General features: G+C 38.1%; 4 protein-coding genes and 1 non-coding gene across 5 annotated transcripts in view; 4 read left to right on the top strand and 1 right to left on the bottom strand.

The window, feature by feature from the left end:
• The window catches only part of snw1 (SNW domain containing 1), a 17,515-nt gene extending 2,182 nt beyond the window's left edge, over positions 1–15,333 (top strand). The window contains exons 2-14 of the mRNA XM_077220450.1: positions 1,572–1,725; positions 7,691–7,852; positions 7,946–8,041; positions 10,577–10,683; positions 11,211–11,315; positions 11,404–11,473; positions 11,631–11,696; positions 11,803–11,919; positions 12,667–12,808; positions 13,087–13,189; positions 13,563–13,680; positions 14,493–14,656; positions 14,900–15,333. Coding sequence (XP_077076565.1) covers positions 1,572–1,725; positions 7,691–7,852; positions 7,946–8,041; positions 10,577–10,683; positions 11,211–11,315; positions 11,404–11,473; positions 11,631–11,696; positions 11,803–11,919; positions 12,667–12,808; positions 13,087–13,189; positions 13,563–13,680; positions 14,493–14,656; positions 14,900–15,092 — 1,597 coding nt within the window. The 3' untranslated portion in view covers positions 15,093–15,333. The remainder of the gene's footprint in view (positions 1–1,571; positions 1,726–7,690; positions 7,853–7,945; positions 8,042–10,576; positions 10,684–11,210; positions 11,316–11,403; positions 11,474–11,630; positions 11,697–11,802; positions 11,920–12,666; positions 12,809–13,086; positions 13,190–13,562; positions 13,681–14,492; positions 14,657–14,899) is intronic.
• A 7,559-nt stretch (positions 15,334–22,892) lies between these two features.
• sptlc2b (serine palmitoyltransferase, long chain base subunit 2b) lies at positions 22,893–52,537 on the top strand. The gene is made up of 12 exons (XM_077220446.1): positions 22,893–23,149; positions 34,749–34,943; positions 35,551–35,705; positions 38,386–38,534; positions 39,539–39,663; positions 41,153–41,246; positions 41,514–41,619; positions 42,039–42,258; positions 42,355–42,481; positions 50,472–50,607; positions 51,099–51,228; positions 51,897–52,537. The coding sequence occupies exons 1-12, from the start codon at positions 23,003–23,005 to the stop codon at positions 52,011–52,013; spliced, it is 1,701 nt and encodes a 566-aa protein (XP_077076561.1). The 5' UTR covers positions 22,893–23,002; the 3' UTR covers positions 52,014–52,537.
• A 6,900-nt stretch (positions 52,538–59,437) lies between these two features.
• On the top strand, positions 59,438–70,316 carry ism2b (isthmin 2b). The gene is made up of 6 exons (XM_077220822.1): positions 59,438–60,048; positions 64,026–64,268; positions 64,776–65,076; positions 67,674–67,811; positions 67,904–67,972; positions 68,354–70,316. Exons 1-6 carry the CDS (start codon positions 59,929–59,931, stop codon positions 68,869–68,871), a joined length of 1,389 nt encoding a protein of 462 aa, XP_077076937.1. The 5' UTR covers positions 59,438–59,928; the 3' UTR covers positions 68,872–70,316.
• Positions 70,317–72,956: 2,640 nt separating this feature from the next.
• On the top strand, positions 72,957–142,724 carry LOC143728964 (cholesterol 24-hydroxylase-like). Its single transcript, XM_077219917.1, has 22 exons — positions 72,957–73,162; positions 73,294–73,371; positions 73,875–73,956; positions 74,057–74,130; positions 75,400–75,486; positions 75,566–75,704; positions 75,803–75,916; positions 76,009–76,165; positions 77,042–77,113; positions 77,186–77,258; positions 77,331–77,415; positions 84,951–85,061; positions 86,851–86,939; positions 87,043–87,109; positions 87,200–87,335; positions 90,424–91,143; positions 120,996–121,075; positions 121,671–121,673; positions 130,244–130,345; positions 135,587–135,679; positions 137,165–137,263; positions 139,221–142,724. Exons 1-22 carry the CDS (start codon positions 73,029–73,031, stop codon positions 139,308–139,310), a joined length of 2,685 nt encoding a protein of 894 aa, XP_077076032.1. The 5' UTR covers positions 72,957–73,028; the 3' UTR covers positions 139,311–142,724.
• On the bottom strand, positions 88,665–88,737 carry trnat-ugu (transfer RNA threonine (anticodon UGU)). The gene has a single exon. It is a non-coding gene; the product is annotated as a tRNA-Thr (tRNA).
• Positions 142,725–144,179: the final 1,455 nt, after the last annotated feature.

Genomic DNA, 144,179 nt, shown 5'->3' with positions numbered 1-144,179 from the left:
GTGTTGGGCGCAGACTCGAGGCTGGTGCTGTGCGTGATGGCTGGCTTCTAGGTAGGCTACGTTTGATTACTAGACATTTTACTGTACTTCAAAGTCTTAACCCTTTCACTATCCTTGCAGGGGACAGTGGATATCCCCTCAAACAGTGGCTGCTTACACCTTTCCTCAATCCACATAATGCAGAGGAAAGGCACTACAACATGTGCCACAGCCGAGCTCGCGCTATAGTGGAGCGCACCATCGGCCTGTTTAAGGGCAGATGGCGCTGCCTCGACTGCATTGGAGGGAGGTTATTGTACACTCCTGAAAAGGTGTCCAAAATCGTGCTGGCATGTGCTGTGCTACACAATGTGGCACAGCTTAAAAACGTGCCTCTACCCCCTGACGCCGATTGCTGTGTTGGCCCCGACCCTGACCCCCATCCCCAGGCATTTGAGCCAAATGCTGCTACTGTGCGCCAGCGTTTGGAAGTGATGCGTCGCTTGTAAAGAACAACAAAAGGTGTGGAAAAAATATATTATTTATTCAAGAATTCCCTCATTGTGCTGTTTATTTCAGTTAGGACAGTCTTGATTTCACCCAACTCCTTTGCCACCTCTCTGACTGAGTTAATGACTTCCCTCTGCATTTCAAGGACTGCATCGGTGAGGACACGCCCGCTGCTGGAGGGTTGAGAGCCGCGTGCCGTGGAGACGCTGGGCACAGACGGCTGCTCAGCTGCAGCCTCTGAACCACTGGCACTGGCCCAGCTAGAACACCCAGCGACTGAAATAAAGATTGTTCTATATGAATAAATTGTAATCGTGTAGCCTACATACATGTGACTTAACTGCATTCATTTGACTTATTTCACTTACCTGTGTCATCCGGTGCGTCAGTGTCCCCCTCCGCCTCAGTCAGCACTCCACTTAATAGGGATTCCTCAATAATTGCCGACAGTCTCTCATCAAGAGGGGTCAGCTCCGGTGTCCCCTTTCCCCCACCCGTGGCAGACACACTCTGGCGATGGAGCGCTAGACGCTTTTTTGCCTCGACTTTGATGTCTGACCATTTCTTTTTTATTTCGGCCACAGTCCGAGGTTGTGTACAGCATTTACAGCGTCTGCAACCTTTTGCCACTCAAGTGCCTTTTTGGCATTAGTAATGCCCACACTGTGCCCTCCAAACAACATTTTTCTCCTCTTTTCCACCTCGCCAACGATAACTTCTACTTCACATTGAGTGAAGTTACGTTTTTTTGATTTCCTCTCTATGTTTGCCATAATTTCACAATCTATGAATATTAACTTGTGGGCGTTCACGGACTATTTATGGGCAACTATGGGCGTGACATGAAGCCGCAAAAGCTGCGCTACATTTAGAATTGATTGGGATTTATTAAGGAAAAAATGCGTAGGATGTGGGTGCGCACGGTTTTATAAATCCGAATATTTCTGTGCGTACGCACGTCCTATGTTTCATCCGTACGCCACTTCTGACGCAAAACCTACGCAAAGTTTTATAAATGAGGCCCCTGGTGATTTAATAGTTCTGCAAGTTTCACTTGACTCATTTTTTTCTCCATCTTGTAGTTTTCTTCCTGCACCCACCCAACTGTCCCAGGACCAGCTGGAGGCGGAGGAGAGGTCTCGTGTTCAGAGGTTACAATCCACTGCTTTGGTCTCCACTCGCAGAGAACCTCCTCCCTACGGCCTCAGGCAATCATGGGTGCCCCGGGGACTAGAGGTACTGCAATACAAGAATATTTAGGCTATGATTTGATTATTTTATATATATATACATATATATTAGGTCTGTAGCGGCGCGTCGATGACGGCGACGTCATATTTTTTGTCTAGGCTTTATTTTTTTTATTTTTTTTGCACCGTTCCCGGCGGTACAGCTCACCACACACACGTGGGAGACCGAAACATTGCAGAATGGAGGATGAAACAGCAATCTCTTCACAGAATTCCCAACAAAGTCATGCAAAAAGCCCCAACAAAAGAAAAAGTCCTAAAAAAACAGCTTGCACTAGATCATCGAAGGTATGGGAATACTTCAAATTTAGTCCCAAACGTAAAGGTGTCGTTATTTGCACTCTTTGCCAAATGGAGTTGACATCCCAAGTCTCTCCCGATAGCAACTTCCTGATGCCCGCAAATTAGTTCAAATCTCCCAGAATCTAGAGCTCGCAAGCTCCAAACCGTGTAGCGCGCACGGCCGAGAGGGAGAGAGCGTGAGACCTTGCGTGTGCGAGAGACCCCGACAACCCCCCCCCCCTGTTTTTTATGAGCAATGAAAGCATATATATATATATATATATATATATATATATATATATACACACATACACAAGGAGACCTGAAAGTAAAGTGTAACCGAATTACTATTGTTACCATTCAAATGAAATCAATGTAACCTAAATCCATTTTAGCACTGCAGAGGCCTGTTTCAGAAATGAGGTTAAGTGAAAAGTATGTTAACCCCGAAATGAGGGAAACTCTGGGTTTTCAGTTTCAGAATCGGAGATATCTCAAACCCGAGAAAGCGGGATAAGTAAAACCCTTTTCTGAAAGAGAGCTAACTTATACTCTGAGTCAGTTACCAATGGTAACTTGCTCTGTAAACCTAACCTGGGGTGCATTTCCCAAAGCCAACCATGGTCGCAAGTTCCGTAGTTACCTATAGAGTAAGGGTGTCTCGAAATCGATCGAAATTTATTCACAAACTCAAAAATCGAAATAAAAAAAGGAATCGTCGATACTGCCACGCGCCCATGTCGCGCCCGTGATGGAAAGGTCGGATCGTTTTACTGACTCTATCGTTCAATCTCGTTCATCAAAATTAATTAATCTTTTTTCTAGTCATTTCAGGGGCTTTAAATGTTATACTTTTAACAGGCAAATTCCCCGAACACATCCAACGCAATCTTGATCATATTCTGAATTAAGAAATCATTATAATGCAGTCAAAAGTAATTTACAGGGAACATTAATACTTGACCTTCCGAGTCTTTTGTTCATTTGTCGCGTGACAGAGGCAATGAACGTATCGTTCATGAACGACTCATCACGGCGCGGGGAAAAAACACACGTGTTGAAAGGCTGTGAGTCCTCTAACTTGGATTCTATGCCCGAGCCCGAACTTGGACGATATTTCCCGTCACTATCCTCGGGCCGGGCTCTTGATCTATAGACGTGCACTTCCAACGCAATAGAGTGCGGCGCGGGACTATATTTGATGGCCGAGTGCGAGCGCGGGCGGTAATGCACTCACTCTGTGTGTGCGGGAGAATAAAAAGATTCGCGGGACTCCCGCAAACTAGAAATATCTATGAATAAAACATATAAAAACTAATAAATTTTTTTCATCTGTTGCAGAAAAGCAACAAGAACAACTAAAACAAAATAGAAACGATTTACAGGCCAGAGTTTCTATTTATAACATGTTTGCAGCGTTGAGCGATTTAGCCAATCACAGACATATGTGTTGATTTCTTGAACGCAATGACCAATCAGAAGCATTTAAGATAGACTCTCCTCACCGCTCAAAACGGACTTTTTGTTCAGTGCTGAATTCTGTAAGCTGGCAAATCCTCTAATTATAACAAACAAAGTGTAGGCTATATATTATGAAAGATTCATTGTGCAGTCAGCTTCACTGATAATAACAGAAATGTGTGAGATTGCGATGAACTGATGTCAGCTTTTTAGGAGCAACAGCAACCTGTGCTTAAAAAAAAAAATCCAGAATCGAATCTAACCGTGACCTTAGAATCGAAAATGTAATCGAATCGAGGATTTGGAGAATCGTGACACCCCTACTATAGAGTTCAATGGAAATTGTGATCATAGTTGGCCAACGATGCTGGGAAACGCACCCCAGGTCGGGAGAAGGTTTTATATTTGGTAAACCCAGAGTTTCTTTCGGGTTCCTCCACCTTTTTAAAGCGTAAGCGATGTTTAAATACTTCATTCATTCGTTCATGCTGCAAAAATTCTTACTGTATTTTTTTTCTTATATCAAGTACAAATATCAAAAAATTCTTAAATCAAGATGCATTTTCTATATAAGAAAAATTATATAAGATATTTAGTCTTTTTGCTGGGGGGCACGGGGGTCTAAATTTAGTGGTAATTTTCATATCTGTGCATCATTAGTTTTCACAGTTTTGTTTACCTTTTTTTTTTTTTCCACGGCACCCCAACCCAATTAAACAAAAAAAAGGTTTTGTGTGTATGTGTACATATACATGTGTTTAATATTATTATGAAAATAGCATATAAATGATCAAATTGACTATCAAACAACTTGTTGAGAAAAATAAGAATATAAAAAAAATAATTTAAATTGTGTCATTTAACCACTTTTTACACTCACTGAAGTTAGCTGAGCAGTGTTTGGGACATGCCAAAGTCACATACATCCAATCAAAGAAAAGGGTATAAAATGAGAAACACATTTCAAGAGATTTATCATTGTGTTTATGTATGTTAATGTTTGTTGATTTATCATAAAACCTCAGAATTTCATTATTTTGCATTGTTCAAGATGACAGTGATTCTGATGAGGACACCAAAGGCACTTTATAGTGATTTTGACCCATATATAAAATTAAATCGAGATGAGCAAACAACAAATGAAGCATAAACCGCAGCATGAATTTATTATGAATGCATCACAACAGACATAGTAACACTGTGTCCTAGCCAGATGCGACACGGTACGCGATTAAAATTTATCTTTTCCATGTTAATCAGAGTTTTTGTCATAACCACCCACGACGGCGACACGCGATGATTCTATTTTAGAAACGGTTTCTATCTATGCGACGTACAACAGAAAGTATGATAATTTCAGGTACTGTTTGTAATTTATTTAATGTTAAAAGTGTCTGAGTTTGAATATCATTTTGTGTGTATTTTATAGCCGGAAAACAACAGTTCACCCCAGATTTTCAAAATAAATAAGTGAACAAGAACTCATTGTTAACAGAAAAGTGTATTTTATGACAACGATTGTTTCAGTAAGTGATTTGAACCAATTAGCCTACTTTATGTGGGAATCATTGGAACAAAACACATTTAAAGATTGACACTCAACTCTTTAAATAATAACCAACTCCAATTAAATTTTTTCTTTAGTTTCTCATTTACTTTGTTCAAACCTGACCTTATAACTAAAAAAATTAAACTAAAATATCTGTGCGTGGAACTGTTTTGCGGGCATTTTAATGGGATACATGTGCCTGCTTTTGTTAGCACAGCCTCTTTATACGGGGGTAGATCGAGGATGGTGCAACTCGTGGATCGTGCTCCACTGACAGGCGCTGGCTTTTTTGTTTTTCACGTATGCCAGGGATGAGAACGCTTGCTCCATCTTTCCCCTATCCAGTCAATATGCGTGAAATACAAAATTGAGCGCGCACCAGTATAGAGGGCGGAGCAGGCGATTTAAAGTTTAAATATATTTGAAATAGCCTATATCATTGTTTCGCTTATTTATATTCGTGTGGACATGCTCATATGTTGGTGTTTTGATATATTTTTAAAATATATGCTATAAAAAGTTATTATATGGTTGGATAGGATTAGGGATGGGGCCGATCCAATCCGTTATCGGGACCGATACCAGCGTAATGCACGTATCGGGTTTTCCCAATCCAACCTGCGGAGATATCCGATATCCATGAGCCATGTCTGCGCTTTAATGTTGTCTGCTGAAATGACCCCAAAAGTGATTCCCGCCGGCTTAGTCTGCTAGCTGGCTGCAACTGTGGAATGGATTTCCTGAACGGAGACATGGCTCAATGAGACACAGAGTTATGAGACACACCCCCGCTCAGGAAATCCATTCCTCAGTTTGCAGCCAGCTCTCGGGATAGCGTGGAGCAGCATTGTGGCTAGCCAACATGTCCGCTGTGTGGAAATACTTCACACTGGAAACCGCAGAGCAAGACAGCAAAATGCAATGTTTGCAAAGCCGTAATTCAGAGAGGCAGAAGCTCCCTCGCGTCGTACAACACAATGAAAGCAATAAAACATTTAAAAAAGCACCACGTTAAAGAGCACAAGGATTTTTAGCCGGGGGCAGAAAGACTACTGGAGCCGTCAGGAATCAGTTCTGTTACAGTTATTCCACTTTTCTTATATTTCAAATATTTTACATTTTAAAACCTTGATTTGTTGATGCTACAAGAGCCAGTGTACTTGATTTGTGCTGTTCAGATGCACACTGTTTTATTGATAGTCTGTGTGTAAGATTGTTTACACTTGCACTTTTCTTATATTTCAAGACTCAAGTATTTGATATTTTGGGAATGTCATAAATATTTACATGACAATCAATTTGAAACCCTTACAGTCGCATATTTGTTTTCAGAATGGGATTTTCCTGTTAACACGATTTCCTGTTTTTCTGACTTCCTTTTCTGACCTTATACTTACCTCAAGTTGCCTTTTGGGACATGCATACATACGGACATATCATACTTGCCTGTTGAGAGGAGTTTATTTCAGCATCATATAAAATCAACAATAATGATAATAATAATATTAAAGCAAACACAACTCTGGTATTGGAATAGTATCCTATCGGGCCGATATCCAAATTCGGGTATCGGGATCGGAAAAAATGTGGAGCCGTGCATCCCTAGATAGGATAGTTATTTTAGGCTTTTTAAGTTGGAAAAATGCTGAGATTCTGCGACACCCCTAGACAGTTGCCACGGCACCCACTTTGGGAACTACTGACCTAGATACTCAAGTTAGCAAGACCGTGAGTGTGGGTATTGGCAAAGACTCTAAAATTATATAATACATTTTAAGTATTTAAACTTCCTTCTTTGCTATTAGCAGAGAGATGCTGCACAGATGCATGTTATTCACTCTAACCTCACTAGATTATGCTAGATCTAATGAGCCTAAATAACTGACTGTCTTTGCTTCATGTGTTAAGCCTGGTTCACATGGGACGATTTTAAAATTGTCGGCCGATTTTCCAAACCTGAGAGACCCCACACAGGGCGATAAAAAATCACGGGTCTAACAGTTTTGGTCGTACAGTGTGTGGTGCGCAGCCACAGGGCAAAATCAAAACATCACACACAAACCGATTTGACTCCCGAGCATTCCCAGGTCAGATGGAAAATCTCGCAAAATCCCTCGAGATCAAACGTGACTTCAGAGTAAACAATCATGGCGGACGAAGAGGATGCGATGCAGTGGCGATAGTTTGTATTTTGTTTTTAACCGAATCCATCTCCGACGTCCACCGGACTTTCTGGTGCGCCATGCCGCCGGCTGTTTTGATTTTGTTTCCCGGTGCTTCCTCTGCGCCTTGTCACCTCGCTTTCTGATTGGCTGGACGCCACAGTCCACAGGCTGCGTGCTCGTTTGTCCCCGGGGGCACCACACACGAGGAGAAATCGGGCCATAAAAATCCAACATGTTGGAAATCCCCGATTTGAGATCGGAGCGGTCCCGACGTCCTTTCGAGCAGAAGAGAGCACTTTTAACACACCACACACGGCAGGAATATCTGATCAGATTATTTTACGATAATCGTAGCATCCTTAAGATTGTTGGAAGGGGTAAATCGGGGCTAAAATCGGCCTAATTATCCTGCCGTGTGAACCAGGCTTTAGTTTCCTACATTGATTAAATCATACTGTAAATTGCTTTGGTAATCTTATGATATTATTTTAAAGGATTTTGGAGATGGAGGAGCTTTCCCAGAGGTCCGAGTGGCCCAGTATCCTCTTGAAATGGGTAGGAAGAAAAGGACGTCCAATGCTCTGGCAGTGCAGGTGGATGCAGAGGGCAAGATCAAATATGACGCCATTGCTAGGCAAGGTCAAAACAAAGACAAGGTACCTAATCTTCTTGTGTTTTTGAATTGGTAATATATATTCAGTGAATCACACCTGGAGAGGACATTTCATTATTTTATTTGCTTGTTTCAGGTCGTGTTCAGCAAATACACAGACATGCTTCCTAAGGAAGTACTAAACGAAGATCATCCTGAGCTGCAGAAACCCGATGAAGAAGCGGTGAAAGAGGTGAGATAACACAGCCTCGTTTGACTGAGAACAGTTTTAAAGGTAGATATTTACTACAGGCTGAAATATGGCTGTCAAAATGGCTGAAAAACTACATTTGAGTCTTTTACTTAAATACAGGTCCTTCTCAAAAAATTAGCATATTGTAATAAAGTTCATTATTTTCCATAATGTAATGATACAAATTAAACTTTCATATATTTTAGATTCATTGCACACCAACTGAAATATTTCAGTTCTTTTATTGTTTTAATACTGATGATTTTGGCATACAGCTCATGAAAACCCAAAGTTCCCATCTCAAATAATTAGCATATCATGAAAAGGGTCTCTAAACGTGCTATTAACCTAATCATCTGAATCAACTAATTAACTCTAAACAACTGCAAAAGATTCCTGAGGCTTTTAAAAACTCCCAGCCTGTTTCATTACTCAAAACCGCAATCATGGGTAAGACTGCCGACCTGACTGCTGTCCAGAAGGCCATCATTGACACCCTCAAGCAAGAGGGTAAGACACAGAAAGAAATTTATGAACAAATAGGCTGTTCCCAGAGTGCTATATCAAGGCACCTCAGTGGGAAGTCTGTGGGAAGGAAAAAGTGTGGCAAAAAACGCTGCACAACGAGAAGAGGTGACCGGACCTTGAGGAAGATTGTGGAGAAAGACCGATTCCAGACCTTGGGGGACCTGCGGAAGCAGTGGACTGAGTCTGGAGTAGAAACATCCAGAGCCACCGTGCACAGGCGTGTGCAGGAAATGGGCTACAGGTGCCGCATTCCCCAGGTCAAGCCACTTTTGAACCAGAAACAGCGGCAGAAGCACCTGACCTGGGCTACAGAGAAGCAGCACTGGACTGTTGCTCAGTGGTCCAAAGTACTTTTTTCGGATGAAAGCAAATTTTGCGTGTCATTTGGAAATCAAGGTGCCAGAGTCTGGAGGAAGACTGGGGTCCATCAGTGATGGTCTGGGGTGCCATGTCAGCTGCTGGTGTTGGTCCACTGTGTTTTATCAAGGGCAGGGTCAATGCAGCTAGCTATCAGGAGATTTTGGAGCGCTTCATGCTTCCATCTGCTGAAAAGCTTTATGGAGATGAAGATTTCATTTTTCAGCACGACCTGGCACCTGCTCACAGTGCCAAAACCACTGGTAAATGGTTTACTGACCATGGTATTACTGTGCTCAATTGGCCTGCCAACTCTCCTGACCTGAACCCCATAGAGAATCTGTGGGATATTGTGAAGAGAAAGTTGAGAGACGCAAGACCCAACACTCTGGATGAGCTAAAGGCCGCTATCGAAGCATCCTGGGCCTCCATAACACCTCAACAGTGCCACAGGCTGATTGCCTCCATGCCACGCCGCATTGAAACAATCATTTCTGCAAAAGGATTACCGACCAAGTATTGAGTGCATAACTGAACATAATTATTTGAAGGTTGACTTTTTTTTGTATTAAAAACACTTCTTTTATTGGTCGGATGAAATATGCTAATTTTTTGAGATGGGAATTTTGGGTTTTCATGAGCTGTATGCCAAAATCATCAGTATTAAAACAATAAAAGACCTGAAATATTTCAGTTGGTGTGCAATGAATCTAAAATATATGAAAGTTTAATTTTTATCATTACATTATGGAAAATAAATAACTTTATCACAATATGCTAATTTTTTGAGAAGGACCTGTATATTATTTATATTATAAATTGTAATGCACAATTTTATTTTTCAAAGCAAGGAAATAGCAAGACTTTCTGGGAAAAATGCATAACTTTTATAAATCAAATATAATTTCAAAAACTGCATAAGAAATTGAGCAAAGCAGCATTATGTATTTATGCATTGTTTAAATAGAAAGATCCAAAGTACTTTTGCTTTTAAATCATGAGATTCAGTGGAACGTGAAAAAAATGTTTTTAAAAGTTAAAGTGCAAGACACGGGTGCAGTTGTCAAAGATGCCTGTCTAGTGCTCAATGGAAAAGCAGCGCAGAAAATGTGTTCTTGTTTGCTGTTTTGACATGCAGCAATTCTCTGCATTGAGCTGCTCTATTTCTGCATTGTTTAGAATGACCATTTTTGCATTCGAATGTGGGTTTTTATTTTAAAATTGACGAATATTCGAAATTGGGGTTTTGACAATAACAGCATTTCAGTAGTTAATACCAATACCAGAAAAATGGAATTCTAATGATTGCTGTATGCATTCCTTTGTTAAAATTATTAACATCATATTAATACTAATTAAGTTCTACGTGTATTTTTTAAACAAGGTAAGCTTTGTATAAGTACTTTTTTAAGTAAAGGGACGACAGAAGCAGGTTTATTAAGCTTCATTTACACAGCAATGTGTAATGCATAGATGCTGGTCCATAATCACTAACTTCGAGTGGGTTTTTGTTGGCTGGTGATAAAATGACATGAACAATGTTGGTACGGTTGTTGTTGTTGTTGTTTTTAATCAAACAATAATCCTCATGACTTTCAATAATTATGAAGCCAAGCCAGCATGAATTAACGTTCCAGTTTCCTCCTGTAGATTACAGAAAAGACCCGAGCAGCTCTGAGTAAACAGGTCTCGCAGAAAATTGCAGCGGCCATGCCTGTACGTGCTGCAGACAAACAGGCCCCAGCACAGTATATTCGGTAAGACCAGTTCCACTGACAAATACTCTTAAACCTAGAGTTTAAATAAATGTTCTGGGTTCGCTACAAGTTGAGCTATATTGACAGTAGGATGTTGATGACCAGAAAATTATTTAAACTTGTGCCTTGGTTAAAATCAAATAAAGCAAGCCAGTGTTGAAAGGTGTGATGTGCAGCTTGAATTTTTGTTCTAGCACAAGCATGAATTATTCAGTAAAAACCTATTTATTGTTTAAGCATTAAATCATCCGTTATGAGGTGGGAGTAGTTGCCCCTTTGTGCTTCCATTTTTAACTGCATTACCGGTACTTTAACGATTTTTGCTTTAAAAACACTTATTTTGTAATCGACGTTATGCCACAGATTCTCTCGACAGAGTTTGGATTGAACCTGAAAAAATCCTTTAACGTCAGTCTGAGAGTTTCTGTGCGATTGTGTTTGCACTGCAATATGTTGACAGCATTTTGTAAATGAGTTTGTGTTTGAGTTCACAAAAGTTCTTTAAATTGTTCTTATATTTCTTAAAGGTACACTCCCTCCCAGCAAGGACTCGCATTTAACTCTGGAGCGAAACAGAGGGTCATCCGTATGGTGGAAATGCAGAAAGATCCAATGGAACCACCGCGATTCAAGTATGTGACCTTAATCTAAGATTTAAGTGAAATTGAGTGTGGTGTGTGGGAAACGCGCAAGAAACTCAATGTTTGTGTTTTCTTACAGAATCAATAAGAAAATTCCTCGTGGACCTCCATCTCCTCCTGCTCCAGTCATGCACTCTCCAAGCAGAAAGGTAGGAGTCTGGTTTCCGCCAACTATCGATCCCAACATTGATAGACATCGGCTTTGTTAACACTCAGAATCCACAGAAACCTGTCTGAAGGAAACGTTTCTGAGAACGTCTCAACTAAACTCAAAGCATCCCTGTTTTTTCCTCTCTTTTTTTCTAGATGACTGTGAAAGAACAGCAGGAGTGGAAGATTCCACCCTGTATTTCCAACTGGAAGAACGCAAAGGTAACTCTGAGCCTCCATCAATTATTCAGCTGTTTATTGTTGTTTAAAATATTGATTATAGATACAACCGTGTTGCTTTCTCTCACCTCTCATTGTTGCTTCTCAGGGTTACACCATTCCTCTGGACAAGCGTTTGGCTGCTGACGGACGAGGCCTGCAGACCGTTCACATCAATGAGAACTTTGCCAAGCTGGCTGAGGCTTTGTACATTGCAGACAGAAAGGTAGACTGCTTATTCCCACATCCCTTAACACTCTGAATTCCCACATTGCTAAGTTTTCTGACTTTTAAGAAGTAAAGAAACCTTCAGAACAATATCAACATTAGGGGTGTGCCGGTTCAGAATTGGTGATGACGGTTACGACTTGAGTCAAATGTGACGGTTCGTAACATTACCGTCGTCCGGGGGGGGGGGGGTTGTGTTGCGTCGAGTATTAACAAAGCTTTACTCCGTGTCAGCGCGCGTTCTGATCGGTAAAGGGGCAGAGATTTCTCCCGAATCATCTCCAGCAGTAGCAGAAGCACCACCACTAACTCCGCCTCCGTTTCCCTCGTAAGCTGATATTAGTATTTAAGCATTCTCTATGATAAAAAATGTTTGTAAAAAATATTTTAATAACACTGTTTTGGCGGTTATAGAGTTCTAATGACGGTGTTCAACTATAACCGTCGGCCTCACGGTTATATAATAACCGTCACACCCCTAATCAACATTACATAACAGTTTCTCAGACCAAATTTATGTGTGAAGCATTATCTGAGAGTAGCAATATCTTATGATGACATCTGTAAAAAAAACATGGCTCCTCTGATCAATTTGGAGAGCATTTATAGATCTAGCTTTATTTTGGTTGGGAATGCTCGCTTTTTACAATGCAAACAAATCCCTATAAAATGAAGTTCTTTCTAGGGCTGGTAAATATTTTGACTTATTTTTATGCTGATGTTTTTGGTTGTGTGATGTGTACAGGCCAGAGAGGCTGTGGAAATGAGAGCTCAAGTGGAAAAGAAGATGGCCCAGAAAGAAAAAGAAAAGAAAGAAGAGAAGCTGAGAGAGCTGGCTAAGATGGCCAGAGACAGGAGAGCTGGAATCAAAGCCCACGGTGACAAAGGTACAAAAAGACGTTCGCACCATCATTGAATTGTCGATGTATTACTCTTATACACAGCATATGTGGTATTTTCCTGAAACATTTGATGTTTGTCAAACAATCACTGTGTGAAATCTTGCCTAAACTTTTTTTTATGTTTAAAGTTCATATTTATTTTAGATATGTTTTCTAATTCATGAATTGAAAAGGGAGACGATTTGGTCTCGGCCCTGGTTTCGGTCATCAGAGTGCTGTCACTATTGGTGAGATCACCATCGATGTCTTTGATTTTCTCTCAGGTGGTGAAGAGACAGAAGTCAGGGAGCGTGAAGAGATCCGTCACGAGAGGAGGAAAGAAAGGCAGCACGACAGGAACATCTCAAGAGCCGCCCCTGATAAGAGGTACATGCATTTTTTACACACTTGCCCTGCATAAAACTGATGCACACATCCCCTTTTAATGTACGTGTTTTAGCGTTATTTTCTGTCCTCTGATCTCACACAAGTCCCACCGGTGTTTGTTTTTACATCAGGCATCTTTTAGTGAAACAAACTTGACACATCCCGTATTCAGACCAATTTTGTCGTACTTGTTAAAATGGATTTAATCTGTAGTTGTAATAGCTTGAATTATTCATGCTTTTTCCTCAAAAGATGTTCGTGTGAGAATTCCCTGAACTCCCTGTTTGAGACGCGTGTAATGTAGCGTGATGGATCTTTGTATGAGGTGTTAATGTGGGTTTAGCTGATGTCAGTGTAATTTTGTTCTGTCTAGGTCGAAGCTACAAAGAGATCAGGACAGGGACATCAGTGAGCTCATTGCCCTGGGACAACCGAACCCCCGTACCTCCAGTGAGGCTCAGTATGACCAGAGACTCTTCAATCAGAGCAAGGTAATCAACCCTCAGGCTTTGCTGATCTCAAATTGGTCACCTTACTGATTTTAGTTCATCAGTGTAATGGTAAGGTGCGCAATTAAACGCATGAAATAAAGGGTTTAAGACAAACATAATCCATAATCCTTTAGCTCCTTTTGTCTGCCTTTTTCTGTTGATGAATCTTAGACCTTGTTTGGCAGGGAACATGTTAATATGTAAATATTATTTATACATGTTAATAAGAAACGACTTAAGACTCATCGTTTTTGTCAACACTTGACCCATTAATACCAACACTTAGTATTCTATATATCTCTTTAAAAAAGAAAACCTTTCTACATGCACTGTGCTAGACTAACTGGGACTGGTCATGGCACTTTTGCTGCGTATTGTTGTTTTGATTGCTTCCATTATTCTTTTTTTTTATTATTCTCATTTTTAAGTCGGTTTGGATAAGTGTCTGCTAAATAATTAAATCTAAATGTAATATCAAAGCCTGTTTTACATCATCCAATCTAATATTGGATAAAGTCGAGTCCTGCTCTACATCTTTCCGCACAAGTATTATTTTTTGGTTTCGCACAGAAATACAGCTTCATGCAAACGAATGGTCAAAAGGGGGAATTAAAAATAAAATCGTGGTCATTGGTAATCAAATCGTGATTTTTCAGAACGTGGGAAATTATTAGCAATCACTAGTGCATATACATTTTTTTTTAGTTTAATATATTTTGGTTATATTTTGTAAAAAATCAATACAAATGACTGTAAGATGCACTTTTCATAGCTGTGAGGTATAAAACTAACTGTTTGTTTGTGTTTTTCAGGGGATGGACAGTGGTTTTGCCGGTGGAGAAGATGAGATGTATAATGTGTATGATCAGCCCTTCAGAAGTGGCAGAGACATGGCACAGAATATCTACAGGCCCGGGAAGAATGCGGATAAGGACGTGTATGGAGACGACCTGGACACACTCATGCAGAGCAGCAGGTATGGAGAAACCTGGACTATTTGCATGGATTTTAACTACAGAAAAACATATCTGATTTTTTTTTTTAATAAATTTAATTAAAATACAAAGGTTATAATTACAACCGTATAAGCAACTTGCTTTAGGCCCTACTGAATATGGTCAGAATCACAACAGATGCAAGTTGGTCTTTTTGACACATTTGTTTATTGTATTATAGCCTCCTGCTTCATGCACTTGAACGATTCCCCTTCTCTCACCAGGTTTGTTCCTGATCGGGAGTTCTCAGGTGCGGACCATGGCCCCCGCCGCGACGGGCCGGTGCAGTTTGAGGAGGATCCTTTCGGTCTGGATAAGTTCTTGGAGGAAGCCAAGCAGCACGGAGGCTCCAAGAGGGCGTCCACTAGTGGCCGCTCAAAGGACTACGACCATGAGAAGAAACGCAGGAAGGAGTGAGACACTTCCACTGTCCACAGATGCAGGGTCTAATCCTCCTCCCCCTATTTTTATAGCTGTAAAGTGAATGATGAACTGTTAGTAATATGGTGTTTCATCTTTTTTTTTTTTTTTTTTTTTTTTTTTTTTATCTTATCCTCTTAAATCTAGATGTTTTCTCCAGTGATGTTTCTTGAGCTCAAAAGTGTGAACTTAAAACTGTTGTACTGCAAAGCCATTCTAATAAATGTCTTGTAGAGGATTTCATTGAATGTGAAAGATTATTTTTGAAATTTGTCTAAAGTAATCTCTGAACAGTGCTCCGTCAACTTGGGTGCAAGATTAAATTAATTTTAAATGATTCTCTCCACTAGTCTTATAAATCCAGTGTGTCTGCTGAAACAAGAATGAGCTCTCCTTGAGTTTAAGGGGGGAGATTAGTATTGTTTAGTTACTTCGAGAGCTTTATAAAGAATGCATAGCTTGCATTTTATGCAAAAATTATCTTTTTTAATAATCTGTAAATTGGTCCTCTATTAATAATTGTTTGAATAATTCTTTAAATGGCATTTTCCCTAGGATTGTTTTAAATGGAGAAAATGCTTAATGTTTTAACGGATATAATGCTCTTCCTGATTTTAGGGAAGTTAATGTGTCATCACTTTCACTTGATATTTAAAAATGTCAGTATCGGTAGCATTTTTACAGCAAATATTCATTTTCCCATTTTGTTTACTTACATCACGCATAACATTTAGGTTAAAAGAGCAGATTGCGAGTAATGACATTTAATGTCATGATGCTATAATTTTAATAGGTTTATATCACAATATTAGAGTAGCTTCATGTGATAGTGAGGTTAATCAACTCTTATAGCTAGAAATACTTATCTTTTCTCCAAAAATCTCGAAATGTCATTGCATTTTATATCAACTCACATGATGATTGATGAAGATTTTTTTAATTCTAAGATGTATTCATTTATAAATAATAATGAAGGATTTAAAAAATGTAAGGATTAAAAGGGATTTAAGGGAATAAGAGTGGTAAAAGGTTCTAGGTATAATTGTAGTTATGAAGTATTCAAACTCTTTGCTGGTCATATTTTATTTTAAAATGTGCACACATTCACTTATTCATTTGAATGTCTGATATGTTGAAAAAACGCAAATGTTTCTTGTCTCGTCACATTCATTTATGAATCATGATCACATTTTTTCAATTCAAAACTGCAAAATTTCACAGCTTTGTTTATTCTACAGTAAAACAAGATAAGACATAAAATGAGAAAATACTTAATATATATATATATATATATATATATGTGTGTTATTCATAGCTCAGACCCCGCCTATATGCATGTGATAAGTGTTTTAACAGAGTTTGAAGCAGTAAAAAGCCCATTAAAACGTATAAAAGAGCCCATTACATCTGAAACTCCATTATTTCGATTTATGATACCGCATGATTTTCGCTGTAATTATCTGCAATAAAGGTGATAAAATGCCAGGGTTGAAGAACTGATATAGCCAAGCTAACTCAAATATGCCTTTCTAAAAAATCATTTCTCCGGACATATTGCTGTCCAATGTATAGTTCCTAATGTGATTTAGGTTTCCTAATTGAAACATTCTACGCTTAATTTGGAGTTGTATGATTTATTTTGTGCCTACATTTTATTTCTTGAAAAATGCACCCAATTTGCATAATGATTAATGTCCTCAATAATTTAAAGGGCCAATAAATAACAACAAAATCTCTGCTCCAAAAACAGTTTAGGGATTTATGTTTTACTTAAAGCAATGTTAGTACCATTTATCATTTTTGATTACTGTTGATGTATCACTGGAAACTTAGCAGCCACCAGATCCACAGTTTAGCTAATTTACAGCTTTATTGCATATCATTTTGAATGTCTATGGAAGTTGTGGTAGATGGAATGATCAGGCCTAAACATGTAAGAACACTTAAGCATGTGATGTATAAAGGATTATCAGTTATTGAGAGCTCAGTTTAAGCATAAAATATTTTACTTTGCTTTTTTGTTTTATTTTTGCTGTAATTCTTTATGTTGCTCATAGGATCCGGTGAAAAATAGACGCATGCTTTATGCATCAGTGTAGTGTACATCTTTTTTGGTATCCTATCTCATTGTGTTTCTCATTTCGATTCCAGCATTATCCAAGTGTTCAGGTGTATTTAATTCTTCAGGACAGGCAGACAATGAGTCCTCTCTTTTCTGTTGTTTGCATTTTTAAATGCATGGTGCAAGAAAAATGAGTTTCTCATTGATGACAGCCGGAAATTAGTTCTTTTGCGAGCTTTTGTATGGTTTGAAGAACAAACAACCAGTACATTGTTTTGTGTCATAATAGAAACTTTGGCAAGCAGACAAAAGCTAAGATTGATAGGTTCTTATCTGCTGTCCACCGAGGAACAACCAGTAATATTCCAGGCTGGTTGTTTCAGTCGATTGGGGAAAAAGCTTTTTGTTCTTTTGGAGCGGAGACAAAAACAGCTTTTAAACAGCGTTCAGCCGCTCATCTGAAGCTCCAGAGCGCTTCAGAAAAGAAAGTAATGGTTGTGTCAGTCAAACAGATGCCTCCTTTAATATTAACCAGTAAATAGCCATGTGCGTATATGTTTATTAAGAAGACTTTACTGACTGTTTATTAGTGATTCTATGTGCACTGTTGGCCCTGTTAAATGAGGACCTTACAAAATTTGAGAAATCATTTTTCTGTAAAGCTGCTTTTGAAACAAAGTCCACTATGAAAGGCGCTTGAGCCCTTAAATCCCCACTCATTTTGTGGAAATACCTGCGGTGTAAATATAATTTGAGACAAAATCTTGCCATGGCTAATTTGAAACCTAGTATTTTATACATGATAATCGCACACTTTTTGCATAATTTGACAAAATTACAGCTTGATTTGAAATGACAATAAAAATATTCTGTAATATGGTGGAAATTATGTCAACTCGACACACAAGATTGATATATATAATTTTCACAATATATTAAATAATACAATTTTCTTTTTTCACTCTTTGTTTTGGTTATTATAATGTAATAATAATCATTTAACATTGTAACAATTACTATTTTATGATTTTAGCACAAAGGTAAAACAAAAACATAAAAGACATCTGCAAAATAGCAAAAATAAATGATGAAGGCTTGATGAAAGCCTTTAATGACCATTATATAAAGAAAAATTATGTTGATTGGAACATAAAAGTGCTCAAAGTAAATGGAACACCCTTGTATGCGAGCATTGTTTGTGACATCATATAGAATAAACAGCATAAATAGGCAAAAAATACATATTGATGGCCACCAGCACTATTGTGACAAATTCAGAATGAAGGACAGTGTAACATTTGTCACAATATTGTTTTAGTAGTTTTATTCAGTACCCTATCTCTCTCTCAGATAAAAACAAAACAAAACATGGACACTTGTAGAAATTCATGTACCACAAAGAATTATTGCAGTATATTTCATTTCAATCTCAGTAGTAACTCAGAGCCTGTTCTCGTTTTGTCTTGCAAAAACACTGGGAAAGAATGAACCATTAATCTTTGCATTGATAAAGAAGGGAATCCAGTATGCAAATGGACTGATATGAACAGCAAGATCAGTTGGCAGACCTGCTTTTATTGTTCGCTTATTGCATTATTTGTCATGCTGTAGTCTATCTGTGTGTGGGGTTTTCCGCCATGATGAATGTAATGCTGTATGAAAACATGCTTTTACAGAAATTGATGTACACAGAGCTCTTTCCTTAAAAGTAGGATGTGGGTTGCCCAAATATTCTCATTAGGAACTCTTCCAAGACGTATTTAAAACCTCATAACTAAGGGTGCTCCGATTGACTGGGCTCGATCGTTATCGGCCGATAATAGCTTTGCGTAGTTTGATCGGTGGTCTCTATAAAGGCTGATCAGAAGAGACAATTTTTCTAAATTGCTTCATTACATTCACCAGTCTAGCTTCTACCAGGTGTCCGAAAAGGACAATAAATTTGCAACGTATTTTCTCAAGTGAGCATAAACAGTTGGGAAATAGTTGCATGTGTATCAGTATATTGGATCCATGCAATCTGTCTTAAAGTGACAGCAGCCTAATATTCCTGCTCCCGTCTGTGTTAATCCAACAAGAAAAGACAAAACCACTCATTACTCTATAGTAATCTGAATTTAATTTATACACTGAAGACTATGCATTGTTGTTTTACATTTGATTACTTTCTGTTGATAAAGACTTCTGGGGTTTTTTGTTCTGTATTATTATTATTTAACAGGAATGCTATTTGTTAAGCTCTAAGCTGTTATCTCTTCCTGATGGAGCACCCTTACTCCTAACTCAACACACAATATTTAGTTTTTTGGAAGTTTATGATATGGATAGAAGATAAATAGTATATTAATTTATCACTCCATAAAATTCAATTTTCACATGCACATTTTTAAAAATGTCAAGCGGGCTTAAAATTTAACCCTGGGGAACACCCAAACTTAGAGGTGGATTTGTGCTTTTGAAAATAAAAAAAACGTTTATCGGTCTGTCATGCAGATCAAACGAGAGTAGATGAGAAGACATTACAGGCCCATTAATCTTAAAAAAAGGAAATGCTATACAAGTACAAAATATGCAAAGGACTAAATACAGACTCAAGGCTAATCTGTACTTGAAAGTACATATAACTGTGGCATAGGGGCAATGATTTATTAGAGTATAGTACGTAGATTTTTATATACAGTATATGGATATAGGGTTTTTTGATGATTGGGGGGAAGTAGTAGTTCTGTCAGAACAGTGCTGAAGGCAAAGATATCTGTTAATCAAGAGGTATATTAAATAACAGACACACAAAGAGTGTGACAGTCTGTTTGACTAAGATGATTTAATATATTTTTAATTCAGAAAAACAGGATGGGTGGTTATAGCTAACATAAAAAGAGGCATATCTAGATAATAGGATGAAGTTAATTAAATTTTATATTAAAAAAGTGAAGAAATTACATCTCATCACAGTAAGAAAATTAGTTTTAAAAAGGTGTGTTTGTCAGAAGCCAGGGAAGGACAATCCTTTTTTTCCTTTTTTTTATGTCTCTATCAATTTTTGGATTATTAGCCAGGCTACACTGGAGGCTTAATTGGAATTATTGAAAGAAATTGAACACCATCACACAAATGTTTTAGACAAAATTAGATAATTACATCCTTAATGTTGACTGCGTCTATTATGCCTGTGAAAAACTCTGATGTACCAATAAAGACTATTAAAGTATAAAAAGTTTTTATGTTAAAATACTTCCTCATCCTGGCTTAATCTGCAGTGACAACAATCATAAATCAGTAAGTCATTTAGGTTGGTTTCTGTTAAATGTGTAAACAACAATGATTACATTACATACTATTAAAAATACTGTAAATGCCAAAGTAACTCAGAAGAACAGACAATTACACGCACGAGTCAAAAGTTTAGGTTTATTATAACTTTTGTATATAATACAAAAGTAAAATAATTATAGGCCTACATAGATTGAGGGAGATATTTTCACTCTACATGTTGAGTACTGCGGTACGCTATACACTATACTAAACCTACAGGCCATAACCCGGCACAATAGCAATGTCAAATTCTTCGTGATGAAAACCAACGCAGAAGATACTTAAATATTTGTCCTCGTTTCAAGTAAATACTAGCATGACATTGTCATCCTGGAATATGTTCCTCAGAGCATGTCCTGCTTTTTATTACCTAGCTTTTAAATTAGAACTTATTACTTTAAAGCAGTTCAAATGTTGAATTATATATCTAATGTGATTTTAAGTTCATAATCTTTATTTGCAATTTAATCTGGGACTAGGCTCAACCGTTGTCTGTGAAACTGGCTATCTAAACCAACATTTGGTGCCAAAAGCTAATCTGAGGAGATCTATAATACATGGAGAAAGCTGTTAGCTTTGCCATTCATCTTCAATGGCAGAGTGTGGCAGGAATTATTTGAAATCTGGCACTGAAGACAGAGGTGTTTATAAACCATGTTCTTATCTGAGGTGTAAAAGTGATTATGACTCATCAGCAATGATGATTGGTTGATGGCATCATGAGACTGTGCAAAGTCTCAAGCCCTTCACTTTCAACTAAATGAGCTCTTCTGACTGCTTGAAAAAAACAAAAAAAAAAAACACAGAGTGTAGTTATGGCTCCACCAGTAGGGGCTAAAAGGACAATGCAAACCATGAGTTACAGCATGGCAATTTTTTATATACATTTTTGTGTATGTTTTGGTGGCTATTATTGGCAGTCATCTTGGATTTATACTGATCCTTGTGTGGATGTAGAATCGCGCAAAATATTTTCTCTTCTGCATGCCATTGTAGAAATGGCAAATTTGCAGTTAGCCATGGTTAATACATTCTCTGAGCGAAAGTAATAATGGGCTACCAAGATAAAGAGAGTAATATTCAGCTGGATGTGACCTTTACATGGCAGCCCCATGAGGAAAACCCACTGCATGTAAAATTAAATGTCAAATATCATCTAATTGCATATTATATTAAATAAATGAGGATAATGATGAAATGAGTGCACTATTGAATCTGCAAGCCTTTAACCTGAGATGGTTTGATTGATTTTAAATTTGATTCATATTTTTTCTTTTATATTTCATATTTCATATTTATTATTTTATTATCTGTTTTAAGGTTTATTGAATATAGCAATGACAATCAGAATGCCTCAAATTGTGCTAAGGTTAAATAAAAGCACTCATTTAGAAAAAAACAGAAAATAGACTTTATTTTTTTTTCTCACTGTAAATCCTAATAAGTTGGCAAAACTCAAAAAACAAATTAAGGCAGTGAGTTTCATCAAAATTTCTAAGGTAAGAAAGTTTAAGTAAGCAGAACTAGCAGGTTTTTATTTTGTACTCATACATTTGAATTTCTCTTAATTTGAAAATTTAGAGTAAGATAAGCTAACTCACACATTTTATTCACAATTATAATGTAATCTCAACTTAAATATTTTGAATAGTGAAATAAGTTAGCTTTAACTAAATAATTCAGTAAATGCTAACTTGCTAACTGATAACACAATGCTTTGATAGCATTAGAATACCAAAGAAATTTCTGAATGAGTATAGCTTTATAAATCATTTATCACATAGCTACCTGTTCTGAAAAAAGCTCACGCTCGTCACCATGGTGACCCCCCCCCCCTAAATTTAAGTCTGTTTAAATGAAAATAAAGTTCATAAAACTTAAAATAATTAAACAATTCTGATTACTTAAAATGTTTTGTGAACTCAAGTGAAAAAGAAAGTTATATATTCTCATAAAAGTTAATTTGATTGAACTAATTTGTTTAATTTAAGTTTACCCTACTCAGATCAATTAATTATTTTGAGCATTACGGTGTACAGTGCATCTTTCAAAACGTATTTTGTAGCCTACCTTATTTATGAAAAGTGCCTAGAGGTGCTGAAACTCTTAAACTCAAACTCTTTTTTATTTTTTATTTAAGACATGAGCTTATTTAGAGTTTCATGGTCTTTTTCACAAAACAGATCTCAATAATGCTTACACCCAGTTAGATATTTAACGTAAGCCTATTATGTCAAAGTTTCCATTACTCTCTAGAGTGCTTATCTCGTATCCAATAAAAAACGCGTAATGTATGACGTAAGACAGAAGGTTGGTTGGTTCACGCCCCCGGATACTAAATATTCATTAACAAATCACCACGCCCACAAAACGTCCCTCCATTTGCTGTGAGTGTGTGTGGAGGGCGAGGTCTTTCCAGTAATCGAGGAGTAGGCGTGTCTTTGTCATTCGACGGTTTGGAGGATACGGGAACTCCAGTGAGAGATTAATCAAGTGAAGCAGGAGACCAAACACACATCCCCGGCCTGCCATGACGCAAAACTCCGCTAGTAAGCTTTTAAATGGAGATACCGTTCACCGGACGAAACAAGACAAGAAAGCGAGCGGAAATGGGTTAGTGAAGAGCCATTGCGTGTTCCAGCAGCAGCAGAAGAGATACCGCCGCCCGGCGGAGAAGGTGAGGCCGCCTCCTGCCATACACACATCCGGAAACACGCTCCAATGTATACACACACCGGCTGCCTGTGCTGTATACTATGGTTACAGTTGATAAATACATTCTGATTCATATAGAAATTATAGTGAGGTACGGGTTTTGTTATCGTAACGGCACGTGATCGTGTTTATGTTCGTGTGTGGGTGTTTGGGTGTGTGATCTCATTAAAGTCTATCATGGTTTCAGGAGTTTTCTTCAGTTCAAACAAATCAGCCGAAATGAAAATAACTAGAATCTTATTTACACGCCTATATATATATATATATATATATATATATATATATATATATATATATATATATATATGTGTGTGTGTGTGTGTGTGTGTATGTATGTATGTGTATGTGTGTGTGTATCCAAATAAAATTCCCAAATCATCATTTTAGTCATATTTTTTATTATAATTTAGTAGCTGTTAAGTTAGTACTTTTTATTTTAATAAATGCCTGGTTGGAAATTACATGCTTATAATTAACTGAAAGTAATAATAACATTTAATCCGTTTAAAACACAGATTTCATATATATACACACATCTTCCACAACATATAGGTTTTAAATGCTATTTAATGGCATCTGATTTTTGTTTGTTTTTTACTCAACAGCTATTAAAATGTAAGATAGCTATGTCTTGTTTGCAATCACTTTTGACTCAAGAATTATAGTTATTATAACATACCCTGAATTTGTGACAACATGGTCTCCTTAAATAAAAATGTAATGCTTTGAAAGGTTGAAACTAAATTTTAGAGATGCACCAATAAAATTGTTTTCACCAAACCGATAGCCGATTATCCAGAATAAAATCTGACGATACTGATACCGACAGTTTGATTTTCTTTAGGAAAAATAAAATCTCCCAATTCATGCTATAAACTATACAGGGATCCTTCTCATTTGGTACAACTATAATATTAGAGGTTAAAATTAACAACAGAGCCCAAAATATTACATTCTGTTATTCATTTTCTGATATAATAATTACACAAAAAACATTTTTTTTAACTGTTTGTACTTTGTGCACAACTCCGTTGCACATAAGGTAGTTTTCATAAATGCTCGTCTTCATTACAAATTTTTTCAAAAATACATACAGCTGTTTTATTGATGTCTTTCCACAGTTGAAACGCTGATTGTGCGATTACATGAGACATGATACATTTCACCAAGTTGTACTGTATCTTTTAACACACCTTCTGATGTTCATTCATGCCATAATAACTTGTATCAAAGTGGAATAGATGACTCTGTTACGTCACATTAAGAGCATCAACACACCCTTTATTGTTTGACTTTTGTGATAAAATGGACAGAATGTAAAAGCTGAGACTTTTTTTCTTATCACAAGTAACAAAGCACAAAGCTCTTTGTGATTATTGGATGGGAGGCGTGCTAGTGCTACGATTAGTGTAGGGAAAACCACAGACCTGGCAACCCTGGCTGGAACCACAGGTGAATCATAGGGTCAAATAGAGCCTTTGCTATTTATTAACTGTTTATGTGTTATTGCCACATAGATAGACATCTCTAAATTTAACACGAGACATTTTCTTCACTCACGCACGCACGCACACACACACACACACACACACACACACACACACACACACAGTCTGACGTGTTTTCCACTTCCTTTTGATTGACAGTATAAATCAGCCCTGATCATTGGCTGTTTTTAAACAATTGGCCAATGGACGATAGTGAAAATAATTGCTTTTATCGGCCAATACCGATTGTGCATCCCTTTTAAATTTACTGTGTATAGCAAATGGCCTGTATAACCTAAAGTTCCTTATTGCTTTTTCTTAACTGCTAGGCTACTAAATCATACAAATGTTAAGGATAGAATAATCATATTTTTAAACAAATTTTTTAAGTGCCATTCTTCTGCTAGAATAAACTGTCCTTATCTTAACCTGATAGTTAATGTGCATTAAAGTAGTTGGACGTGTACTGAAACTTTGCTTTAATATCTTTAAGTATTTCACATTTAAATGTACATGAAATAATAAAAATAAACATTATATAAGGTTTGTTAATGACTTGGTTATTATGAAGTTATTATATACTGCCTACTTTTAATGCTCAACATGAAATGCATCAGCAGCCCATTAAATTGTGTTGAGTGGTTATGAGATGGATAGATTGAGTGGTTTGGGGTTAGTGTTTACTCGCATTTGCTTGTCTCTGTTTTGTATTGACACAATCTTGGAAAATAACAGTGTAGTGTTCTGTCATGTAACTGGAGAGAGCAGCGCTTTGTTCTTTGCAACCTGAGGATTTTTGCCCAAAAGCACATGGGAGCAAAACATTTTCCAAGAAAAAAATGAGCATTGTCAAGCTAGTTTGTCTCGTGATGGGTCATAGAAATGGACCTTTGGGTCAGGTGTGCTGTGAAGCATTGTTTTTTTTTTTTTTGTTAGTTTTTTTTTAACGTTTTTTAAGCTATACGCAAATGAACACGCACAGACCATAAGTAGGTCTGGTCAGTGTGTTGATTATTAATGTAATATATATCATATTTAATAAATTGAATTAAAATTTCAGTTCCAAAAATTATGTTAATTTTAGATTCCTTTCTGTGAATCAGTTGCATAAACATAGCCATTATGTTAAGACTGTGTCTTAAGAACTACTATGAACAACTAGCAGTTAGTCAAGGGGCAGTCCGTCTTACTTTTTATTATCAAATTATACCAATCTACGTTTTTATGTAACTGACATAAAGGGATAGTTCACCCAAAAATGAAAATTCTGTCATTTATTACCCAACCTCGCGTCATTCCAAACCTGTAAGACTTTCATTCATCTTCTGAACACAAAAGAAGATCTTTTTGATGAAATCTGAGAGATTTCTGTCCCTCTATTGACAGCTTTTACATTGTTAAACTAATCCATATGAATTGAGCGGTTTAGTCCAAATTTTCTGAAGAGACTCGATGGCTTTATATGAGGAACCGACTGAATTTAGGCTTTTATTCACACATTGATCAGTGAACTAAACAAAAGCTCAACCGAACCTGCTTGACATGCGAGAACAAACTGTGAGGGGTTTTACCGTCAAAGACCCAGAACCAGGTATGATGAATGAAGACCCGGAGTCAGAATTATAATAAATTAAAGATTTACTGAAGATAGTTTGCAGTTTTATCAGCAGAAGCCAGCTTCAAGACTCGCCCCGCTTACAGTTACAAAGATCACAGCAATTATACCATTCACCAAGGTCTAAGCTACGTCCTTGCTTCAGGTTGCATGATTCTCATTGGCTAAGAAATAGATAAACATAGTAATTTCCACACATAAACAGACTGAAGCATATCTCCATCGATTATGCAGCTGACACTCGGACCCTGAAGTTAGGCACGTCGTGACCTTCCAGTTCTCAGATTTGGGTTGCTGGGCGCCAACATGTCCCGAACAACAACTCAGTCAATCTCCAATAATGCCATTGGTTCCTTAACCTGCAACCAAAAAGACTAACACACACAACGACACACAGCTTTTCCAAGGTTGGATTTGGCCAGGCTCTAACTATAAAAAGGAAAGTCGTCTCAAAACATCAAGATATTGCGTTCTTTCTCTCAAGGAGAGCTACTGGAAAGTAAGGCTTTAACTTAGAAAGATTCCCTTAAACTATAGCCTTCAATGACCCCTATGACTTATAGTCGTCAGTGTACCCTATAAAAACAGATGTATGTATTGACACATGTTGAAGAACTATCTTAACAAAACAAAACATCTTTCCATACCTTGGAAAGCCTTGAATACCTTGATTATAATCAGTTTACATATACATTGAAGCAGCAGTTTATTCCAAAATCCACACCCTTCAAAACCTCTTGCTCAATCGTGCTGCGTAACACGAGAATGATCATCATTGGTTCTCACACGTCAAGCAAACATGCTTGAGCTTCCGTTTACCTCAACTGATGTGTGAGTTTATGAATGCTTAAAACCCTAAATTCAATCTGTTCATCATATAAAGCCATCTCTTGAGAAATTTTGGACTAAACCGCTCAATTCATATGGATTAGTTTTACAATCTCTTTATGAACTTTTTGAAGCGTCAAAGTGGTATTTGCTCAGCTGTCTATTTGAGGGACAGAAAACTCTCAGATTTCATCAAGATCTTCATTTGTGTTCTGAAGATGAATGAAAGTCTTATGGGTTTGGAACGACATGAGGGTGAGTAGTTAATGACAGAATAAAAATCTTTGGGTGAACTATCCCATTAAAACAATTTTGAAGAAAAAAATGTGATGTCTAACTTGTAAGACTAGTCTTAGCAGTTTATGCAACCGGCTCTAGGCCACACTTACCGTTTCAGTGAACGGATAAAAAAACGATTCTGAACAATTTGTTTCATTGTTCAAAAATTTCATGACAGTCTCTTGTGGCATTTTTTCCATGTATTAAAATGTTTTAGTAAAACATAATATACAGTATATATAGCCTAGTTAAATATTGCTGTTAATTATCATATATTGTTGTATTGGTGTACAGAAATTAAAATTGTTAAATAATAATCTTTGTGTTCCATTTAGTAAAAAATAGTGTTGTAAACATGCCTTTATTAATGATAATTTTTAATTCGATTTTAAATCATTTTATTCTAATATCATTAACGTTTAAACGGAAATTTAAACTACCCAGGACACCTTATCTATCTGTCAATCGATACACTGATACCAGCTGCATTTTATCACTCTCTCTTCTCTCCGACAGCACATTGACACTCACCCGCCTCCTCTCACTCACTCGTCTCATTCGCTCCAGTTGTATAGTGCTTGTATTGCACATAATTTTAGTCATTCCCAGGTACGCATTACAAACCGAATGATACGGTGGCCGAGAGTTGCTAAACAAATCACAATAATGAAAACACAATAACAAATCCAAAAACAAAACTACAAACTATAAACACAATGGCAAGTCTAAAAACAAGTTAAAGGGTCATGAACCCCCCCCCCCCCCCCCCCCTCTTTCAGCTCAAGTCTAGCTCACAATCTTTTTTGAAAAATGCAACTTAAATGGGCGTGGATGGCTGTGAGAAGAAGGGAGGGAGTGGGTGTGGCACAGCAGGTGAGAGGGGGAACTGTCATCAGCTAGCAGTGTTGCCAGATGTACGATAATTATCGTATATGTACAATAATTTTGACCTCTTAACGATCAATAATGAAAAAAATCCCATAATGTACGATAATTTCAGAGTTTTCAGTCGTTCGTCCAAACACACATCCTACCGCTTCTCTCTCTGACCCCGAATCATTTCGCAGGCTCACCTGCCTTCACGCAAGCACGTACACACACACACACACACACACACACACACACACACAGGCACCACTCGCTGTCGCCCGGCCCATGCGTTGACACTACACATTCACAAGTCTCCCGCATTAAGCATACAATTGATATATTATCGAAATATCTAACATTTTCATAACAACCGCTTATTTAACAAAAGGCAAGTAAAATAACCAGGGTTACATTTTAGACACACACATACCTCTGAATGGATAGAAAAGTCCTCAGGACTTGGTACCGCATTACTCGCAAGACGACAACGCCGAAGTCCACCATTCTCCAGTTCTCGAAGCTCTCTCGGGTAAAATGTTTGCGGCACACGTATTAGATGTGTCCGTGGTTGATGGCCAACCAACCGCCCGGAGCCAGAGACTAGCCCTGGCAGCATCGCGGGGAAATATATTCAACCCACTTTGACTTTTGCATCACGAAAATATACATTAAGTTGCGTCCCAGGATTGTCTCTCTCCTTTACTACCCGATATCACAGTTTGACATGTCTGTCATTGGAAAGATCCACGTGGTGTCATGAATAATTAAGAGACCGTGTCTTCTCATAGGATATAAAGACTCAGTCTCATTAATAATTATGAGAGACCGACGAGTCATCAACGCACTATACATTGCTCTGCCACGTCACAGCCTGTGACGTGGACACGATGAAGATTTTAAACCCGGAAGACGAAAATAGCGGAAAGAAACTAAAATTTAACCATTTTCACCCTACTATTAAATCTAACAGATGCTAACATTGTCTTCAATGGTGTTCAACACAGATTCCTCTGTTAAAATCTCAGAAAATTTGGTTTAGGGTTTCATGACCCTTTAACAAGTAGAATGATTTGTTGGACCATTTTTCCTGACGGTACGACCAAAATTTTGTCAGCAGTCGCGCTGGCGTGACTACAACGTTGCCCGCCATCAAATGGCAAACGTAATGAAAGCGGAACGGAATTGTGCTACTTTATCCATTCAACACAGATATTTACTGTTAGCCACTCTCACAACGGCAAAAAATTTTTTTGCTAACCGCTGGAATCCTCCTCACACAATGGACAGACGAGCATGCATAGTGTCTCTTTTGGACATTATATCGATGGAACTCTTGTATGCATGGATCCAATGTCAAGACTGTGAATTTATGGCATGCTGCTTTTGATATTGTCAACTTTTTTAACATTTATTTAATTCATTAATTTATTTTTAATTTTATGTTTTAAATTTTGTGTCTACATTCTGTTTGTATTTTATTTTTATATTCTTGAAGTCCACCAGGGTTGGGATGGTGTGGGGTGGGTTCCAGATTTGTATAGTTGCTTTATGCTTTGTATTTTTTTCTTGACCTTAAAAAAGAAAATGCAATAAATATACGGATAAATGTAATATGTATCATTAAAGTATATCGTCCAGTACCAGTAGTTTCAGTAGTTTGAGGTAATATTACTTATCCATATTTAAAGAATGGCTTTGTCTGCCTTGTTTCAGGAAGGAACAGTTTTGATAACTGACTGACTAGCTGGGTAAAATATAAGACTTCCCCATATTTAGCAATGTAGGTTTTCCCCAGAAAGCTCAGTGCTTCCACAAACTGTTTACCCTGGCGTGCTTCAGCTTTACGTAAGAAGGCTGATTCAGGATCTGGAACAGTGGAATCAATCCATTCCTTACCGGAAGGACAGGTTTTAGAGTAGTGTGGCCGTGACTTGATCACATGCTGTGAGCAGTTTCAGTCCAAACTGCATTTCACATTTTCAATAGAGAATGTGAGTGAGTGATTCAACTGTTATTTAGTTATGCAATGGACTTCTTGCACAACTACTTCCGCATTCTACTTATTAGCCTACATCTCAGGGTTTCCGGTAACAGCGTTCAGCGCACCTACATACATGAGAACGCAGATTACTACTACGTTTATTTATGATTGTCAATTTATTAAAACAATTAATCATGTTCTCTGCGTTAAAATGAATTATCTTGACTTGATCATTCTGAAATGTTCTTATAAATATTTTTTCTTTCCAATTGAGCATTACTAACCTGTAGGAGTCCAGTGCTTGTCTCATTAAGTGTTTTTCTCTTACTGATCATATTTCATACCTGTTGAGTTTACATTTTTAAATGAATTTGACTGATAAAAATGATTGCTTTTGTGTGCTTGTCAAGCCAAGTCACCTTTTATATAGCGCTTTTTACAATACAGATTGTTTCAAAGCATCTTTACAGAGATAACAGGAAAATAATGCAACGAAGTTTGTTTCTAGAAGAAAATAATGTCACAGTCAATGATTCATTTTGTTGTGGAAAAAAAAGAAAAGTTATTAATTTAGTTAATTTATATATATATAGCCACTCTGGAGAAAACTGTGAAAGGTGAAAAAGGCGACAGTGGCAAAGAACCAAAACTCCATCAGGTGACAGAATGGAGAAAAAAACTTTGTGAGAAACCAGGCTCTGTCAGGGGGCCAGTTCTCCTCTGGCCAATGAGCGAACGAAAAATGTATGATTATGATTCAGGCAGCATTACAGGTCAGAAGTCAGATTGGATTGGAACGTTCAGAATATCCAGTTCCATCTGGTTGAGGACCGGAGTCATCATGCTGGTATGGAGACGGGTTTGTTGAGGATCAGTGTCGATGGCTGTCGTGTCGATGAGGCCTTCACAGGGGAGAGTCTAGTTGACAACCTCTGCTGACACTTCAGGAATGCGTTGTGGTCATGTAAAGGCGCAGGTCCACCATCTGATCTGGATGTGTCCCGGGTCCGGCTGATTACAGTAAACCTCGGAAGAAACAGAAAGACTAAAATTAGCATAGATGCCATTCTTTTGATGATGTAACGAGTACATAAGGTGTTATAGGAAGTGTTCCCTGTTCCGGCTGACCTAATCAATGCAGCCTAACAATAATAATTTAACAGATTTTTTGAATAATAGGAATGCATAGTGTTCTACGTGTATGCCAGGTTGAAGAGATATGTTTTTAATCTGAATTTTAACTGACAGAGTGTGTCTGCTTCCCGGACAATGTTAGGAAGACTTTTCAAAAAGTTTAGGTGCTAAATAGGAAAAGGATCTACCACCAGCAGTCGATTCTGATATTCTAGGTATTATCAACTGGCCAGAATTTTGAGATCGCAATAAACGGGAAGGACTATAATGCGTTAAGAGCTCGCTCAAGTACTGAGGAGCTAAACCATTTAGTGCTTTGTAAATAATCAGCAATATTTAAAAATTCATACGATGTTTAATAGGGAGCCAATGCAGTGTTGACAGAACTGGGCTAATATGGTCATACTTCCTGGTTCTAGTAAGAACTCTAGCTGCTGTGTTTTGAACAAGCTGTGGTTTGTTTATTATGCGAGCAGGGCAACCACCCATAAGAGCATTACAATAATCTTGAGGTCATGAACGCATGTACTAACTGTTACTGTTACTAACTGCATTTTTCATTGAAAGCATATGTCGTAAGATATATTTTTAAGATGGAAGAATGTGGTTTAATAGATGCTAGAAACGTGGCTTTCAAATGAAAGATTGGTATCAAAGAGCACACCTAGGTTCCTAACCGACGACGAAGACTTGACAGAGCAGCCATCCAGTGTTAGACAGAATTCTAGATTATTACATATTACGAGGTTTTTGGTCTAATCATTAGAAACTGTTTTTTCAGAATTAAGTAGTAAGAAATTACTAGTCATCCAAATTTTTATATCAGCTATAGATTCCGGTAAGCTGAGTATCATCAGCATAACAGTGAAAACTAATGCCATGCTTCCTAATGATATCTCCTAAAGCCAGTTTTATGCTTCTGCGTCGAATCGACGGCGTACCCCCGCAGACACCTCTGCGTCGCCGCAAACCCCTCCGCCGTAGCTCGACGGGCACCTCCAAAAAATTTTAACTACGCGTCGAGGCGACGCAGACCACAAGGGCTGTGATTGGTCAGATGCACCGCGATGCAACTCAACCTGACGCAGAACCATAAAACGGCCACGACGCCGTAGGAGTCCCTGCGTAGCTACGCCGTGGAGTTGACGCAGAAGCATAATGAGGCCTTAAGGGTGGCATGTACAGAGTGAACAGCAACGGTCTTAGTACCGAGCCTTGTGGTACTCCATACTGAACTTGTGATCTATATGACATTTCTTAATTTACTACTCCAAACTGATAACGCGAGATACAACCACGATCGGATGATAAGAGCAAATAATTTGTGACTCTAATGAGAGCTGTCTCAGTACCATGATACGGTCTAAATCCTGACTGGAAATCCTTGCAGATATAATTTCTTTCTAAAAAGGTAACATAGTTGTGAGTAGGTGTGTCACGATTCTCCAAATCCTCGATTCGCTTAAATTTTTGATTCTAAGGTCACGGTTCGATTCGATTCTCGATTTTTACATTTACTTTTTTTAAAGCCGAAACCGGCCAATCAGGATGGTCTCTGTCTTACATGCACTTCATGAGGCACACACGCAAGGTGCTATACAGTTTGGAGCACAGTTTTTTCTGTCTCGCATGCGCGCTCCTGCTCGCTCACTCCAGATTCCGGGAGATTTTAACTAATTTGCGTGCATCAGGGAGCCGCTATCAATATGCGGGAGACTTCCGCGAGACTTGGGATGTCTGCAAACTGTGGCTTTTTTGAAGCGCGAACGTTGTCAACATAACTCACTGGAAATCAAAAAAATGTCCACACATGCGACTTCAATCAAAGAGGAGGGGGTTCAAGTTCTGTCAATGGGTCTCCTGCATCTGCAGTTGCCATGCAATCTTTTGAGTGGCTGTAGGTAAGTTAGAGGAGGTTGACCATAGACTCGCAGCACTTCTACACGCGTGTTTTTTCCGCTCGGCACGCCAACTGGACGTGACATGGGGGCGTGGCAGCATCGACGATTCCATTTTTTAATTCGAAGTTCAAGATTGTGAATTAATTTCGATCGATTTCGATTTAAAACATAGGATTTAAAATCGAAATTGTGACACCCTTAGTTGTGAGGATACTGCCTTTTCTGGTATCTTTGACAGAAAGGGTAGATTTGAGATTGGCCTGTAATTGACTAATTCTGTAGGATCAAGTTGTGTTTTTTTAATAAGAGGTTTAATAATAGCCATCTTAAACATTTTCGGTACATATCCTTGTGTCCAAGATGAATTAATGATATTAAGATGAGGATCTATGACCTCTGGAAGCATCTCTTTCAATAGCTTAGTCGGTATAGGGTCTATCATACATGTTGTCGATTTAGATGATTTAACGAGTTTAGACAATTCTTCCTCTCCTATAGCAATGAATGAATGGAATTTTTCCTCAGGGAGACTACAATGCACTGCCTGGTGCGATACTGTAGTAGACGGTTGCATAGTTATAAGTTTCTCTCTAATATTATCAATCTTGTAAGTAAAGAAGTTCATAAAGTCATTACTGCTATGGAAACTTCAGAAGTAGAAACTTTATTTCTTGTTAATTTTGCCACTGTATCAAATAAATACCTAGGTTGTGTTTGTTTTCTTCTAAGAGAGTCAAAAAATTTGCACATCTAGCCGTTTTTAAGGCCTTTTTGTACGCAATTCTTTTTGCATGCTCTCTCTCCACGAAATTCGAAAAAACGTCTAGTTTCTTTTTCTTCCAGCTATGATTCGTTTTTCTGGCTGCTCTCTTAAGGGCCTGAGTGAGCTCGTTGTACTACAACGTTGGACTATTTTCTTTAATCTTCTTTAAGTGCAAAGGAGCAACTGTGTCTAAATTGCTGGAAAAGAGTCAAAAGTTTCCGTCGTAATATCGAGTTTTAACCTATCTGGGATGCCGAGGAGATGAAACTGATCAGGTATATAATTATAAAGCAATCTTTAGTGGCAGAAGTTATGGTTCTAACATATTTGTAACACGGAGTCGGCTTTGCAGCCTAGGCTAAATTGAGTAAACCCGAGACTAGATAATGATCCGAGATGCTTGTGCTCTTATTTCAGTCTTTTAAAATAGTTGAATGAATGAATGCGCAGTACGTGCCTTAAATAAATTTAACAATGTTAAATATTTAGCCTAATTAATTTTAAACAGTAAACACAGTGCCATTGTGGACAAGATTACAGTGGACAAAATAAGTCTACTGTAATCTTTTCTTCTTCTTTTTTTTAAGCTGTACATTAACGTTGCTTTTATGCTGTTGATGTGTGCTTTGGTTTTAATTATGTGGCACACTTTGTAATCAATCTGTTGTTGTATGTTTAGATATTCTTTTTTTTCCCGCAACAGAACCATCATGCTTCATGCGCTTCACCTCTTTACAACAAGCCGTTTGCCGAGTCGTTTGAGGAGACGCCACTACTGGTGGCCGTCCTCACTTACGTGGGCTATGGCATCCTTACCATTTTTGGCTATCTGCGAGATTTCCTCAGGGACTGGAAGTTTGAGAAGTGTCATCTGGCCAGAGAGAGAGAACAGCAGAAGGTAGAGTTAAAACAATAAAGATTTGTAGTGTTGTTTGTATTTTTTTTGTTTGTAGTGCTTTCTTTATTAATAAGAATTTCAATTTTTTCAAATTTATTTAGTTTTGTGCTTAAGCCATTTCACATGACAGATGTTAAATAAAGTCAAAATAAAGTCAAAACAAAATAACAACAGAATGTACACGAAATTCCCTGTTCAAAAGTTTACATGATTTTTGTCACCTGGATGTTCAACGACTGTGTTTATGTTTTGTGATAGTTGTTTATGAGTCACCTGTTTGTCCCCGATCAGTTAAACTGTCCACTGTTCTTCAGAAAAATCCTCAGGGTTGTTTGAAAAATTTCCAGTAGTGATTGATTTTGAGATCAATCTTTTAATACTGAGGACAAAAGCTATAAATACTGATGTTCAAGAAGGCAATGCTGGCTGAGGGGCTAAATTTGTCTTTTGGGAAACATGTAACTATCTTATGTAGCTTTTGAAGAGCACTACTAAACAAAAAATAAGAAGTTGTGGTCAAAATAAGAACAATTTACCTCAAACACCATGCTCAAAAGTTTACACCCCTGGCTTTTGTTATATTTTTCTTTTAATGCTGTGTTCCCAGGATTTTGTTCCACTATACCAGGACTTTGAGAACTTCTACACCAGGAATCTGTACATGAGGATCAGAGATAACTGGAACAGGCCCATATGCAGCGTCCCTGGAGCCAAGATGGACCTGGTGGAGCAGGTCACACCTGACTACAACTGGACCTTTGAGTGAGTGTTAAATTGCGCCTACACCAGGATATGATCCAGTCTACCAGATCCCGTCAGAAGACATCTGTTTGTCTGAAATCTAAAACTTATCAGCAGGGTTTAGTCTGGTACCCTAAACCAGTTAAATGCAAGTTTGTCTGATTTCCGAACTAGTCAGCAGTAAACATTAGCAGAGTTTATTGAATAATTTTAGTTGTGTCTTTCTCAGTGCTCAGTCTGACTTCGTCTGACCACTATAAATTCGACAAGTGTTATTTTACCAAACCAAAGTCAATGGAAAATGACTGCTTTACAACATCAAGCCATGATGTAAAAACCTTGACAGGGCTCGACAGCTTGAAAGACACTCGGGCCAGTTGATGGCAACACGCATTCAAAGCGCGTGCCCAGAACGCCGCGTCTCACAGCGTGAATACTTTTGCATGTCTTTCTGAGCTTGCATAGACATATTCACACAAAATTGTAAAATCGGTCATCTTGTCGAGTATCATCGTAAATATAGTCGGTTGTCTTAGATGAACTTAAGACGTGATATAAGATGTATGTGTAACAATTTATTGTATCCGTGCATCTCTTAAAGTGACAGCAGCCTAATATTCCTGCTGCTGACTGTTATTATATGTTAATCAAACAAAAGACAGAAAAAAACGCTCACTGCTCTTGACTGAGTAACTGTGATAAGGTTTTATCTATATTTATGCAGTGATATTTTATAGTTCATTACTATTTCTGTACCTGAAAATTTAGTTTAGACCTACATGAAAAACCTGAAAAGAACTGTTTATTTCATTTGTATATGTTTGTTCTGTTGTATTTATTTGTGCTATTGCTCATAATTTGATTATTTGTTCTTATTTTATTACTGACTGTCTTTAACTATATTTTAAATTTATATTTAAGCTAGTAGTTTTTGGTGTCATAACCTTATTTATTAAGTTTACATGGATCAAAAACAACTAAAACAATAACTAGGCCTACTTTATTTTATTTTATTATTAATTACTTTTTTTGTGATGGGGCCAATTTTGGCAGGGCAAGTTAAAGATTTAACCACTGGCCCGACCGGGCCACTTGAGATGGAGACCTTTCGCTTATTACTTTTGAAGGAACCACAGAGCACAACATAAGATTACTGGAACAGTAATAGAAAATTATATAAAATGATTCAAATGTGAAAAGTACATTTACATTTATGCATTTGGCAGACGTTTTTATCCAAAACGACTTCCATTGCATTTCAAGGTACACATTTACATTCTTATTGAAAAATCCAAGATGGACCTGGTGGAGCGGGTCACATCTGACTACAACTGGACATTTGAGTGAGTGTTAAATTGTGTCTACGCCAGGATATGATCCCGTCTACCAGGGGCCTGTACCATGATGGTAGTTGAACAAACTCAGGGTTACAGGATTAGTTTCGAGTTGACAAAACCAAACCAATCCAACCAGGCTTTGTTGGTACCATGATGCTGATCATCAACTTTCTCTGTCAACTCAGGCTTTGATCCTGAGTTTAGGAGTTTAGGTGTGACATCAGTAGCGAACAGCCAATCACACGCTGAGAAAGAGTGAAACTGAGATTAATTTCTCGCGAGAGAAGCAACGCAATTCACTTATTAAATAAAAGTATTAAAATATTAAGAATTTAAACAAATTTACACCGCAAGAAGAAAATAGCTATCAATGAAAGAGGACAACTAAAAGAAAAAGTCTCGCTACTGTATATCAGTGCAAGTAAAAGTTGTGAAGTTATTTTATACAGTTGATAAAGGTATAGAGAGAATTGAACATTTAAGCTCACATGTAGTCATTTTATAGCTTCATCTATTGATGCTAAAGCGAATTTATTTTACCTTTATATATTTATTCATTTAAACTGCTTAATAATAATTAACTGAAATTGTACATGTGTGATTAAGGGTATAATAATTACATAAATAATATCTAAATCATACAAATTTATTATTCTAAATATGCATCACTAAAAACCAGACAATTTTATCTTTAAAAATCATTTGCTATGTAGTGACCTTTAATTTGGAGTAGAAACAGGTGGAGTGACTTTATCGCATCAGTCATGTGACACTTTGCTCACAGCTGATTGGTCCAAGTTCGGTTTGCAACCTCTTACCTGGAACATAACCTGCCCCGGACCAGGTTAGCCGTGGAGCGTAAGTTACTATGGCGATGAACACTGCTAAAAGCCAAACCACTTTCATGGTCCCTAAAACCCAGGGTTGACGCAAACTAAACTGAAACATAGCTGGCTAGCCACCTAAACCGGCTTCATGGTATAGGCCCCAGATCCCGTCAGAAGACATCTGTTTGTCTGAAAACTTATCAGCAGGGTTTAGTCTGATACCCTAAACGTACTTTTACCCTAAAAGTAATAAAGCTAAAAAGAAAAAAACAGCAGAAAGGGTTACATTTGTCATCTTCGCATTATTTTTCACATAGCATTATTTTGCTTCGCTACAGCTATGATAATAAGACATCCACATTTGGGGGCGGAGCAATGAAGGGAGGGGTGTGTTTGTTTGGGTTGATTTCAAATATCAACAGTGTTTCTCAGAAATCGCTTACTGCATCTTTAAAGGTGATGTCTGTCATTGTTATTAGTATTAGAATTAATTAGTATTTTTCAGATGCTCAGGTTATTCCATGTTCTTTCCTGCAGACACACAGGGAAGATTCTGAAGGATGTTATTAATATGGGCTCTTATAACTACCTGGGCTTCGCTGAGAACTCCGGCACATGCGCCGACGCTGCCTCTGAGTGCACTGTGAAATATGGCGCGGGGGTGAGCAGCACCAGGCAGGAGATGGGTAATAAATCTCTCTCAATCTTTACAGCCGTTACTTCTCTGGTTTAATAGGGGACAAATAATGGTCTGACACTTTTGGGGTAGGTTTTAAAGGATCATATACTTGGTCCTCTTATAATATTAATCAAGACTTTGTCCTTAATTTTACGTTGTCATGATAATTTTATTTTCTACCCTCTCAATGACCCTTAGAATACTTATTCATATATTCAGTTCTTGTTAAGAGTTATTCATCCCATGGGATGAGGATATGCTTTTATGGTGAAATGGTGAAAAGAAATGTGCAGCACAATGAAAGACTCTTATTTCTTATCAGACCTTTATCATTGTTTCCCTGCAACTTCTTGCAGAGGTAGAGAGCTCAGAAGCTGATTTTCGTCCCTTTTTTAAAAAACGCGTTGCTCAGTTGAGACTTAAGGGATAGTTCACCCAAAAATGAAAATTCTGTTCCTTTACTATCATTTACTCACCCTCAAGTTGCTCCAAACCTGTATGAGTTTCTTTCTTCTGCTGAGCACAAAAGAATATATTATGAAGAATGAAGGTAAACACAGAGTTGACGGATGCCATTGATTTCCATAGTATATTTTTCCCATACTATGGAAGTCAATGGTGTCCATCAACTTTTTGGTAAGCAATATTCTTCAAAATATCTTATTTTGTTTTCAGCAGAAGAAAGAAACTTATATGGAACAACTTGAGGGTGAGTAAATGATGACAAAATCATCAAAAAAGTTTTCTTTTTGTGTGAACTACACAATTACTCAATGCTAATTCTCAGTCAAAACTGTGCTAATTTATGAACAAATGAGTTTTTAACTGACAAAAAAAAAAGTTTTACATTTGTCATAAATGGCTTGTGTGAATGGGGAGTTTTGATTTGTTAATATTGTATGAAAGTATGATGCCTGCATAATGGATCTTTATAATAATAATAGAGCTGTTTTTGGTGCTTTATTTGGGTTGGAAATGTTACATCATTGAGATATTTGTTATCTCTTGTAGGAAATCTCGACAAGCACGAGGAGCTGGAGAAGCTGGTGGCCAGGTTTTTAGGGGTGGAGTCATCCATGGTGTTTGGAATGGGCTTTGCTACAAACTCCATGAATATTCCTGCGCTGACGGGAAAAGTAAGGGTATTACTATAAGCTCAAACATTAAATCAAATGGAATGCTACGAATTTCCTTTTCACTTCAAAACAAAGCAGGGTGGGAAGGAACATTAGGGTTAGGCCGTTCTGTTTTTGTTCTTTTATTGAAATACTCCCAATGGCCATATCGGTTCCTTGACAGATTTCTTTGGCTCACACTGGTATTTTGTCACGTAACATGTTCTTGAAAGCCTTTATTCTTTAGGATGTGTACACACATTCCTGGTTTCATTCACAAAAGATTTGATTACTTTTGATTAACATTCCAACTTGTCCTGCCAAATAAAAAAATTAAACAACATTTTTCCCCCACCTGGAAATCCTGTTCAATCAGGAAAATAACTACTTCAGTAGGCTTCAAAATACATTGATTTTGAATCTAGGATACAAAATCTAATATAAAGAAAAAAACAAAATCATTATGATGTTAAATAAATTCCCATTCGACTAAATGTAAGGGAATATAAACAAGAGCTTGATGAACTTTAAAAACTTTCTGTTATTTTCAGAACTCAATTTATTGACATTTATTGTAACTGAGTTGCAAAACTCTTTCTGAAAGTTTGCAATTTCTTGTTTTCAAACCTGAGTACATTGACACATGACTTTCCATGTCAAGAACTCTTAATCTGTGTTCAGAAACTTTACTCATCTTGTCATTGTAAAGTAATGAGGAAGTACAGATACCATTATTCCTAAACACCAGAAAAACTAATACAATTAAAGGTACTCTGCAAATGAATAATATGTTCTTTCTCATATTTAAAAAAGAGAGAGATTATCCTACTGCTCATAAAACATATACTACTAAGGTTAAGAGGTATAACCAGTTTAGATGAAAAATATCTCAAGCTGACTTTACTGCAGCTATACCCATTTATAGACACGGTACTTCCTTGAAAATAAATTCCAGCACAGCTTTACAACAACTATAATGAAATTACCTTTTATAATAGATAATGCTTTACAGTGAACTCTGTTGGAGAGCTGCATATGACATTGTATCTGTTCAATAAAATACCTTACTCACCTGTTGAGTAAATAACATTCACATGCGAGTGACGCATGTTCCCAAGAATTCCATCCCGCCCAGTCTAAAATATTAAAAAAAATTTATAGGCTTACCATAGTGTATCAGGGTAATATAAAATCACATTTTGGAAAAAGGATTGATGATGTATTGACTCATTATTTAAATGTTGCGAATTTTGTACACAAAAGTTACATAGTGCACCTTTAAGTATGTCAAAACTTGTGCTGTTACTGGTTATGTCTAGCAGCTGTAACTCTGCATATCCTTCTGAAGAATCCCAGTTCACTGATCATTTGAGTCAAAAAAGGGTAAAAAAAAGTTTCTTTTTTATCTCCTCAACTCAGCACTGTGGACTTCAGCCAACCGCTTTAGTGTTATTTAATGTGCATTCTTGCTTTTCATTCAAATTAACGTGTGTGTATGTGTGTGTGTTAGGGCTGTCTGGTCTTAAGTGATGAGCTCAATCATACGTCTCTGGTTCTGGGTGCCCGACTCTCTGGCTCTACCATCCGTGTATTTAAACACAACAGTAAGTTCATGCTAGTTTTTTGCCTACACTGAAAGTAAAAGCAAAACAATCAGAGCCAAATCGGATTATATTTGATGTTATACAGGATTGTGGACCAATTTGATTTCACGGTAGGCCGTGCTACTCCATCATTACTGAACACTTTTGTCTGGGAATAAATGAGTCATTGGTGATAAATGTACAGGTGAATAGGCATTCTGCCAGTGTAAATGAAAATAATGCATTAAAGCCTGGTCATAAATACAAATTTTTAACCATTATTTTCAGATATGCAAAGTCTGGAGAAGTTGCTCCGGGATGCTATCGTGCACGGCCAACCTCGAACCCACCGGCCCTGGAAGAAGATCCTCATCCTCGTTGAGGGAATTTACAGGTACAGTAGACATCTTTTCAGACTTGAGCAGAAACCCTGATGTGATTTGTGCAAAAACATATGCAAAGGCAGGCTGGTTTGCATACTTTTTCTGGTTTAGAGGAAGGCCATTTCATTCTTTTTTGTCTAGAAATTGCCAGAGGCAAGCAATAATAATAATGATATCATATTTACCACATGCACATTGTAATGCCAGAGGAGGATGGGATGGGACAATGTAAAAAATAAAGCTGAAATGTAAATTTAAGTTACTGTTTTATATAATCAGAGAATTTTCAAATCTTTCGAAAAATATTGTTTTCTTCCTGGCTATCAAATAGTTGAATCATAAACACCATAAACACTCCATTTTCACATACTGCAATATCTAGTCCTCTATGAGTATGCATTAATGTTACACCTGCATTCTTCGTTTTTAGCATGGAGGGCTCAATAGTACGACTTCCAGAGGTCATTGCCCTAAAGAAAAAATACAAGGCTTACCTGTACCTGGATGAGGCCCACAGTATCGGGGCACTAGGACCAAGAGGCAGAGGTGTGGTGGACTACTTTGGCCTGGATCCATCTGACGTTGACATCATGATGGGCACTTTCACCAAGAGCTTTGGTGCTGCTGGAGGATACATCGGAGGAAAGAAGGTTTGTCGACAGTTTAGCTGTCAATCCAAATTCCAGAGTTTATAATTGGCGTAATGAATAATTCTCTCTCTTTGTATTTGTTTTTTTTTTTTATAGGAGCTGATTGATTACCTCCGGTTACACTCTCACAGTGCAGTTTATGCTACATCAATGTCCCCACCAGTCACCCAGCAGATTATCGCTTCCATGAAGTGCATTATGGGAGAGGATGGCACCACATTAGGTGAGTTTCGAATTTTATTCAAGATCAGTTCTAATAAATATTACTTGGAATAATCTTTTTGTGGGTTTTATTCAAAATATTGTTTGTAATGTAATAAGATGAGATAAGCCTTTATTGTCTCCTTTTGGAGAAATTCGTCTTGGGCATTCGAAAGAACAATGGTGGCACATTGCGCATAACACACAACAAACACACAATTAACCTACACAGAACATGCTCATAATTATCCCATTCAGTACTTCAATTTACATCCCACAACCACACTCAATACCCACACAACTTTCCTCACATTCACAGAAAAACAGAAGAACACCCGCATCAACTTTAGCTCAACCAATTACCAAGCCATGCTTAATTGTGTTCAGTCTGTGGTGTAAAAAGGTCGCATTAGCAATTAAAGAAAAACACTTAAGTAAAACATGGTCAGGTCAAAGTGTCAATTTTTAATCCCAAATGTTTATACATTTCACAGGCAGTCCACTGTATGAAGAATTTTTGAGTATAATATGTCACAGTTTACTTTATTTTGCTATCCTCACTTACATAAATGAACTATATTGTCCTGCACCCACTAGTAAAACAATTCAGAAAAATATATCTGGTGTCTGAATATTTTTTGGTTTGACTGTACCTAATGTGGTAGTAATAGTGTAATTGTACATTTACAGTATATGTAATGTCAAAAAGAGCCAGTAGATGGCAGCATTAACTCAGAATACTGTTGAAAAATTCAGTGTCCATTTATGTAACCAAAGCCCAGTTCTATAAGTTTAATTTGGATTCAGAATAATCTAGACGTGGAAATACCATGTTTTGCAATCCAGGATCAGGTCAAATCCATCTTACTTTTGTGCTGGTTTTTCAAAGCAAAATAGGACTAGATCACCACTTTTTCAGATTACCAAATATGGATTTACCCGTGCTCTAAATATGGTTACATTTCACAATGTGCTATGTAAAGAACTATAAGTGTTTTATTTGAAGAGAAAGAAAAAAATACAAACAAACATCTCCCTTCTTTTTCAATTTTCTTTAAACGGTCAGACCCCTACAGAGGCACTAAAGGGACATATGGGGTGATGGGGGAAAAAATATATTAAATGGGAGATATATTTTAATGCTTTAGCATTTTGTTGGGCAAAAAGTTTTACATTCCTCCAAGAAACTTTGCGCTCATTGGCAAAGAACAAACATATTGAGAGTGAATGCAACATTTCTTGAGAGAGTGCAAAAGCTTTAAAAGGAATTTTTCCTTCACTGACATTACCATGTCCCTTTAGCCCCTCATGTGACCCACAACTAAAAACAAAGATACGGGTCCTTCTAAAAAAATTAGCATATTGTGATAAAGTTCATTATTTTCCATAATGTAATGATAAAAATTAAACTTTCATATATTTTAGATGCATTGCACACCAACTGAAATATTTCAGGTCTTTTATTGTTTTAATACTGATGATTTTGGCATACAGCTCATGAAAACCCAAAATTCTCAAAACATTAGCATATCATGAAAAGGGTCTCTAAACGAGCTATTAACCTAATCATCTGAATCTACTAATTAACTCTAAACACCTGCAAAAGATTCCTGAGGCTTTTAAAAACTCCCAGCCTGTGTCATTACTCAAAACCGCAATCATGGGTAAGACTGCCGACCTGACTGCTGTCCAGAAGGCCATCATTGACACCCTCAAGCAAGAGGGTAAGACACAGAAAGACATTTCTGAACAAATAGGCTGTTCCCAGAGTGCTGTATGAAGGCACCTCAGTGGGAAGTCTGTGGGAAGGAAAAAGTGTGGCAAAAAACGCTGCACAACGAGAAGATGTGACCGGACCCTGAGGAAGATTGTGGAGAAAGACCGATTCCAGACCTCGGGGGACCTGCGGAAGCAGTGGACTGAGTCTGGAGTAGAAACATCCAGAGCCATTGTGCACAGGCGTGTGCAGGAAATGGGCTACAGGTGCCGCATTCCCCAGGTCAAGCCACTTTTGAACCAGAAACAGCGGCAGAAGCGCCTGACCTGGGCTACAGAGAAGCAGCACTGGACTGTTGCTCAGTGGTCCAAAGTACTTTTTTCGGATGAAAGCAAATTTTGCATGTCATTCGGAAATCAAGGTGCCAGAGTCTGGAGGAAGACTTGGGAGTAGGAAATGCCAAAATGCCTGAAGTCCAGTGTAATGTGACCACAGTCAGCTGCTGGTGTTGGTCCACTGTGTTTTATCAAGGGCAGGGTCAATGCAGCTAGCTATCAGGAGATTTTGGAGCACTTCATGCTTCCATCTGCTGAAAATCTTTATGGAGATGAAGATTTCATTTTTCAGCACAACCTGGCACCTGGTAAATGGTTTACTGACCATGGTATTACTGTGCTCAATTGGCCTGCCAACTCTCCTGACCTGAACCCCATAGAGAATCTGTGGGATATTGTGAAGAGAAAGTTGAGAGACGCAAGACCCAACACTCTGGATGAGCTTAAGGCCGCTATCGAAGCATCCTGGGCCTCCATAACACCTCAGCAGTGCCACAGGCTGATTGCCTCCATGCCACACCGCATTGAAGCAGTCATTTCTGCAAAAGGATTCCCGACCAAGTATTGAGTGCATAACTGAACATAATTATTTGAAGGTTGACTTTTTTTGTATTAAAACAAACACTTCTTTTATTGGTTGGATGAAATATGCTAATTTTTTGAGATAGGAATTTTGGGTTTTCATGAGCTGTATGCCAAAATCATCAGTATTAAAAACAATAAAAGACCTGAAATATTTCAGTTGGTGTGCAATGAATCTAAAATATATGAAAGTTTAATTTTTTTCATTACATTACGGAAAATAATGAACTTTATCACAATATGCTAATTTTCTGAGAAGGACCTGTATACAAACTGTCTTTATAGCTCATTGTTAAGGATTACAGAAGATGTTTTGTTTTGTAATATACACAAAAACACAAAAAAGTACACAGGTGAACAGCATGTGAGCCAAAGTACATCATGCAACAATGTTTGTTATGATAACAATTTATTTATATAGCACTTTTAAGTGCTTCACAAAAGGCAAAAAGACTACAAGAGCATTACAAAATATAAAACCAAGATCATAATTAATACATAAAAATAAAATAAAAACCCACAAGAATCTAAATGCTTCACAAAGTAGCAAAAGCACATTTATACAAATACATTTTGACAGATTTAAAAACAGACTAAGACCCAGTAGATCTAATCTCCATTGGCAAGCAATTCCATAACATTGGTGCCTTCACTGCAAAAAGCTCTTTCACCTTTTGTTTTATATCTAGATCTTGGAACAGCCAACAATCCATGATTTGAAGATCTGAGACACCTGACTGTTTCATGAGGTCTTAAAGGTTCTGCTAAATACTTAGGTGCCAAACCATGAAGCGCTTTATGTGTCAATAATATTATCATTAAAACGATCCTAAAATTAATTGGTAGCCATTGTAGTAAAGCTAAAACTGGACTGATATGATTAAAAGATCTAGTTCGAGTCAGTAATCTGACAGCAGCATAAAATAGCATGATAAAATACTTTGATTTAAAGAAGAAAACAGGGTGTTACAATAATCCAGGCAAGATGAAATAAAAGCATGAATAAGCCTTTCTGTGTCTTTAAATTTTAAAATCTGTCTCAACTTGGAAATATTTCTTGATTAATAAAAACAAGATTGAACAATCTTTTATTTGATATTCAAAATTTAAAATAGTCAAAGTAAACACCCAGATTTTGTACTACATGTTGAATATTGGGAAAGATGTAATTAAGACTCAATCTTACTTTTATTAGAGCCCTGAGCATATATCACTACTTCAGTTTTATTAGTATATAGCTGTTTGTTATATTATTAATAACCACAACTCTTGGTTTCCAATATAATGCATGTGTGAACACATGATTAACAAAATAATCACATGTTAAGAGCATACAGAAAGTACTAGTGGAACAAATTAATTGCCTGGGCTCAGTTGAAAATGGGTTGTTTAAAATAAGGGGGAAAAAAGGATTCTGAAATCGGATTAGATCACAAAATCCAGTCTTGGTTTTTATTTGGATCAAATCGTCAGTTTGTGTTGTTCAAAACTCTTTTTAAAACTATTTAAACAAAGAAAGTACCTTGGATTTCAGGAACAAAAATGTATCAAACCTTAGTGCTAAAAGGAGTAACCTTCCAGTGTTTGTGTTATTTAAACAGATTTGTTATTGTTGTTGTTCAGGAAGCTATAAATAATCTGAAATGACAGTAGTTGACCTGAAAGAAAAACAATTATAGAATGCAGTACATATTTTGCATATTGAATTTTGGAACACAGTGGCATCTGATATCAAGCTTGCGTAGCTATTAGCAGGAATTATTTGCGTCAATTTACTTGAATTCCTTGAACTTCATGAACATTTCCAGTGTTGAAAAGTGCTAATTATCAACAGTCACACAATCTTTTTGAGTTTGTTTAGGAAAAGTAAACTCGATGACTCAGCGATGGGTTACACAATGTTAACTTCATCTCTGCTGACAGTTTGAGGCAGCAAACTCAGTTTCACCCCTGATTGATTCAGCAGGGCGTTCGTTTGGAAAACCACATCTATACCCCAAACACACACACCGCGTCTGGAAACTCTTCAAGCCCTTGTGAGGCTTTAACGCGAGAGAAAGTGGGCCGAGCTTTCCTCTTTGTGGGATAATGGATGCTGATGGACCTCGAAGACTTAGTGAGTTCCTTCAGCGCTAGGGCAGTACAGTTTGTGAATGTGTTGGAGAGGACTTATGTTATATTTATGTGAAGAGAAGGATTTCTGAGGTTCTCAGCAAAGAACCTTGTAGAAACCTCTCGTCTCCAGCTCAACTTGTAGAGCACTGCACTAGGAACACCAAAGTCATGGGTTATATTTCCAGAGATCACACATACTGATAAAATGTACAGTTTGACACACATTAGGAGTACACTTCAAACCGTGGACACGCACACCCGGAGCAGTGGGCGGCCATTTCGCTGTGGTGCCCGAGGAGCGATTGGGGGTTCAGTGCCTCGTTCAAGAACACCTCCGTCATTTCCTGTCGGTAATGAGAATCAAACCCTCAACCTTTGGGTTACCAATCTGGCTCTCTAACCATTAGGCCACGACTGCCTAATACATTGATTATACATAGAAAGTGAGTAAAGCTGTCAGTTATTGTCCTGTTATTAATGAATCTTACGAAACTGCATAATGAATTTCTTATTTACATAATCTCTACACTTTGTTAGTTATAATGAGAGGTGTCAAGAGAAAGTGTAGAACTCGCGCTGAACAAATCTATGCCGTTTTAAGCGATTTCTTAAGCGCAGTGATTTAAGTACTTCTGGTTGACCATTATCATGCGCTAAACAGGCATGTCTGTGATTGGCTACAATTCTCAACAATGCAGAAACACATTGTAAGTTATGTCTTTTGATGGAGCGGGGGTAAAATTAATACTATGCTGTGATTAACACTTTTGATGCTTAGGTAATCGCAGCTGTAATCGAAATTTGAGATTTAATTGTGCAGTCCTAGATCCTGTTATGCTAAAATACAAAATGTATAACCATCAGACATGGCAAACCTGTTCATCATATCACTGCACATCCATAGAGGACATCTTTTAAAGTCTGCATATAGTATGTCAGAGTAAAACCTTCTTGAACGAGATCAAATGGAGGGCTTGGGACTTAATGTAGGACTTAATTTTGTCTATCAGGAATTGATTGGGTTGTTCAATCGTTGTCACTTTCTATTTGCTGTGATCGTTTCATGTGAGTGACAGGTTGCTGGAGGAGAGGATTGAAACTGTAAATGTAAACTGGTCTGGTTATTGGTCAACCGTATAGTTGAGTGGTGCAGGGATGACATCAGAGCCCGCAAGTCTAATTCGCCTCTGATTCCTTCAAGGTTTTTTTATATATAACAAAACGTCAAAGTATCGTCAAGTTATGTTTACCACAGGCTTTATTTTACACATGAATCGAAAACCCCCATAATAAAATTCCATAGGAAAATCTCGAAGGAACCAGTAGCGAATTATTCTTCCTGGTTCTGACGTCATTCCTGACGCTCTCTATTACCATATTATTGCGGAGCATATTAACTTTTTGATTAAAGATTACAAGGACATGTTTTGTTTGTTTTTTGTAATAATAGTGTCATTTTTATATATAATAAATACTGCATTCCATAAAAAAGGAAATGTAATTTCATGGTGATTTTTACTTCACACGTCAGGAAGTAGAGTTATCAAAAGAGTACCGACTTCGGTACCAAGTCGGTATTGAAATAAAAAAATGTGACGATACCAGCATTTCCCTCTAGCATTTTGAGCGATGTTGAACAGATTTTTAAAAACACCTCTGATTGGCCATTGTGTTGACACACTCAACATATATTGGCGCTTTTCCACTGGATGTTATGGCTCAGTATGGTTCGGCTCGGTGCGGCACGGTTCGGCTCGCTTCGCTTTTCCACTGCGTGGTACGGCTCGGCACGGCACGGCTCAGTTCGCGTTAGCTCGGTAGCTTTTCCACTGCAATTAGTACCGCTTCAAAGTGGGTGGGATTTTGACTGATCGTTATAGTTTATCCGCTCCTCGGCAACTAACAAGAGGAACGTCTACGTCAATATGTCTCTGATTGGCCATTGTGTTGACGCACTCAACGTAATATGTCTCTGATTGGCCATTGTGTTGACGCACTCAACATATATGTCTCAGATTGGCCATTGCTGGTATATAAATTTCAGGACCGACTTGGTACCGAGGTCGGCACTTTTTGATCTTCTACTGGAAGAATGCCACTTAATTAATTTACTAATAGAATACCTGTTGAATACAACAGTTGTTCTGGATCAGCATATTTTGTTGATCCTGGAAAAACATTCCTGTCTGAAGTTCTAACCTTATCGCTACCCCTAAACCTACCCATAACTTTTCCCTAAAATCAGAGGGAAATGATAGGTGAATAACACTGATGTAGAAGCACATAACCTTGGTTGTAACACATAAATTATAAACTCGTCCCTCAAATCTGATTGGTTGATTGGAATGTTGTTCCAGGATTAACAAAGAAGTTTATCCAGAAACATGTTGCACTTGTCTGAAATCATCACGTTCAGTCATTTCCTCATAGCTGCTGTGGGTTGAGTTTTTTCAAATTTCTCTTCAAGCCTCTACCAATATTCTCAATCTTGAATATTGTGAGAGAGCTTTCCTTTCTCAGGAGCCCCTCACTATGAATGGAATGTCAAACAAGTGAAAACTAATACAGGAGAGTATATCTCTACCTCTCCCCAGAGGATCATTCTGCAGTGTTCAAAGTGGATTTGAATTCCTTTGGCTTCAGATAAAACGGCCTCCCCATTTTCATTTGCTATGTGCTGGTATGGAACTTGTTTGCAATTTAGCTTTTCGTCATTCCTGTTGTTGGATATGAATGTATGAATGACACAATGAAAATGACAAAAACCCTGCTTTTATAATCAAATGCTTTTATAATCAAAAAAAAACAAATTGACAAATATTAACATTGTCATAACCAATGCAACATAATGACATAAAATGCAAAAGTAAGCCTACAAAGATCCTTTAGAACCCTCTCTGTTAACTATAATGTAGTTGTTGTCAAACAAACATTATGTAATAGATTTTCCATATTATTTTTGCCATATTGATAATATTAAGAAATGAATCTGTTGGTATCAATTGCCTCCCCCTACACTTCCACCTAATGTTAAACCTACCCGTTGCCTTTCAACATCCACTTATTTAGCTGCTGTCGCATCCCTTGACATGCCATCTACTTTTCCCTTTCTTTTTTTATTTTAGCCCCCGACAGCTTTTTTGTTTTATCCGGCTTTTTCGACGACAACTCACTACTCGTACCTGCTCGCTCAGCACTCACGGAGACCCCGCCCGCTTACCGATATTACATTATATTGAATTGTATTTTCTTTTTTTTTGCAGGTCAGGAAAGACTCTGTCAGCTGTCAGATAACACAACCTACTTTCGCAGGAGATTACATGAGATGGGTTTTATCATCTATGGGAACAATGACTCCCCTGTTGTACCCTTGATGCTTTACATGCCAGCTAAAATCGGGTCAGTATCACTTTTTGTTCAACAGAATCTTGGCTATTGTATTTGATAAGATGCTAGCTAGAGGATTAAACAGATTATTTTTAATGATTTTTAAAGAATATGTTCAACTTGATTCCATCTTTGCAGGAAGCGTTTGTATGTTTTGTGTGGATGTGTGCGTGTGTGTCTGTGTGTGTGTGTACCTGGTATTCCCTAAGTTTTGAGGACCAAATGTCCCCACAAGGATAGTAATGACAGTTATTTTTGACCTTATATACCTATATAGACCCTATATACCTTATATAGACCCTGTATATAAATCATACACAGTTTTTTGAAAATGCAGAATGTTTTTTGTGATGGGTAGGTTTAGGGCTAGTGTTAGTGTAGGGTGAAAGGATATAGTTCTTACAGTATAAAAACAATTATGTTTATGGAAAGTCCCCATTAAAAAACATGGAAACGTTTTGTGTGTGTGTTTAATGAATACATTTTGTGTGATTGCTGTTTAGAGCATTTGGGCGGGAGATGCTGAAGAGGAACATTGGGACAGTGGTGGTTGGGTTTCCCGCCACACCCATCATTGAATCCCGTGCACGTTTCTGTGTTTCTGCCGCCCATACGAGAGCAATGCTTGACACAGTGAGTATCACATAACCACTAATGAAATAATAATTGCAAAAGTAATGACAAAAAAAGTCTTTGTTTTGTTTTTCATTTTGATTTCGGGATAAAATGGTATCCTGAGATGTTCTTGATAGGTTTCATTAGATTCATGCATCAATCTGTTTATGTATTAGGCAGATGGAAAGAAGAAAACATGCAAATGATGAATAAAAATACCTGTCTTGTTGGCTTTCTTTTTAACTTAACTTTACCTATTGGCTCTTTACCATGGCTCATTGGCAAGTTTTCTTCCTATTCATTGACGAAAAGGTCAATTGATTTTCGTTTTTTGTCATCAAAAACTGGGTTTTATTTAGTTATCATCTCGGGAAAAATCGTCAGGGAAAAAATTACGTTGAGGAAAACTATGATGGAAATTATCCATCAACGAAATCAACACCTTTTATGCTAGATCTGTCCCTACTCAACCCCACTGCTAATGTTTTCAAAGCACACAAAGCGGTAGAGACTGCAAATCATTCATCTATGAAACTCTGACTCACCTCGCAGTCCACCAGAGTACATAAACATTAAAGGAATAATTCACCCCAGAAATAAACATTCTGTCACCATTTAGCAAACCCACCCTACCAAACATTTATTCAAATGTTAATAACTCCAGTGTCTCTTCTTTACTCTTTCAGGCTTTAAATGCCATCAGTGAAGTTGGGGATCTTCTCCAGCTGAAATACTCAAGAAAAAACAGGCCTGAGAGTGAAGAATCTGACTGTTTTTGGTATCTGGAGAGCCACCAGGACTAGCACTTTCTCACGATGCTCTTTCTTCCATCCCAGAGCCACGTTTTTCCTGTTTGTCTGTTTCGTGTCTTAACTTATTTGGCATTTTCATGTTGATTCATTTCAGTGGATACTCATTGAAGCCCACTACTTGACCTAATTTCAAGTCTTACCTCTGGGTTCAGTAACCAATATTCATTTCAACGTGCAATATCAACTTAATAGAGACTTCACGTCTCTATGTTCAGCATACGAAATGACCCAGGATAAAAGTGAATGTGCATTAGCATGTTGTTCAACCTTCTACATTGTATAAAAACACACGAGAATACACAAAATCATTTTCTGATATTTTATGAAAAAATATTTTTAAGGTTTTTGTCTTGTTTTCCATTTAAAATATCTAAAACAAGATGAATTTACTCAGTTAGATTTTTTTTTTTTTTACTCCATTTGCAAATAATGCTGTGTTAATAAATATTAAGTAAAAACCTTTTACTTAATATTTATTAAGAAAATAAAAAAATGTGCTTTAAACAAGAAAAAAACAATATGCCAATGGGGAACAATTTGATACATTTTGCTTTAAATTGGTCTTTAAGGAAAGGGAAAATTAACTATAATGAGATTTTGATTTTGCTAGAAAACAAGACAGAAATCCTGATTATGAAAATGATTTTTGCAGTGTACAGAAAAACAATGACCACAGAAATGGCACCTTTAGAAAGTGTCATCTTTTAATGAGAAATAAGCTTTATATGTACACTTCTGAAGGAGAGAATTTATTATGGCTAAACTTATAGCTTAAGTAAATAAGAATATGAGTTCATATCCATATAAATATATCCATAAATATATTGATACATTTATTAATACATTGCAGTGTATCTGCATTTAAAATATTAGCTTTGGTCTTTTAGGTCTCCAAATCTTAATCTTTTTCAAAATGCACATTTCATTGCATTGAGTTAGTGATGTCTTAGAGAATGTTAGTATTCCTCTGTATAAGTTAATTGTTTAGTTTCATCAAAGCTTTCTATTATGAAAAGCTATGATGTTTTATCTTAATTTGAATTGTGGTACTTTCTACAAATAGGGTACAGTTTAGTGTCCCTCATCTGTATCCTCCTCCTTATTTGCTCTCTAATTTTGATTTAACCAAAACAAGGGAACAAAATATTACAACGTGGCCACGATTTAGTAAAACCAGACAACAAGTAATTCCATTGTGTGCATGATGTACTGAGAACGAAAATGTGCTGACATATTAGTAACGAATTGTCAATTTGTATGTGTGTGTGTGTATACATGCATATATATATATATATATATATATATAGCTAGAAAATAACAATCACACAAATTGGGTATATTAAACTATATTTATACATGTTCCAAATTTTGGTAATTGGCTTAAATACACAAACTGCCTTTCACTCACCATCTGTAAAGTGTTTTCCTTTCCTCATTTTTATACTGTATATTGTTTTAGAGTTTCAGGCCAATATTTGTACTCTATTTGTGGAAAGTGCCTTTATGTCTGTCTTGAATATCTGTTACGGTTTGCATTTCTCATGATTACCGCTTTGATATCTTAGCCGGGGCATTTCAAAAAGAAATCTTTTTTGAGCCAACAGAATTAGGCTGACATTGTTCATTCAACATTTCATTATGTCTGCTGTTAACAGACAGCAGTGAAAAGATGTTCATGTTGCTATTTTAACATTAAGATTTAAGATAATCTATTTTATATAATCTATAATTTAAACCTGTCTTGTGTTCTAACAAAAGTTTTAAATACGGGTCACTGATATGAAGAGCATTGTGAAGTCTGTAATGTATGTATGATGATTTGGCTTATGAATGCCCGCCGGATGTACTTTTTTTTTTACACTTTTTTTTTACACTTTTTTTTCTGAAGTTTTGTTCTTAATCGGAAGGCAGCTCTAAATATGTCTGACTGCAGATGTATGTAAGTGGGACCTCTATGACCTCAGAGCTACTGATGACTGTTAAGAGATGCAGATATGACGTTGGCATATGCGCTATAAGCAGCCTCTATAAATGAAAGTAATGCCACTGAACTGCGTTCGACTGAAACCAAAGGGCATTCCACAGTTTTTTCCCTGTTTGTTTGTTTCTTATCCATTATGAGTTGGATTTTTTTTTAAATCAAATATACATGCTATCATTGTCAGACTCGTCTGTGTAAAAACAACTGGCATTTGTTGAAAGTGACTGTCTATTTGTTTCTGAAGATAATTAAAAAACATATCTTGAACAGTTAAAAAAGTGTTTGTTTTTTACAAAAGCCAAAGTAATTATCAGATCTCAGAATTAGCAGTTAATTAACAGTGACCATTAACTTCCATTGTATTTTTTTATCCTACTATGGAAGTCAATGGTTACTGTCAACTGTCTGGTGGAACAATGAATCAACCATAAATATGTACCGTAATACACATTTTACATATTTATGGCAGTTACACTTTATTTTGATGGTCCACTTTAGAAAATACTAACTATAAGTATCTTTGCAACGTTATGTCAGCTTGTAGAATAAGTTGACATGTACCTGGAAAGTTATAGTCAGTAGAATGTCTGTTGGGGGAGCTTCAAAATAAAGTGTAAGCAGATATTCAGCAGACAGTCTATTAATACACTCTAATTACAGTTGACAATAACATGTAGTTGCAAAGACAAAGTTACTTATAGTTAGTTGAATGTCTAAATGACTGGTGTATCAACCGCACTGCACTCGAGAGCTACTGCTCAACAGATCTGGAGTATCTCATGTTGAAATGTGGAGTGTTTTATCTACCGCTGGATTTCTCTGTTGTCGTCATTGTAGCTGTTTACATTTCTACACAAGCCAATGCTAAGCAGGCGCTAGCACCACTATATTCAGTCATTAGTAAGCGTCGGATCAGGGGCGTCATGCAAGCCAAAATTCTGGGGGGGCACAATCTGAGATGTTGCAATTGTTTTCTGACGGTGATATGGATCATATTAGGAGGGGTCAGGGGGATTCTCCCCCTGAAAATTTTTAAATTCTGGCTGCTAAACATACCATTGCAATGCAGTTTGGGAGGGACAGAAATACCTTAACGGAGTTAGCAGCAACCCTCCTCTATCTGAAGACTAAGTTAAAGTATCTATTTTGTAAGTTTATGTAAAAGACAGGTTGATGAAAGAACTGTAAGTTCAAATTCAAAAGCTTTTGAAGTCTACTTCATTAAAGCATGTTTACACACACACTTACTGTACACTTAGGCCTACACATTATTTTAAAAACAGTACCATTGCAGTTTTTATGTTATGATTTTAAATTGGTATGTGACCTAAGAACGATCTTACATTAAAGGTACATAAAGGTGCTGAGGTCTGACTTTGTGGTGCTCTAAAATTAAGTTATTTTAATATTAATATGTGATGAAGGACTTTGAAAGAAGTTTGACCGATTTCAGTGCTGAATAAGGTTAACACTACCCCGTTTATTTGAAAATGCTTAATATTTGACAAATGTAAAAAAGTAATCAAATCAAATGTAGAATATGTAACATTACTTTAGTAAAATCATTGAATCACACTGCTCATTATTATATTTTAAAGAAGGAACTTGTAAAGAGTAATTTATGAGCTAACAGAAAAGATAGTAACTTGGACATTTAACCTACTATGGCTTATTGGCTTTGTATGGCAGGCAGTAACGTTAGCCAACTAGTTTACGGTTAGACTAGGCTAGCTATCGATAACGTTACACTTACTAATGTACACTTAAAGGGTTAGTTCACCCAAAAATGAAAATTAAGTCATTAATTACTCACCCCCATGCTGTACCAACCCCGTAAGACCTTCGTTCATCTTCGGAACACAAATGAAGATATTTTTGATTAAATCTGAGAGGTGGATCACTGCTACATAGGCTGCCTGAGGGAATGAAACTTGACGGCCCAGAAAGTCATTAAAGAACATGTTTAAATATTCCATGTGCCTACAGTGGCTCAACTATAAGTTTATCAAGCGACGAGAATACTTTTTTTCCGGAAAAAAAACACATAAATAACGACTTTATTCGACTATTCCTTTTCTTCCTTGTGGGCCTGAGACGAGAGTTCAAGAGATTTCCACGACGCATGCGCGAGAACTGAACAAGAAGTATTAGAAGAAGAACGTCCTCTTCTCAGTTCTCGCGCATGCGTCGTGGAAATCTTTTGAGCCACTGTAGGCACATGGAATATTTAAACATGTTCTTTAATGACTTTCTGGGCCGTCAAGTTTCATTCCCTCAGGCAGCCTATGTAGCAGTGATCCACCTCTCAGATTTAATCAAAAATATCTTCATTTGTGTTCCGAAGATGAACGAAGGTCTTACGGGGTTGGTACAGCATGGGGGTGAGTAATTAATGACTTAATTTTCATTTTTGGGTGAACTAACAAAGTTAATGCTCTGAATTCGCAGCTAATATCAAATCCATAACTTTTTGATCAAGTTAAAATTTCCAGGTTAACCACAAATAATCCCACTACCTTTTAATATCTTCCGATAACTAATTCAATGCCGATTTGTTACTTTGCCCACTTACCACTTCAAGACCATCTGTAAAACATTGCCAGTTCAACGTGAGAGAGTGAGTTGCTTGAACATACTAGGCCTACACAGCAAAGATTCTAGAGCGCTACGCTCGTAATTATGGAGCATAATAGGAATAAAGTTGTGACAAAAAAATTACCAGGGAGGAAAAATCTCCTCACTGAACAGAAATTCATCTCACTTTGAATGGGCATGACGCCACTGCGTCGGATGCTCACCCGAACAGAGCCTTCATAATAGCAGGAGATTTTAATCATACTGATAGAATTTGTGGAGCACTTTCCGTAGATCAGCCTGTGTAGGAAATGTAACAGTGGAGAAGACGATAAAGTGGTATGCTAATCAGAAACGGTGGATGAACAAAGAGATAAAAAACCCTCTAAGAGTATGTGTAACAAAGTTCAAGGTTCAATATACTGAGGATGGAAGACAAGGGTCGGTGTCTCGTACACTTTATTCAGGTTTGGAACAGAAAATAAAAGATGATCACGAGCGCCTTCACCATAGATAAACTTTAGCACATTGATTCAACAAAGCAAACAGTTCTGTGTCCAACTCAGTCCACGTGCGCACGAGATCCCAGTCTCTCTCTCGATCTCTCGCACCAGCCGGCTTTTATCCGGTCTCCCCACGCCGACCACTGCAATCAGAAACAGGTGTTCGTCATTTTGCACTTGACCTACTTACTTACGCTCGGCTCCACCCCCGCTCTCCCCTTACAGACCTCGCTGAACCACGCCCCCTTCACTACATGATGCAATGATGCATTTAAATTGGGTGAGCCCATAGAAGGGCATTAAAAAGCAAAAGCAAGCCAGCTATAGACAACGTGTTTTGGCCCACTTCAGTAGCCTAGTTCTGTGTGTGGCAAAGGATCAGAGCTCTTGCGGATTACAAGAGTGCACCTGCTCTCCTCCACAATCACCTCTCTGAACGACTATCGGCCAGTGGCCCTCACTCCAGTAGCGATTAAGTTTTTTAAGAGACTTGTACTCTCGCACATCAAAGACACACACCTGCCTCACTCGACTCAGATCAGTTTGCATTTAAAGTGAGCAGGTCCACAAAGGACGCTATATCCCTGGCTGTCCACACGGCTCTGAATCATCCAGAGCACAACACGTATGTATGGATGCTGTTCACAGGCTATAGCTCTGCATTTAATACTGCCATCCCCTGCAAACTGACCTTAAAACTCCACCAGCTAGGCCTGAGCCCACTGTTCTGCATTAAGATTCAAGATTTCCTGACAGAACGCTCCCAGGTAGCGAGACTGAGCCCCTATTAATTATCCACTATCACTCTGAGCACTGGCACACCACAGGGGTACGTGCTGAGTCCCATCCTGTACTCCCTCTTCTCCCACAACTGTGTTCCTGCATCTGACGACACCAATATAGTGAAGTTTGCGGATGACACAACTGTAGTGAGGCTGATCATGGATAATGACGAAAAAGCTTATAGAGGAGGCACAGAATTTGGCAGATTGGTATTTGAAGAACAATCTCTGAACACTGGAAAGACCAAGGAGCTCATTATTGACTTTAGGAGATCCCAGGAGGGAATTATAGCATCCGTTTCCTGGGTGTTTACATTACAGAGGACCTTACCTGAACCACAAATGCCACTGCACAAGTAAAACATGCACAGCTGCGGTGGCCACTCTAAACCAATCTGAGAAGAACATGTAACTAATCACCCACATTTTCTGCTAATGCGTACTGTTAACATACAGATTATGGCAAATGACAGTGAACATTATTTACAATTTATGAACATATGTGCAATGCTGTATTGCTAAGGTACTGCCTCTTGCACTATATCACTTTATAACAATATACTGCTGCTGCATCAGTGTTTATACTGTTTACCATCATAATATACTGTTTATACTGTTTTACTCTGAACATTGTTCACAATTACGAACATACATGTCAAACGGATGTTGTTTTAAAGTAGGCTACTCTTGCACTTATAACACTATACTGTGGCTGCACTACTCTTTTTATTTTTTATTGGTATTCTACTAGTTATGTATTATTATTTAGGCCTACTGTTTTGGTCATCTTTTAGAGCTGCTAACCCCATTCCGTTGTTGTGTACTACTGTGTGCATACAATGACAATAACGTTGTTTATTCTTCTTAAAGTGGACCATCGAAATAAAAAGTTACTTTCATGACTAATTTAAAGAATCTTGAATGCACTTGCAAGCAGGTGTTTTTTCCTCTTTTTACATTTCTTTAAATTTCATTTCATTCAAATTATACTTTCTTAAATGTAAAGCCAAAGGCTACAAGTCATGCATTCTACATCCTGTTTGCTACCACAAATTAAATTTAGTTCAAACTTAGGAAATTAATTGGAATTTAAAAGGCATTCTTAAAGGGATAGTTCACCCAAATATGAGACTTCTGTCATCATTTGCTCACCCTCAAGTTGTTCCAAACCTGTATGAGTTTCTTTCTTCTGTTGAACACAAAAGAATATGGGTATAGCCAAACAGCTGATGAACCCCATTGACCTCCATAGTATTTTTTCCATGCTATGAAAGTCAATGGGGCCCATCAACTATTTGGTTACCAACATTCTTCAAAAAAGTTTGTGTTCAGCAGAATAAACAAATTCATACCTGTTTGGAACAACTTGAGTGTGAGTAAATAATGACAGCATTTTAATTTGGGGGTGAACTATCCCTGTTAATTCAGTTCTGAGTGGGGGACAATCACTTTCTCACCTGAACGGAAATTAATCTTCATACTCGCACACAGATACATGAACATCACTGGTTCTGTCACATGCGAGGAAACGATTCTCCTCCCATGCTGAGATTGCTGACCCCTCTGGAGATCATTGGACCGTCCTGCGGCTATGCCACTGCTGCGTGCGCACTCAGCTTTACAGCTCAGCTCTATACACTTCTCTTTTGGCACTTGATACCATTTACCATAGTAATGTTTCAGCAATGACTCTGACATCTTGTAGAATAAGAGAAGACAAAGTTTTGTGATAGTTGAAAGGATGCACTGGTGCGGGATGAAGAGAGGGAGAACTGCAGTCGCTATTTAAACTGAGACGATCAGTCTATGGCAGAAAACAGTGCAACAAGACGTTTCGAGTCACATTAAAGTATTTTTGAAGGCATGAACAGGCGAGGGTTATCTATTTGAATATATAAAATGTTAATACCGGTGCGAGTTTTAATGAAGTTTGGATGAAGATGACGAACAGCGCATTGAAGAAGATCTTTTCCAGGAGGGAAAAGCGCAGAGCTTCTTAAGTAACGAGTGCACGTTTAAGACTTTATTTTAGCGGTATTTAGTGGACAGACACGCAACTCTGCAAAATGCTAAGAGTGCGTAAAAGTGTCTTGGTGCTTTTAAGTGTGCTTCTGGCTGTCTGGATAGAAGGAGCGAGCAGCTTCCCTGTGAGACACCAGAGATCCAGACACGGCGGTTCCGGAGAGGTGAGTAGGCTACAAGTGGAGCTAAAATCACTGATCACGTTTTAGGATTCTTCTTCAATGTCACAGGGGTTGATTTTAACAACAAAAAATCGTGCCTTTATCATTTATTTTTGCAATTTTCGAATTTGTATGTACATTTTATTGTTTTACCCGTGTTTAAGACTTAGATTTCCGTCTTATAGTCTATACAAAATCTCCAAATAAAATCAATTAGAAAAATTAAAACAATCTAAACAAAGAATGAAACATGTCCAATAAATGCTGCAGAAGTATTGTTAATTCTTAGTTCATGTTAACTAACTAATGTTAACGAATGAAAATTTATTGTAAAGTGTTACCAAATTAACCATAGCATGACAAATAAGTCTAACCATTTTATTCCAACTACTCATTTACAAACTTCTCATTTACGAACATATGTTTATTCAGAAAAAAATATATAGAATTGTCCTCTGATCAACATCCACAGTTGGACATTGTTAGCAGAGAAATGATCTAATGATTGTGAAAAGAGTTACACAGAGACAAAACTGCCTATAGTTGAAGAAACTTTTAGCCTATATGAAACATTAAGTAATTTTTAAACCCAAATAGTGCAAGTTATATAACAGTTTTTCTCAATTGCTTTGGCACATTTTTCGAAACAGTCTTAACATTCTCTAAACTGTGAGTGCAAATGTCACAACTGTTTGCAGGAACTTCAAAACTTTATAGCATGTCTGCAAAATGTAGTTACTCACCCAAAACATTTAATTCATGCTTCAAAACCTAGTTATTGTGTCAATAATTTGGCCAAGGCCACCAAAATCTAAAGTATTTTTGTCATTGTGTGACCCACACTGGTCAAAATGTTTAGTTGTTTTTTCACCACAACAGTCAACCATGAAATTTAAGGATTTACTGTAAACAAGTCTCATATTTGTTGAGAAAAGTCAATAGAAAAAAAAGTGTATGAACATTTGTATTTTTACAGTGTTTATTTTTGTACTTCATGTGTATATACACAATACAAGTGTATTTACTGTACATGTTACGGTAAGTAACTGACAAGAGTAACAAGAATCACTTTACATTTCATATTTGTGTAAGGATGCTAACATTGCCAATGGCGACTCTGGCGCGCGCGTGTGTGTGTGTGTGTGTCATTATATATATATATATATCCACAAGTGTGGCTCTGATATCATCAGAGACTCTGACTCTTCTATTTCCACCTGTTCCTCGATTATTTCTTCCTCTACCACCACCACGTATTCTTACACGCCTTCCAATTGCTCTTCCATGAGCATGTTGCTGCAGTTCAGGGTTGTGAACGTCCTCCATTCTCAAAAACTTCTACAGCAGTGAATGTGCTGTGGGCAATCTATATATATATATATATATATATATATATATACTCCCAAAGTTGATTGGTGTAATGGTTAAATGGTTGATTCATATTAGAGGTAATTTGCAATTAGATTGCGAATGCAATTAGAGGTCATGTGCCAATTTAGCAAACATTACAAACAATGTCAATGTCAGATATATTTTGGAATATACATTCATGTATACTAATTATGATAATTGAATAGATAGTTTTGAATGTGATGGCTTACACAATAAAAAATGTCTGAGAAGTTCTGAAGTGTTTGACAGTGTAAGTGAGAATCGAGTCATCAGTTTTGATCAACAAGCCATATGCAATTATTTGTTGTCCAAACTGCAGACAGTTGTATGTACTCTTTGCACACATGTGCCAAAGCATTTGCAATTTGCTCAAATCAATAAGAAATTCCAATCTGATGTGAGGAAGAAGCGAATTGTTCATAGATCTGAACTTAATGTTTTGGGAAATAAAAAAAACATTTGAGAACTGAGCCAAAGCAATTGAGAAAAACTGTAATTTCAAGTCACCAAATGGTCAATTCTGTTTTTTGTTTAATTGAATATTGCGGTATTTATTATATAAATGTAATAAATAATTGTTTATTAAAATTCCTGTGCCATAATCTTTAATAAAAATAACTTCCCCTCCCTCTTGCAATTGCATCTCTTCTCTGATGACGGGACATGTCACTCATATAAGATGTACCAACAGCAAACGATGATCCAACTATCCAATCATTTCAACAGTTTTCAGTATTTTTTTACTCTACCACAACTTGGTAAAATGGTTGTCCATTTAAAAATGATCACCATGTGCCTTTTTGAATAATCTGTTTATATTATTGAGTGATCATTTGCCATGGGTCATTGTGTAAATGTGGCAGATATCTTGAATATATTGGTTGGAGGAATATCTTGGTTCTCTTGACTCTTAACCACAGGTTAACTCTCACAGGTGAGAGTTGCACATGTTGTCCCACTAATACAAATCTTAAGTGACTATATCTTGAGGTCTGCGAAAAAATATTAAGTTTCTTACTCATCAAACATGTTTTTTTCTGTTTATAGACCAATATATTCAAAACAATATGTATTTTTTTTTATTATGTCACCATGCAAAGGGGGCCAGAATAGAGAGAGGTCCCATACAGTAGAGCAGTACAATAGTGAGGCCTTACATAATACTTTTTAAAAAACAAGTTTCACTCTCACACAGGGTCATAGTTCAGCTCCTAAATTGTTTTTTTAGCCCCTCTTCTGTGTTAATGTGGAATTTCCTGCATTCTGGTCTCCTTGATCTTGTGTGTGTGCACACGGGGGCCATGTCTAACCTCTCCAAGAAAGGTCCTGCTACTCAGTTTTGTATTACTAAATGTCTCTTTTGTTTTTACATGTGGGGCAGGGGTCGCCAAAGGGAAAGGGAATGGGGGGTCTTAGTTTATTGTTTTTCTTCACTGGTTTGGAAATGGCGTGGTCCTGGGACTTTGATATTGGAGGTCACATAAATCTATGCTGCACCACCGACTGCTTTCCCAATGCCCCAACATAAAGTGTGTGAGCTGATTGTGTCCATGTGTCTCACCATAGAGCTCAATAGAGGCTGTGTGTGTATTGCATGGTCTTTTGCTAGCGCATAAGCTTTGTTTCTGGGTCTGGAATTCATGCCATATGTCCGTAATGGTGAGAAAGCCCACTGGCAGCACAGGCCACATTCCACCAACGATTTTACAATGAATTAACAATACAGACAAAGACAAGAGATGGCCCCAGGCAGACTAAGGATGTAAGTAGAGATTTGGTTTCCATTCTGAACACTTAGGAAATTAAATGCTGAGTAACAGCGACTACTCTTTCACCTGGCCCCTCTTGTTGAGACTTCCAGGAAGAGAAGACCAGATAACATTGAGAATAAGTCTAACATAGAAGATCAAATACCCCTGAGAATCCAAAAATTAGACTTTTGACACCTCTGATTTACTCATATGTAACCAGTTGGTTAAAACGCTCTACCACTAAAAAAACATGGCAACATTTAGCAATGCATGGAACAGGCCAAAATGTAAGAACAGGCCTTATTTTTTACATTATTTATTTTACAATTAATTAAATGCATTAATTAAATAGCGTGAGATTCACCACAAAGGCCAAAGAAGCAATCACACTGTGATCGTAACAGCTTCCTACAGGCGTCCAAAACCCCCAATATCGCACATTGCTCACTGAGAATGAACCTGTAAAACCAAATCAGCACCTCTCTAACTCACATCCGTGAGCAAAGCAAGAGTTCTGATGGAGTTTGATGGCTCTCTAATCAGTAGACACTGGTTCTGAGAAAGATTTACAGTTCCCCCAAACGAGAACCGGCCAAGAGCATAAGCAACATCACAGTGATAATTGGGTACAAGTTAACTCATTATACTTTTTTCATTAGGGAACATGTGATCCTTTTCGCTTGAGAGTTATACCTCTAATGGTGCAAAGTCATTGTCAACTCACCATGTGCAAGACTTCTCTGTATTTTTCAAGTGAAGGTCACTAAAGATGTTCCGAAATGCTGAAATGCAGGTGCAGTTAGGATTTATTGTTGCATGTTATGTTTTTTTCATCAGACACATCCACAGACATATTTGAGAGACATTAGCAACGACCATAATCTCCTCTACCAGCAGAACCAGGTCCAGAGTGATTTGGCAGACTCACATCCCCACCAACACAGGTGGCTCCAGCATCACTCTACAAGTGTCCTGCCACAGCCTGAGCCTGAGGAAGAAACAAAACCCTTTGTTCTAGACCTCAAAAACTTTCCAGACCTGGCAAATGCTGACATTGGCTCCCAAAACCCAAACATTCAGGTGAGAGCATGCAAGAGAACACATCTCAAGTTAGTAGTCATTTCTGTGAAATGTTTTATGTTAGTGAGTCCCTCTTCCAAAACTTTTGGTGACTGAGCAGAGCAAGTCAAAAATGCAGGGCCGGATTTAATAATCCATTACAGGGTTTCTCCTCTCTGAGGCTATGTCTAATCCTGTCTAATCTAAAGTGGATTCATCTGCATCCATAGTGAGTCATCACTCCTCATAGGATGTAATTAAGTGTAATAAGTAATCTCATCTTGAGATAAGGAGGAAGTAATTCTGCTTGATTTGATATTGAGCCTGAGCTCAAATCAAGAGACTCGATTGGTGAGTCACTGCTGAAACTAACTGCCACTGACTGTTCTCCAGACTAGAAGCTAGGCATTCCTCATGCAGAATGATTTGTCTTTGTTGCCTTTATTAGCTGTGTGTTATAAGTTCTTAAAATAATGCCCAATGTTTCAATGCTTTGAATCCCTGCATACTTTGCTTCTTCGGTTGTAGGTCACCATTGAGGTGTTGGATGACCCCCCTATGGAAGTGGAGAGGGATCTGGTTAGAGAATGGAGCAATGACTGGCCCACATCTTCTCCCTCCTCTACTGTAGAATGGCTAGGTGGAAAGAAACTTTTCTGGCCTTTATTTTGGGGCTACACGGATGCAGATTCAGGGGAGGATGGTACTGGCCAAGCAGTGGAGGAAGAGGACGACTACGCACTGGAGTATGACAGCGGGGAGCCCCTCCCTAGTGGTCTGGGCAAGACAGATGGCAATTGGGAAAGCCCATGGACTCAAAGCCACTATGGTGAGTGCTCTCTTATATATTAGCTGTTTCTACACACAGCCTTTAGAAGTAAGACTGTTTGAACTAAGTTAAGTTCCTAATTTTGTGAGAAATGAGCCCATCTAAAGTTTCAATTAACTGCCGGAGCATATAGGCCGCCGGTCACCTTGCTCCGGCATCAGCGACTTTGGCATATCAGATATCTTTGGGGGTGTATCTAAGTTTGAGTTGAAGCTGCTTCCTCGAGCCCCTCTACTGCGGACAGCAAGCCAAATATGTTTATTAATAGCTTAAAGATTATATGGGCAAACGAACTTGTGAAACCAGTATTTGAATAAAACTGGAATGGAGAAAAAAGCAAGACCAGAATTTGCACAATCAGAACTTTAAGCAGATGAAGATGGAGGAACGGGAGAATTTAAGAAAGCTGGATTGCCAGCAGTCAGATAAAGGTGATTTTAAGAGTAGTTGAAGGGAAAGAGAGATATAGAGATTGGGAAGGGAGGGTAGAGCAAGCTGGTAAGGAGTGTTTCACAGCATTAATTCGGACTAAACTTTCAGCCAGCCACGGGGTATTTGTGAGTGTCGGACCTTTGAAGTAGACACTGGTTCCTCTCTGTGGAGAAGACCGCTGTTTGAAGACGAGCCCGATCCGCTCACTAATGGCAGCGTGAGTACGTTCTCTTGGACAAATAAGCCCATGCTTGTGTTCAATTAGAGCACAGATCGGGAACACAGAGTGAGAGGGGTCATCCGTTTACTTTTTATGTCCCGCGGGTTGGGCCCCAGACCCTGCACCCCCTCCACCCCCTAAAATCCCCTCCACCCCCGTCCAGTCCAGAGCGGCTGGGTCTTTTAAGCCTGTTCAAGAATCCTAGGCTTTTCAAGGCCATGCATAACATCACGCCTCTGTTGCTTTTTTGTTTTTCTCTCTAGGACATGTCTGTTTTGTGGTGGGAATTGTGCACTTTGCCCTGTAGCTGTGCAGTCTTGTTTCATTGGAGACAAGGATGAAATGGGACAGGGATTCAATTTGAGGGGTCATGGAAAGACATTATGATGGAGATTAAGGATGGCCTCAATCTAGACCAGATTCTCATAAAACATTCAGATCAGTGTGATGGGGCAGAAATGATATTCACAGATAAGAAGGAACATTTCTAGTCTAATATAACAGGAGAAAGCTATCTGTTAGAAGTTGCTTAGCTGCTACAACTGAGCTAGAAGAACATGGAAAAATTGACAAAATATATTTGTATAATCAAGAACTGAATAGAGGACCCTTAAAAAGTTAGCCTGTTCAAAATGTTCTTGACTCCAGCAGGGGTAACTGCTGATGCTAACCATCCCAATCTTGACCCTCTGGATTTAGTGGCTGTTTCTGCTTTGATTAACTTCTGATATAAGTCTAACCCTGTGGCTGTTGTGGGTTTCGGAGTTTGGCACTTCTACAAAGCCAGTTAGAATAGTCGCTGAGCCTACGCCTCCTTTTCATCATTCCCTAGTCTGTCTGTAATCAGGGTGCCATCACTGTGTGTGCAATATCATTGGCACCCCACCCAAATTCAAGTTAAATATTTAAACAAGCAAGTCTCTAATCTATACTCTTCATTACAGAAGAAGGAAGAATACATCTGTTGTCCTTGTTTAATTTGTTATCTACAGTCTGCTTTTGATAAAGAGCATTTTGAGATCTCCCCCAAAGCTAAAAGCTAATCAACTATTTGAGGCCTGTTCTCCTTTTTTGGAGGCTATATTAGGCTTACCTACTCACTTTACCGGTGTTTGTCCATTGAAATGTTGCCATCATGGTGTTCGAGTGTTGTTGGTGGTGTTTTCCAGGATGCTCCTGTGCTAAAGTGTTCTTGGGGTGGTATCTTTAAGTAGCGAGTGGTTGTTTTGTATTATGGTAGAACTGGACATTTCAGACATTGACTTACTTGGATACGGTCACGTCTGATATTAATTTACTCTAAATTGTAATGTAGACACATTAATTTTATGTAAAGCTGCTTTGAAATGAAATGTATTGTAAAAAGGACTATACAAATAAATGTGATTTTAATTTAATTTAATTTAATTTGTGTGTTGCTATGCATTTGCTGGGATTATTGATAACACACAAGCTTTCCTGTAGCTCAGACAGTAGAGCGTTGGTGCTTGTGGTGCCAATGTTATGGGTTTGGTTCCCAGGGAAAGCAAGAATTGATAAGAATGTAAATGTGTACCTTGAAATGCAATGTAAGTTGCTTTGGATAAAAGCATCTGCCAAATGCATAAATGTAAATAAGACATTGCTGGAGTGATTGCTAGGCCACTGCTAAGTGATAAATTTGATTGCATTAGCATCAGTTTTTTGTTGATCGGATCACTGAAGCCCCATATGGAGGTTGTCAGAAACTAAATAAGCAGGGTTGTCTTGAGAACACAAGTGGTCACAGGCAATGCATCGGAAATGATTTTAATGCCAGGTGGAAATAGTAATGGTAATTGTTATGATCAGATCACTGAACAGTACTTAAGGTTAGGGGTTTTGTTCAGAACCTATATGAGCATTATGGATGCTTGTCTTAGTAACCACACAAACATGTTTAAACTCATTAGTCTTTTCCTCTTAGAAGAAGCAGAGGAAGAGTGGAGCGCATGGAGTCCCTGTGGTGTCACTTGTGGCCATGGCAATCAGACTCGCTCACGTTCATGTGGAGATTTCTGCACATCCACTGAGTCCCGAAGCTGTGACCTTGTCCCATGCCCAGGTTACTTCAGTACTCAAAAATGTGCCTGTTCTTTTTTTTTAATTCAAACTCATTTTCATGTGATTTAATGTTAATGCTGTTTTTTTTTTTAGATGATTGGAACAGTGTGGCTCATGTCTTTCCATTTGAGATGGAGAATGGTACAGAACCCTTTGGCACTGGTAAATGCTTTTAGTTTATACCTATATAACTTCATCAGGCATATGCAACATACTGTTCAAGCTCAATCACATTTAGAATGATGTAATCATGACCAGTCACTGCGAAGATCCATCAAATACCAATCACACTCAATGAACGAAAACATCATTAACTCCACATCATCATATACAAAAGTTACATCAAAAGTTGAACATTACATAATATAACATCAAACATTTTACATTATATAACCGAGAAAAAACCCTATAGGATCACATTAAATAATGCTTCATCATTCATGCCCATAGCTGAAATGGGCATAAACTACTGTTAGACAAATGGCACTTTGCTATCGTTGATTTTACTAATGTATAATCTTTTTGGGTTTGGTTGTTTTGCAGATGTTGACAGCTGTGAGAAGTGGTTAAATTGTAAGAGTGAGTTTCTTCAGCGTTACCTGCAGCAGGTATTGACTGAATTACCCAGCTGCCCGTGCAGCTATCCTTCAGAAGCCTCCAACAATATAGTCAGTCTGCTGGATGCAGAGCATGACCGAACCTTCCAATGGAGGGATGCTAGCGGCCCACAAGAACGACTGGACATCTACAAGCCCTCGGCACAGTCCTGCCTGCGTTCCAGCCTGTCTAAAGATGGCACCACTCTGGCTGCCCAGCATTGTTGCTATGATGATAACAAGCATCTAATTACAAGGGGCAAGGGGGCAGGAACCCCCAACCTAATAAGCACAGAGTTCTCTCCAGAGCTGCATTTCAAGGTGGATGTAATGCCTTGGATACTGTGCAAAGGAGACTGGAGCAGGTTTCATGCAGTCCGCCCACCCAATAATGGCTTGCATTGCACGGAGAACCCCCAACAGGATATTTTCATGAATGAATTGGAGGAGGCCAGAGAATATTAAATCACCAAATTACTATCCGTCCTCTCTCTTACCGTCCTGCTGTGGTGCTTAATCCTATTAAAATAAATTAATCAATAAAAACCCCGGCCAGCCGCATAAGTGTGCAGTGTAGAGCCAGTCTTGTGTTGTGGGACGCATTGCCGTAACTGTGTTCGCAAAGCCTCTAGCTTTTCTTATGTTTGGAATAGTGTGGAAAATGAATGGAATGATTAATACAGTATTTTTTGTTGTACAAGAGTTGTTGCTGCTGCTGCAATCACATACAGTGGGGTACAAACGTCTGACAATGCTAGTGAAAAAGGTTTTATTTTTGTGGTGTTTTTTTATAATTTAATACAGCTTTAATACGAATTTTATTATCAGAACAATAACATGAATTTCAGAATTTATTAGTATTTTGGTGTGTCCCTTTTGTTTTAACGACAGCAGAACTCGAGCTGACTTGAGATCCACATTTGTGCAAAACCTGATGATCATGTGATCCAGCGTGATTTGATAACGTTCCAAAGAGCATCTTATGTGCTTCAGTCTGACCCTTTGTACAAAAAATTGCTGATGTGGTCAATGTCATTTGGTTATTTGGTTACCCCAGAAATAGTATAAAATCATATTATTCATCTTAATTCATATGTAAAATTATGATTTGTTTTAACATGAACATATAATCCTAATAGATTTTAAATCCCATATATTCAGTGTGGTCTCAGACCTTTGGACCCCACTGTTTTTACGTCGATATAAGTGCCATCCAATGTAAAATCTGGGTCCTGAACCAAAATGAGTTAAGGGTCACCCAAGACTTATGGGTGAATGGGCACAATTTCACTGCCAACTCAGGGGAAATCTTTCCAAAACAATCAGTGTTCATTTAGTTCTTCAATAGTGTCAGAATATCAGAAAAGGGAATGAGCCAGCAAATGTAAAGAGAATATTATAATGTGATACTTAATATGATGCTTATGTAACGTGTTGCTGTTGTTTTTGGAAACTATTGCAGGGGAACTACTTAATACTTCCTAAAATATTATTCTTAAGTGTATGCAGACTGAATATGCACATGCTACGGCTGGCACTTTATTTAACATTTATTGAAATGTATATTTGAGTGATGTTATCCGTGTTTCTGGTGTTGCTGTTGTGAAGAGATTGCTTCATGGTCATTGTTGCATTAATGGCAAGAACAGTATCCTATTTCTGTGTTGGCCTGTGTTGTACAGTATTTATTGTATTTTTATCACACATTTGATGACGCTTTGAACTGATCATTCATTAAGGTGGTACACTACCCATGAATCCTCTACGACAGACTGACCTATAAAGGGAAATCATGTTCTCAAACACCTCTTTAAAGACAATTAAAACAAGTCGATGTTCGCTGTTTATTATAATGTGTACTTGCAAGTTGCAAATTCTATTAAAAAAATACAAAGATGAGTTTAAAAAAACTCTTGCTTGTTTCTTTGAATGAAATGCATACGTAGTTGGGTTTGGATTATGAATGAATCTTCACATCTGGACTAACTTATGCTAAGCACTAACACTCTGTGGAGAACTTGTTGGCACTACCAAACAAATACCTGTCATCCATTTATCTGAAGAACCATCAACAATAGATCAGTTAGAGACTCAGGGCTCATGTTTTTGATTACTCTATTTTTCCATTTGCTTTTAACTAGACACATCCAGCAAATGGAAACTCATCTCTGCGGGGCTATCTGCTTTCCCCCCTTGAAATCTGTTTTCAATTAAAAGATCCTAGTTGTTATTTGAGTGATGAGCGGGGTTGTGTGCCATTCAGAGTTGAATTTGAATTGGATTTAAATTGGAGTGGCAAACACAATGTGGAATTGTAATTTGAATTTGACAACATAAATACATATGCAGCAGATGTAAATAATCAACCGTGTCATCACATCCAGTGTTGGGGGTAACCTACGTAATTAGATTACTTAATAAAGTAACTTACTTAATAAAGTTACTTTGTTTTCTAGTTTATTGACTGACAGCTCTCCTGTCCTCCTGTTGAGAAATCATGAATAATGCATGAATAAGGAGTTGTGCGCTGTGACCATGATGGTTATTGTAGTTCTAGACTAAATGTGAGCAGGCATTTACTCATCTCACACAAAAACATATTACTGTAAGTATTCCTCAAAATGAATAAAAATATGAAAAAAAATAAAAATAATTAAATATGTTAAATTACATAAATATTCTTTATGTATTTAATCTCACTTTATTAACCAATTCTTTGCTTCTGATCCAATTTAACAGTACCAATAGGCAAATATAACTTTAGAGAAACATAACATTTTTTTTATTTCCAGGTATTTTAGATAGATAGATAGATAGATAGATAGATAGATAGATAGATAGATAGATAGATAGATAGATAGATAGATAGATAGATAGATAGATAGATAGATAGATAGATAGATAGATAGATAGATAGATAGATAGATGTCAGTATGTTCTTAGGGAGGGATTATTGCAAGGTAACAAAAATCCATAGGATTAAGATTGCAGAGAAATCTCAAGGATCTTGTTCTTTAATTCAGATCTTTGAAATCCATTGACTCATGCAATCATTTGCAAATGGGTCACCATAAGATATCATACCGGAGGTCTGCTACAACATGGGCCTTAAAATGTTGTCTGTAGGAAAAGGTTTGTAAAAGTTTCTGTCATTTCAGGATAAAAACATAAAATAATATACATAAATGTCCATTTTTCAAAAGGCTATACTCTCACAATCCAGTAGTATTTTACCATACCAGTATTACCATTGTGAATAATGCTGGCATAATGCAACACAATGACAAAGTAACACATGTTGATCCACATCAAAAGTGCGGGCTCTCCAGGCACGCACCCGGTACTGATGTCTGCAGTGCTGTTTGCTCTCTCAGGGCCACAGGGATCTAAAACACACTATGTGTGTGTGTCTGTGGAGCGCCTTCAGTACTCCTGTGCAGTCTGCCACCCACCGAGACCACAGATGGAAGTGATACAAGCCACACATGCTATAAACCCGATTATAGCATTCAACCGCTTTTTTCCCTTTCTTTTCTTTTCAATTAACTGGTTGTTTGAAGACTGAGAACTGTGGTGATGATCCTTTCTGTGTTCAACTCATTGGAGGGCATATGTAGAGTAGGATTTAAAAACAGTTAATTAGAGCTTTCATTTCATAACATTACATTATAGCCATTTGATTCTCATATTTGCTGCTGAAGACATGTAGCCTATAATTTTATTTAAATGACTAATGATTAGTCTTTAGGTCAAAAACTCATTACACAAATGTTTTCTTGAGCAGTGGTTTTGAAATCTGGTTTCAAACACCTAGCTAATAACTTAGCTAGGCCTTCATAGGTTTTGATAAACCCTACTGTCTTATTTGATACACAAATGAAGGTCTCTAAATTATCAACATGATCAAAACATTTCTGAAAAAGCTGTTATCAATCTATCAGAAGACCTCTGACGTCAGATTGATAGTTTATCATTTTTAACAGGTACAAAGCCTTTTAGTACGCCATCAGGTTGTGGCACATTTTATAATGTAGCTTTTGTTAGTATATTTCCAAAATGAACACTTACTGGACTGAACCTAGGTTTACTTGAACCGTAGCTATACCTATCCATGCGTTATTTTTTACTCGAGTCAAGTATCAAACATAACATATCACTTTGAGCTTTTTGAGGAACGTTTATTTGTACATGTTCTGTTTTGTCCCACACAATAAAAATTACAGAGCTCTGATCATAAAACTATGCATTTAAATATCATCTTACATAGCCTATTATCGTGATATTTATTTGCATTTTATGTTAGTGGTCTGTTGTCTACTTATCTTATTGATTTACATTGCCAGCCATCAGAATTTCATCTTTTTGGTCTGAAGTTTGTGTGTGTGTGTGTGTGTGTGTGTGTGTGTGTGTGTGTGTGTGTGTGTGTGTGTGTGTGTGTGTGTGTGTGTGTGTGTGTTTTCCTCCGGAATGAAGGAATGGGAGAAGGCTAGTACTGCCCTCTGTGGTCCACAATCGACGAGAACAAGAAGTTCCAGAGACCCGGAAATTAACTCGTTAGATTTGATCATAGCCAGGGGCAGGCGCACATTATACGCTGAGCTACTGTAGGCTACTGAACCATCATGATCTCAGAATGGGTCTCATTTATAATGTTTTACCTGCTCGCTGCTGTTTTCAGTGCCTTTCTTGCATATTGTCTGTATGTAAGACATGTTCATCAGAAATATGATCATATAGGTGGACCTCCAAGAGATAAGTAAGAAACTTTATGAATGTGTTATCTATATAACTGTGTTTTATACAACTAAACGGTATTCCAGTAAGTCAGTATGTGTCCGTATATGATTAAGCTGAGATAAATTAACATAAAAACTGATATTTTGACAGTTTTCTGCTGGGACATTTACCATCTTTCAGAAGAGCGACGAAATCGAAAAGTCTATTGCACGACTTGTTTCTTGAATGGTAAGAACAAAACTGTTGTATGAACAGATTATTTGCACACAAAAAAATTCTGAGTAATATCTTGTTGTGTTGACCTTGCACCCACAAAACATGTCAATTGTTACGTAATATCACAGGTTGTGACATTGCATATCTCTCTCTCTCTCTCTCTCTCTCTCTCTCTCTCTCTCTCTGTGTGTGTGTGTGTGTGTGTTGTACTGTTTAATATCTGTACTCTAAAAAGTCAAACGATTTAATGTAATTTCATATATTTTTCAGAAGTAGCCTACACTTCTGAACGTTATTGAAATGTAGAGAAATATTGAGTCAAAGCGTTCATGCCAATGTGGAATGCTGGGTTGTTTCAACCCAAATTTGGGTCAAATATGGACAAACCCAGCCGCTGGGTTACATTTTTAAAAGATGTTTTTTTTTCAACCCAACGGTTGGGTTTGTCCATATTTGACCCAAATTTGGGTTAATATAACCCTGCATGTTTCAGAGTGCATGTTCTTGTTTTTAAGGGGAGAAAAATATGGCCCTGTCTATAGGCTGAACAGTTTTCATTATGCCATGATCATGGTTCATTGTCCTGAGGCTACAAAGGTAAATATTTAATATTTTGTCTTAATAAAATAAAAATAAATAGTAGCCTATCCAAAGCCACAAAATCTAATAAAATAAATTATCTGCCCTGTTATTGAAGACAATCCTGATGTCACCTAAGTATCTCAAAGATCCCTTTGTCTACAAACGCCTCTTTAACTTGTTTGGAAAAAGGTATGTTTCATTTTTTCTGGATATGTCATAGCATTGCTAGGTGAAGTCTGATGTCAATATCTCTACATTGATAGCAGTGGGGTACGATAAGGCACATTACTACTATCATCTACAAGTTTTATGGTAGAGGCCCCGTGAAATCAAAATCTGAGCTATGCTGCTTTTAGTCCGATAGCTTTAAAATCATCTACAGTAGTGGCAAAAAGTGATGTCCGGAGGGGATATTTGTTTTTAATGACAATACAAGTTTGATAAAACCACCTAAATATTTTATATATTTTAAATATGAGGGAAGAACAAAATGCTAAAGTTGGTTTCACAAGTTCCTTTGCCCATATAATCTTTAAGCTATTAATAAACACATTTGGCTCACTGTTCACAGTAGAGGGGCTCGAGGAAGCAGCTTCAACTCAATATACCCCCAATTAACAATAACAATTTTTGTTGTTTTTCTTGTTATTGCATGTGTTCATAATTTCTTTGTTTGACAGCCTGGACAAAATTATGGCTGCACAATTTTGCATGTTTCATTACACAACTACGCAATATGCTTACAAAATCTTTAACAATTTGTGGTAATTTTTGAATAAAGGGTGAAGAATTTTCCATCACTTTTGGCTACCACTGTATATGCTTTCCCTGGTGAAAAAAAAGCTAAGTATACTTGGAGCCAGACTAATTCAGTATACTTCAAGTGTGTTAATGAATAATTAACTTGAAGTGTGCTATTTCGGAACAACTAATTTTGTACTAAGTATATTTTAGTTGTAATTAAATAGTAGTAAAGCATAACTTTTTAGTGTACTTTTGTGTGCTAAATTGGAACAAGTATACTTTAAGTATATGCCTGTGTAGGGACTAATTACATGCTTGATTAGTGATATTAAACTGTGCTTTATTTGTGTTACAATTACAAATTCAGTGTCTTCGAGTGTCTTCGAAACATATAAGCAATATACCTTAAGTGTTTTATATTTGAGTAAAAAGTATATGCTTTTATATGCAGTAATACTTTTGGCTTATTGCTGCTGGTTTGCAGTTTTGAGGGGAGGTGGAGTAGACTGTACACTATTTTTACATTTTGTATTTATTATTATTTGTTATATTTTAAATGTATGTTTTAAAAAAACATGTATTGAATAAATTTTGCATTCTCAAAGTGTAGTGTGACTGCGGCTTAATTCATATTCGAATTTGAATATTTTATGGGATTTGCTTTGCCAGTGGTGACTTTACAGTTGAATAAGTCACATGACTCAATCTTCTCAGGTTCCTAGGGAACGGGCTAATTACGGCTGCGGACCATGACACCTGGTACAGGCAGCGTCGCATCATGGATCCTGCCTTTAGCAGCTCGTGAGTCAAATACAGAAAATCTCTGATATACTGAAATGTGGTACAAATGCACCTCAACTGATGCGGTCTCATTCGTCAGATACTTACGAGGCTTGATGGGCACTTTTAATGAGATGTCGGAGCGCCTAATGGACAAGCTGGAGGAAATAGCAGAGACGAAAACACCTGCCGTCATGCACGACCTGGTCAACTGTGTCACACTCGATGTCATTTGCAAGGTTTCACTTTCCTTTCTGCTAATCCAAGGGAAAGCCTAATACAAGGAAAGTCAAATCGGCTGTTGATCAATATTTAGTAGTCATGTTTTCATCCACAGGTGGCTTTCGGTGTTGATTTGAATTTATTGATGCAAACTGAAAGTCTGTTCCAGAATGCAGTAGAGCTGTGTTTAAAAGGCATGGTGTTGGATATCAGAGACCCATTTTTTAGAGTAAGAATTTATCCAAAATTGCTTATGTCACCCTAAAGTAGTAGGGTTACTGAAGTATAATCTGTTATTATTTTTTAAATGTGGGACCTCAGCTTTTTCCCAAGAATTGGAAGATTATACAGCAAGTTAAAGATGCAGCTGAACTCCTGCGTAAAACAGGAGAAAAATGGATACAAAACAGGAAGACAGCAGTAGAAAATGGAGAAGATGTACCCCAAGACATTCTCACACAAATCCTCAGAACGGCAGGTATGTGGTTGTATCAAGTGTATTTTCCTTCTTCCATTTGTTGTACAGGTAATATATGAGCTGCGAATTATAAAAAAATTAATTATTTTAAAAATGTGCTTAAATTAACCATTTTAATCATACCATACCACGTTTAAACCTAGTAAAGTAATTTACCACTTGACCAATAAAAAAAAGGTGAAAATACAACGCCAAAACGTGAAAAACACAACCAAAAGGAACAGAATACAGGAGTCAGACACATTTTAAAAAGTTAAAGTGTATTTGTAAATTTTAAACCTAATGAATGTGAAAAAATTGGTAAATAATTTACCATTGGAGCAGTTCAAGTTCAAATAGAAGTTGGCCAAAAAACACAGAAAGGGACAGATTACAGGAATCAGACACATTTGGGGGAAAAAAATTAAACTGCACGTACTTTAACTTTACACATTATCTTAAAATCGTAGCTCTCATGGTGCAAGATGTAACTTGACGACTAAAGACGTCCATCTTAAATGTTTACATAGATCAACATAGAGTGGGGGCCATTTTCAGCACAGTAGGTTTTGTTTCAACTAAAATATATAGATAAATAAAAAATAGCATACTAAACTTTAAGCAAACATTCTACAATCAAAATAAAATTAAAATAAAATACTGCTCATACAAATTAAAAAGTCAAATAAATTAAAATAAATATCATACAGCAGTATACACACCTGTTTGTTCTTCGATGTTGCCTGAAGTATATCAGGGAATTAAAGTAGTTAATTAGCATATCATGTAATTAACTTCATTCCAAATTTTAATCAGTTAATAGCCCTAATAATAACATATTCAACACAACACTAGTAGAGTTACTTAACCATTTAACACTTTAAATTTTTGCTGCAGAGGAGGAAAAAGTTACTAACGCTAAAGATGATGAGCTGATGTTGGACAATTTCGTGACTTTCTTCATTGCTGGTGAGTTACGGCTTTGTTTGGTTTTTGCTCATAAACCCCTGCCAATATAAACAGTGCTTGATTCTTTTGCAGGGCAAGAGACAACAGCAAATCAGCTCTCGTTTGCAATCATGGAATTAGGGAGACATCCTGAGATATATAAACGGTAAACGGTAAAACATGGACCTATTCCACATTGACTTATATTACAATGCTTTGAATTTCTTTTCATTCCCAGGGCTAAAGCAGAAGTGGATGAAGTTCTTGGGACAAAGAGAGACATTTCATATGAAGACCTTGGAAAATTCACTTACTTGTCTCAGGTTGGTCTACAGCTGGGATGCCCAATCCTGTTCCTGGAGATCTATCTTCCTGCAAAGTTCAGCTCCAACCCTGATCCAACACAACGGGACCGGCTAATTGAGATCTTCAGGAGCACTTGTTATTTACAGACATGTGTGCTGGATCACGGTTGAATAATGAACTCTGCTGGTAGGTAGATCTCCAAGAACAGGATTGGACACCCCTGGGGCCTGTTTCAGAAAGGAGGTTAAGTAAAAACTCTGAGTATGTTCACCCTGAAATGAGGGAAACTCTGGGTTTTTCTTTGGTAAACCCAAAGTTTCTTGCGGTCTCCTCTCCTTTTTTAAAGAGGAAGCAGTGTTTAAACACATCATTCTTTCTTTCTGTACATTTATTTATTGCTGTTTTTACTGCTGTTTTTTCCATTTTTTTAATAAGATGAAGTCTATATAACTCCTTAACTGGCAACTGAAAATACAGTAGATTAGAGTTAGATCATGTAATTCTAAACAAATTCTACAGAATTAAACTGTGGCATTTACTGGGGGGGGGTTATTTGTCATAATTTCTGGTTTCTGTTGAGTAGGCTACTTACAACTGCCTGGGGTTCTGTTTGGACAAGAGGCTCCAAAAGACAGATATTACCATCAGAATCTGTTGGGACCAACGAAAAACCTAACCCAAACAAAAATACATGGAAATATCAAAAATACCCCATATAAAAAATAACACATATGTAGACCTTTTACATTTTATGAAGGCCCTTGCATCTTCGGGAGTGACTGGCTCTGATGAAGTCGCTCTAGGAATTCCCTCAGCCAAAAATGCTGCTGCACTGCTACACTGGATGCTATTTAGTTATTTAACATGTAAAATGTTTGTTAAGTCAGGTAGCCTACACCAATGATATGCTCAAGCCTTACCTGATTGAATTATGTTTTTATATTTCACTTTCAGCATCTGCCACATTCTTTTAATGACCTAGCCTACATGAAAATTAAAATTAGGTTTAATAACATACTGTTCTTCCAGTTTCACCTCAGATATTATAACAATTGGGTAAGTTACTCTAAATAGTTATTCATTACTAACTACAAATGACATCTTCAACAGTGTAATTAGATTAATGTAATAATTACTATCTCTAGACTGTATTGGTCTACTTATTACTAATTACTAAATCCCATATCAACCTCAACCACTTGAACAAGGAGAGACAAGAAACGTCCTGCTTGCGTATGGAACCCACCGTTCCCTGAAGGAGGGAACGGAGGACGTAGTCGACGGTCGACTGAAATGGGATCGCGCCAGGGAGCCTATTGTCTTCGAGTATTATTGAACGAGCCAATACACATTGGCGTGCGAGATCTGCATCTCAGACTCCGCCCCGCAGCGCAGGTATAAATACGGAAGTAGATGCACGCACCATTTGCTTTTCGCTGAGGAGCCGAGCGTAATTCGGAGTCAGCGGTGGTCCAGCGGTAGTGGCAAGGGGACTACGTCCTCCGTTCCCTCCTTCAGGGAGGGAACATATGTAATATCACTGGGGTGGCTCCAGCCTAGAGAGGGGGGAGACAACACCGATTTACAGTGACGGCAGGACTCTGTCAAGGGAAAGACACGGGCTCACCTTGGGGAGCCGTATCGTGGAAGAATACATATATGGGGTCGCCGTAGGGACTGCAACATATGGACCCAGCCTAACACGGGTTCCACACTGCATACGAGTGTTAGGCGTAACACCGGACGTTACGCGACGTCCGACGTTGGAGGGGTGCGGAGGAGCTCAACAGGTTCCGGATAAGGGAATTCAACTGGAGCAAAATGGCGCACGTATCCGGTCCATAGGAGGGGAATGGCGCAGCAAGCCGACACTGAACCGGGGCTCACGGTGTTACTGGCTTCTATGAGAAGTGAGCACACGGGAAGCAACCGGTTCGACACGTAGGCTATAGAATCTAGCAAACGTATTAGGTGTCGCCCAGCCCGCAGCTCTACAGACATCTGTCAGCGAGGCACCCTGCGCCAACGCCCAAGAAGCGGCAACACTCCTTGTGGAGTGAGCTCGTAGTCCTGGGGGACAGGGTTCACCTTGGGACTCATACGCCAAGATGATGGCATCCACTATCCAGTGGGCCAACCTCTGCTTGGAGACAGCCTTTCCCTTCCGCTGATCTCCGTAACAGACGAAGAGCTGCTCTGAGGTCCTAAAGCTTTGCGTTCTGTCCACGTATAAGCGCAGAGCGCGAACGGGGCAGAGAAAAGCCAGGGCTGGGTCTGCCTCCTCCGGGGGCAGCGCTTGCAGGTTCACCACCTGGTCCCGAAAGGGGGTGGTAGGAACCTTGGGCACATATCCAGGCCGGGGTCTCAGGACAACGTGAGAGTTAGCCGGCCCGAATTCCAGGCACGATTCGCTGACCGAAAATGCGTGCAGGTCAGGTACCCTCTTGATGGAGGCCAAAGCAAGCAGGAGAACTGTCTTTTGGGACAGAATTTTTAACTCTGCTACCTGCAAAGGCTCGAAGGGCGGTCTCTGCAGTGCGGTTAGCACCAGAGATAAGTCCCAAGAGGGTATAGAGGGGGGGCGAGGCGGATTCAATCTCCTCGCTCCCCTCAGGAACCTGACGATCAGATCATACTTCCCCAGGGATTTCCCGTCTACTGCATCGTGATGTGCGGCAATAGCGGCAACATACACTTTGAGGGTGGAGGGGGACAGCCGACGCTCCAAAGCCTTTTGCAGGAAAGAAAGCACGGAAATGATCGAACACCTTCGGGGGTCTTCTCTGTGAGAAGCACACCACTCAACGAACAGGTTCCACTTCAGGGAGTAAGCAAGCCTCGTAGAGGGAGCTCTCGCTGAAGTGATGGTATCTACGACTGCCTGTGGTAGATTACCTAGAACCTCCGCGTCCCGTCCAGGGACCACACATGGAGTCTCCAACAGTCTGGACGCGGGTGCCATATGGTGCCCCGTCCAGGAGAGAGCAGGTCCTCTCTCAGAGGAATGGGCCAGGGAGGAGCTGTCCAGAGGAGAAAAAGTTCGGGGAACCAGGTTCGGTTGGGCCAATAAGGGGCAACTAGCAAAACCTGCTCCTCTTCCTCCCTGATTTTGCACAGTAGTTGTGCCATCAGGCTCACTGGGGGAAACGCATACTTGCGGAGGCCCCGGGGCTAGCTGTGAGCCAGTGCATCCGTGCCGAGGGTCCCCTCGGTGCGGGAATAAAACAACTGGCAATGGGACGAGTCCGGAGAGGCAAACAGATCTATCTGTGCGGCCCCGAAGTGGTCCCATATCAGCTGGACCGCCTGGGGATGGAGTCGCGATTCCCCGGAGGCCACAATCTGTCGTGAGAGCTTGTCGGCGCCACGATTGAGCAGGCCAGGGATGTGAACGGCACGAAGCCACCTCAGATGCTTCTGACTCCATAGGAGGAGGTGGCGGGCGAGTTGTGACATGCGACGGGAACGTAGACCACCTTGGCGGTTGATGTACGCAACGGTCGCCGTGCTGTCCGTACGGACCAGTACATGCTTGCCGAGCAGCGTCGTCTTGAGGCGTCTCAAAGCAAGGAGCACTGCTAACAACTCAAGGCAGTTGATGTGCCAATGCAGGTGGGACGCCGTCCAGGTGCCAGCTACTGCATGCCCGTTGTACGTGGCCCCCCAGCCGGTGTTGGAGGCGTCTGTGGAAACCACAGCATGCCTGGACACTAGTTCTAGGGACACACCGGCCCGGAGAAACGAAAGGTCCGACCACGGGCTGAGGGTTTGGAGGCAGGCCGGGGTGATTTTCACACGGAGCATGCCACTCTGCCACGCCCACCACGGGACTCGGTCGCGAAGCCAGTGCTGGAGAGGTCTCATATGAAGCAGGCCGAGCGGCGTAACTGCGGCTGCCATATGCCCCAGGAGCCTCTGAAGTTGTTTCAGAAAAAACACTGTACTGCTCTTGATGAGATTCAGGCAGTTCAGCACCGACCGGGCGCGATTCTCTGTGAGGCGCGCCGTGTGTTGGACCGAGTCCAACTCCAAACCGAGTAAAGAGATCCTCTGCACGGGGGCGAGTTTGCTCTTCTCCCAGTTGACCTGAAGACCCAACTGGCTGATGTGCTGGAGCAGCAAATCCCTGTGTTCGCATAACTGCTCCCGAGACTGCGCTAGAATGAGCCAGTCGTCGAGATAGTTGAGAATGCGAATGCCACGCTCTCTCATGGGAGCGAGGGCTGCCTCCGCGAGCTTCGTAAAGACACGGGGTGACAGGGCCAGCCCGAAGGGCAGGATTTTGTACTGATACGCCTGACCCTCGAACGCGAAACGCAGGAATGGCCTGTGTCGCAGCAGGATGGAGACATGAAAGTACGCGTCCTTCAGGTCTATCGCTGCAAACCAATCTTGGGGACGGACACATTGGAAGATGCGTTTCTGCGTTAGCATTCTGAACGGGAGCTTGTGGAGGGCCCGGTTCAGGACTCGCAGGTCCAAGATTGGTCGTAACCCACCACCTTTCTTGGGTACAATGAAGTACGGGCTGTAAAAGCCGGTCTTCATATCGGCTACAGACACCGGCTCTATCGCGTCCTTCGCCAGCAGGACAGCGATCTCCGCGCGCATGACAGGAGCAGATTTGCTCGACACCGAAGTGTGGCGAATGCCACTGTACCTGGGCGGACTCCGGCGGAACTGAATCGTGTAGCCGAGCCTGATGGTACGGAGGAGCCAGCTGGACGGGTTGGAGAGCACCTTCCAGGCCTCGACGAACCGGACCAGGGGGACCAGAGGCACCACAGGCATACCCGGGGTGGGGCAGCGAGGTGGAGGACAGGGACCCGGCTCGGAAGGCCCGTGTGCGGCCCGAAGCGGGGTCTGAGTGAGCCGTGCTGCACCTACCTGACTCCACGGGGCAACAGAGGATGGGTGAGAAGGCGGATGACCGGATCCTCGAACGCATCGTGTTGCCGGCTGGCGAACAAGAGGGGGCTGGGGGGAGCAAGGCTGTTCCACAGGGTCGCAAACCGCCAGCCTCGCCCTTTTGGGACCCAGGAACGGAGAAATTCGCTCTTTCGACAATTTGGGTACCACTGGACTCCGGAGAGCCAATGGTGGAACGGTGACCATCTGAAGAGCTAGTCCCCCCATCCCTGGGTGGCCTGTCTCAGGAATGCATCTGACACTCGCCCCCTGGCTGGGCAGTGACTGAGACAGGCCGGGCGGCCTGCCTGCTGCTGGTTCTACGCTGGGGCCTGGGTGAAGGCTGTTGCGGAGACCCCGCGGAACCGGAGGCAGCGGCAGGGGGACACCCTCGGCGACGAACGGGCGGAGGGACTATCACCGGCGGCAGGGTGGAGGCAACAGCGGGCCGCCGGGATAGGGTGTGTCGGAGGAGCCTCCGTCCGAACCTGGGTGGCAGAGAACTGTTGGGCGCAGCTCTCCGCCACGTCGCCGAACAACCCAACCTGGGAAATTGGGGAGTCCAGGAACCGAACCTTGTCCGCATCCGCCATCTCAACCAGGCTGAGCCAACGATGGTGTTCCTGGACCACCAAGGTGGACATCACTAGACCGACCGCACATGCCGCGACACTCGTACCCCGGAGGGCGAGGTCAACGGCAGTGCGGAGCTCACTCATGAGCGTCCGGTCTAAACTACCCTCGTGCATGTCCCTGAGTGACTTGGCCTGGTAGACCTGCAACAACGCCAAGGCATGCAAAGAGGAAGCGGCTTGCCCGCAAGCTCTGTAAGCTCTGTAAGCTCTGACCGCCAATCCTGACGCGAACTCATAGGCCCGCAAGGGGAAACAAGGATCCCCCATCCAGGATGCAGCGGCCGTTGGACATAAGTGAGTCGCAACAGACCGCTCCACTGGAGGGATAGCCTCATAACCCTTCACCGCTCCTCCGACAAGGGTAGTGAGGGAGGAATAACTACTTAAGTCGTTTTCAGGAGTAAAAGGTGCCGTCCACGACCAAGTAAGCTCTTCATGCACTTCGGGAAAGAAGGGCACTGGGGCGGCGGGCTGAGAACCAGCACGGCCCGCCCCGAGATACCAATGATCCAACCGAGACTGAACAGGACACGGTGGAGGGTTCCACTCGAGCCCGACAGCCTCGGCGGCCCCTTTTCAGCATAGCTGACAATTCTGGATCCGGCTCGGGCAACATTGAACTCCCAGAGGGAGACAACGCAGCCGAGTCGTCATCTCCAGAAGTCAGCTCACCCTCGATGCTGCAATCGACGTCCTGTCCTCCAGGCGAGCCCCGAGTGAAACCGCTGGCCGACCCATTACAGATGGACCAGCGGACAACACCGGAGGCTCCAATGGCAGCAGTGGAAGGGAGGGGTGAGGAGCCCACAGGGAATGGTTACCGAGCGGGACATCCAACACTACCCTCCGGTCACCCATCCCACACAGCACCCGTGCAGGGTGGGGCGTGGTAATGGGGACTCGCTCTCCGCGAACGAAGGCGAGTCTCGCCCTCAACACTGCGACAGTCATGTTCCCACAGTGAAAACATGAGCTGTCCACAAAAGCTGTCTCAGCGTGCTGTAAGCCCAAACACGTGATACAACAATTGTGACCATCAGAGAGAGACAGGGAACGACCGCACCCAGAAACGCACGGGCGGAATGACATCTTGAAAAAGGCGCAAACGCACCCGTGTTGCTCTTTTAGGAAATGAAAAACTCTCACCAGTGCCGGAGCACACAGGGGAATGACCGCGGCAACACTAACACAGGAATGGTGCACCCTGTGTCAGTGAAGCACTCACTTTCTCGCCCTCAACCGACCGTCAGAAAAATAAACACAAACAGAAACTTGGTTGCTGTGAGAACAGCAGTTGAGAGCTTGAAGCTCACGATCACCGCTGCACTCGCGCTGCAAACACCGACACCAGGAGAGACTTCCCAAAGTAGCGCCGACACACTCGCTCGTTGTACAACAACACTCTTCAGATCCAGACATGAAGCTCGGCTCCGAAGCGAAGGGCAAATGGTGCGTGCATCTACTTCCGTATTTATACCCGCGCTGCGGGGCGGAGTGTGAGATGCAGATCTCGCACGCCAATGTGTATTGGCTCGTTCAATAATAGCCTATTTAATGTAATTACATTCATATTTTATTTTAAATTACAGATGAATTAAGAGTAATCCCTTTAATTAAATTACAATATTTAGATTACTTTGTAATTAATTACACCCAACACTGTATAACTAGAATTACTCTTTTTGTTTGGCACTGTTGCCATGTTTACTCATAATATCTGCGCTCCATTGATAATTGCTTTTTATATATGTGGTGCACGTGCTTAACTCAGAGTCAGACAACTTAGAGTTGATTGAACTAACTAATTTCAGCTGATTTATAACCAAAATTCAGAGTTTCCCATCTCAGGGTAAGTCAACTCAGAGTTCAATTTTTAACTCAGAGTTGGTTGAACCTCCTTGTTGAAACAGGCCCCTGGTCTGCAGAGATGGTCTTTTAATGCTACAAACACAAATGGTTCTGTATCCATTTCTTTGAATGGTCTTTGTATTGTTGACTCAATGCATTAGATCCTGAAGGAAACACTGCGACTTTACCCCACTGCTCCAGGAACCAATCGCTGGTTGCATGAGGACATGGTTATGAATGGGCTGAAAGTCCCAGGCGGCTGCTCTATTGTTGTGAGTATTGCCAGATTCCCAGTAATGCTCGTCTGTACCCCTTTTCCACCAAAGCATTTTGAGAGCTGGTTCGGAGCCGGTGCCTACTCGCGAACCGGTTCTTTGTGTTTCGACAGCCAAAGAACCGGTTCTCGGCCAGGAAAACTGGTTCCAAAGCGGCACCAACTCTTTGCTGGACTAGAACCAGAGAACCGTTCTTTTACCACCGTGTCATGCTTACGGCGGGGCTGGAGGCGGGTTTAGATGTGTCCTAAACATATTTTATGACCGCAAAGCCAGGAGAAACATTTGCAGAAACACGATGTAGTCCACCATTGTAATTATTATGCTTGAAGTTGGCGCAAGCGTTTCTAGCTTTTTTTAAATTTAATTTTTTTATTGAAAACATTATGTAAGCAAAGAAGAAAACTGTCAAAATATAGAACAAATAAACGGAAAGAAAAAAAGACACAAGACAGAGGTACATAACTAATCAGAAATGATTACATATCAAAGGAAAAGATTAAAGACTTACTTATTTCAATTGTTTTTAAAGCCTTCATGGTACACAAGTTAGAGATAATCCCAAAATAATGTACTTGCTAGCGTTTCTGTATGGCGACGTACACAGTGACGTAACGACGTCGTTCGCTGGGCGCTCTAGTCAGGGGGAAAACAAACCGGTTCTGAGAAGGTTCGCAAGTTGAACCAACTCCGAACTAACTTTGAACCAGCACCAGTTCCGAACCAGTTCTTTTTTGGTGGAAAAGGGGTATCTGTGGCACGTGTGGTACCTGACTGGGAAAGCTACTAATAGCTACACAAGCACAGCTCCTGTCTACTTGAATGGAGATAGAAAGAAATCTTCAACATTGTTTGGAAATATTATATTTTTAGTTAAAGTCCCCCTGTAGTCAGTAATTGTATCCCTTAAAACTCATCTTTGATCACCAAAATTACATAAGTAAAAAAAAATTCCTTGAAAAAAAAAGTTTCTTCATGCCTTAAAATTGCTTGAATGTAACTCTAAACCCTTGCCTCATTTAGTATACGTGGTTCTGTGAATATGCAAATGAGCCCCGCCTCCACTCACTCACACCAGCTCAGAGATCCACTCGTTGACGTGATTGGTTACAAGGTATTTTGTGACGTCAGACACATCAGCGATTTCAAACCGTGATTTTGAGCCTGTCTTTGGTTCATTGCAGTTTTAAAGAGAAAATGCTCAGCAATGGTGTTGACTTTCGAATTTGTACATGGTTTGTCTTAAAGCATATTAAAACGCCAAATAGACCTATAAACAACATTAAAAGCTTGATTTTGACTACAGGCGGACTTAAAAGGGTTAGAAATATGTGACATGAAATACAATACATGTACCTTCTTCTCTGAGGTGAATATTTCCGTTATGTTCGTCGCAACAAGAAGTTACACGTTCACTTCTGCCAAACCCTATGATAAACCCTTCAGAACACGTGAGATATATGACACGTTGCATGGGATTATTCTGTGGTATTTTCGTGTCATTTTTAAAAAAGCTTGATTGCTGGTCGCATTTCACTGCCATTTTGTGGATGAAACCGAGTAGGACTTTTTTCTTAAATTTCTCCTTTTATGGTCTGAAAAAGAAAGAACAGCATAGGCTACTGCATTACTGGAACAAAAGGTAAATTATGTAAGTAAGTACATTGTGACTTAATTCTATTTTAATAATTCCAATCAATTCGAACAATGGCATAATTAATTTTACTTTTTTAATTGTATATTGGTACATGACTATTTTGAACCATTTTCACCTTTTTCCATACAGTTTAGTTCGTATGTCTCTCAAAGACTGGAAAAGTTTTTCAAAGATCCGTTGAAGTTTGATCCTGAGAGATTTGATGTGAATGCCCCCAAGTAAGTCATTATGAGGACAAGCTGTGAATGGGTTTTATGAGGATGTTATATAAACATTATAGCATGAAATCTGCTGATATCAAATTGTGTTCTTATCTGAAAGGCCTTATTACTGCTACTACCCATTTGCACTTGGTCCTCGAACCTGTCTAGGGCAGGTCTTTTCACAGGTGATGAAACACAAACACACATTTGCTCAATTGCTTTCCAAGTGCCAAATTTGCTGTGATCATAACAACTCTGCGTATTTCTACATTCAGATGGAGGCTAAAGTTGTGCTTGCCAAACTGCTTCAGAGATTTGAGTTCAGCCTGGTTCCTGGACAGTCTTTCAGCATTAAAGACACTGGAACTCTACGGCCCATGAGTGGAGTGATCTGCAACATTAAACCATGCTAGGACACGTTTATGGCACTTGTTTTGCTTCAACTCTTGTGTACTTGTGTCTACTCGGCAAACATGGTCTTGAATTATTCAAACATTAACCAAAGCACAGAATTTGAAACAGGCTATTCATCTATGATACTTTATCCGCACTTTTAATTGATTTGGTTTTATATCATTTTCGTAATCCTTCATTATGGTGATTTTTAAATCTTACATTTTAAATCTGGATGGTAACTGATTACATGTAATCTGGTTTATGTAATCAGATTCCAAAATGAAGTACTTGTAATTGCATTATATTACTTTTGGATTAAAATATAATCAGACTACAGTTACTTTTCTGTTGATTACATGATTCATGATAACATATTACTCACACAATGGCAGTAAATTACTCATAATTCACTGATTCTACCTAATTTTTTAATTAATTATTTTTAATCTTTTCATTTTTAATTATATATATATATATATATATAAAATTAAAAGATTAAAAATAATTAATTAAAAAATTTGGTAGAATCAGTGAATTATGAGTAATTTACTGCCATTGTGTAAATATGTTATCATGAATCATGTAATCAACTATATATATATATAGTATATATATAACTATAAAAAATTGTGTTGTAAAATAATGATAATCTACTGGCAGCTGGTTGCCAGCAATGTGCCGTTAATTCTACAGCCCAGATTTCTCTGCTCATCTTTGACTGAAGCACATATATACACTGAACAAATTATAAACGCAACACTTTTACAGGGCAATATATATATTGAAAGTGTTCTAGATCTAGATTAAAAACAGATTTGCATGTTCACGGTTCTCTGATATCATTTAATAAAATGTGTAATGTAATCACTGATCTATATAGAATGACATTCTATATAGATCAGTGAATGTAATAGATTACGTATTAACTATGATTTTTGTCATGTAATTTGTAATAAGTAACAGACTACAATTTGTACATTTATAGTTGATTAATATGAACACTTTATAAACACAATAGTAACTAATGAAACCACTGGTGAAAAATGCTTGTTTTGCTGATTTAATACTTTTTTATTATAAATTATATTATCAGCAAAATCCTAAAACATTTTCTTTATCAGATTTTAAAATGGTCTCATTACACATTGTATAGGCCTGTCAGGCTACTACTTTGCCAAACAGATTAAACAGTGAATCAAAAACATAAAAGCTGATTTATGTGGGGTCTTTTTTCTTTTGAAGAACAATATTTCTTCTTTGTATTATGTGAAACAGTAACACTTGTTTTTGAAGTACAACAATCATTTATTATAAACGTGTCGAAAGAAAAAGCAGTGCTATTTCAGGCCCCAGCGAGGATCGAACTCGCGACCCCTGGTTTACAAGACCAGTGCTCTAACCACTGAGCTATGGAGCCAGCTGTGGTAATCAGGCGGAAAAAACTGTATTTGACCATAACCATGAAATGTTTTACTTGGTAGTGCGCAATTTTTTTTCTTCTTTTTTTAGCTAAGTGATGTGGCAAAATATAAATTTACCACATTTGCCGATTTACCACCTTTTTACATAAAAGATCATAATTAAATGAGATTGAGATTAATCATTAAGGTATACAAGTACTTTTTTTTAAAAAAGAGAGAAAGGATAAAGAGGAAAAAATGTGTGTGACTTATCAACCGAAAAAAAATACTTTTTACAGATTGTTCGCCGATGGTTTCGTAGCCTGTAACAGACTGTAAGTAGTACCCGGATGGAAATATAATATTTGGCCACTAGATGGCGAAGTTCACCAACAAAACTCCTCAATCACGTTCTGCACTAACATCTGGACCGTTTTCAATTTAGTCATTCATTGTAGTGAATGCTATTTTCCAACACTAATATGTTTATATGAATGATAAAGCTGCTTTGAAACAATTTGTATTGTAAAAAGCGCTATATAAATAAAGGTGACTTAACTAATAGGCCTAATAATAAATATTTGTTGAATAAATGGGGTGATAAGGTAGGAAAATATATTTTTTGAGTAAATGAAAGCTTGACCCAAACAGAAATGTGAATAAATGCCTAGATAAAAATTAAAAAAAAATCTCAAATGTCCTAAAATAGAGATCTGATATGACCAAGTGGATCTGATTTTATGTGAGACCAGTTTTTTTTTTTTTTTTTTTTTTTTTTTTTTTGCAGTGTGTGATTGTTATGCCATATTTCTACACCTGACAGACACTTTCATCCAAATCACATTTAAGTATACATTTTTATCGGTTTGTCTGTTCAATGACATTTTTCACATTTTAGAGGAAAAGTAAGTCAAACTTGACTTTCTTTGACTGATAAATAGGCTATCTGGCAGCCACGATACATATGCTAACCAAATATAAAATGGTCTTATTATTGGCTTGAAAGTTCCATAATTTATTCTTTCCTTTTACTTATACCTAATAAATAGAATAAAAATAATCCCGCTTGTGTTTCTTTATAAGAGTTTGGGAATGTAGGCTCTGTCTCTTTAAGAGGGCAGATCCTGCTTTTTGCCTCTCATCCCTGAACCTGCTCAGATCCGCTCGAATTATTTCTTCACACACCAGTTCAGAGGAAGAACCCGATATAGACCCTGAACATCGACACACGTGAGGAGCTAAACTACAAACCTATTTTGATCGGAGCTCTGAAGCTTCCGATTCATTTTAACGTGAATGCAGGCATGTTTTTTTTTAATGAAGGCTGTGTTTATAGTTATTATTATTTTTAAATATTGCTCTTGATACCTCTAAGATCTTTCGTGCCTAAAGGATTTTTTTTCTTGAGGAAAACCGCGTTTTATTTAAAACGATGCCCGTGGATTTATATATCGTGCACATTTTAGGATATTTAAAATTATGCATGATTACAAAGTTAGTGGTGAGTGAGGCGTTAATAAAGGTGATAGTTTGAAAAATAAATTTCTCTGGAATACAAATCAGTTTATGCACAGTCTTGCAATTTTTCAAAGGGATTCCCTTGAACATTATATTAATCATTTTGGTTTTTAATGCGTTTTGTGCTTTTCTGGTGGGATTGAAACAGCATTATGTTAGATCTATGTTGAATATTTCACCCTGAGACTGTTCCCCTGTAAGAGTCATGATGGCAAAACACTCTCCTAACGATGACCTGAGTAAGATCTCTGATGATGAACTGATCCGATGGAGCAAAGAAGACTTGATTAAGAGACTGAGAAGGGTTGATGGCGAGAAGATGAGCCTGATGCTGGAACATGGGAACATGATGAAGGACATCAACCGCAGACTGCAGGTGCACCTCCATGAGATCCGTAATCTAAAGGATGTCAACCAGAAACTGCAAGACGATAACCAGGAGCTCAGGGAACTCTGCTGCTTTCTCGACGACGATCGGCAGAAAGGTAAGAAGCTGTCTCGGGAATGGCAGAGGTTTGGCAGGTATACGGCGAGCTCCGTGTGGAAGGAGGTGAGCACCTATCAGCAGAAACTCAAGGACCTGGAGGTCAACCAGGAGAACATTCTTCGGGAGAATGCAGAACTAAAGGAAATCATTCTAATGTTGGATGAAGACAGGAATGGAGCGGGATCAAGGAGTTCTATTGACAGCCAGTCCAGTCTGAGCAACTTAAATGGAGGTTCAGGAACCGTCAGAGATGTTGGTGATGGGAGCAGCACCTCCAGCGGTGGAAGTGCTGGAAGCCCAGACCATCATCTTAATCATATACACAAGACTGTAGAAACCAAGGTCGGCACCATAAGACGATCGATGGATGATCTCTCTGCTCCACATCATCACAGGAGCATCCCCAACGGACTCAATGGTGAGTAAACCATTTTTGCCACCATTACTGTTAAAACACCACAATGAAATGGAGTTTTGTGTCTTTCAGTGCATATCTTTTAGCTTTGAGGCCATGCATATATTAGTACTCTCTTAAAAAGTACACATTTAAGTCTTTAGGGCCTTGCACACTGAGTCCTACATTTTTGTATGCATTTCTTCGTATTTGTCATCCTAAAAATGAACAGTTCTGGATTTTGGTGTTCGCTTGTACAGGGGCTCTGATTTGTCAAAATGCCTGCTACAGATGCGAAAAACGCAGAAAATTGAACCTGATCCGAATTTTTTTATTTCGAGTTCGGACTCGGTGACGAATTTTTTTTATTTCGGGCGAAAGTTTCAGAGACAGTGTGTAAATGTGATTGACACAACGTGAGGTTTTATTTATTTTTTAACCTGCGAAAAGTTCGGACTCGGTGACGTGTACAAGGACCTTTTGTCTTCCAGGAAAAACAAACCAAAAATTCTGATGACTCATCTTGCACTAGTGGGTGTGTCCATTTTTTTCTTCAATCAAATTCTGTCTAGAACAAGAGGGGTAATGACGTTACTGCGCCACCATATTGGGATTCCCACACATGCTACTATCTTAATTAGCAAACATCTGATTTCAATCTGTGAATATTACCCAACTGGTTTTCTATATGAAGTTTCAGGCATTTCTATATGGAATGCCCCTCCCCCTAAATTATAAATTCCACATGCCTCTGATGTCAATTACAAGCAATAACTCATGGCTCATGACTGCAGCATAAACTAAAGTGTATTAGCTTTTCAAAACAATATTTCCTGTCAACTTCCTGTTTCAATTTGAAATATGTGTAAACACAGGGGAGAAAACTGAATTTCATGTGGGGTTTTAACAGTATTGCTCATTAATCTGAGGTATGAAGTTTTAAGATGCTCATTTGAAGTTAATAACACTTAGAACAGAATGGAAGGCTTGATTATAAAGAGCTATTTAACTAATACTAGCATTAGCATTATAGGCATCAATGCGGTGGCCTAGAGAGCTCAACGCGCTGCAACTGAAGAAAACGCATGCAAATAGAAAAACACCCGCAAAGCATCTTCATCAGTTTTACAACACATGTGCTCCAAATACTCACAACACAACCAAATACAGAAACGCACCGCAAAAGTTCATAACACAACCAAATACAGAAACGCACCGCAAAAGTTCATAACACAACCAAATACAGAAACGCACCGCAAAAGTTCATAACACAACCAAATACAGAAACGCACCGCAAATAACACAGACCACAACAGAAATGTTTCCAGGGGAGCCCAATAAGTGACGAACCCGGCTGGGACATGCTTATTGCTCAGTCTACTTTTGTATTTTATTTTTTTAACTTTTTTTAAAACTTTTTTTACAAAACATACAGAGATTACATGTTTATGACATAACTTTGTATACAATATGTTCAATGTCATCAGAATATAAATGAGAAAAGAAGAGTTAACAATGATTACTAATATAAATTTTTTTTTTAAAAAAAGATAGAGAAAAAGAACATGAGGGTAAGATATTATTCGATACATCAGTTACACAAATTTTGTCATGTTATGTTTAAATAAGTTTCGTAAGAAATGTTAGGTATTGCAGGGTCCACAGACGAGACGGCAACTCACATACAGGTAACGCATATTTTAAAATCTTTTTTGAATAAAATGTATATAATAATAAGAAATTTAATAAGAAATAATAAGAATAATAAGACATTTCTGTCTTATTAACAGCTATTCAGCTGATGGACACCATGCTGCGTTGTCATGGGAATATCCCAGGTGAAAATAATGAGGAAATTACATTGTCTTTCGTTGCTCCCTTCACCAAGTGTGTTCCAAACGGCTACATAATGGCACACAAGTGTCACGAGTCCCCACTTCAACGGTTCTTCGAAGGGAGTAGGGCATAGGGATGCCCACGAGCAATAAGCACGTCCCAGCCGGCTTCTTCACTTATTTGGCTCCCCTGGAAACATTTCCGTTGTGTTCTGTGCTATTTACAGCGCGTTTCTGTATTTTGTTTTGTGTTGTGAACTTTTGCGGCGCGTTTCTGTATTTGGTTGTGCTGTGAACTTTTGCAGTGCGTTTCTGTATTTGGTTGTGTTGTGAGTATTTGCAGTGCGTTTCTGTATTTGGTTGTGTTGTGAACTTTTGCGCCGCGTTTCTGTATTTGGTTGTGCTGTGAACTTTTGCAGTGCGTTTCTGTATTTGGTTGTGTTGTGAGTATTTGCAGTGCGTTTCTGTATTTGGTTGTGTTGTGAACTTTTGCGCCGCGTTTCTGTATTTGGTTGTGCTGTGAACTTTTGCAGTGCGTTTCTGTATTTGGTTGTGTTGTGAGTATTTGCAGTGCGTTTCTGTATTTGGTTGTGTTGTGAACTTTTGCGCCGCGTTTCTGTATTTGGTTGTGCTGTGAACTTTTGCAGTGCGTTTCTGTATTTGGTTGTGTTGTGAACTTTTGCGCCGCGTTTCTGTATTTGGTTGTGCTGTGAACTTTTGCAGTGCGTTTCTGTATTTGGTTGTGTTGTGAACTTTTGCGGTGCATTTCTGTATTTGGTTGTGTTGTGAGTATTTGGAGCACACATGTGTTGTAAAACTATTTTCTTAATTAGTGGGTGTTTTTCTATTTGCATGTGTTTTCTTCAGTTGCAGCGCATTGAGCTCTCTCGGCCACCGTACATCAATCGTTTCCCGACACTTTAGTTTTAAGTTCTGTAAGTAATATGAAACTAGAGGAGCAAACTTGCAAACTAATGTGAATGATTATATTACTTAAAAGTTAACTGTAAGCTAGTGTTTCGATCTAACACTATTACTAAAGATGTAACTAATTACCCCTGTAGTACTTACTTGAATCACCTCAGATCAATAAAACAACAGTATCACATGTGAGTGTGGCCTTGAGTGAAGGTCTGGTGTTAATTGCTTTTACAGTAGGTCGGGTGTATGGATTTTGGATTTGCTGATGGTCTTTGTTTTCTCGTGCTGCGGAAGGGCTTACAAAAAGAAATCAATGTGATCACCACCCTAAACACTCACATGAGCTGACTGTTTGATAGCTGTAATGAAATGGCGTGTTAAGCCTGGCTTTAGTTGCACTCCCAACAATGCCATGATTTCAGATGACAAGACCGTATTGTGCTTTTGAAGCGACATCTGAAAATCTTCCTGTTGAGTTGGCTAGCTTTTGACTTTTGAGTCTGCGTTTAACATAAATGCCAATTGACAATCTTTAGAAAGCTTGTAATGTGTGAGCATATGTTGACCTCTGATACGTTTAAAACATCAGTGTTTGGCAATGTACAATTTTTCGTTCTTACTTCTGCTGTCTTATGCTCATGAAGCCTCTCAAGTCATATTTCACCCCAAATCAAAATTAAGGACCATTGAGATTTTGTTTATTGCATTAAGCAATAAGTGCTTTGCAATTAAGCACAAATATCATTACCATAATAATACAAATCTTATTCTCATTACTGAAATGCAAAAACGATAATATTTTATTTAAAGGGGCTATATGTAGAATTAAAAAAAAACGAGTTATTAGCGACACCGGTGGCCGTTAAGTGAACTGCGTCCACGCTGCTGAGAGCGGCGTTTAGATGAATATTTAAATATGTGCTGCAAGCTTTTCTCTCAATAACGAAATAAACACACAACAAAAATGACAGCGGTGAGAAAACAGCAGATAAGAAAGCATCTGATCATTGCGATGTGGATGTTTGCACAAGGTCTATCATTCACCGGCATCATGTCGACAGATGAGGTGATTAAAATTGCACAGTTATGATAGTTTGATTATGATTAGAGACTATATAGATCTGGCTCTGTGAGACTATAGTTTGAATTAATCCCTTTTCTTTGCATGACACATTGACATTACTGTACAGAATAGCTCTTTCTGCATTATCCTGAACCTTGTATAAGCATTTGTTTCATGTGCCAGTGTGTGTAAACGTCACATCTTTTGAATTTTCTCGGTAAAAATTACCGGAATCCTTCATAGAAAAATCAGTCTAAAGACTTTCATAGACAACTAAGTCAGGGAAGGTCAATTTTTGTTACAAGCTTTTCACACATTTTTATCATTACAATGTAACAGTGCAAAAGTCTTTCATCAGATTCACCCATTTCAACCCTGATAAACTCTGCATGGCTTGTGCACAACATGGTGGTCTACTTTGATCTTAAAGAGGCCTGTCGCGATGTCATCTTTTCAAATCGATGAAATCAATTTTATCATGGTTAAGTCCCTGGGGGTCAATGTGTGTGGCCTGGATTCAATGTGTGGCGCAGTGTCATTTAATATGATGTCAGGTAGAGTGCATACAGTATATGTTCGGACGGAGTGTGTATCTTGATTCCACAGGGATCCTCAGACTCGCTAACAGCCATAGGAGGGTGATAAATGTGTGAAGTGGGACCTGTGGAGGTATTTGCCAGAGAAATTGGCTAGTGTAAGGCAAATAGAGAGTGGATGGATTTGAGAGAGAGAGAGAGAGAGAGAGAGAGTGTGTGTGTGTGTGTGTGTGTGTGTGTGTGTGTGTGTGTGTGTGTGTGTGTGTGTGTGTGTGTGTGTGTGTGTGTGTGTGTGTGTGTGTGTGTGTGTGTGTGTGTGTGTGTGTGTTTGTGTGTCTGTGTGTGTCTGTGAGTGTGAGTGTGAGGTCCCCTGCTCTCTTTCCTCCTTAAGGGGTATCATCAATCAGTCGAGCCGTTGGCCGTCCCAATGCACAGATGGTGCTGCGGTAATCTTCAGAGACAGGTTCATATTTCATTGCAGTGTTCAATCCCAAGCTGTGTTGCACAACTCTATGGTTTCAAGAGTTGAAGCCTTCACACACACAGGAAGGAGTGCAACATTGCTAGCATATTCTAACATTGGTTTCTGTGGGCAACATTTTTGCAATTCAGATCTCGAAAGTAAATCAAGACCTGTGAATCACTGTCTAACAAGTGTCCTGATGATTGTCATGCATGTAAAGCATGTTAACGGATTTAGTCGTCATCAATTTCTCACTCAGATCTCCTACAGTAATGTGACACCTGTGTCAGTCAACTCAGACTTTTGTCAGTTTAAATAGTTAATATGTGATTTTCATGAAACCTTTGTGAAAATGATCAAAAATGCTGGAGGTGGATGGCAACTTTTTTTCAAGAACTCTGGCGGGGAAAGAGTTAAAAGCACTTGTTAAGTGATGGTCATATGCCTATATTATCTGTATAGCCACGCTTCTAAGCTTTAACAAGACCTATTTTGCCACATAAGGACTACAAATACCCAACACATGGAAAAGACCCAATCTCAAAATACACTGTCTCACAGTAAAAAACATAGCTATTTTGCGAGGTGGTGATTTTGTCTCAATCATACAAAAAACAACAAATGAGATTCATATGATTTTGGTCACTAGTTGTTACCCAAATGTAAAATTAAGAATTACCATGAGATTGTGTTGAAATACCAAAAGAAGTTTATGTACTTGACAAATCAGACAAATCAAAGTTGTATGTCCGTTTCAAGTACCAAACATAAACGGAACTGGCAAAAAACAAAACAGTAAAGCAAAGCGGGAAAATCACTTAAAATAATATTAACCAGACCTTATTTTACTTAATGTATCTATACTGTATAATTTGAAAACTGCTGTTACAAAACCCCACTGGAAATGATAAATGAGCCTGTGGTTTATCTGAAAAATTAACATCACGACTTGAGCTCTATTGAAAACTCTTGGATAATAGTCTCAGTAATGAAAAGACGAAGGGGATTACATTTTATGAAAAATTATGGACTATGAGATTATACATTTTGGACCTAAAGACCTGGAACATAAATTCAGTGTTCATTTCATATTGATGTGTGTTTTTAAAAGTCATTAACTCCAGCCAAACAAACTGTTTAACCAAAAACAATCTGTTTATTTGCTTGATTATTTCTAATGATTTTTTGTCCACTTTTACTTTACCTATAATTGTACAGGCATACTTGGTTATTGTGTGTTTTTTTATTTTTTTATTATTTGTTATTGTAAATTATCTATTTCAGGTCTTTCACAATGTTAAATATTCAGTTATTAGAAGCAGAGATGGAAACCGTGGCTATATATTTTGATATGGGCATCAAGCAAAAAGACATATAAAATGGGAATGTGATGATGAACAGAGGGACTATCAAACCAGTGAGGGAACGATTTATTATTACACTTCAGGGAAGTAAATGTTGTGAGTTACTGAGTAACTTGTGAATGGATGTGGTAATCTGGATATCATTGACTCATGGAGAGGTTTTTAAAGCTAAGTGCTGCATGTAATTTTAAAAGTATCTTGCTCAGTATCCCTATACTAACATGTAGTAATATTGGTCTCAAATCAGATTTCAGTAAAAGGTCATTCGGTGCATCTCATCTCTTCAACCCCCCATAAAAGAAGCTCTTAACAGCCCGCACAATCTTTTTCACTTATGTTGCTGTTGCATTGAGAGATAGCTTATGAAGGATTTTTTACCTTGTAACCAATGGGCAGTTAAATCACTGAACCCAGTTTAGAATGAGGGCAGTGACCTAATGAGGGTTAAAGTGAACCTGTGAAACTAGCTTAGCCAGATCTTCACTACTCAATAATTTGCCAAGCCCGCAGATTACATCTTAGTGTGGTGACGCGCCACAACATTCATGGAATTTCAGTCTGTAAACTTTGATCAAATGGTGACCAGATAATTTTCATCTTTTAACCTAATTTCTTTTCTATTATTTTAAAGCAGGGGTATCCAATCCTGTTCCTGGAGGGCCACATTCCTGCAGAATTTAGCATTAACCCTAATTAAACACTCTTGAACCAGCTAATCAAAGCCTTCAGTATCACTAGAAACTTCCAGCCTGGTTTGTTTGAGCTAAACTCTGCAGGAAGGTGGACCTCCAGGAGCAGGATTGGACACTCTAAAGGATTAAAAAAAAAAAAAAACGTTTCCGTATAACTTGGCAGAGTTCTTTAGCCAGGCTTGTTTCTTTTCTTAATTATATTCTAGAAGTTTAAAGGGTGTGCCACTCAGCTGACCAGCATCAGAGTGTTGCTCTCTAAAAACTCGCTTTTCCAGTATACGCAAGACAGATGAATCACAACATGGTATTCTTAAACACAACTTCCTATCTGTGCTGTCACAGCATGTAGGACAGTTACTGAATCCAGGAAGAGTTTATTTTTTACCTTGTTTGTGGCTCTGCAATAGTTGAAGGCCTTCTTGGTCGTTTGGCCTGTAAGTGCAGGCATGAGATGGCCCATACAGGCTCTTTCAGCTGGTTTTATTCAGACAGAAAGGCTGCCTTTCACAAATTCCCACATTCCTTATTAAACAAAACTTTCTGAACAACCTGAATAAAGTGACATACAGTGAACCTCACATAAGACAACAATATGGAGAATTTCTACTTATATAGTGAATAGTTTAAATAACCTTTGGTCTTAGTAAATGGTTAAGTAAAATGTCCATAGATGTTCTGTGTGAAACTCTTGAGCTGGACAGCTGTTGGGACTGTTGCTTTTAAATACCTTCTCTTTTTTTGAATTACTGGCAGCTTTAATTAACCACAGCTATTGTACAGTCATAAACATACAGATAGACATCTTTTGATGTTGCATCACAACATGCGCTGTATTTGGAGCATTTTGTGTCATTAACATTGTGTGTGTGTTTTTTAAGGCATACTCCTTAATTTATCAACTGGGGTCATATGGCTTTCTGTCATATTTACTTTGTGTGGTTTTTGAAGTTTCAACTTTGGGGGATCCTTACACTTGCATTATATGGACTCACAGAGATGGATTGTTTTTCTTAACTTTTTTGTGTCTAAAGAAAGAAAGTCATACATCTGGGGCATAAAGTGAATAAATGATTAAAGAATTTGTGTAAAAAAATAAAAAAGGGTAACTTTTTCAAAACTCATCTTGGGACCCCTATCTTCTGTTCCATTCGGTTGTCCACTCTTGTTGTTTTTGAACACAAGAACATGTCCTAAGCTACTGTCCCTATGTGTCTGATCAGCCTACCCAAATCAGCCTTATTATCCTTATTCAGGGCTTCCTGAAGACCAGTTAATCAACTTCCAGTCGGGCTACTCACACTAGTTGATTAAAAGTTTTGCACATTACCAACTCCACAGTCAGTGTTTATAACTAGAGCTTGTTGAGCAATTTCATGGGCTTGTAGCATCCATCTAGGTTCAGGTGGGAATGCATTGACTGTTTATTTATTGCTGCCTAATGAAATGCAGCGTAATGAGGTTGTTAATGAAGAGACCAGGTGGCACATTGGCAGGGCACTAGCTGCTCCAAAGCACACATTCAGCAATCTGATTCTGTTGACGCAAACGGTGACCTTCATTTCGTGTTAGGCAAAAGTTAACCAAAGTGTCCCCAATGTCATCAGAGGCCAATTTGGATGGAGCTCTTCCTGTGAGCGTCAGCCGTTTCTGCAATCTGCCAGGAGAATAGCGTATTCTCGAAGCAAATTCACAGAGTGTGTCTCTGTCTTTCACCTTTGACATTTTGTCCCAGTGTCCCAGATGTCATTGTGATGACTTTGTCCAATTTGTGGCATGCAATTGCTGGACTTTCTTTATTAATCTGTATTATTTTGTTGATAGATTTTTGCATTCATCCTCATTAAGTGTTCTTTTTGAGATTCTTGAAATCGGTCATAAAAGTGTCCTGCTTTCAACTTCATTCATTTCTCCCACAATGATGATTCCCACACTATATATCACCTAATATCAAGCAGGGACATGGTGATGGGAGAAAAAAATTTAGATGGTAGGAAAATTTATATCTCAATGCTTTTGCATTCTTTCTATACTTTTGCGAGGGAAATAATTAAAAATGCACTGATATATCGGCCAATATTCGGTATCGGCTGATAAAAGCAATTATTTTCACTATCAGCCATTGGCCGATTGTTTAAAAACAGCCGATGATCAGGGCCGATTATATCTTGTCAATCAAAAGGTAGCAAAAATGTTTAAAAAAAAAAAGTCAACACCAACCTCAGTTCAAGCTGCAGCGTGGAGCACGAGGCATCTATTTCACTTTAATACAAGTTACAGCATGAAAAAACATGCATGAACATCAGAAGGTATGTTAAAAGATACAGTACAACTAACTGAGATGTATCATGTTATGTAATTCCTCAATCTGTGTTTCAACCGCAGAAACACGCCAATAAACACGCCTGTGAACAATGTCACTTAACATTGCATTTACCTCTGGAAAGTTATCCAGTGTTCACAGTTTGTTAGTAAGCAATAAAAACACTTGAGAGGAGCTTTTTAATTATACTGTATATGTATGCTTGCATAAATTTTCAAAAAAAAGTGTTTATGAAAAATACCTTATGGGCAATTTAGTATACAAACATATAATATATAACAAAGTATAATAAATGTGAAAATAAATAGCATTTGAATATAATACTGGGCTCTGTTATTAATTTTAACCTCTAATATTATAGTATAGGTTGTACCAAATGAGAGGGTTCTCTAAATAGTTTGCAGCATTAGTTGGTAGAGATTTTTGTTCCTCAAGAAAATCAAACTATCTATATCAGTATCAGCAGATATCATTCTGAATAATCAGCTATTGGTATCGGCAGAGAAATTTTGTATCGTGAATCTCTAGAAATATGAGGTAAATGGAAAAAACTACATTTCAGCACTTTTACAAGTGAACGCAAGGTTTCTCAGGGAAACGCAACAATGTTGCGAAGAAAAGCAGAGTTTCCCTGGGAAACGCTATAATTTTGTGAAAGAACGAAGAGTTTCTGGGGAACACAATGCTTTTGCAAGAAAATGCAAATGTTTTGTAGGAGAGTTTCTCTGGGGAAAGCAATGCTTTTACAAAAAAGCACAAAAGCATTGAAATATTTAATATTTAAGCATTGAAATATTTAATACCTAATATTGAAATATTAGGTGCTCCGTACCAAAAATCCCAAAACTGGATCTTCATATTTCTTCTTGCTTTTGGAAGAATTGAGGGTCTGTCTCTTCATGTTCGGACCTTATGTTTTCTGCCTAGAAAGAAGTGGGCCATCTGTCCATTGCTTTTGTCTAAAAAAACCCACAAAGCTGAGGCCTTCCAAAACTGTTGAATGTTCCTCTGGAAGCATGACATGAGGCACTAGAAGCACTAGACATGTCTGCAGGCAAGAGGGAAACCTGCTGAGATGGGGGGAAAATGCCCGTCCTGTAAACCTTTAGTCCTGGGAGGGGGATTTACATCTTTTCTATTACACCATTTGAGCAGGACTGTCTAACCCTGTTGGCGTCTCAGTTCTCATGTGAAAACAGGATTGGAGGGGTGTGTGTCTTCACTGGAAAAACTGTGGCCTTATTTTACCCAATCATTGGATGATGGACTTTTGAATATATTGGAAATTTGCAGCGTTTCTGCATAAGTGTGCAACCACTAAATTATTGAAAATTAATGCCCACCTTGTGGTGGCAATGTGGTCATGCAGCATTTTTTTTAGGTTTTCATCTCATAAATATTTCTTTACCTCATTGATTAAGCAGCCTGCTTAGAAACAGCCCAAGCCACTGTTAGTATTTTGGAACTTTCAGTACTTTTACTCTGGCGTTTGCTGTATTCATTCTATAGCAGTCTAAAGGGCTAAACTAAAAGCCAAGTGGTTTTACAAAAGTGTAGGATTCATGAAATGACAGCATCTCTGAATGATTATGCCTTTAAGCTAGCTTACACTGTTTGCTTCCGCTCTTAGGTGAGCTTTTCTCTCTAGAGACTGATATGATCTGTATGCGTTAAAGCTATGTTTTACCCATGCAGCATCATTCCAGGTGCATTCCACAGGAGCTGTGAGACAGACACACCTTTAAAAGAATTGTCAATAAAGAGCAGATAAATAAATCCATGCTCTTTTGTCTTGCAGGGAACATCCATATCAGCTTAGGTGACTATTAACTCAAAAATTAGATTCTGTTCTGTTTGCAAAAAGGTTCAGTTAAATCACTGAAAAGAATGATTCTATTCACATGTATTCTGCAGTTCACATGAAGTGAACCGACCAGTTTCTGTCAGCAAATGACCCTCCCAATTGGACATTATTTTAATTTTAGGTAACACTTTATTTTGATAGTTCACTTCAGACATTCTTCTTGTGTTAATTGGACTTCTGGTTTCAGATACGTGCTATTATGTATTCTAGCAAATACCAAAAGATAAAAAATCAAAACCTGACCGCCTCTGCTGGAAATCATATGGCCGTGGTTGGATCTTCCATCAGGACAATTATCCAAAAAAAAACTCAAATTAAACCCAAAAGTTGGTCACTGAGCACAAAATGGTGGTTCTGCCATGACTATCTCAATCTCCTGACCTGAACCCTATAGAAAATAAGTGGGGTGAACTGAAGAGAAGCACTAATATGAAAGATCTGGAGAGATTCTGTATGAAAGAATGGTCTCTGATCTCTTGTCAGGTGTTCTCCAAACTCATCAGGCAATATAGTAGAAAACACAGAGCTGTTATCTTGGCAAGAGGTTGCAAAAAGTATTTAATAAAACAATTGTTGAAAATGTGTATTCGAGAAAATCATTTATTTCATAATGAGATTTCCCCCCAGTTTTAATTGTTTTACTTCAATTTCACGAGTTCGCATCTACATATAATTATTATGATAAAGATTGTGCGTACTTGGCGTGCTGTCCGGGTGGAGGGCTCCGAGCTCGGAATTCTGCCCGAACCCAGAGTACTCCCCCGTGGTAAGAGTAGATGGAACTAGAGATGGGACTGAAAGAGAGGAGATGGGGTGGAGGTGGGATGCTGATAAACTGTCAAGGAACCAGTGTGGGTTCTGCTGATATTATCCTGTCCTAGATTGACTACTGGTTGCTCCCCACTGGTGCTGATTGGGTTAATTAACTGCACCTGCTCCTCCCAAACCTTGTTTATCAAACCTCATTTCACGAGTTCGCATCTACATATAATTATTATGATAAAGATTGTGCGTACTTGGCGTGCTGTCCGGGTGGAGGGCTCCGAGCTCGGAATTCTGCCCGAACCCAGAGTACTCCCCCCAAAAAGCATGGAGAGCAAAGGACAGCCGCCAGACTATAGACCCCCCAAAGACGCAGGGAATTTGGCGGGCTGGCTTTCAATAAGCTTGATCTCTTGACCGGGATATCTCTAGGTGTTAACTGGTGAGTCCCGTCGACCGATGGACAGGGAGTGGCAGGATTTGACAAAAACGGCTGACCGGGAGGGCCCGCGTAGCTTCAGACTTGGGTGACTCAAAAAGCGTCAGGAAATTCGGTTCTACCGGCCGCCTGCGAGGTGGAATGAATTTGACTATTCTGATAAACTGTCAAGGAACCAGTGTGGGTTCTGCTGATATTATCCTGTCCTAGATTGATTACTGATTGCTCCCCACTGGTGCTGATTGGGTTAATTAACTGCACCTGCTCCTCCCGAACCTTGTTTATCAAACCTCATGAAAGGTTAGATTTTTGTGAAGTTATTTTTGATAAAAGGTCAAAAGGATTAACAATTCCGATTAATTTTTCACAGGCTTCTTTGTTTACATTTACCAAGGGTGCCAATAATTCTGACCACGACTGTATAGTTACAAAGTTACTTATAGCAGTGGTTGTTAATCCCGGTCCTGGCGCCCTTTGTTCCCTTCCTCCCTATGCCGTTAGCAGTGCCCTTTGAACTTGAAAAATCTGCAATAAAGCTCTAGATGCATTTGTGGAATGAAGTTAAACACTCCTGCATCAGTTAAGGACACACCCCTCATTCAGCTCATAGTTTTATATCAGCAATCTAACCTCTCCTCCATCCCAAACTGTTCTCTACTCAAAATTCAAGTAAGAGTGAAGGGAATGTTTTCTTATGAGTAGAGGTATTCACAAGGGCCTAAAAGATGAAAGTTGCTCTTCACGGGGGTTGGGGTGCTTTTTGTGGCAAGCTCAAGATTAAGTCTCAGAATCCATCAATTTTGCAGTGCAAGCAAGACTGTTAAGTCTCTTGTTGCTAGGATACCATTTTTTGTGTTTTTGGAGTGTGCACTATCCTCTCCCATGGTATTGTCACTTTGCTATTTTTTAACTTCAAAGGAGGTCAAGGCTTGTTTCAGACCCTCGTTTATGAATAAGCTCGAGCAATGAATAGAACAACAGTTGCCTCTCAAACGAAAGTACATCTCTTGCTAGAAACAAGCCTGAGATGGATATATAGCAACACTGAAACAGATTTGTCTGTTCACAGAAAATGTCCTTACGCCTGGGACTCTGTCCCTGCTGTTCTAAATTCTAGGAATGATGTGGTTACATAACCCACACTAATTGGGAAAATTCATGAATTTGGTGGAAGATATCACCACTGGTGAGCTCAGTTTTTTCTCCACCACAGATGTGTCATTCAGGGCTCTGCAAAAACTGCACTTAAGCTGTTTCCATCAGATGAAGTCAGAGCTTGCCTGAGGTCTCCGCATTGCGGTTTCATCTCTGGCTCCACCAGCGCGTCTTATAGCTATCCAGGGGGACCAGTGAACGCTTGGTGGTCCGAGATTAAAAAAGACACCGGCTCAGGGGTTGGTACTGAGACGGCAAGATGGTTTGGAATGCAACTTAATCCGACCTTTCTGCGGGACCTACCAGAAACTCTAAGTCCTGGATCTGGTGTAGGGATAAGCCATGCTTTTAAAATTCACACCTCCAATTTCTCACAGGGCCCCAGAGGGATGGAGACTGCAGAAACAGAAGTCATACTACTGCATGCACATGCATTTTTTTGTTACGATAGACCCTCATAGAAAGACATGGCTTGGAGAGGGATGCTGAGATGGCTGTGGTTCATTGGCATGTTGAAGTAATGTTTTTCCCGGGTCAGTTGCATAATATGTGGGGAAGATAATAACAAGGAAACCTGACCATAAAGCATAAACATAGGCCCGTTAAAAATGCCCAAGCGAAGGTCATAGATTTTTGATGGTTTTGGACTATAGACTTGAATCCAGCATTGTAGACAAGAGTTTATGACTTCTACTCTTTGAGAAGATTGTGATTATGTAAAATTCAAACACATCATCTAAAACTGAATTGACATAGGCTAGCATGAGAATCAACACAAGAAAATGGACCTGTAGTTTACTTTCAGAGGAAGGCTAGTCTACACATGATTAAAACATTAATGTAATGGGTAATTTCTTGATGGAGCAAGGTTTGTTGATAAGGGAAGAAGGAGGCGGGAACCGGTAAACGTTTCCACACTTTAATAATAAAAAAAACACAAAACGAAAGTAAAGCTGCAGTGCCTCACGGACGACTGCCGCACACATAAACAAAACATAACATAAAATAGTCCAGACCTGGTCCTCTCTCGTCCTTCACTTTCGTCGCTCCTCCTTTTATGCATCCGTAGCTCCTCCGTGAGAGATACAAGGCCGGTGTTGCACACAGGTGATGCACATTATCAATCATGCCACATTCTCACGGCCCTCAGCCCTGCTTGCAACACTTGAATGTAGAGCTTTCATAATTTCAAAAAGGGTGGTTGTTTACAAGTGTGGTTGTTCATATGTGGTATGTTAAGCATCCATTCTAAGATATATCTTCATTGGCCAGGAGTAGCGGGCGGTGCATTTAACACCTAGGCCTTCAGGGGTGTCCTACCTGAATTAATCCACCTCTTAATACCATCCTTATGACGCCACGGCTATAGAAACCATCAATATTATACAGAAACGTAGTATAACAGGGCGTTGCATCACATACAGTTATCTTATTCAGCGAGAATGAATGCCATTACTGAAGTAAGAAACCCAATTAACTCAATTCAACGAGTCTCCTTTTACTGTGCCACATACATCATAGCAGAAGCATCAATATTAACCTAATATTATGACAAAAATACAGTCCACCCCGTGTGAACTGCATTATATATATAAAAGCATTATACTCACCAAAACTACTGATTATTTTAAATAAAATAAAAATAAATGAATAAAAATAATACATTTTATGTAAATGTTATGTTATGTTATTCATTTTCTGTAAAAATGAATAAATAAAATATAAAAAAATAAAATGTGTGCTTCCTGTTTTACAGCTTTTCGATGATGTTCACGTCGCGTAATTACGTCACTTCATAACATTCCCATGGCAACGGGAAAATGGCTGCTCTTGTGTGAAGTAAAATTTTTCAATTTCTGCTAAGATATGTGTGACTTTTTTGCAACGAAAATGCAGGAATTATGAAATCATGCGAGCCCGCGTGGAAATCGGCAATTTATGCAGCGAAAGTGCGGCGTATTTGAAAAAATGCGGCCCCCACATAAAGATGCGAACTTTGGCTGATTAGGCTATGCATTGAATTTTGCTTTCGCATAATCACGTTTTTCTGGAGGGACTGTATTAAATCTAGAGGAATATATTGTAGCTCTCGGTTTGCTAGCTCTGACTACTAGTAATAGAACGTGCCCTGACGGCCCACCACTGTGGGCCAGTAACCAGTGCTAAACATGTGAAAGTTAGTGTTTACTTCTCAACAATTAAAATATTGTAACACGTTCTGGTTTTCAAACCTCAGAGGAACAAGTCCATATCTAATGTGATGAACAACACCTGTGTGAACTTGAGGGGAACTGAATTCATACATACATCCGCTATAAATCATTTTGTCTCCAGTGGGTTGAAAGTCTTTGCGGTGGCTCAGAAGATTGTTTTGGAAAAAATGTCTGACATCATTTGTTTTACACTTGCTGTGACACCTAGAAGTGTGACTAGTACACACTTGTTCATTGTACACCTTCCTGCTTTATGATCTTCTAATGAGTGGCAAGTTCTGCTCTCAGTAGTATTGTGCCTCTACAGAATGTGAATTATTCACTTTTGTTCTTTTACTATTCAGGGATATGTGGAAGGGTTTTTTTTCATACTTTTTCTCACCCCACAGCCAAGTGTTGGGAGAACAGCAGTAGAACTTGAATATTCCCCAGTTGCCTTGTTAAATTTTGTGAAACAGCCCACTGCAGGCACCATATATTGAGAATGTTGCACAAAAATAGGCACTTATAACTGTTATATAAACCTACAGTAGACACGAAAAATGTTCTGAAGTGCATTTAAAAACAAGAATTTAAAGGACATATTTGGACATGCTCACACAGGTTATTATTACACCTTCAAGTCAAATTCCGGGGAGTCATTGAGAAGTCAATTTAGTCCTTTATTCAAATTTGTTCCATGTTTCTCTTTTTCCATGAGATTACAGGCGTCTGTTGTTTAGGCTGATAAAGGAAGAAAGTCTTGTTGTCAGTCTAAGCAGGGACTCGAACGGACTAAAGAGACCATGTCTAAAACTGGATTATGTCAATTAATTCTCATTAAATCAATTGTTTTGGATCTATTTTCATGTATAGGAGGACATCTTTATATAAAGACTACAGAGGACTTTAAATTTGCCAAGTTGGTTTTTGGAAACTAAAGATTTAATTAGTGCATATGATTTATGTTTATTCACACTTGAGTGAGGTGGAGATTATCACAGTGCTTCACATTATCATCTTCTGTTTGTGGAAAAGGAATGAACAAAAATGCGTGATCGACCGATATTGATCTTTTATAACCGATACCGATATCGACTATTTGCATGTTTATGTGCCCGATAACCGATATGAAGAACCGATATTTATTTACTGTTATACTTCTGTTTTTGACACAATTATTACAACACAAATGAACTGAACAAACCATTTTATTTAAAACAATCACTCCCTCCTATATATATATATATATATATATATATATATATATATATATATATTATAATAATATATAATATAATCACTCCCTCCTATATAATATATAAATATAAAACTTTATATTTATACACAAATAAATAGAGGGGTCTGAGTCCAAAAAATAAAGTGCCTTTGTTTAAAAATAAAAGCTTTGATGAGGTAAAAAATAAAGCACACAAATTATTCTAACATACTGTGGGAAAAAATCTAAATTATATGAATTTTAGTAGCTATTTTATTAGTGTAACTTAATACTCCCAGTTAAGCAGAACTAGGTTGTAGTGTAGAAAACAGAGTCATTCAGCATTCTGCCCTGTAAGCCTGCTTCGTTTGTTTTCATAAATGGTAAATAAATCAAATTACAATAAAAACATTTATATTATTACATTATATAATTTTTATCTAAATTATACATATAATTTATAAGCATCAGCAGCAAGAATGCTAACAATAGGCAAAATAAATGTTAAAAGTCTAATGTTTTCATATGGAGAAAATAATTGACAGGGGAGTCATATTACCTTTGCAGAAATGTAATTCATTTTAAACAGTTTTAGAAGCTTTATGTGCCGTTTAATAGGTTTAAACTAAGAGTGAGGAATAATTCACTGGGTAATATTAATTCACTGAATAATATTAGATCGAATATAACATTGTCAGGAAAGTAACAAACAAAACAGCATATACATCATTGCATTTTCCAACTAGTATGTTATTAATTATTAATAATATTTTTGTAGGTCTAGATCATGAAATGCTTTCTGACAAAGTGTTGTTTATCTATGCATTTTCACAGAACTATATATAGGCTACTCAACCGCGATCGTGCGTGCAGATAATAAATAATTAATTTCCACAAAGCGGTATATTTAGATGTGTATTAGCGAAATAATTGCTATGTAGTAAATGATAATATAATCTAGGGTTTAAACAAGATAATCTTGTCAAAAGTTTCATTCAGTGGCCGTGGTTGAGCATTCCTGATCATCAAGCCAGTTAGTGCTCAGCAATATGAACTAACTTTTTTTCGAGACTAATGGTGAGCAAATACAACAGATAAACAATTAAATTCAGCGCTTTTATTTTCAACATGCACTCATTCATGTCTGTTTTATTTAATTCATGTAAAGTTACGTCTTTATTGGGGCAGGACATGACGGATTACGCTACGTGACTCCATGAGTTCGTCTCAATTTTTTAGAACCAAGCTGCATAAAGTATATCAGGCATTTATGTCTCAAACAGCATTTGTGCATGCCTGTTATGTTAAATAAAGTTGAATAATTAAAGCAAAGCAAGTAGAACATATACTTTACGTGTGCACAGAGTTGTTGTTGACTGATCTCCTCAGACGCGGGCTGCAATGGCGGAATTCTCAAAACGGCCACAAGATGGCGCCGTTTATCGGCAAATCCGATATTACAAAACCGATACCCGATTATTGGAAAATGCTTAAATATCGGGAAAAATATCGGTAAACCGATACATCGGTCGATCACTAAGCATAACATTAGTTTTTTTGTATTGTAAAGAAATAGTACACCAAAAAGTAAGAATGCTCATGTCTTTCAAAATCATATGCTGTTTAAAAAAAAAAAAAATTATACGTAAAACACAAAAGAAGGATAAAAGTTTCTGAAGCCATAAAATAATTTTGCAAGGAACATTTATTTTCATATTACTTAACTGGTGATGGAAGACATTAGCTACGGTTACATTGGCAATTGAAATCATCTCGATTGATGAATCCGAACATAGTCTTTACATGAACATTAAATAAAGTGATTGAGTTGATGTGCGCCTTTATATGTCACAAAATTACTTTACTTTAGTAAGCGTATTTAATCTTTTTCTCATGCGCACTTCGAATATACAGAGTTTCCAGCTGTTACCGCAGACTAACCATCATCCTGCCATCGCTTCTTTTCTTTGTTTTCAACAGCGTACTTAATATTGATCTATTTCGAGTCCTGATTAAGAGACGGTGAGCACATGAAGCTTTGTGCCATGCTGCTTATATTAAACATACAGTAAAAACGCCCCTTCCCACGACCAAAACAAGGTGTTTGTGGATGAAAGTCCGACAACATTGTCCTGCAGCACTTCACAAACGATGAGTGGAATGCGAATTTTAGAATTACATGACAGTCTGTCGTGTAATTCTAAAATTCTCATTCCACTCATCATCATTTATTGTCACTGAGTCATTTATTACACTATTTTAAACAACAACAACAGCTTGTCATTAGGCCATCTTTACGTCATTGCACATGCAGAGAACTTTACAGTTTCGATTTTCAATCCGAACAAATGTTTACATGTACTATCGAACGGATTAGAAAAGGTTTAAACCAGCCCTTACAATCCGAATCACATTACAATCGGATTTGGCCAATTTATTCCCATTTACATGATTACATGTGACTTTTTTTTATTCCGACTGTGCTTCTCGTCCGATTTCAAATGGATTATTAGGCTCCATGTAAACGAAGATATTGACAACAATTGTGCTAATCTACCAAATAAAATATCTCAACTTCCAATATCTCATGACCGCTGTAACCCTAAACTCTGAGATCATGGCTCACGGCTCATATGGAGTCTGTGGGGTTTTTCGACTTGCTACATCGCATCCACATTTTAAAATACTTAGTTTTTTTTTTCCAGAAACCTCTGCAATGTTAGTTGTTCATATGGAGAAAGAGTAATCTGTACTTGGCCAGAAACAACACAGATAATTAAAGTTCATGTCTTCCTAGATAAACACATTGGCGTCTTGGGTTACATAAGGGTTCCTCTTGGGTTCCTCTTGCCAGTGTTGAGATCACACCTTTACCCTTTAGAGGATGCATTGAACTTCTGAGGCTTATGGTGTCAGCGTTAGTTAGAAATATGTGGCATTCTCTAGAATTGGACCGCAGGCGCTCTTCCAAGCCACCCACCAGCAAACAAACAGCTCAAACATTCCAGTCTGCCCTGTGTGTGTTTGTCTGCTCTCAAGAGAATCAAAAGTGGAAGGCAAGTCTACACGTGATTTACATGTGAACGTAGTGGATAAGCAGGTAATTTGTTTGAATGTACTTTTTTCATAATTACCATGTTCAACGAAAGATAATGTCTTGTTGGCCACACCTAATGTGGTGTTAGAACTAATGGTAGTGTCTAGAGACTAATTTGCTCTATGTCATTCTGGCCGAATCATCAACAGTTATTTTGCTATTTTGAGATTATCGCTCACATCACATTCTGAAATTCATGTGATTTTTTCCATTAATAACCTAGACTTTGGGGGCCCACCATAATCTAACCTGTGCTGACATAGTTTCATAATGAACCGCAAATATAAAAAATATAAAAAACTTCTCATAATCATATAAATGTCTCTTACGTTGTTTTGCGCCATTGCTTTGGCAAAGTATCTGTCAAATGAAATTAAATCAAAAGTGTGATTACAAAAGACTAATTTAATTAAATAAGTTTGTAATAATAATAAATAGTATTATACTCTTATTGTTAGGCTTCTTAAAACACCAGTGTGAATGTAATATAGACTGAGACACTATATCACAACTAAAAAGAGATCCCGGACCCCCCTAGAGGGACCAATGTCCACCCACACAAAATCCTGTGGGAAACACTGGTATGGTTGTAACAATAATTGTGTTGGATTATGTATCTAAGGTGGCTTTTACCAATGTATGAAGACTGTTCGGCTACCGATGTCGTGGTCATATACTTGTTTCATGTAAACTGAATGGAAAGGAATCTCTTTGCCCTTGTTGATCTTGGCATCTGGTAGTAAATAAAATATTTTGTAGTAGCTGTGATGTGCTCATCTGTGTCTCTGAAAGCCATCTGATGTTGTGATGCGTTTTCTGTCCCCCAAGGAAATGTGTTTGATCCTGCTGTGGTCTCATGTGACCAGCATTTACGTGGTTATGTAGCTTGTAGGCCTGAGGGATTATGGGATAGGGGTCTTATTTTGTTGTCGTAAGTCAATTTGATTGTGGAAGTTCAGAAAAATAATGAAAGTATGTGGAATTTTATCAAACATGCCTGATATAACAGCTCATCAGTTGGGGATCAAGTGACATGCATTGGATACAATTAAAGTGGAGACATCCTAAATCCAAACTGTTTGGGGCCTTCAGGAACAGAGTTGGAAACCATTGTTGCTTTTCAATCGGGAAGGGAAAAAAACTTCCTATCAATCAAACAACCCAAACTCTGGTGTCAAACAGTAAAAGGAAAACAGTGTCTGCAAGTTATTAAAAAAGTGCTCAATACTCTAACAGTTGCCTTTCTTGTCCAGCTGCAGTTTGGTGGGATGGCCTGATCTTTGGTAGTTTCTTCTTGGTTGCACCATGTTTTTCATAGTTGACTTCACATTGCTTCAAGAACAGATCTAAGCTTTACCAATCTTTGTGTAATCTTCTCTAGCTTTGGTCCTCCGACCAACAGGCAGTTCCTTCAACTCATGGGAATAAGAACAAGGGGTTATTCAAGCACTGTATAATTTAAAAGGTCTGGGAGCTCAAGCTTATAATTGAAATTAGTGTAAGAGTTTGAATACTTGGCCTCACGTCTTAAAGGTGAAGTGGTTAGTGGATTATTTCTGCATCATTTGTGGCATTATATGGAATCGTTAAAATAACGACTTTTCAAACTCCACCCATCTGTCATTGGCCTCACAAACAGACGCTGATCTGGACAATCAGATTTTTTTAAAAAGAAAAACATTTTAAAATATTCTTCTATAGAGCTGCTTTACAGCAGAAATTAAAGTCATTTCTTAATTGATGAATTTTGCGACAGTTATTTTCTTGTTTATTTCTTTGAAGCTGCTTTAAAACCATCTGTATTGTATAAATCGCTATACGAATAAATCTGACGAATTTATTTGAAAATGGACAAGAAAAAGTATTTCAGTGTCTTACATTTTACAAACTTTACCTTAAAACACAAGACATAATAAATATCAAAACCCTCCCTGGTTTCCTAACAGAGTAAACATACAGCACTCAGCACTCGTCTCCCTGAGGAGGCGACAAGGCTCTGAGCAAATGGCTTCATTTGTAGTTATGTGCTGAAGTGAGGATCAAGGTCACTGTTCCAGTCAATGATTAAACTAAAGACAACGCTCCCAGCAGCAGGTAAAGATTGAAGCTGTACTGTAACATTGTAGCTGGTTATTCAGTCACTTTACTTTGGTTCAAATGGATAGTTCACCCAAAAATGAAAATCCTGTCATCAATTACACTCAAGTCGTTCTGAATCTGCATGACTTAGGCTACTACTTATTTTGAACACAAAATGTTTTTTGTCCATACAATGTGTCAGTGGGGTCCAGTGTTCATTCAGACTTTCATTGTATGACTTTCATGGCAGTCTAGCTGTTCATTACTTTGTCCACACTACTGCATTGTTTATATTGTGTTGTGTAGCCCTAGCTTTATTTTTTTGAATTGACGAATACAGAGTACTGCCACCTGCTGGAATGGAGAGTTATTTCCTCTCAAGCAGGTATACATGCCAGTTGGTCGTTGGCTGTAGGGTGGTGAGTAGTGTGTAAACCATTGGCTTTGCAGTGTGTTCAAGTGCAACTTTAAGGCCCAGACGCAGGCGACTTGAGGCGAAACCATAGTCTACTGTCGTCACCTCCAATTCTTTAATGTTGGATTGGTGTTTCTAGCCCTTTTGGGACTTTTCCTCCATTTTATCATCTGTCAGCTGAAATTGTAAAATGTGGGGAAAAAACTCTTAACAAGCCACACAAGTATTGTACATGTTACAGTTTAAACTATTTTTCTTTAAATCCCAAACTGAGCAATACTAATAGTCAAGCATGCCTTAGCAAATACCACTAATACGCCTAATGGATCCCAGTCTAGAACCTCAACATGAACTCACTATCCAAACATGACTTTTCTCTATCTATATCCATTTCTGTCTTTCTCTAACATTCTTTGTTTTCTCTTATCCTCTGTTCTTATTTCCCCTATCCTGCAGTGAGACAAAACAAGATTTGTTCTCACTTTTTTTTTTTTGCCAAGTTTGAATTATAAACTCAGACGGAGTTAATTTAAGTTTATAGATGGCCAATAGCTTTTTGTCCCTCTCTTTAAGTTTCATTGTCTGCCGTGCTGTAGTTTTCTAACAGAATGAGGTCAGACTGTAAGGAATGAATTATTTTAGGGATTGTTGTTTCTGCTTGCACTGCCACATCTTGCAGCAATTGATCCAGCAACTTCTTGCACACACCCATTTTAAAGCTATCGCTTGGAGTTTTTTCCTCTATTTTTTTTCCCTTTCTGTTTCTCTTCTTCAAGACTCACTTGAAGAGTCTTTCACAAACACACACACAGTTTTGATTTGTATTTAAAACACATGCAGTATTGGCAGCGCCCATAGTGTGTTGCAACAGATGTTCAAAAGAAACTGAACGACAGCGTTCCTGTAGGATCATCAGCATGTTTCCAAGACTGAATTCATCTCAGTTCTCTCGGAACAAACCCTGCTGCATTTGTGGGATTTGGGTGCGACTGCTGTTGAAAAGGGGTGCTTGTGGTGTCATGAAGACAGCTTTTAGTGTGCTGTGGCCTATCCTGAAGATTCCCGCGTGAGCCTTGTGCCGCAGTGTATGGAAGTGGGTCATGGCATTGCTGATGTGATTGGAAGCGACAAAGCGAGAGGGCCAGACTCAGTCCCCCACCCCCACACGCTCATCCACGTCGTGCCGCCACACACAAACATCCATGTCAGTTCACTGAACTAACATGGGCAAAATAGCTGATCAGTGTGTTAGATTTATTTGATTATGATATGCAGTGTTGTCTCTCAATACATTTGGAGCTGAAATTTTGGAGTATGTGATATAGTAAACCAAACTACAAGATATGGGTATATTATGTGCAATATTTTTTACCATATAAACTGCAAAAATAAACAATACAGACACACTACAAACACAAAAATAAAACAACTATTTTGAAGATTTGGAAGCAGCAGAATAGTTAAGTTTTACTTTTACTTGTATGGAATATAAAGTATATATGGAAATTTGAATTTGTTACATTTACAGATAAGTAGCCTACACCTTAATTTGCAACACGGAAGCTATTTGATGAGAAGATGTGTGAGACTTCCAATTAATTTGCCTCTATAGGTAAATAACTAGAATAACAGTGCATAAATTGTAAAACATTTTGTGCTACAAACCAGTGTGTGATTTTGATTATGATCATTAAAATAATATGATAACAAATGCAAGTTTGCAAAATCAAGCAGCATAATAGACTTTTATGGGGCGGCAGTGGCTCAGTGGTTCATGTAGGTTGTCTACAAACCGAAAGGTTGGTGGTTCAATCCCCGGTTCCACCTGACCAAGTGTTGAGGTGTCCATGAGCAAGACACCTAACCCCAACTGCTCCCGACGAGCTGGGTGGCGCCTTGCATGGCTGACACCGCCGTCGGTGTATGAATGTGTGTATGAATGGGTGAATGTGAGGCAAAATATGTAAAGCGCTTTGGTGGCCATTCGGTCTGTGAAAGCGCTATATAAATGCAGTCCATTTACCATATATCACACTATAATTTAAGTTACGGACTGGCATATGAACTATTAATCACTGCAATTAATTCTTAAATTAATTGTTTATTTAAAATAAGTTTTAAATTAAAAAATAAGAAAACAATTATTTTATTAGCTCTTTAAATACAGAGAAATCCGCAGAGAAAGTAGTTGCTAGCAAGCTGCAAGTTCAAGCTAGACGTGCATTTAAGGGATATGGTAAGTCATACCACTTATTACACTGTATTTCACCACATAAATAATAATAAGAAATATATAAGAGATATTGATTTGAGATTAAACTAAATCATATCTGTTTGTTATCTTATAATCTGTTGTAGTGTACAAGCACAAAACAATCCTGCCAAATTGACATCGGCTGCATTTCATGTATGAAACAAGAGAGTGAGTCCACGATACCTAGATGACATAATTAAATAACTACACAAAATATTGATTTTAGTTTTAATATTTTATTAGCTCAACAAACGCAAAACTTCCACAACGAAAAATCTTTCCTAGCAAGCGTAAAGCGCCGACTTCAGTAACCCGGATGATCCTGTGTTATCAGTTTTTACAGGTTGTTATTGGGGGACTAAAATACCACTAGATGGTGTGATTGATCAATCAGAATCAAGTATTCCACAGAGCCGTGTCATAAATTATATTTAAAATTCAACCTGCCAAAGTGGCTAGTAGGAGTGACTGCGTTACACACCACTGCTTAAATACACCTGCACTAGTGTTAATGTCAAGCCCTGAGTTTAATGTACTTAAACGCACTGCGAGTATAATAGTTTTGAATATGAAATACTGAATAATACATGCACTGGTTGTTATCTTGAATCAGGCCCAGAGGGATTTGTGAAGACTTAACATTGAGTTGTTTTAATGTTCGTTGTCTTCTGAGCTGAATCTTATAGCAAAAGGTCAGTTATGTTCTCCTCAAACCATGGATGTTTATAACTGCTTTTGGGTATAGTGGAGTCATATTTCGGTAATGCTTTAGTTTGGGGTCCAATTCTCACTATTAACTAGTTGTTTACTAGCATGCATATTACTAAGATATTGTCTGTTTATTTGTACTTATAAAGCACAATCCTACCCAATACCTAAACTACCTATTAATAAGCATTAAATTAGTAGTTTATTGAGGCAAAAGTCACAGTTAATAGTTAGTAAATAGTGAGAATTGGACCCTAAACTAAAGTGTGACCCATATTTCTTAAAGCTGGTTCTGGTTGGAGTGGTGTTTGGTAGAGGGTAGATCTTTTCACTAGGAGGCTGGTCCAGATATTTTGTGGATCGGAGTTGATTCTTAATCGGCTTGGCCCATGCCCATAGTTCAGTCACCCAGATGAAGTTAGATTAAAGTGTCACTAGGGATTTGCAGCCGCCCAGCACTGCCTCGCTGTCCACCGCTGCTGAGGGCTTTACTCAGACAAGCCAGTGGGTTTAGCTTTTAGGCTAATAACTAATGCCACCCATCTTATACACCCTGCCAACACAGTTGGCATATAAAATGACTCTTTTATAACAGAGGAAATATGACCAACATTATTGTGTGGCATTCATTTTGGATAATTTCACAAAAACTGAACAGAAGTGCATGAATTAAATGATTAAAATCAGCACATAAACACGTTTTGTCTTTTCTTCTTTAAAAAGGAACTTTTGGCTGTGACAATTTCCCAGTTTCCCAGCTATCTGTCAGCACATGTATTTAATTCCTTGTATAGCCAAATGAAACAAACTGCACGCCTTCAACAGTTTTTGAAAAAGTTAGTTAAAGTATGTGCTTCATTTCTGCTCACAATAGTAATTGGTGAACTTGAGAAGGTCGGAAAGTAAGGTCTTTGCTCAGTTGGTCAATAAGACCAAATGTTAAATAGCAGCATCATTTATTTTACAAACAGGAAATATGTTATGGGAGTGTAAAGTCACATTTAGTTAGTGGGTCCCCTCATCTGAGGGCAGGGACAATGCTCCTAGTTGTTCCCATTAATTCGTTCAAATGGTCGTTTTCAATGAATATATTCAAAACTATAATTTAACGATTTTTTTGCTTCATGACTCAAAAATGTTTCCTGCACTGTGTTTTTCACTTAAAGTTCCCCTGTAGTCAAACATTTTATCCCTCAAAACTCATCCTTGATCACCAAAATGACATATTTAAAAAAAAAATGTTCTTGTAAAAAAATTTATTCATGCCTTAAAATAGCTTGAATGTAACTCCTACACTCTTGCCTCATTTAGTATACGCGGTTCTATGAATATGCAAGTTAGCCCCGCCTCCACCCACTCACGACAGCTCAGAGATCCACTCGTTGACGTGATTGGTTACAAGGTAGTGCTGCACGATTAATCATATCGAAATCGCAATCGTGATGTCAAGCCTATGCGATTATATGACTGCGTAAAATGCTGCGATTTTTTATGAAATAAACAAATCAAAGCTGTTAATGCAATTAAAGCAGCATCTGTTATTTTTTGTCATCCTTTGGCTAGTGTTACATAATTTATTCGTACAAATCGCTCTTATTCGTACAAATGCCTTTAAACCATTCATGCGTGACAAGTCAAAATAGAGCGCTGCCTGTAAATGTCCTGACTGTGACTCACAGAAAGACGCATTTCAGAATTATCACTAATCTGTTTGTGCATTTTGCTTTAGAACCAAGCAAGTTGACTCATGAAACCATTTGTTTATCAAAACGCAATTGCATATCGCAATCGCAATATTGACCTCAATAATCAATAATATTAAAAACACCACATAGACATATATTTCACCACAGGGGGACTTTAAATGTTTGTGTTAAAAATATAATCCGGTCAAATGTGTTTTCAGCTACATCTGAAAGAGGTCGAAAGTGGACAAGCTCAAAACGTTTTAGGCTAGGGATGCACCGATCTGATACTCAGCATCGGTATCGGCTCCGATACAGCCATTTTTGCCGGATCGGGTATCGACCAGACGAGGCCGATCCAAATCCGATATTGTGCCTATACTATTCTGTGTTATTGTTAAGCCCCACAAAAGCACCAAAAACATTATAAAGCACCATAAAGTTTTTTGTGCACTATATTACAAGTGTTCTGAAGCCATTATAGTATAATGTGAGATAGAAATGAACATTTAAGTCATTAAATTCAAGATCACGTAAACTTTTCCCTCCGCTGCAGCCTGCGGCTGTCAGTCATTCTTCATTCAGCATTCAGCGTCGCGTTCGGTTACGACAGTCAACATGATAAAACTCTCTCCAAGATGATTCAATGTTACTATTATTATACTTAATCTGTAGATAAAGCTCTATGGTTTCGCATAAAACAACTATCTTGTTGGACTTTATTGCTGTAACTTAATCATGTTTCTACCGTGTGTCTGTTAGATCACAACACTAGAGTAGAGTCCACTATAATTGTTCTTCAGGCGCACAGTAACTAAAATTTAAAACTGTTAAAAGAAAAGGCTCAATAAACTATTGCATAGATAGATAACTTTACTGTATAATACACTACGCATCAATATGTCTTTCGTTTTTGTGCTTTGAACTTTTCAATGAGGACTCGACGCGCTGTGACTCCGTGTTGCTTCAAGCGCATCATTTTGCGCTCGGGATGCGCATAAGCGCCTTGTGCCGCACTGTATTGCAGCCTTTCATATCATAATACAGTGACGCAATGAAAAATTATTAATGGCCTTTCTTGTTCTTTCCTATCTATCATATGTTGCTGCCTCATTAAACGGCTGTGCTATACATTTAAGACATGTCTCAATTGTATAGTAGCCTATAGCTATATATAAAATAATGTATGTTTTTCATGAATGTATTTTACAATACAAAGAGCAATGTGTAACGTTTTACCAGATTTAGTGTTACACTTGTCTCTTATTTGTATTTTTCACTAGATGTTCAGATTTTATACAATTATTGTGGACTTATGATTTTTCTGGACTAAATTTTACTGCTGAATTATCCACTAATCTAGTTTATAAAAGCATTTTTGTCATAGATTATGATCATATATTTTTTGGATTTGTTTTTCTTTACAATGAAGTTGTCTGTATTAAGTAGATTGTGTTTAACACACAAAAGAGTGATTATCAGTTCAACACACAGAGAGTTATATAAATTCTACTGAAAAAACTGTGTTGGTATCGGATCTGCATCGGTATCGGTCGATACTCAGAATTTTTGGTATCGGATCGGATCGATTCTGAAAAAAGTGGTATCGGTGCATCCCTATTTTAGACCCCGTTTACACCTGTATTTAGCATTGTCCACTTGTGATCCGATCGACCAAAACACAAATCTTAATGCCAGGTATAAACAGTGGCTTGACATATGACATCCTTTATAGGCATTTGGACGTTAACAGTTACAGATTTCTTTGTAAAGTTCACTGCTGTAACATCTACAGCCGTTTAGAGTAGCAGCTGTAGACTGCGGTAAAATAATTCTCTCATGACAATTCTTGGATTGTTTGGCATGGTAATGGATATGACAAAGTTGATATGTTTGGTCTTGGTGGAATAGATCTTGGTGTTAAGACATGCTGTGGCTCCTGTACAATAGAACACATGATTTACCTTTAGCAGATCTATACAGGTGGAGCTGGGGAGGGTTTCTGAAAGTACACTGCAACTGCTACAGTAAATGCTGACCAAGTTTTCGAAGGTTTATCAGCGAGTTCATTGGCTACTGATACAGCAGGAACCAATCAGCTGTGCCCTATAGAGAATGATGTGACTGCAAGCAGATTGAGTTGTATTTATCTATATTATGTATTTATGAACTTTGTATTTATCATTCACTTAATCTAAACTCTGTAACCTGTGATCTTATAATTAGGCATTGCATTGCATTATTCCTTTTCTTGTTTGTTTTTTGTCTTGCATGTTACGAGGTCTATGGTGTGGTGTATCATTTTCCATGCGGTTATAGCCAGAACCGTGATGTCAGCCCAGAAATTGAAAGTAGTATCAGTCTTGTTACTGGCTTTGTACAGACCACATCAAACCCTGCATGATGCTTTTGGGCCTTTTGAATTCTTTGAAACTGTGTACTGAGAAAACAGAAAAAATCTCAACTGTGTTATCAGAAGGGAGGCTAATTTTAGGCTTAAAGCACTGTGGGATGAAATTAAAAACACATATTCATGAGCAATTAAGTAGGCTGAAATTCAAAACAACCCCCAAAATAGATCACAGGGTGAATTCTCAAGTCTTTTATTAAACTGAAGTTTCACCTTGTTATAACCTGAAATGTTTCTTTACAGTAAGTTCACAGCGAAAATTGGTTCTCATAAATGATTCTCAGTTCACAACAGAAAAGCCACTAGTTACACTACTAATACTGTGGGGGGGGGGGGGGGGGGGTTCTTTACATTAGATTACATTCAATTTTAAATGTTCTCCCCTTTTTATTTTGTCTTACAGATGCATCCTCAAACTACATTCGCCAGCTGGAAACCAAGGTCCGGATTCTAGAGGACAATAACAACAAACTTCTGTCACAAGTAAGGACTGAGTTAACAACAGGCTTTCTTTCTATAGCACTTGCATAAACAGTATATGGTCATATGAGTAACAAGATCTAGATTTGCCATCGGGTGCCAACCTTAGTGGTAGCAGTTGGGGTTTATAAAAGAGTCAACCAGTCTTTAATTCATGGAGAGTCAAACTGTTAAATTGGCACACAGCATCCCCTCTGGCATGAAGAAGGAGCGGCTTACCATCACGCTGGGATTGTGTGGGCATCTCTGAGCGTCTGTGGCCTCAATTTAACCTCTCATGGAGAATGAGTGGGCTTTACCAACTGAAAATGCATTTAAAATTCACCTATGTATCCCGAGGGTACCACAATCAACCTGCTTATCACCAAAAGTCAGAAATGTATTTCCCCAATATAGTACAGACATCTACAACAAAACCAGCAGAGGAGCATTACAGCCCACTCTCCCCTGCTCTTGAAAAGGATTTCAATAGTTCTTTCACCTCAAGCTTGTGTAGGTAGGAATAAGTCGTGCATATTAAAGAAGTGAGGGGCAATTACATTTTCACGGCTTCACAGAGGTATTGTTGAAAAGAAGCCACAGTGGTAGCTTTTAAAAGCAGGTGAAGGGATAGTTCACCCAAAAATCAAAAAATTAACTGTACTGTACTAGACTGTTACCATTGGTGGGGAAAGTTACTTTGAAAAGTAATGTATTACAATATCGCATTACTCCCTTAAAAAGTAACTAATTGCGTTTATGAAAAGTAATGCGGTACGTTACATTTTCTAACGTGGGCTGGGCTTGTTGTTGTTTTTTTTAATAACAAAAAAGTTATATTTTTGGGCAAATGTAAAGGCCCTTTCCTTTCAGACCAAAATTGAAATAATAAGGCTGAAGGAAATGCAAATTCACGCGTGTACAGTAGAGGGCGCAGCTCAAGCAAACAAAAGAAGAATAGGATTCAGGAGAAAAAAGTTTAACACTTACATCACCAATAAAAACAAAAAATCTTATGTCATTTTTGCTTATGGTTTAGCTGAATCATCGAAGGTCAGAAGCAAGTACATTGGTCAATAAAGTGAGATTAAATGCATACAAATATTTGTTTTATTTAACAGGTCCTTCTCAAAAAATTAGCATATTGTGATAAAGTTAATTATTTTCCATAATGTAATGATACAAATTAAACTTTCATATATTTTAGATTCATTGCACACCAACTGAAATAATTCAGGTCTTTTATTGTTTTATCTTTTATTTAATACTGATGATTTTTCATCAGCATACAGCTCATGAAAACCCAAAATTCCTATCTCAAAACATTAGCATATCATGAAAAGGGTCTCTAAATGAGCTATTAACCTAATCATCTAAATCAACTAATTAACTCTAAACACCTGCAAAAGATTCCTGAGGCTTTAAAAACTCCCAGCCTGTTTCATTACTCAAAACCGCAATCATGGGTAAGACTGCCGACCTGACTGCTGTCCAGAAGGCCATCATTGACACCCTCTAGCAAGAGGGTAAGACACAGAAAGAAATTTCTGAACAAATAGGCTGTTCCCAGAGTGCTTTATCAAGACAACTCAGTGGGAAGTCTGTGGGAAGGAAAAAGTGTGGTAAAAAACGCTGCACAACGAGAAGAGGTGACCGGACCCTGAGGAAGATTGTGGAGAAGGACCGATTCCAGACCTCGGGGGACCTGCGGAAGCAGTGGACTGAGTCTGGAGTAGAAACATCCAGAGCCACCGTGCACAGGCGTGTGCAGGAAATGGGCTACAGGTGCCGCATTCGCCAGGTCAAGCCACTTTTGAACCTGAAACAGCGGCAGAAGCGCCTGACCTGGGCTACAGAGAAGCAGCACTGGACTTCAGGCATTTGGGCATTTCCTTTTCCCCAGTCTTCCTCCAGACTCTGGCACCTTGATTTCCGAATGACATGCAAAATTTGCTTTCATCCGAAAAAAGTACTTTGGACCACTGAGCAACAGTCCAGTGCTGCTTCTCTGTAGCCCAGGCAAATTTAAAAGTAATGCGTTACTTTACTAGTTACTTGAAAAAAGTAATCTGATTATGTAACTCAAGTTACTTGTAATGAGTTACCCCCAACACTGGCTGCTACTACTGTCTGTAACAATTGTTTTGATTATCAATTAATCTGTTGAATATTTCTTCAATTAATCAGTTAATCGGTTACAAGGATTGCTGTACTTAATTGTTGTAAATCCTATCTAATGTGCTCCTCTAAGCAATGAGCAAAATAGATATATTAATGTAATGAATGAACTGTATTATGTCCACCAAAAAAGCTTTAAAATATAAACATTCCATTATTAATCAAAAATCAATTCGTTGTTTACAAATACAAACATTTTAAAAAGTATTAAATAATGTTTTTGAAAGAAGTCTATTATGCTCAACAAGGCTGCATGTATTTGGATTCATAATACAGTAAAAACAGTAATATTGTGAAATATTGTTACCATTTCATATAATTCTCTATTTAAGTTAATTAATTCATTCTCGTGAAGTTCATTTTCAGCATCATTACTCCAGTCTCCAGTGTCACATGATCCTTTAGAAAGCAGTCTAAGATGTTGATTTGCTGCATCACAGGAATAAATTACATGGTTATTTTAAATTGTAATGATATTTTACAGTATTACTATTTTTACTATTTTTGATCAGGTAAAGGCAGCCTTGGTAAGAAATAAAAGACATGGGATTACAATTAAATATTTATAATTTTAAAACTTTTTTTTGTTCAATGAATGAATATTTTATTTAAAAATATATATATTTTAGTCAAAATAATTTGTTCCTTTTCTCTGATCCACTCAAATAGACCTATGGCATTTGTTGCTAAATATCAGGTTTGGCATCAATGAAATCAGAACCTCAATGTAGCCAGTGTCACGACTGGTGTATGGCTTCAGAAAGCTTGGAATATGATGCACAAGCCATATTAACTACTTTTGACTTCCCTAGGTCAGACCTTTCACTTTAATATGTACAGTAAAAGAGCAGCCAGTCCTTTCTTTAGCATTTCTTCTTTTCTGTTCCACGGATGAAAGAAAGTCATATACTCAGAATGACACGGTGGTGTATTTCTGGGTGAATTATTCCTTCAGTCTCCAGTGAGAATAAAAACACTGTGTGGGCACTGGAAATACTGACTACAAAGCAGTTCTCATGAAGCCCTTTGTAGGTAGAATTCATCACAGTATTCATAGAAACAAAGCCGAGAGTGTTGGCATGGCCAAGGGCTTGTAAGAGTCCTTGGATCTGCAATAATTCTCTCTTTTAATCATATATCCTCATTACGTTTTCATCGCCAGCCCCCCTCTGTCTCGCAGTGGATGTGGGTGTATCAGACGGTGTTATGAGTCTTTTCGAGTCAAAGCTATCTCTGAACATGTGGAACATAGGGCTTTGAATGTCTGAAAGCATTTTATACCCAGGATGGAAAGTACTTTGTAAGAGTATGATTGAAATGCAAGAGAGTTACTTTCTCCCTCCGGTCAAATGAGAGAAAACGGTTTTCGTCTCATCGGTGCAGTCCGCTGAGAATGAGTGCATTCACTTGAAGCATGATTAATTCAGAGGAGAGCTCAATCCTTCAGAGAACGCTGTCCTGAGCGCACATGAACCGAGCTGAACTCGTGATTTCCCAGGATACCGACACTAAGTTTTTCCTAAAAGCCATTTCAGCTGTTGTGATAGATGACACTTTTGGTTTGTGACTTACTTGTGACCCTGAGATTGAAAGGTCTGTTGTCATGGAAAGGCCCTAAAAGTCTTTATTTTGCTGACAAATGTCACATTCACGTCATGGTAGAAACTGGTGTTAGAAAAAGTTATTTTTAAAAAGAACGCATTATAATATTGCGTTACTCCCTAAAAAGTAAGTAACTGCTTTACCTGGGTAGTTTTTATGGAAAGTAATATGTTGCTTTTGCGTAAATTTTTTTCACCTGGACTTTTTTGTTTTTTTTGTTTTGTTTTTTAAATAAATAAATAAAAAGATCTATTTTTGGCAAATGTTAGGGCCCCTTCACACCAAAAGTGAAATGAATGAAGGAAATACAGGATAAATGAAATGCAAATTCACTTCTGTACAGAAAGAAGTTGGTTAATAAAGTGAGATTAAATACATTAAGTATATTTGTGTGATTTTAAAGTCCCCCCGTGGTGTAAATCAAGTTTTTAATGTTGTTTATATGTATATGTGGTGTTTTAATGTGCTTTAAGACAAAACATGTGCAAATTCATAAGTCAACACCCGGAATATTTTTCTGTTGATATGAGAAATCATGTGAGCAGCAACATAGGGTTAACTCGAAAATGTGAAGTATGAAGCCTAACTGTTTGATTAAGCAATCTGATGATTATAATGTATTTCTTTAATTGGTTTGTGTAATATCTCTTGTGTTCTCCAGCCCTGTAGCCGTTATAGCTTATCAAAGCTGTCCATGAAGGTAACTTTACCACACTTTTGCTCAGTGGTGATGGAGCTTTATTTCCTCCTAGCTCTCTTCTTGCTTGTTTCTTATCTTTGTATTTACGTTCTTTAACTTAAAAAGCTGGTGCGTAAAAGCATGCTAGTCTAAGTGCTTGTGCTAACATGCTGGGCGGATGGCGCATGAGCTCATATGCTCATCCCTCTTTCTGATCTTATCTTTTATTCAAGCAACACAGGTACTGCAGCATCAATTTTTCATGTCTGACAAACTGATGGATGTAAAGATTAGTATGAACATATTTAAATTTTTTATAAATGCCCCCTTATCTGTCTTGGCCATCATCCCAAATCTTTTCTAAGAAGATGCACTATTCTTTTTTTTGTTTTAGCACTGTCTGTCAAGTTTGAATCCTGAGTTGCATTAAATTATATTTGACTGTCCAGTAAAATACAGACGTGCTTATGTTCAAAACTCACTAGTTTTTGGGTAGTCTGACTGAATGAAGAAACCGTATAATTACAGTCCATCAGACCGACATGTGTTCAAAAAAGAATGGAACAGAATGTAACACATTTCTCTAAACAAATGTGCATTAATTGCTAATGATTTATTGTTGAATGTGGTGAATTTGTTACACAAAGTAGTGTTTTGATGGGAATTAACTTTTGTCCCTGACTCACTACTGCTAAAATATTAAAGCTAAATTAAAAAAACAAAGTTTAGACAGTAATTGACTAGTCTGTTGCTGAGTGACAGGATGATCCTACTCATCTCTAGTTTAACGATAATTAAATATGTAAAAAGTCTTGTCAAATAAAAAAGAATGCAAAGTGTGTCTGTCTAGTCAGGAATAACGACTCTTTTGTAGTCAGATGTTTCATTATTTACTTTATTGTTGTCAGAGCAACAATACATTCAGGTGAGGAATTTTGGTCCTTCGAACAGGTTGCATTCCGGCAGTGCAGGTATTTCATAGGGTGAACCTATTTCTATTGACACGGTTGACGCGCAATAACGTCAGTCTACAGGAATTCTGACACTCCCTCAGTGCATTCAGGCTCATTTCAAGAATAAACATAAGGTGTGTTTATATAATGCTTCTCAGAATTTTGGACCCCATTGTATAGAATTCCATTGTAGAAATCAAATTGAACCATATGTTTGTACAACAAACTTAAATTTTACCAAGTCTTACCTTCTTCAGTAGGTAACTACGCACAAAGACACCCTGTTTTTATGCCCTCTGTAAGTTTTTATGCCTTCCTTATATTAGAAATCTCAGGAAAAAGACATCAACTTTAGAAGAAGCTGTATTGCAAACTGGATAATTTCTCAACAAACATTCATAACTGTAGAATGAAGTCAGGATGAATATCCTGAAGAAGAATAGAAAACTCTACAATTATAATTATTTAAATTATTTCCTATATGTAAAATTTAGAAACCCTTGTTTTTAGTGACACCAGTGGCCATTAAGTGAACTGCAGTCAGCAACTTACTGCTCGTTCTCACACTCAAGCACACGTAACACACAAGAGACTCAATGTGATTCAAAGCCTCGATATACTCACAGCAAAGTTCTTTTTCGTTCTTCACTTAGAGTTTAAAAATAAGTTGGAAATACCTTTGCAGCGATATACTGTTAACGAACAACTAGACGTCTTCCTGCTGAGAGCGACGTTTAGATGAATTTGTAAATATGTCTTGCATGCTTTCCTCTCAATAATAAAATAAACACAACAAAAATGAAAGCGGTAAGAAAGTGGTAGTTAAAGGGATAGTTCACCCAAAAATGAAAATTCTGTCAGTATTTACTCACCCTCATGTTGTTCCAACCCCGTAAGACCTTCGTTCATCTTCGGAACACGAATTAAGATATTTTTGATGAAATCTTAGAGCTGGATCACTCCTCCATAGGCTTCTTAAGGGATTGACACTTTCCAGCCCCGAAAAGTTATTAAAGACATCGTTAAAATAGTCCAAGTGACTACAGTGGCTCAATCTTAAGTTTATCAAGCGACGAGAATACTTTTTGTGCGCAAAAACAAACAAAAATAACGACTTTATTTCAACTATTCATTTCCTTCTCTGTGGGCCTCTAGTCAGTTAACGTAGTGTGATTGCGTAGAGCTACGTCCCAGTAGGCTCACTATTGGCCGACCCTGGTCATGTGTGTGATGCGTGTGACGTATAACAACAGAAGCTTACGCTATTACACTAGTGAACTGACTCGAGGCCCACAGAGAAGGACATGAATAGTTGAAATAAAGTTGTTATTTTTGTGTTTTTTTGCGCACAAAAAGTATTCTCGTCGTTTGATAAACTTAGGATTGAGCCACTGTAGTCACTTGGACTATTTTAACGATGTCTTTAATAACTTTTTGGGGAACAAGTGTCAATCCCTTAAGAAGCCTATGGAGGAGTATGGAGGAATGATCCAGCTCTCAGATTTAATCAAAAATATCTTAATTCGTGTTCCGAAGATGAACGAAGGTCTTACGGGTTTGGAACAACATGAGGGTGAGTAAATACTGACAGAATTTTTATTTTTGGGTGAACTATCCCTTTAAGAAACCATCTCATCATAGAGATGTGGATGTTTGCTCAAGCTTTACAATCCACCGGAATCATGTCACCAGATGAGATAATTCAAATTACACAGTCATGATAGTTTAAGTATATTTGAGACTATAGATCTTGCTCTGAGAATAGCTCTTTCTGCATTATCCTGAACATTGTATAAGCATTCGTTTCATGTGTCATTGAACGGAAGAGAGGATCTCGGAAGTGTGTAAACGTCACATCCTTTTGATTCACTCGGCAAAAATGACACGAATCATTTCACATAAAAATCAGTCTACAGGCTTTCATAGACAATCTGGGAAGTCGGAGAAGGTCTTGTTTTTTAAGTTTCGTTACACACAGCGATTAATACAGGAAAATTCTTACATATAGCCCCTTTAAGTGGATCTGTAATGTGAGCATCATAGCAAAGTATTAATATATTACTATGTTACTAAGTTACTAAACACACATTATTATAGGCCTGGTAAAAAAAAAAAATCTATATTTTCTGCCAAGTTTGATCAGCATTCTTCATCAAATTCTACACAAACCACATACAAACAAAATTGTACTATACAGGTACATCAGTGCTGCATCAAGGTGTCCTAAATATTATGAATGGTTAGTGGGTGAGACAGTATGTTTATGTTGCAGGCAAATGTGAAGTTCACATCTTCCTTGCAGCCACCGAAAACAGTTTCTCTTCTGAAAGAGAGTGACAAAGTTATTTATAGGTCTTCTTACAGTAATCACATGCATTCAGAGGACATGAAAGCAAGACATTGAAAATGTCATAAGGATCACTGGTGATTAGAGATGATGCCAGCTGGAGCCTGTGGGTGTCTCTATTATAGCAGCTTTATATGGACAAGAATACCTACAGGAAGCTGTGTGGGAGTTTGTTCTGATCGAGGGTAGCAATGCTACGTTTCATTCAGCTCAGAAACACAGAATTCATACTTCATACTACTTCATACAACAACCTCATTCTTGTGAAAGTGCAAAAGAACGCAACTTTGAAGTCAGTTTTCCTATTTTGAAACTGAATCTGATTTTGACGAGAATGATTGCATACAAACATGTCTATTGAGCATGTGCAAAATTAATGGTAAAAATTAACTTTTAATCAAATAAAATGCAGTAGTGAACAAAGTGCCTACATTATATCATAATAAAACACATCAAATGATCTTCTCTGTTGTTAACACAAGCAAAACAGAGAGCTTACTAAAGCTTTTCTTTTGCTAACAGATGGCTTTGTTGACATTCAAACACTTGCCACACTAAAGATAGCATAAATATGTTATACATAAATACATCATCTCTTGAGCATCAAGCAATGAAAACACTATAATGGATGAAAGTTTAAGAAGATTAAAATAAAACACATTTGATTTTGAATACAATAGACCTTTGAATAGACCTTTTAAAGGTGCTCTAAGCTAACAAAACATTTTGTCACGCACAGCAAACATCTCCTCACTATCCGCTAGCTGCCTGTCCCCTGAACACACTGTAAAAAAACGTGGTCTCTGCAGACACCCCAGGCTCCACAAACGGCAAGAAAACAAACTGGGCTAACCCCCAGCACGAAACATAACAAACTGTTCCAGCCAGTAACCGACAAGAAGGGTTTGGGGGGTTATTGCGCGGATGAGGAGAAGGGAGGGTCTAGCTAGCCTCTGTTTTGTTTGACAATACTTTAAACGTCAACAAGAAGTGACGTCACCCGACATCGCTTAGAGCACCTTTAAGGCTAGTCAGTTCACTCGGCGGCCATCTTGGAAACCCCTTTGGTAGCTGTTTTCTTTGTATCCAATAGATGTATAGCTTATTTGTTTGAATGGGAAAATACCAAAATCTCTTAATCATTTTTTCAAGGATATGTTTCAATAACATTGCCAAGTTAGCCCACCTAGTCAAGATCTAGTCAAGAGTAAATAAACAGCTGATTTTTAACTATTCTTTTTTAATTGAAGCAGAGATTCCCAATTTCTCTCAATCATTTTTCTACAAGTGACCTGTCTCCTCTTTCCTCATACAGGCTGTGACTTACAAAACTATATTTCTCCCACTTTTTATCTTTCCACTATTATTTTCATTGATAAGAGTGAAGTATGTTTTGTATGATGGAATGTTTAATATGCTCTCTTTCCATCCAGTGTCACCCAGGAGAGCTGCGTGTCCTGCGTAAAGGAACAACCCTGTACCGCTCGGAGTCACAGCTGTCCTCGCTCCCCCAGAGGCATGAGGCTCTGCTGAACGTGAGTGATCCTCACCAACCCACTGCACAGAGAAATCTATCGAAGTTAACTGCTGTTACCGTATTTTCCAGAATACAAGTCACGTTTTTTATCGAAATCTCTAAATCTACTAGCCTGGATGCCAGCCGAACTTACAACATTTGAGGATGAGAAGTTCAATCTGGACTTGATCCGTTGTGAAGCAAGTATGCCCGAACCAGAGCTCTTCGGACCAATCAAATTGTCAGGGCGGGCTTTATAAGATGATGATCAACCGTAACGTAATTATCCACGTCACCAAAGAGCGCTTGGGTTGAATTCGTTTACAACAAAGAATGGCTGCCGCTGGATAATTTAGATGTGTAGATTCAGCCATCTGTTATAGAAGATGTAGACAGCGCATTTATTTTAAAAGAGGAACAGAGAACCGCGATCAAGGCATTTGTCGATCCAATTGAGTGCAAAGGCATTTTCTTTCCCGGTTCGGTTACAATTTTAAGGATTTGTTGTGGCGTGAGGGGAACTAAAATATACAGGTCCTTCTCAAAAAATTAGCATATTGTGATAAAGTTCATTATTTTCCATAATGTAATGATAAAAATTAAACTTTCATATATTTTAGATTCATTGCACACCAACTGAAATATTTCAGGTCTTTTATTGTTTTAATACTGATGATTTTGGCATACAGCTCATGAAAACCCAAAGTTCCCATCTCAAATAATTAGCATATTTCATCCGACCAATAAAAGAAGTATTTTTAATACAAAAAAAGTCAACCTTCAAATAATTATGTTCAGTTATGCACTCAATACTTGGTCGGGAATCCTTTTGCAGAAATGACTGCTTCAATGCGGCGTGGCATGGAGGCAATCAGCCTGTGGCACTGCTGAGGTGTTATGGAGGCCCAGGATGCTTCGATAGCGGCCTTAAGCTCATCCAGAGTGTTGGGTCTTGCGTCTCTCAACTTTCTCTTCACAATATCCCACAGATTCTCTATGGGGTTCAGGTCAGGAGAGTTGGCAGGCCAATTGAGCACAGTAATACCATGGTCAGTAAACCATTTACCAGTGGTTTTGGCACTGTAAGCAGGTGCCAGGTCGTGCTGAAAAATGAAATCAGATGGAAGCATGAAATGCTCCAAAATCTCCTGATAGCTAGCTGCATTGACCCTGCCTATGATAAAACACAGTGGACCAACACCAGCAGCTGACATGGCACCTCAGACCATCACTGACTGTGGGTACTTGACACTGGACTTCAGGCATTTTGGCATTTCCTTCTCCCCAGTCTTCCTCCAGACTCTGGCACCTTGATTTCTGAATGACATGCAAAATTTGCTTTCATCCGAAAAAAGTACTTTGGACCACTGAGCAACAGTCCAGTGCTGCTTCTCTGTAGCCCAGGTCAGGTGCTTCTGCCGCTGTTTCTGGTTCAAAAGTGGCTTGACCTGGGGAATGCGGCACCTGTAGCCCATTTCCTGCACGGCCTGTGCACGGTGGCTCTGGATGTTTCTACTCCAGACTCAGTCCACTGCTTCCGCAGGTCCCCCGAGGTCTGGAATCGGTCCTTCTCCACAATCTTCCTCAGGGTCCGGTCATCTCTTCTCATTGTGCAGCGTTTTTTGCCACACTTTTTCCTTCCCACAGACTTCCCACTGAGGTGCCTTGATACAGCACTCTGGGAACAGCCTATTTGTTCAGAAATTTCTTTCTGTGTCTTACCCTCTTGCTTGAGGGTGTCAATGATGGCCTTCTGGACAGCAGTCAGGTCGGCAGTCTTACCCATGATTGCGGGTTTGAGTAATGAAACAGGCTGGGAGTTTTTAAAAGCCTCAGGAATCTTTTGCAGGTGTTTAGAGTTAATTAGTTGATTCAGATGATTAGGTTAATAGCTCGTTTAGAGAACCTTTTCATAATATGCTAATTTTTTGAGATAGGAATTTTGGGTTTTCATGAGCTGTATGCCAAAATCATCAGTATTAAAACAATAAAAGACCTGAAATATTTCAGTTGGTGTGCAATGAATCTAAAATATATGAAAGTTAATTTTTTATCATTACATTATGGAAAATAATGAACTTTATCACAATATGCTAAATTTTTTAGAAGGACCTGTATGTTTAATGTGTTTGTAAAGGTTTTGTTTTGTTTTTTTACTGGTATTTAAAATTATTTTTGAATGTAATAATAACATGCGACTAATACACCGATGCGACTTAACTGTGTGTGTATCTTCTTTCAACAATGCAGTTTTTAGGTGTGACTTATTTTCTGGAAAATATGGTATTGTGAATAAAAAAAAGTTATTAGAAAAATTACATAATTAATCAAGTCAGTCTAAATGTGTGCATACAGTTAAAAGTAGCACAGATGGAATAGAAGAATATGTCCTGAGTGACTTTATTCGATTCTGAACAAACAATTAAATTACTGTGGATTGTAGGCGAGGGATGGGATTATGTTCAATGATATGGAATAAAACTAACTTTTTGTCATTTCTGTTTAATTATGTACTAGTCTACAGCAAAAATGTCTTCAAATAACCTACTTTTGGGGGCTTTTCGCAGTAAATATTGAGGTAATAATGTTTAATTCAGGTAATAAATCAGCATGTATTTAATTATGCAATTAATTAGATTTAAATTTGTAGTCAATTGGCACTGGCAGTCTAAAAAAAATAGATCAAACCAGATATCATAGAACACACAGTGAGATTATTATAACAAGAAAGTTCAGCTTAAACAGTTTGGCACGATTCTTTGGGGGGAAAAGGAGATCCTTGGTACGTCACAACTTTCATGTGTTGTACTTCGCTTTAGGCTTTCCTGTATGGAACCAGAGGCCCTTTTCATATCTTTGAAAACTTTTTTTTCTTTAATTGTCGCCTGGAAAATCAGCATAACCATATGCTGAAAAATCTGATGAATAAAAGGAAATGCGAATGAGCCTTCCTTTAGCCAGTGCACAGGAAGTCTTATGTGGGAGGCTTGCTTGAAAATCTCCATTGTCAGCTGAAATTCTTTATAACGTTAATGCAGAGCTTGAATTTAATTTCTTTAAATTGTTTTGACTCAGCATCTCCTCTGAGAAAACAGGTTAAGCTCCCATTTAATTCCATTTGACCTTTCATGTTTTATAGATTGTTGGTGTCACTTCCAATCAATGTGTGGTTTGAACAAAAGCATCTCACATTACCATCGCACAGCATTGTTTTGTGTGTAGCGCTAAATTATCTGATGGTTAATCAGGTATATGATAATTAAATGCAGCTAATCTCAGCTAATTTAATTTAATTACTTTGAATCACAGAATTAGTGATTATGTTGACATTTTATTTGAAAATAATACCATGAAATAATGAGTTTAAAGTGTTGTGAGTTCCTTTAGAGACATATTTGTTTTTTTGAGTTTGAGAGACTGATAGGAATATTGCATGAAGTGCATTGTAATATGTTGATGTTGTAAATATTGTTGATTAATCTCATGTAAATAGGATATGGCTGAGTGAGCTAGTTAACCTGTTAACAAAGCGATATTCCACTCTTTTAAGCTTATCATACAATTATTTTTAAAGGATTTTTCTTATTATTCCAAAACCATTTTTAGTGCATTGTTCTTCCACTGTAATTTTCACTTGTCATATTTTCATCAATATTATGGTTTAATTGAACTAGTTAAATTATAAGTATATAATGCGTCTCTGTTAATGTAATCAACACCTCTTTGTCAACAAATGATTTTCAATTAAAATTTTGTTGACAAGATTAACCATGGTTTCCATCCAGTTGCGAATTTAACTTATGCACAACACTGGACTATTGCATAAAGCATTTGCGAATAAAGCAACGTTTCCATTACATGCGTTCAAGAAGAAAAAATCATCACGTCCTGGGAAGTGGGGCAAAATATCTTTTATCTCTTATCTCTAATTAGAGTGAGAATGACTATATTCAACCATTTGAAAGTAGTTTTCTGGTGTTTCCATGGAAACAATCTCATAATATGAAGAGTTCCTTCCAGAAGCTTTTGATTGATAAGCTCTCTCATGAAACACGTAGCGAAGTGTATTAGATGCTTATTAGATCATCATTAACACTGCACACAGCACAACACATAAGCGCTTTTCTCCCATCATTTTCTGTTCAAGAACGTTTTTAAATGGGTTGTTTTGTGGTCATCTTCAGTATGAATGTATGCGGATCATGTCCGGCTCTCTTCATGTGGTATGAATGATTAAACACAACCAGGGGCTTTTGGTCCTCCACAACTGTCTGGGCTGCTTGTGTAATGTTGAGCTTAGATGAATGTTTTAGATGGAATGTAGTTTTCATTATGAATGATCCTCATATCTCTGAATTGAGACGGTTTATTAACAATGACGTATTACTCAATATATCACCAATGAGAACATGACCATGGTGCATATGTTTATGATAGACCCAAAATGATCTACCAGCTTAGACACGTATCAAACATCTGGTAGTCTGACAAAAAAAAGAGTCATCTACTCCGCAGTCATCTTTGCCCCTGTGTACTTCAATGGCGAAGCATCAGATTCTACAAAACTGTTGGTTACGCTTTACCTCTCTAGTTTAGATGGTTAACCACTTCAACCAAACTTGACCCACTAATGACCAGCTATAAACCAAGTACCATGTTTCAGTAGTTTAGCTGATTTTTCTAGCAGCTACTGCATTTTTTACTGTCGGCCCAGATCCGGCCCACATCTGGGCCGTCTGGATTCCACGTGTACCAGATCTGGGCCGACACCATTTTGCTGTCTGGGAGGATGCTTTTATATTTTTTATGTTGTGCCCTTATCTTTTACAACAAGGGCGTAGATTTGGTTTGAAAGATAGTTACAAAAAGGCAGGAGTCAACACTGAAATTATAATTTTATTTATAACAAACAAACAATTAAAGCAATGAGTCACAGGACTTGAATCATATTCAGCAAGTTGGTTGTTAAAGAAGTATAAAGAAAATAAATAATATTGTGCTGGTCCAACTGGTGAACCAGTGTAGTCATGCTGTTCTCAAGAAATATAATATAATTATTTGTAACAATGTAAGTGTTTACTGTCAACTTTGAGCAATTGTATTCATGCTTGCTAAATTAAACTATCACTTGCTTTTAAAAAATCATACTGGCCACAAACTTTTGAACAGTAGTGTACACCATAATATGATGTAACATGGGTCCTTTAACCATGATGTTTGTCAAGGAGCAACTGACCACCCCATGCATTCTCCTCACCAGGGAACTGGACGACTACAGACCAGTGAATCTTCTCCCTCCACTGGGTTTAACTCATCTGGACAGAAACCCGAAGCTGTGGTCCACGCAATGAAGGTACAAAAATTACCACACTCACACACATTATCTAATAGCACATGTATATTTATATATATACTCATCGGCTGTTTTATTTCGTACAGCTGTTCATTAACTCAAATATCTAATAAGCCAATCACATGGCAGCAACTCAATGAATTCAGGCATGTAGACATGGTCAAGACGATCTGCTGAACTTTAATCTGAGCATCAGAATGGGGAAGTAAGGTGATTTAAGTGACTTTGTACGTGCGTGGTTGTTAGTGCTAGACGGGCTGGTCTGAGTATTTCAGACACTGCTGATCTACTGGGATTTTCAAACACAACCATCTCTTGGGTTTATCTGAAAAAGAAAATATCCAGTGAGCATCAGTTCTGTGGGTGAAAATGCCTTGTTGATGTCAGAGGTCAGAGGAGAACGGAAAGAGTTGTTGGAACTGATAGAAAGGCAACAATAACTCAACCACTCGTCTCAACCGAGGTCTGCAGAAGAGCATCTCTTAACAACACATTGAAGCAGAAGAGCTACAGCAGCAGAAACACACATCAGTGACACTCCTGTCAGATAAGAACAGGAACTGCGGCTATAATTCACACAGGATCACCAAAATTAGACAATAGAAGATTGGAAAAGATTGCCTGGTCAATTTCTGCTGTGACATTCAGATGATCGGGTCAGAATTTGACGTAAACAACATGAAATCATGGATCCATCCTGCCTTGTATCAGCGGTTCAGGCTGCTGGTACTGTAATGATGTGGTGGAGATTTTCTTGGCACACTTTGTGTCTCTTAGTACCAACTGATCATCGTTTAAACGCCACAGTCTACCTGAGTATTGTTGCTGACCATCTCCATCCCTTTATGACCACAGTGTACCATCTTCTGATAGATACTTCCAGTAGGATAACGTGCATGTCACAAAGCTCGAATATTCTCAAACTGTCTTCTTGAACATGACAATGAGCTCAATATGTTTAAATGGCCTCCACAGTCATCAGATCTCAATCAAATAGAGCTGCTTTGGGATGTAAAGGACAGGAGATTCACATCATATATGTGCAGCCGACAAATCTGCAGCAACTGTGAAATGTTATCATGCCAATATGGATCAAAATCTCTGAGGAATGTTTCCAGCACCTTGTTGAATCTGTGCCATGAGGAATTAGAGCAGTTCTGAAGGCAATATAAACAATCAACACATATCAAATATGATAAACAGAAGCGCAAACGCATGAGAACCAATGAAGTTTGTGTTCTAAAGAACAAAAGTCTTAATGGTTTGGAACGAATGAAATGTCCCTTTTTCTAATTTAATACTTTTTTCAGTTATTAAATGTATTATCAGGATAATATTTTGAGAGAAATGTTGAAATAAAATGTTTTGCTTTTTAGTATTTGTCCCTCTTTTGCAGGAAATGACATCAACAGTTTGAGTATGAGTATGAGTGACTACAGTATATGAGTCTGTTTAAAAAAAATGCTCTTGACCGTGTGTTAACAGGTTCTGGAGGTCCATGATAATCTGGACAAGAAGCTTCCAGAAGAAAGTGAGGAAGACCTGAATGAGAACGAGAAAGCCATAGTGCGAGAGATGTGCAATGTGAGTGTTCATCTTGATTTTTGTCTGTGATCAGACCCATTCAAACGAAGCACGATAACTTTAACGACAATGATAAAGATATAGTTCTAAAAAACATTTTAAATATAAAAGAATAGCAGAGTCCACACCACAACTATAATTATAACATCACAGAGAAACGATATAGTTTTTCCAACTGATAAACAATAAAATAAACAATGACAGCCAATCAGAATCCATCCTGCTTTGAAGAGCTCGAGCATTTAAAGCAACAGACGATAAAACTGCAGGAGGGACAGAACGATATCGTCCACTGTTGTAGACGCTAATATAGTAATCTTTATAGTTATCGTTCTTGGTGTGAATGGGCATTTATCTCTCTCAGGCGCTCTGAAACATAAATAATCCAAATACTTCAGAGACTTCATTCATTCAGTTGACTCTTTAAGTCTGCATGATTACTGCATAATTTAAATTAAATAATGTTTAAAAGAAAAATGTATTACAAAATTACACCAATCCAGCCCATCAATTGTACTTAAAATCACTCAATTTGTACTTTTTAAGCACATTTTACTTAAAATCACTTAAAATCCACGGACATGTCCAGTTCATTGGAAGGGTCAGTTAATGGACAGGTTGATACTCAGAGCACTGAGCTTATATCAGCTTATATAGAGGGCCCCAACAAACAGATCAAACTATTGGCTCTTGCTGTGAAATGTGGGAATGAAGGAATCCAGCTCAGATATCTGGCTCACAATAACACCTCTGTGCTCCTCACCTGGAGACACCTGGCCTGTAACCACATTGCGAACACTGTTCATAAGAGTTCTGGATGGATTGATGCTTTGGGCTTGCTTTCTGTGGGTGGTTATGTTATGGTAAATATGCTTGACAAATAGCAGTGAATTTTTAAGGCACAATGTATATAAATTAAAATTGGGTTGCACAATATATCTGTATCATAATGGATTATCAGCCGATATTACTTTTTTATTAAATGGTTAATGTTATTTAATTGTGCATGCTCCATTTCCCTTAGTTTTATTTTTCCGTTTTTAGATCATAGTTGTCGTATAAACGTACGCTCAATAGGGTGTTTACATGACAACTATGTACTAAAATCTGGAAAGTTTTTCCTTTGTGTTTAGAAGACAGCGTTGTCAAAACAGTTGCCGTTCACACGGATCCGCTAAAACAACTAAAAATGCTGTATTATTCATGCCAGGCCAGTAGTTGCGATGTGACTTTGTAAAAAAACACTACGTACATATAGACTGAACACGTAATGCGCATGACGTCAGCGCTTTCACAAATTATCATTTTTGTAGTTTACATGGAGATAAAAACAGTATCATTTTTAAAAACTTGCACTTTAAAACCTGTTTTCAAAAGTTTGCATATTCAGGCCCGCAAAACGCCGTTGTGTAGATGAACGTCCAAAACACACAAAAAATTATCCAGTGTTAGTTGAAAATGCCCCCTTAGATTATCTTTTCTGTCACCTAATACTCACTTTAAAACCCAAATAACACTGTTCAATGTAATCTTTAGATTCAAATCTCTGAATGAAAAGCTGTCTTTTACTGTACATTATAACATTGTAATGCGTAAATTGACTTATAGCATTTAAAACTATTGATTTTGGTTAGTGAGTTTTATTTATTAAGACAAAATATTATAGATTATTCAATTAATTTTAGTTTTTAGTGATTTTTATTTATTTAAATAAAATATTATAGATTATCCAATTGATTTTAGTTTTTAGTGATTTTTATTTATTTGGACAAAATATTATAGATTATCCACAGTTTTTTCGGGAAAAACAGTAGTTAGTGCATCCCTAATTATAAGCTACAAATTATTTATGAGCCTAATTTACAGAGAAAGGACTGAAGAATGATACTGTGTTTTAAGAGGCAGGATTTGGACTGCCAAACAGCAGCTGTTTTGTGACTCGTCTCTCTGTGTTCAGGTGGTGTGGCGAAAGCTGGGCGACGCAGCAGGATCAAAGCCGTCTGTCCGACAGCAGCTCTCTGGGAATCAGTTCAAAGGTCCTCTATAGCAGCTCTAGCGCATGAGGAACATTCCAGCAACAACGGCCAACACGAACACTCCCGTCCGCAAACATCTTCCATCTTCAAGTTGGAGTAGAACTTGCTACTTTGTCACCAGTTTTCAGATAGTAGCCATGTTTTATATTCAGTGAATCAGTGAACATTCAAAGCAATAATCCACATTTAAATAATAATGTTTGACTACTAATTATCATTTCTTTATTGCCGTGATGGATCTTGTTTGAATTTATGGACTTGGCCCAAGTTACCCAACAGTCAATGCGGTCAAATGTAGACTTCACAATTTGGGACAAGGCCCATGAAGTGCTTTTGACTGGCAGCTAGTCATGTTCAGTCAGTTTGCCTCATCTGTATTTTTATACCGTTTTTTATTTTATTTTTATTCTTTTACATAACAGTGATGTCAGAACTCCTTATTGTGTCCTTACGATCTTCTAGACAAAGTTGGGTCCATCAAACTTTCGGAACAAAGTAGGCAATACCAGATAAGACTCACTCACTCCACTGTGTTCTGGTGCCCTTTCTGTGCATCAGTAACGTACTGAAATGACTCTGAAAGACAATGTAAGATATGTACATAGGCTCTAAATCACTTTATTATTATGTCGTCTTTTTAAGTCTTTTTACTTTTTATAGTGGCTGTTTTTAACTCAACAGCGTATGGGGTTTCTTAACAGCGCCACAGTTTTTAGACAATGCAACTGAGACACCATAGCAGCACAATACATGCTAAATATGATTTTTCCCTGTTCCTGTATGAAAAAAAAAATTTCACAACTGAAAATCCATAGTTTTTGTATGTTTAAGATATCAAATGTTAAAACGGTATGCTGTGCATTCTTGACAATCACGTCTCTCAGGTCTGGGGAAATTACAAGTGTAAATCATGTGTCTGAAAAGATATATATGTATATATATATTACAGTTGGTTGAGTATGATACTGAGTCCATTTTAACTGACCCATTAACAGTCAAGACTAATATATTGACAGAAAAACATTGTCCTAACCTAATGTTTAAAGATATAAGAGGTCCAGTTCAACCTTTAAGTAGGGATGACCTTCAAATCTAAGACTCCCGAAGGCCCGTAATGTTCAAGGCATAACACACCACCAGTGTTGGAGGTAGTAACGCATTACAAGTAAAGCAACTTAGGTGATCAGTTTACTTTTTTTAAGTAACTACTAAAGTAACGCATTTTAAATTTACATCAAAATATGTACATTTACTTTTTTCAAATAAGTAATGTAAGTTACTTTGTTTACCAAATTATAGACAGACTTATATATGATAACTTGTCCTCAATTGTAGTTCTACACTAAATGTGAGCATTTACTTTTAACAGATGAATTATTCATCATAAATTCATAATGAATAAAAACATTGAAATGCGAACCAAAACCTGCAGTAATAAAATGTTAAATAACAAATATACTTTATGTATTTAATCTCACATTAACCAATTCCTGCTGCTGACCTTTCTATGGTCCATTTCAGCCATACTAATAAGCAAACATGACTTTAGATAAACATCACATTTGTATTTCTTAAGCTTTTATTAATTGCTTAAGAGTGTTGAACTTTCTTCTCCAGCACAGCTGAAAGGTTTGTTTGAGCTGCGCCTTTTCTCTACAGAAGTGAATTTGCATTTCAAGCCTGAAGCTTATTTATTTCACTTTAGGCATGAAAGGGCCTTAACAAATCGTTTTCCTAAAAAATAACTAATTTACAATTAGTTGCTTTTTGGAAATAATGCTGTATTGTAACACTACTTTTAAAAGTAACTTTCCCCAACACTGCACACCACACATGCCACACACTGCTTTGACCTCCACATGAATGCATGGCATATAATGGTTTAAACTGAAGGAGGTTTATGTCTTAAAAAAGTAGACGAGTCCATCTATTTGTCCTGCCCCAATTTAATACTTCACTCCAGGAGAGAAAACTGCACTCATCAAGCATTTTCATCTTCAAGGTATTTAGGTAGTTGTTGCAAGGAGATTATCTGTCCCTGTCAGTATTATTATAGTAACAATATACAATCTATATTGTTAAAAGCGCTATATAAATGAAGGTGACTTGACTTAATGACAGTTATGTTGGATGAAAAATTATCCTCATGCAATCAGAACGCCTACCATTCACAAACATATTCATGTTTCACCCTTTGCTTGTTGGATTATTCAGTATCATGGCTAATTTGATAATATTTTCAGTTATTAATGTGTAGTGTAGGACTTTCAGCACTATAAGACACATTTTAAGTTTAAATTCCACACATTTACCTTCAAAAGTCTGCAGGGCCTGCTATTCGGCAGAGAACAAGAATCAATCATAAGTAGTGGTCAAGCTCTGGATATAGCAAGTGATGTTCAGCTAATATAAATGCATGTCAGAAACAGTTTAATGTACGTATGTGAGTCTCTTTTTCCTGGTTTTTTTCCCCCGATGTCAGATAAACTACTGAGCTAATCAAGTTGTAAAACAGGCATGCTTATAATTGAAATACTAAGGCTGTGTTCAGAATGCAATACTTGCATCAGGTTATTGTGCAATATATGCTGAATTCTAATATACATATATATAAATGTTAAAAAATCTAACAGTATGTAAAACAATACACATACAACCATAAATAGTACTGTCAAGTGAAAATTCAAGTAAAATTCCAGACAGCAACATAGTGTCAGCCCAGATCCAGCCCACATCTGGAACGAGTGGATTTAACATGTATCAGATGTGACACTATGTTGCTGTCTGGTATTTTTCATATTTGAATAAATTGCAGCTAATTTCAGTTTGATCTTCACGCTACAAATGGAAGGTTGAACGCACTGCATTGTGGGATACAATATTGTGAAATGTCTTCTTTGTTGTATACCGCATTTTGGTAAATATATACAGCAAAATGTTAGTAAGCTATTCTGAACATAGCCAAAAAAATGTCTTAAGAAAGAGTCTGAAGAGTTTTAACAAATTAATCAGAGGTGTTTTCTCTTCAAGGAAGAGTGCATTTGATTGGCTGGCATGAGTTTTGACCCACCTGTGTCACAAACATGAGAAGTTACTGTTGTTAATGAAAGGAGTTGCAAATAGATCCTATTCAGATTCTCGTGGGAAACGGTCTGAAGACAAAGCCATGATATTATTTTTGGGATGATTTTATTTGGCTCATGTGCTGCCTCTTTTGTGCATGATGTTTTGTTTGAAACCTATGCGCCTATACCCTGTGTTGTTTTATTGTGTAAAACCTCTGAGGTTTATCCTGTCTTCAGTATTAATAGGTGCAAGCATGGCTGCAGGAGACGTCGGTGATATTTTTCTGCAGAGATGTAAAGAAAAACGTTGTACAAAGTGAACCAGGCCGATTTTGTCAATAAAATAAACTATTGCTTCGACTCGTCACGTTTATTTATCTATACAATACAGACAGTATTTTTACAGTAATAAACCGTTTTAACAGTGTCAATGTTTACAAAAAATCATCAATTATAAAACAACTTAAGTTTCGCCCAGACTGTAACATGGTGTAGGCCCACGTCTGGGCAGTGTGGAATCATCAATGTGAAAAACCTGTTACAATGACTTTATACTCTTTGTTTTAGCAACAAGTGTCTAGAACCTAATCCAATAAATTGAAGATCAACTACTAAACATATTTAGTTCAGTGGTTGTCAAATAGTGCATTGTGGCTGAAAATGGGTCACAAGGCTGATCTGATGTTTCCAAAAACAGTGGGGAAAATACTGCTAAATGTATTTTTTGCATAGGCCTAGTTGTTGATGTCAAAAGTGTGCAGATTTATGTCACTTGCTAAATTAAGTTTTTATAAATAACACTTACATTAAACAGCAGTTTGTGACAGTTTCTTTGGTGAATTTTTGGCTGCGTATTTTGGTACTCTGGGTTGCCACTTGATGACCAATGTGAAACTTGGTTCCAGTTCACAGGCCAATGCAAGATAATAAAATACATGTTTGAGAAGTGTGCCCCCTAATGGCAATAAGTGTAAATTACTTATTTTAATCCCATTGACAACCTCACAAAATTCAAACCAAAACAACATTTGAACGTTGGTTGTTGTTGTTGTTGTTGTTTTTAACTCTTTACATTTGAACGTTGGTAGCTTTTGGTAATCATGCTGGTAATGAATGCTTTGCAAAATGCTTAGTAAACACCTACTTTTTTTTTTGCTAAATAAAACAAAAAAAGATATATATGGGACATTGCTTTCCAGTAGGTTTAAATAATGTATTTTTGTTAAATGTGTTTACACTTATTCGTTGGTTTAAAACTGTCATTTGAGCTTGAGTTTTATAAATAATTATTTTAGTGCAGGGCTGGCTGGCTTGCTTGTTATTGTTTTTTAAAGTCCCCCTGTGGTGAAAATGAAGCTTTTAATGTTGATTATATATCTTCGTGGTGTTTTTAATATGCTTTAAGACAAACCATATACAAATTCAGTGAGTGGAGGCGGGGATCATTTGCATATTCATATAACCCTTATAGTCTATTCGCTATTTTAAGGCAAGAAGATTTTTTTCCCAAGGACAAAACATTTAAATATGTAATTTTGGTGATCAAATATGAGTTTTAAGGGATACAATTATTGACTACAGGGGGACTTTATTATTTTTTTATGTAGGAGCACATTATACTAACGTTAATATCACAATGCAAATGCACAAGGAGGCATTGAGCAAATTTATTTAAACAAAGGACAAAAGACATGAGAATATTTTCTGATAAACTATCCAAGTTTTCAATTAAACAAATAGTTAGCCTGACTGAACAAATAACTTAATTAGTCATGAACAGATCAACAGTTCATGAGCATTCAAATAGAAATATAT

The sequence above is a fragment of the Siphateles boraxobius genome, unplaced genomic scaffold (assembly GCF_051911475.1).
Source record: "Siphateles boraxobius isolate OS27281-9 unplaced genomic scaffold, OSU_SipBor_1 8, whole genome shotgun sequence".
Classification (NCBI taxonomy): Eukaryota; Metazoa; Chordata; class Actinopteri; order Cypriniformes; family Leuciscidae; genus Siphateles; species Siphateles boraxobius.
The sequence above is the reverse complement of the archived record's forward strand: the minus strand, read 5'-3'. Positions and strand labels throughout refer to the sequence as shown.

Coding starts and splice junctions, on each gene's coding strand:
- sptlc2b (XM_077220446.1), top strand. CDS start 23,003: ATGACGCAAAACTCCGCTAGTAAGCTTTTAAATGGAGATACCGTTCAC. Junction 42,482..50,471: donor AGAGGATGGCACCACATTAG/GTGAGTTTCGAA, acceptor TTTTTTTTGCAG/GTCAGGAAAGACTCTGTCAG. Junction 51,229..51,896: donor CGAGAGCAATGCTTGACACA/GTGAGTATCACA, acceptor TTACTCTTTCAG/GCTTTAAATGCCATCAGTGA.
- ism2b (XM_077220822.1), top strand. CDS start 59,929: ATGCTAAGAGTGCGTAAAAGTGTCTTGGTGCTTTTAAGTGTGCTTCTG. Junction 60,049..64,025: donor GACACGGCGGTTCCGGAGAG/GTGAGTAGGCTA, acceptor TTTTTTCATCAG/ACACATCCACAGACATATTT. Junction 65,077..67,673: donor ATGGACTCAAAGCCACTATG/GTGAGTGCTCTC, acceptor TTTTCCTCTTAG/AAGAAGCAGAGGAAGAGTGG.
- LOC143728964 (XM_077219917.1), top strand. CDS start 73,029: ATGATCTCAGAATGGGTCTCATTTATAATGTTTTACCTGCTCGCTGCT. Junction 77,259..77,330: donor CATCCTGAGATATATAAACG/GTAAACGGTAAA, acceptor TTTCATTCCCAG/GGCTAAAGCAGAAGTGGATG. Junction 130,346..135,586: donor GGCATGAGGCTCTGCTGAAC/GTGAGTGATCCT, acceptor TCTCCTCACCAG/GGAACTGGACGACTACAGAC.